A 144,179-nucleotide genomic window follows, 5' to 3' on the forward strand; every position below is an offset into this window, starting at 1 on the left:
ATTGAATTTTTTAGAAAGTATATATCAAGTGTATGTATATAATTACATTTTTAAATTTATGGGGAAATAAAAACTAATTGACTAAAATATTCTACTTCTAGGAATTAATCCCCAGAAAAATATCTGAAATGGGCACAATTTATGTAGTCAGATGTTTACACCAGTCTTATTTATGTTAGCACAATTTATATTTTACTAATTTATTTACTTGTATTAGTAAACACAATTTATCCAACAGAAAGAAGGCTGTTTCAAGTTAAGGAGTATCTATGTAATTGAATACTATATAGCCATTAAAAATCATGCTGTAGAATAATTTTTATTAAAACTGCAACTTCTCAATACATCATTAAATGAAAAGGATGTTACAACAATTTATGTGCAATTTGATCAGTGTTAATAGTTGTCACCTTTAAATGGCAGAATTATTAGTGATTTTTCTCCTTTTGTTATTTCTTCTTTACTAATTTTTTTGTTATTCAAGTTCTTCTAATTTCTTACACTGATTATGTAATTAGGAAAAAGTTCTAATAAAATAGATGCTTATAGCTAACTCTAAGCTTACTTTACAACTTGGACATTAATGTAATTATGATGCTACTTGGGTGCAAATCCAGGAAGTACATCAACAAATGTTTGGAAAGAATTATAATGAGGAAGGAGTTATAATGAGGTAAAAGTCCATTTCACAGGAATCTTAATAAAATGTTAGACACTACTTTGTTTATCAAAAGAATTTATTAGAAAATATTACATACTACATATCTGTTTAAGAGCATTGTTTCAGTAGATAGCACTCCATCCTCAAACAATGTCTCATGGACCATGGGCAAGCCCTGTGCTTCTGAAGCTACACCTTTTGGATGGAACATTCAAGCAGTACACACTGTGACCATTTAAAGAAAGATGAAAAAGAAAGTGTGGTAATTACCAGGAAAAAAAAAATGCACAAAACTTTTGGAATGTTCAAATAATAAGTAACTACTTTCAGTCTCAAAATTCTAGGCATCACTACAGCCTAAAATATTGGTCAATGTGACTAGTAAGTTAAAGGGACCAAGTTTTCAAAGGTCAAGTTAATACTGAATCTTCATAAATACTGTAACCCCACAAAATGTTTTTGATTAAATTTACGTACATGCAAAATTAATATAAGTCTCTGAAAAAAGCAAGAATGGGGAATGTTAAAGCAATGTGTTTTTTAACATAAAGCATGCACTTTCTAATACATTCTTAAGTATTTCAAAGTTTTAAAAGTTTGGATTCTAATTCAGTAACATTCATTAGCTATTTTATAAATGTGGCCTAACCAGTACCCCAACCAGATATGGAATACACATTTGTTACTTTCAAGAAATATGAAAATATTTCATGGCAGTGCTACCAAAGATGTGAGGCTTGACCACACCACACCACCTAGTTTTTCTTCAAAACTTATTTTAAATGTTTGCAAAAAAGATAAATGGTTCAAAGCAAATTTTAAGACATCACCCAAATGCCAAAACGTCACTGAAAGAAAATGAAACAAAAAGTAGGCATTCTGTGATTAATCAGCTTAGGCAATTTGCTACAAAATTTTCAAAATGTGAATCAGCTTTAACTCAAAATAGATTTAAAGTTCACACAACTGTTTCTAGAACTCGAAACTAAAATAAATGAGGATGTGTGCATTGATATTTAAAAGTCTTAATATTTTATTGGAAGAAATATACTTCTAAACTTCTCTCCCCATAGTAATCTAAACACAAACTTTAATTAAAAATATATACAAATCAGTAGAATACCAGTATTACTAATGCCCAGGAAATGCAGAATAAAGATCAAAACTCCTTGGAAATATTTCTAACACTTTTGGGGATTACACTCATAATCTAATAAAGATTATGAACTAGCACAATCATTATTGGGACCATCACTTCAAAATATTTTGCCTATCAAAGCTAGCACCAGGAAAGTATTGTGCACATAAAATTGAGAAACACATAATCTTTACTTCAGAAAAGCACAGTCCTACGGAGTATTGCTCTTGCTAGTTTAGCTAGTAAAAGGGTCAGTCTGTCTCACTGAGGCATATACCTATCTGTGAGCCATTAACATCTTATCTAAATAGCTTTCCAGTTATTTGGTATCTATTGAAAATGGTTACTAGAATAAAAGATTATCATGGAGACACCCATTTTTTTCTTCTAAAATGCCAATTAAAATAATGGCACTGTAACACTTTTAACTTACCTTTTATAAAAATTAACATATTCTAGTATTTTTAAAAACCAACCAAATCCCTAGTCCCCACTGGCCTAACCAAAACTTGATTACTTAATTCCTCTCCCTTTCCAAGATACAGATTTTAATGTGTCTAGATTTTTGCAACATGCTCAATGGCCTTCATATGGGCACCAAACGAACACTTTCTTCATTGTAACGCATTTGGAGATTTCGCAAATGTGAAAAGAATTTCATTAGTGATTAGGCAGATGAATAACCACCCAAAAGCCACTGCAGTGGGTCATAATTCTTAGTCCCAAGGGAGGGTCCCCACCACTTAACAGCAATTCTCCAGTTGGCACAGATAACTCATTCTCTCCGACAGGTAGGAAATATGAAAGAACATAATTTTTACAAAGGCAACACTTTTCCCAAACTGGTCTTCTAAATTCAACAAAGAATTTAGACTGCCAAAGCTGTAAATGTAGCAAATCAAACTGCTTCATCTCAATAGGGGGGGGAAAAAAGGCACAAAGAAAACAAGCAGCATACCCTTTATTTGGTGATACAACGGGTCGACAGTGTTCCAAAGTTTTGGACACTGGATTTTACTCACGTGGTAATTTTTTATCTAAGCAATTTATTCTGATGTGTGCTTTAAAAATACAGATTAGGAACCCTGCAATTGATATGTTCTGTTATTAGAAATATTTTTCATGGTAATACATTACTTAACTTTCTACAATTAGAGGGAAAAATCATATAGATCATACTTTATTTTTAGCCTAACAGAATAAATGTATTATATATACATCTCTTCCAAAACCAGTGCACTGAGAAATTTCTAGTTTATGCACTCCACTGTTCAAATAAAAAAGCTGTCCATCATCCAGTATCCGCACTGTGACTCAGTTCTAGTAAAAATGCACATTCCTTTAACCCCATTACTTTCCCTTGAAATTGCTTTTATTGGGAGGGGGGAGGAAAGGATATAGAAGTTGCAGTGCAGAACTAGTATTTACTTTGAACAAAACATTATATCCTATGTTAAAAAATAATAATTATATCAAAACCAAATTTCAATCACAGTTACGCATGATTTCAGTTAAAGGTCCTAGTTGAAATTGCACTTTGCAGGTAACTTGATAGTGTCCCTATAGTGCTCTCCACTTCAGCCTATGTGTTTTTCAGTAGACACAGGTTCTTCCAGGGTTTTCTTTTGGCTTCCTTTCCGTGAATATTTGTATTTGTCTACATAGGCTTTAACCAGATTTGCCACTTTAGTAGAGTTGACTTCTCCACTCTTACTATGACAAACCTATGAAAAGATGAAGGGAATTTTTTTCATAGTTAAAGGGAGCAAAATGGGAACCTCTGTGAAAAACAACTAACCCCAAACCAGACATTTTTCCATGTTTCATGTCTCATATAAACTTATTCAAAAGGTCAAAAACAGCAAGAATTAGAAGAAGCTAGCCCTTATTATTTTAATGAGACTTAACCATTCCCTTATTAAATTAGAGATGGGTCAAACAACATATACAGAACTCCACTAAAGCTGTAACTTACTTTATCTACTGCTTTTCGGACAATCTCTTTATATTCTTCCTTGGTGATATCTTTATTTTGGTAAAATGGCTTAATGGCCAGTTTTACCTCCTGTGCTGCTTTCTCTTGAATTTGCAATTTCTGATGAGAGGAAAATGGATAATTATTATTTGTCCAATCACATACTTCCAAAATTTTTTTTAAAGATTTAAAATTAAAAACACTGTGCATCTGCATTATTAGAAGCTTGTCAAATATTAGTGTTGTGAACACAAAATGTATTTACTAACATACATATCAAACATTTCTAAAAATAATTATGTAATATTACTAGTAATTCATTGGGCATCAACAAATCTAAATAGACCCCTTCAAATAATATTAGAATTTAAGACTATCAATAAATTCTTTACCACTTAAACAATAGAAAGCTGTTATTTTTTTCAACTTTATCAGATACAAAATTATGTAGGTTGCTCTCAACCTTGAACTTGCCTTGTCTGTCTTCGAGCTATCTGCGCTGGCTTCCACTGTAACACTTACTTTGCTTTCTGCCAATTTTACAGCAGCATCAGAGGCTTTGCTGTGACTTGATGACGAAGTATTACCAGAACTTGGTCCCTGAACTGTTTCCGTATTTCCTGGGGCTGCTGTTGGAGCAGGCAAGACTGGTGTACTCATGTTATTACTTACATGAGAAGTACCAGGAATACCCTGTTTTCAAGAGTTATAATCAGTTAATGAATTACTTATACTCAATAGAAATCTTTTAGTCAAGTATTAGAAATAATATTTTTAAAAAACTCAAAAACAATTCAACCTTAGTATTTAAGAGAAATGGGTATTTCAGGTCATTTATATCTCAAGGACTCTGAAGAAAAATGGATAACATTCTTAAACAGAGCCTCATTTAAATATATCAACATAAATTATTTGTTATGTATGTGTATTGTAATGTCCTGACACCAACACTAAAAACAGGAACAGCATTTAAAGAATAGTATCTTTCTTGAAAGGCTCTTTATGAAAATTAACTACAGCAAGTGCCCCCCTTTAAAGATGGGAGAAAATGAGGCAAGGAAGTCAAACAGCTTGCAGTGAGTTGACAGCAGAAAAAGATTTAAGATCCCATATTCTGGAATCCCATTCCCCTGTTCTTCCAACTATATCTTGCTGTCAGGATTCTAGAATTTCTGAAATGTAGACATAAAACTGTAAGCAACACAATGTTTATAAATTATTATTCAAATTATCTATATGCCTCAGAGGCACTTCTTTCTTCTTAGCACAGTAAATTCATGAAAACAAAATACAGGTAGTAATTGATAATGTACAGCTTTAACTGGCGTCTGTCCAAACAAGACAATGCAAGCCCCATCACAGTACTTCATCACGGGTTCCCACCCCCTAAAGAGTCCAATAAACTAGGTAAGAATTTTAAAACACCCACGACTTGATTCTAGTTTGGCTCATGATCTGGTCTTCTTAATCTAAAAAAAATAATGTTTGGATATCAATGACAGCACAATGTAGCCTAGACTAGATAATATGCGTTCAATTCATTTTCTTACTTGGGGGTAGGGAGGTTTGGGGAAGAACAGTGAAAGAGGAGTTATGAAGATTTACCACAAACCTAATCAAATAATTGTATTGAATATCTGACCCTAACAGCTAAATGTTTACAACAGCTATGCTGATTAAACTTGAGTTGCTAAAAACATACCTGCAATTGCTTTCCATCTGGCTGTGAAGCAATGTAGTTGACTTGCTGAGATGGTGGGGGAGGGGGTGGTGGTGGTGGTAGTCCCTGAGATACACTGGTAGGAGCAGCTACCTGCATGAGAGGTACTCCTGTGTGCAGATGCAAGGGTAGCTGAGGATGAATATTAAATGGACCACGTTGGATGTTCATCAAAGGAGTATGAACACCCACTGGGTATGGGAAGATATTCATAGGCTGGTGTTGTGCATTCATTTGTTGCTGCATTACATTCATTTGTGGTTGCATCATATTTATAGGTAGTTGAGAACCATCACCTTGTTGGTTTGTTTGGTCTTTTAGGTTAGAATCTATCAAAAGAAAAAAGGCTTGTGAAAAAAAAATCAGGTTACATATTTCTTTAGACAGAGAAGCAAATAACCACTGGTAATAGTAAAGTTAAATAGCAATTAACAGACTCAGAACACCTAAACCAATCTCCAATTATTTGACTTAATCCTGTCATTTTAAAATAATGTGGGCTGATTTTCCAAATGAAAACATTCAACTAAAATAATTTTTAGTAAGGTTAGACGATAACATCCATCAATATTAGCAAAGAATCAGTAGCTCAAGAAACTTACTGACTAGTTAAATATAAAATTTATTTAGACTACTAAATTAGAAGTAAAGTTAATCAATTTTTAATCCTCAACAGCTTTTTTCTTATAATGTTAACAAAAAAAAGCCAAGACAAATCTTTATTAGAAGAGACTTATTTACATAAGAACAATTATCAAAATAATTCAAGTGCACACATCTACAATAAAAGAAATAGAAGTTAAATCCTGCATAGAAATGTCCCAAATCCTTCTACTGTAGCAAATTGTACTTAAAATATTAAAGTTTTTGGCAAAGTTTGGAGTACGAGTGGGATGAAGGAAGAAAATAAATATGAATGTGTATATCAATTTATATAATGTAAAGTGACTTTTAAACAACAGGAATCCCATTTAACATTATAAAATTATAAAGAGGGATCGTTTCAATTCATACAAATAAGGCATTAACTTATAATCTCTTTTCTCAAATAAAAGTGTTAGTAAACAGAACATGTTACCCTGTTCGACTGTTTCCTCTTCTTGTCTCATCCATCCAGACTGTGAACCTGAGGAATTCCTCCCTCGTCGTGAATAATAGTTTTGTACATCTGCTGGTAAAGTCTTTCTCACAGCCCAACTAGATGCAGATGTCCACCCTGATCTATCTGCTGGTGTATCAAAGGAGAACTCTTGCTCATTTTTCCGTTTATAGGGTTGCTGTTCCACAAACTTGAAAGACTCATTCCCTGAACCATTTGAATTCCCTGAGAGTGGTTTTCGGTTTTGCCACCGATTTTCATTTTGATCTGTATAGGCAAAACTACCTCTGTAAGTGCCTCTGCCACGGTTACCTCTACCACGGTTAGACATCCAACCTGAACCAAAGTTTTTATTCCAAGAATTCCCTGAATTTTCATTTCTATTTTCTTCCCAATGGGAATTTTTTAACTTTTCTGGATTCCTGGTCCTTGGATCAGGCCCAGAATTTATTTTTTCTGTTACCCAACTGGGACAGTCATTTCTATGTTTATCAGCAGAATTTGAATAGTCAGCATCTGGACTGAGGTCATTTTTTTCTTTTCTTGTATTTTCATTCTGTTTCTCAGAGTCATTTTTTCTGTACCGATCATTTCCTCGTGGACATCTCCAACCATCATTTGTCCATCTTTCCTTCCACCGAGGAGAGTAACTGTCTCTGTCATTTCTACCAAATGATGAACTCTTACTTTTTGTTCTAGATCTTGATGGTGACCTAGAACGAGATCTGGACCTAGACCACCTTCTAGCTCTCTTTTCTCTCTCTCTTTCTCTCCTCAGCCCATCTCTATCACTTTCTCTTTCTCTGCTCCGGGACCTGGATTTTTCTCTTGGGGAGGAATCTTTCACTCTTGACTGAGACCTCCTGTTCTCTCTAGAAATGTCTCTTTTGGGGGAGAGTGATTCTGATCTTTTGCCTTCTCTACTGCTCTCTCTCTTTGGAGATCGAGACTGTGATCGCCTTTTTTCTCTTGCAATCTCCTTTTTGGGAGACTGAGAACGAGATTTTCTCCGTCCCCTTGTAGATTCTTTCTTGGGAGATGGTGATCGAGACTTCCTGCTTTCTTTTCCAGTTTCCCTTTTGGGAGATGGAGATTGAGACCGCTTCCTTTCCCGTGCAGTGTCTTTGTTAGGAGACCACGTTGTAGATGGGGAATGAAATCTAGATCTTCGAGTACGAGGTTTTTTGGCTTTATCTATCGTATCTGTTGGGCTTTCAGAGGGTTGAGATACAGTTTCAACCTTTCCACTTACAGGATCAGAAGATGGCATATTATTTTGAGAACAGCCCTCTGCCAAATTTTTATTCAGTTGCTTAGCATCAGCATTTACAGACAGTTCAGTTCCAGATTCATTTTGATCACCACCAAATGAATCATATTCCATAGGTGTCATCTCATTATTGTCTTCACTAAAATGCTTCTGAATCTGTTCAATGTGTGTGTTAGGCAATTCTGTAGATCTGGGATGTTCAACCAGAGACTCAGTCTTTTCTTCTAAAGATCTGTCTAAATTGGTGTTATTTTTTAATAAAGTATTTTCAGAGTCTTGACTACTACTGAAATTTTCATTCCCTGAAGTATCACACATTGCAATTATTTCTGCATCTTCAATTTCAACATGCCCAGGCACATGAATCTCTGAGCTCTCAATAGACGTTTTTTCTACTGTTTGTGTAATTCCACCCTCAGAAGATTCTAATTTTGGGCTGTCTACAAGCTGTTCTGCTGTTACTGTAGAATCTTTATGATCAATAATTTCCACTACAGGACTCTCTATAACCTTTTCATCACTAACATCTATTATTTTTTCTTCATTAACCTCTACAACATCTTCTTTATTAACCACTAGCTCTGCACTCTCAGATAACTCACCCGGCTTTGGTATAGGTTGGTATACTTCAATTTCAGATGCTGAACGTGTAAGAAAATCATTTGGAGGATGATCTGTACATATTTCTGCTTCTACCTCTGATTCTGAAGGTCCAGATATTTTGTCTTGATTTTCTAATGGATCACCCTCTTTTTCAGAAATCTCACTTTCTAAACACAAAACATTAGCCTTGATACCTGTATTCTCAACTTTTTGAACTTCCTCCTCCTCTACAACTAGCACAGGAGAAGCTTGAATACAAGACTCAGAATATGAAGACTCTACTATTTTCTCTGTATCATGGTTCTCAGTATGTTCCTCACTTTCTTCTGTTTGCTCACTGCAACTTTTCAAGCCATTAGCAGACTTATTTTCTACATCTGTCTGAACAGTACAAGTGTTACTATTTTCTTCATCTGATTGGTGCTCTTTCTCCAACACAGGTGGTGTATCAGATTCTGCTGTTTCTTCATCTACTGAATCACTGGAAGATGATTTTTCGGGGGGAGGTACAGAGCTCCGAAGTTTCTTTTTCAGTAAAGGTGGTTTTCTTCCTCTTCGTACAGACTTCCGTTTTGGAGCCTGTCTTGTTTGCCTTTCGGACTCAGCTGAAGGAGAAACACTTACAGATGGATTATTGTTATCTGGGGCATCACACCCAGAATTATTTGATACTGGGGATGTCTGAGACTGAGTGACTGTTTCAGCTCTCGTGTTACGTGTAGATCTCCTTGTAGGAGTTGTTGCTGCAGGTTTTCGCCTTGAACCTCTGGTGTTTGATGTACCGGAAGTTTGCTTCTTCTCTTCTCCTTCTTGAGTATGTGCTACTGCATATTCTTTGCAAGAAGTACCTAATAATATATATAGTTTTAAATAAGTAAAAGTATGTTTCAATAAATGATAACAGCTTGGCTTTAGCTTATTTTACATAAAAATAGACATCTGTAACAAACTATATACCTATGAATAAAATTATGAATAAATGTATAGCTACTAATATCTTAGTAATATCAGGCATTTATCAGCTTCCTTTAATGCTACTGAAATAAGTTACCACAAGATTTGAATCCACGTGGGCAATTTTATAGGAAAAAAACAAAATAAAATATGTTTTGTCTAATAACTGCCATTTGCTTTATGAATTGGTATTATCTAGGCAAAATACTAGAGAAAACAAGTTAGTCACGAATAAGACTCAAATTATTTGTTAATAATTAACAGGAAATAGGATATGTTACTTCTAAAGATCTATGATTTGGATACTGAAGCCCTAAACAGAAGGGAGACTTCTAATCAGTCCTCGAAAATATAAACTTGTAATTTCTTAAGAGGGATTTTCTAATTTGAACAATTTAAAAGTCAAGTCACGATCCATATATTTTGGACTTACTATATTAAGCCTTATTTAATAGTTTTTCTAAGATATCAACATTCACTTTTATGACACTGAAAAGCAGTTATTTTTTAAAAAGTAGAAAAAAACTTCACAAACTTTACCAAAGTTCTCTAACAATATGGTACTTGTTGGAAATATAGTTCTTGGCATCACAGAAGAGATGAGAGGAATAGCTTCTGTTTCAATATTCCACGGTATAAAATCAATTCTAAAAATTCAAAACAAAATAAAGACATTTTTGTTTAAATGGTTTAAAAAATCAAACAATCGGTTTTCAAAATTAGGTTAGCAATATTAAAATACAATGTGCCTAAATTATTTTTGGCCCAAATAATTAAAAGTAAATTCAAGGTTACTCATTGTTTAATGATGGATACCAACTCGCTGTAAAGAAAAAAAAAACAAACAAAAAACCTTTCAATGCATGTTCTTCGGATAAATTAATGGAAAACAGAGACAAAGGTCAACAAATATGTAATAGTGGTTTCTATTTTTAAATAACTTGATATTGTCAAGATTTTTTAGTTGTTAATTTTTCTTTGCTATTCTAAGTCACTTGAATACTAAAATGCACAGATTTTAAGAGTACAGTTGATGACTTTCGACTATTGTATATATCCGCGTAACCACCAATCCAATACAAAAATAGATCATTTCTACCACTCCAGAAAGCGCCATCATGCTCCTTGCATCCCACTCCTTTTCCAGACAACCAAAGATATAATTTAGTCAAATTAATCAAATCAAGGTATTAAAGAAATTAGCAAGGTCAAAGGGAAACCATTCCATAAATAAATAAAACTTAAAATAGTTGAAACAGGGGGGGCAGGAGCTGGGCAGGGGAGAGCAACAGGGAAAGATGGGACAACTGCAATAGAACAACAATAAAAAACTGGAAAAAAAAAGTTTGAATAGAACTATATTACTTGAATTTTGAAGCACTTCATAGATAACATCAGCTTTTGTTACATGTCTTTGTTTTACAACGTATATCAAGGCCCCAAACATCAAAATATGTATAAATTTTTTAAAGACCTGATTTCTATTGCTATATTATATTATCAAATTCCTCCATTTAACAATGATGGGTCTTCAAAGTTCCTTGTGTCCCTAAGGGCCTGCTAAGACCTCAAAGTTTCTGCATCCAAACTCAATCTACTCTCAGCTTCTTTTCTGATTCATATTAGTTCATCAGTTCAGGTCTCCTAATACAACTATCTTATTCAATGTAAACTGAGATTCTAGAGTAGGGGCAGAGAAGGTTTAAAAAATGTGTAGCATAGTAGGATGGAATGGAGTAGACAGGAAGATGTTGTGAAGAACTATATGCACAACGAATGGACATGGACTAAAAGGGGGTGACAACTGAAGGGAGGGGGGCCACAGGGTGGAGGGGAGCAGAGGGAAGGGAAATTGGGACAACTGTAACAGTATAATCAATAAAACATATTTAAGAAAAAAATATGTAGCGTGTACATGTAAAAGAAATATAACTCCAAGAAAAGGTTTCATATTATACATATCTGTACTTCCTAATTTTACTTCTATTTGTTCCACTGTCACTCCAAGTGTATAGGGCCCTATGCAGAACTACATTACAGTGACAAAGTTACAAGTTATAGGCAACGACCTTGATCTTTATGTACAAGCTTGATTTAAGTATATATCATGTACCTAGCAATGTGCTTGTAGCCTCAGGACTTAAATTAAGAAAAGGCTATCTTATAGAAAGTCATTAATGCCAAGGCACAGTAGGGGTTTGATCAAATAGTTACTTAAAAGAACACTGTGGAAGGGAAATTCCACAATGAAAGCAGCGATTCAGCTAATGGCATGGAGGTAAAATTGGAATGGGGAAAAAGTGGAGGGAGGACAGATCTGAACACTATACTATAATGAATCTTATCATTTAGGTACTCTCCCCTTTAAATGAATATCTACATTTATTAAACAGGTAAAAAAAATCTTTAAGGGGCCCTTTAAATAGCAACCTTTGTTAGACATTTGGAACACCAAAGTATGATTTGCACAAAACTTTCTTAGTAACATAATCACTAAATAAGACACATTTGTACTTAAGAATTAATGATATCTTTTGCTCATGTTAGCATTTAAACACTTCAGTAAACAATTTATTTTTTACCTTCCAATTCCAGGTAATGTATCAGGAAACCATGACAATTCCAGTTCCTGTCTCTTCTGCCTAATTAATGTACTGATTTCATTGACGTCTATAAATTCTGTACTAAAAGATAAATTTTACACCTTCATCAGAATTCCAAAAATTTAAGTTTGGAGTAACAACTGGGTTCATGATATATGCAGTTATTTTCATACCTAGCATTATAAATAATTTAAAAGAATTAGAACCTTTTTCTATTTAAACACTTTAAAAATGAACTCATTCCTAAAGTTAATAAAAATAATGCTTGAATTTCTATTTAAGTGATAGAATTTTTTAAAAGTCAGTTCAGACTAATATGCTTATTATTGAGAGAAAGAAACCAACACTGTTTCTAGCCCGTGAACCAAAGCTACATACAGCAAGCAGTTCCAGCAGAAACTGTAGGTGCAATAGTTTCCAGATGAAACTAAGCAAAGGACAAAAGAAAATCAAAGAAGGTATAGTACTGTAACAAAAAAAATGGGTATAGTTCAGCTTCACAAAGTCCACTCAGATGTAATTGCTTTCTTTGGTGCCTTGCCAAGCTCATATAGATTAAATCACAATCTGTCTTGTTAGTTCAACCAACTCTATGTGATTTTCAAATTTGAATTTAGTTATCAAATTCCACATATATCTACTTAGTACTTACTTGCCAGCCACTAAGGATTCAAGATGAATGGACCTACTCTGAAAGGGCTCTCCTTTTTAGGTACTACTACCGTAATTTACCAAGTAGCCTACTTTTCTATCATCACATAAAAAGCCTGTGTAGAACAACTTAATTTATTATTAATGAAAACAAAGCCCCACTAGCAGAGGCAGTCAGCAGTCAGTGTATAGTAGAGAACATCACAAAATGATAGGTGTTTTCTTTGTTAAAATGAGTTTATTTTCCAAAAGAAATAAAAACAGAAAAAACAAGGTGGGCTTTCATAATGTTTGCTGAACCTGAGTTTCAATTTCTACCAGAGTTAATTAGAACTGAAACATCAAGTACAAAAAGCATAAATTAATAGTAGAAAATACTAACCAGTAAGCTCTACAGGTAAAAGAAGATTCTCCAGTGTGACTACTAGGAGAAAATGTATTGGAGAGAGAATTTCTGAAGTACTGACTTGTACATTGATTTGATCTTCGAGGCTAGAAAAGTAAAAATAGGTTACTGAAACAGTAAACAAGAACCTCCATAATAGTAGATAATAGTATTTATATATCTTGATATACCTGAGGCACTAATGTTATGTACTAAATAACCATAAAGTGTTACCTAAGAAAAAGATTTTTCAACAAACCTTTATCTTTATTGTTGCATTTTCCTTTCCTCCCATTTCATTGTATTTAGTTTTTCCTGTACAAAAACACAAAGACTTGGTTACCTTGTCTTAATTTTTATTTTAAAAAGCTGTAAAATCAGTATTGATACCTTCATATTGACAAAATAGTTAAAACATGTAGAAAAGTTGCACTAAAAATAACAGTACTTATATTTACATAATTTTTCCAAATGTTAATTTTATCTTATCTTGTTAAGCCACAGAACAATAAACACATAGGAGAGCACAGCACACAGAACTGGTAAAGCACGTGATACCGCTATGCTTAGAGCAGGAGTATTAACATTCTAGTCAACATTTCCTGGCACCCTATGGAAATGTAAACCACTACCTTGTTACAAAAAGTATATAGAAGAAGTCAAATTAGTTCACATCAATAATGCACTTCATATGTCCTTTCCCAGCTGTGACCTAAGAAACAAGCCAGTTAACTCACCTCAAGAGCGAGCTGACCAGGGGAACTGGGGCCATTTAACCACTGGCACCATCTTCAGATAAGTCCCTCTTTCCTTCCCAAACTTTATAATTAGAATTAGGAAAAGCAGAAGTGTTGCTCAAAACAGCTTTCTATTACAGAAATGTTTCTGGCTGCCCTGCTTATGACTTATTTTTTGGTGTTACCTCTCCCATCTGGGAATTTATTTCTGAGGATACGTACTTCCAGATTAATAAAGAACAGTTTCTGCTAACCACAAAAATTGTGTTAGCATTTTTATAGATTACTGCTCTTAGTTTTTCTTTATTTATCTATCAATATACTTGCTGTCTGTAATAAACTGCAGCTGGTACTGTCTTTGCTTTCTCCTCAGAACTCCAGAAAAAGCCTACAATGTAAATGACAACTGGTCTTTCACTCTTCTGCCTTGCCAGGGGGGCTTACTATTTAAAACACATCACCCTAACTGGGCAGCCTGTTTCCTGCTCTCAGAAGACCGTATGTATTTGGGGTTTCTTCTGTCAGTCCAGTTGGTTATGGCCTACTTTCTACTAAATAGCATACTAATTTCCTTTTAAGTTACTAAATAACAGCTGTTTGGTTTCATGCTATTATCCATCAGTGGATTGAGCGTCGGCCTGCGAGCTAAGTGTCGCTGGTTCGATCTTCCAGTCAGGGCACATCAGAGAAGGAAAACTCTGACTCCAAAAAACCTCCGCTGCCTTGCGGCATACCTCTTCAGGGGAAAGGCTAAGGGAGTAAACCCCGACAGAAAATCCGGAGCCGGAGTCCCTAAGGCGGTTTGACGTTGTAGTCAACACCGGCAACTCCTGCGGCGCACCTGAAGCCAAGCTGTATTGACTCCGTCTTTCCCTTGGACCCTTCAGCTGCGAAGAGAGGGGGGGTCTGCTGCATGGGCAACAGCAGACCCTCCATATCACCCTGCCCAGGCTCTGTAGCTTCAGCTTCACTGGAGAGGACACTCCAGCGTCATCGCAAGATGTCGATTCAACACAGGAGGAGACAGATACCGTGTCACTCCCGAGTCGGACTGCACAACCATTCTCGGCGTTGCAGATAGACTCTTAAGAAGCTACACCATCGTCTCTCGAGACGGACGGCTGCCGACACATATCCCACCCAGAAATGTTGTAACAAATATAATTTCAACACTGGGGAAAGGGGTACTGGCTGAGTTCCAGGAAGTTGTTTTCTTACCCTTTGATGTGTATTTAAAAGATACAGGTTTTAAAAATTGCTTGAAGAAGCCAGAAATAAAAATGTTTGATAGGTACCCAGCCACTTTCTTAGAAATAGTTATTTCCTTAGCTAGACAGAGAATTGCTGTGTTGTAGTTACACAGTGTCTTTTATGCCCTAAGGGTACTGAATTGTTTTCATTCACTCAAGACTTAGTAAGTATGTGCGTTTACACAGCATTCCGTCACTTGGAAGTCTATCTTGGGAAGCCATCAGTAGACAAAATGTTCTCTATGGGAAGAACTGTCAGTTTTCTGACCAATGATACCAAGTGTGAAAATCTAGTCCAAAAGCTATTTCACAAATTTCTGTATAATTCTGTGGTAATAACTGAGCAGCTCTGAGAGCAATCTCAAAAGTGTTCAATACTGGTGGATTTGTCTAAATTGTGGTTTCCTGGAGACCATTTCACAAATCTACCCTACTAATCTATCTGCCTTTGGACAGCAGTGATGTATATTTTCATTTAATATTTATTAAATAATGCAAGTACATAATTTAAATTAGTCAAACAGCACTTCTAGGCTTATAGAGAAAAAATACAGAAATCCCACTCCTGATTTTGTTCCCAAAGCACTCATCAAATCCTTTAGCTGTTTCTTCTAATATTTGCTTTTTAGTCCTAAATAACATGCTTATACTACTCTACCTTGATTTTTTTTGGAGGTTCAAATATTCTCTAATTTTCTTTTTTTACTATAGAACAGATTTTCAACCTTTTTCATCTAATTGGTACACATAAACTACTAAAATTTTGTGGCACACCAATAAATTGTTTTTGCCGATCCAACAAAAAATGGGTATAATTTTGAATCATTCACACTGGACAGCTATGCTGTGTTGACCATTGCTTTTTTTTTTTTTTTTTTTTGACAATCTAAAGGGAAAAGGTCAGTTCCCTGACTAAACAGTCTGGTATTACATGTCTTAAAAATTCTTGTGGCACGACAGATAAAAATCACAGCTATAGAAGATAGACTTTTCTCTTATACCACTGATCTACCTATCTCCTTTTCTGCCTCCATCCTAACGATTTTTTATATTAACATTTGATACAAGCAATATTACATTATAATTATATAAACATTATTCAGTTGAACCATGTACTGAATTATGATTATTGTTCTTGTACAACTTGTTGCTTTTCCTAAAGCTAACAACTGCTGTGTTTTTATGTTCCTTGTTTTCTTATATTATCTATCATTAATTTAGCTAACTCTGCAATAAGAAGTATAAACCTCTTAATACACTCAAACACATAAACTCACCCATCAAGTCTGTTCCCCACTCTTAGAAATACTCCTCCCTTTTCTTGCTCTAATCTGAACAGGTAACTCTCTAACCTCTGTCATTATCTTGATAATCCCCATTATCTTTTTCCTGCGTTACACTGTTCCTTCATTACTTTCTCATTTAGTGAAGCATACACAACTTTTGGTAGAATTCTGAGAAAAGGTGTGTAGGAATGAATCGTTGAGCTCTTAGGTGTTTGAGAATGTCTTTAGTCTGCCCTAACACTTGGTTGATAGTTTGGCAGGTTATATAACTATCTAGGTCAGTAATTCTTTCCCCCAGAATTTTCAAGGCACTGCTCCACTGCTCCATCTGTTGCTGATAAAATTCTTTTATATGTGGTCTGTTTTTCTTTCTAAGTTCTTAGAGTATTATGATCTGCAGGGTTCTAGAATTTTATGAAGCACTTAGTGTAGTTCTTTCCTCATTTACTAGGTGTTATTTCCTTGTATTTTAATATAAAATTTTTAAGTATTTTATTTATTTACTTTCAGAAAGAGGGGAAGGAAGGGGAAAAGAGAGGCAGTGAAACATTGATGTGTGAGAGAAACATCAGTTGCCTTTTGCAAGCCCCAACTGGGGACCAGGCAAGTGCCCTGATGGGAAATTGAACAGGCAACCTTTTGGTTTGCAAGCCGGCGCTTAATCCACTGAGCCACACCGACCAGGGCTATTTCTTTATCTGAATACTCATACCCCACTATTCTGAGAAATTATCCTTTGTAGTACTTTTCTTGGTAACTTTCTGCATTTTGTTTTATTTTTCCTTACTAAAATTGTATTATTCAGTACTGAATCTCACGAACTACTACCCTACTGTCTCTGACTTTTCATCCAGTTGAATTTTTTAATTTCTGCTATATTTTAATTATTTAAATATTTTTTATCTTTTGTTGTTTCATTGATGAAATATCTTTTCTTTCTGAAGATATTTACTTTTAAGTTCTTTCCTGTTTCTTAGCACTGGTTGTTCTATAAGGTTCCTTTTGTTTCTGTTTTGATGTCTGTTAAACTGAAAAAAGATTTCCCTCAAATATTTGGTGATCCTTGATTGTTTATGGGACACGAAAATACTGATTGATAATGGTGTGGATGGGTGGTCATGGCCTTCCATCTAATGGGTCTCACTGTACAGTAATCAAGCAGAGATCTGACTGTTTCATTCAGACTCCAACTGTGACTACAACCAAGTCTTTTCTCTCAGGCAACACAATATCCCAGAGGATGCCTTCTATCTACCACACGGGGAACAAGCAAGACTGCCAGTGCTTTGAAAAATGACCAAGGTATAGAATTAGAGGCCTCAACATTTGACTTAATTTCCCTCTCTTTATTCTGTTGTCTCCTCTATTCTCATTTGTGCTAGTTTTATCTGGCACAACCACTCATTCTAGAGATAAGCCTCCAGTCTCTGCCTGGGTTGTCTCCTTCTTCTACCCTGTTTGTTCAGGAATCTGCAGGATAAACTGCTTTAAAATTTTTAAATCAATTCTGCTTTTTGACACGACCCCAAATCCTTGCCTTCAGAGATAATGGAGGCCTCCAGATCCAAGACAGTCTAAGGTTCTATTGTATGTGAAATCATTTAACCCTTAACTCCATTTTCCCCATGAAAGGTTTAGGTTTTAGCTTTCTGCTAAGACTTTACCATTCACCTTATACAGTCGCTTTCAAGCTTCTATATTGTGGATTCTCTTATCTACTGTCTCTTCTCTCTAGTTCCCTTAAAATTTTTCTTTTCACTTCTTTGTCATTTTAGTAGGGTTCTGGGAGGGATCAGAGAAGTCAACAGATGTTCAATTTGCTATGCTTAACTTAAAGCCTGTCTTATTTGTTTGAATTCAGCATATCTCAGGCCCTGTTTCATGAACCACTAATCCCAAAAGATATTTCATGAAAACATCTCTTTCTATATAATATACTCCATATAGTAAAGGCTCTGAGCCCAGAATGCTTAGCAGGCATCTAACTGAATTTTAATTAATTTATTCCAAAATTAATAAAGCTATAATTAAATGGATATAGCATATACTTAAAGAAGTACTCCATTAAGAAATTCATGAAAAGGGGATACTTTTACATACAACACCATTATAAACTCTTATCCCAAAGAGCAAAGTACATAAAGTTAAAAATCTTAAAAAGTAACATTATAATTCAGTTATCTAGTTTAACTGAAGAATGAAAGTGACATTTCCTTAACAAATTTGCCAAAAAGTATGCTAACTTTTTACAATACTACTAGTTAGGCAATACTATCTTCATTAAATGAAAAAACTAAGTTAAAGAGTTTATATAGTTTTCCTAGAGTCATAAATGATTTAGTGAAAAAACCAGTACAAAACCCAAGGGTCGGCTTCCAATAAGATTGTCTAGTGGGCCTGCTAAATATTAATGTCATATGCTCTTTTCATCAGTTTGTACATAACATAAATAATTTCAGGTAGGAAGTCACACATAAATGTTCAAAGAATAGCCCCTTTCTGCTTCATAAAAACTTGAAGAAATTCAAGAAGCTAAAACTGAGCTCTTCTAAAATCTAGCCAAGCAACCCTAAATAAAGAGACAGATATTTTCTCAAGATGTTCTTTTATAAAAAGAAACTTAAATTACCCTTAGGACACCATGATTCTTGTTTAGTGTAACTGAGTAAATAAAGATGCACTTAATATGCACAACTTCCCACTAACTCTAGCTTCACCTTAACTTTGTCTCTTACTTCTTGCTCAGTCATGGTAGGCTCATTACTGCCCCTAAACTTTGAGATAATTTACAGGTTCTCTTAGTCTTCAAATAAGGCCAGTTGTTAATATGTCAGAAATCTCATAAGAAATGTGAAAATTAAAGGTTAAGATTCTTAAAGATTCTAATAGTTTATGAACTTTAGCTTGAAAAAAAAAAAAGACTAGTATCTGTCACATTTCTGAAAGGCAAGGCAAAATAAGCAAGGTTAGTTTGTCTGCTAAGTAGGGAGTAGATGCTATACTATCAAAATGATAATTTTATATTAAGAATTTTTTATCTCAAAAGTGCATCCTAACAATGCCACCACAATAAGGCAATAATCTGAGTTATAAAGGTTGCAGAGAAGGAAAACTCTGACTCCAAAGAAAAAAAAACCTCCGCTGCCTTGCGGCATACCTCTTCAGGGGAAAGGCTAAGGGAGTAAACCCCGACAGAAAATCCGGAGCCGGAGTCCCTAAGGCGGTTTGACGTTGTAGTCAACACCGGCAACTCCTGCGGCGCACCTGAAGCCAAGCTGTATTGACTCAGTCTTTCCCTTGGACCCTTCAGCTGCGAAGAGAGGGGGGGTCTGCTGCATGGGCAACAGCAGACCCTCCATATCACCCTGCCCAGGCTCTGTAACTTCAGCTTCACTGGAGAGGACACTCCAGCGTCATCGCAAGATGTCGATTCAACACGGGAGGAGACAGATACCGTGTCACTGCCGAGTTGGACTGCACAGCCATTCTCGGCGGTGCAGATAGACTCTTAAGAAGCTACACCATCGTCTCTCGAGACGGACGGCTGCCGACGACGAAAGGTTGCAGAAAACCATAAAGTGAGAGGCTTTAAGGTGGGTAACATTATAACTCTACCAGACTTTAGTATTCTCTATAGTGAGAAGAGACACTGGATATGTTAGCTATTTGGTCTTGGCCAAAGTATTTAATCTTTTAAAATTGTTTTAAAGTTTATAATTATGAACCATTTTGAACATTCCATAAAGTACATAAAATGACAACTACAGAGTAGGTTTAATGTTACTATTTAACCATTTTTACATTAATCTATTTGTCTCCTTCCTTCACTAGAGGAAGTTACTTTCCTGAAATTATTGGTTTCGTTTTCGCAGATATTTTTATTACTTCAGCTTTCCAAGTTTCAGTTTCCTGTTTTGATACTACTTCCATTGATCAGTTACCTTTCACTATCAGAGTTGTAGCCAAGGGCAATCAATTAAGTACTTAATAACATTACCACTGGAAAATGCTACATAGAAAACACAATTGCTACCCACAAGAAACTTAAAACCTTACTAGGAGAAAAACAAACAAGCACAAAACAACATACTGTATTTCACAGAAGTTAACTGTAAGACCTTGAATTATGTTATATGCCACTATGAAGGGAAAATGGTCAACTAAATTCTTACAGTAATTTTTTTATATTATAGAAAATTTAAAATATAAAAGAGAGAATAACATAAAACCCCGTATACCCATACCCCAACCTTCACATTTATTAATTCATGGCCAATGTTAATTTATTACCTGCTTGAGATCATTTTGAAACAAATTTTTGACATCAGATAATTTACTGTATAAATATTTCAGTGTATAACTAAGTCTAAAAGAGAAGTGCTCTTTGGGGGGGAAATCCTTAATACCATTATCACAATTTAAAAAAAAACAACGAATTAAAAAACCCCATTAAAGCCCTGACTGCATGGATCAGTTGATTGGAGTGCCACCCCATACACCAAAAGGTTGAGGGTTCAATCCTCAACCTTCCTCATGGAGCATATGGGAGGCAACCAATCGATGTGTCTGTCTCTTTCTCTCTCTCTCACCTCCTCTCTCTAAAACCAATAAACACGTCCGCAGGTGAAGATAAACAAAAAACCCTAATAATTCCTTACTATCAAATACCCAACGTTCAATTTTCTCCAACTGTCCAACAAGTTATATTATTTTACAACATGTCAGATTATGGATCCAAATAAGGCCCATACATTGTGACTCTCTCTCTCAATCCTCAACCAAGGATTTGTTGTATTAAAATTAATTTTAGAGAGAAAGGAAGGGGGCGAAAACATCGATATAAGAAACATCGTTTGGTTGCCTCCTGTATGTGCACCCCAACCTGGGATGTAACCTGCAACCTAAATATGTGCCCTGACGGAATTGAACCTGTGACCTTTTGGTGTACAGGATGATCCTCCAAACAATGAGCCACACGGCCAGAGGGCTAGAGCTCTCTGTCTCTTATCAACAGGTTATTCTCCATCCCTTTAAAACTCCTTGGTATTTTTTTGACTGAAGAAATCAGGCCATTTGTCTGTGGTCTAAATTTTGCTGACCGCATTCTCTTGTCACTTAACATGCACCTCTGTCTTGTAAATTAGTAGTTTGATTTAATAAAACGAAGGTATTTATTTATTTATTTATTTATTTATTTATTTATTTGGTCACACTACTGCATATTATTTATTTCCATGAGAGGGTATTTAATGTATGATTGTCTCTCCTTTTGTGATGCTAAGAACCATTGCTGATCACTTCCTAGAACCATTAATTCATTAGTGCACAAAATGCTAATATTCAAATTCTGTATTTTTATCTTCAATTAAACTATTTGCTGAAATACTTATAAAAATATGTAACTTTCCTTTACCACCTGTTCAATTATCCTGATGTATAGTTTACTTAGGAAAGCAAGAGAGATGTTTGGATCTTTAGTTTTATACATGTACCAGTTTTCACAATGAGTTAACTTCTTGGCATGCTCCAAAATTAACCAATTAGTTTAAAAAAATTTTTTTTTAATCCTCACCCAGGAATATATTTACTGATGTGAGACAGACAGGAGAGAGAAAGAAGAAGGGAGAGAGAAACACCAACAGTTGCTTCCTGTATGTGCTGCAACCTGCGATCAAATGCATGACCCTTTTGGTGTACATATAGGATAGGACGACACTCAGACCAACAGAGCCACTCAGCCAAGGCTGATCGATTAGTTTTTATTTATTTAAACAAGTATTTTCATTAAACATAATACCTAAATACAAGCAATTTCGTAAGGTATATAATGTATTCCTAAACAGATATTCATAAGTACCCAGTGACAGCCTCAGTTCCCAAGCCGTCCCCCTCCCCCTGCCTGCTTGCAGCTTCTTGGGAGTTTCCCATGATTGTGGGGTGCATCACTCTGAGCTCCATTTAGCCTTGATCAGCCCTCAGACTCACAGCTGTGAGATGAAATGGCTGAATTCAATAGTTTCTCTTTTCTTCCCCCTATAAAATAGCTCCTTCCCTAGCAACCCAGAGTCAGGCCATTTGCAGCACAGCTTCCTGCCCGCTTGCTAACTTCCCTCAACGAACTTCTTTTCTTCTGCTCACTGAGTCCTCATGGTTCTCTGAGCCACACTGTTCTTACACCCAGTACCCCACAAGTGAATCCAAACTCATTCAGTTAAGACATTTCCACATAATTATTACCTTGATCACCCATTCATAAAAGTAAAATGAGTATTTTACAAACGACTTCAGACATCTTCACTTCAGCAGACACAATTAGGTTACAGGCCTTGGACAATGTTAATCTTCTGGCATGAATAAATTTCTTTAAGAACTATAATTAAAAACTACCCATTCAACCCCCTGGCTACTGTGGCTCAGTGGATTGAGCGTCAGCCTGCGAACCAAGTGTCGCTGGTTCGATTCCCAGCCAGGGTACATGACAAGGTTGCACATCAGGTCCCCAGTTGGGGGCACGAGTGAGAGGCAACCACACAGTGATGTTTCTCTCCCTCTCTTTCTCCTTTCCCCTCTCCGTAAAAATAAACAAACAAACAAATAAATAAATTATAAAAAAAACCAAACTACCCAATGTCAAATTAGCCTAGGGTATCCACTAAAAACGTGTTTAGTATCTCATATTCTGAATTGTACAATAAATTCTCAAATCCAAATGAATCACAGATTCTTATGAATGGTTTTCACTACAGTGAAGTGCTTTATGTAAGATTTGCCTAAGTTTCTCTACAAAGAAGTCCAGGCAACATATATATACTTAAAGAAAATTTTAGTAGTCTTAAAACTAAGATCAACATAGTGAGAATAGGCCAAATTATCTAGAGAAAATCTAAAACATCATTTAATCTTTCTCGCAGGAAATTTTTATATCAGATCTTAGAGTTACCAAGCAAAGCCTATCCATAAAAAATGGATGGTAATCTATAGCAATGACACAGAAAAACAAAGAAATTTGATATTTAAGGTTCCTTAATAAAAGAAAAATGCTCCTCTAATCATTAAGTCCTTTTAACACAATTTCACTTTAATAGTATATTATCAAAGGCAGAACATTTATTAATCTGTAAATCTGGAATCTATAAACCTCAGATGTCTTAATTAAATTCAGAAATAATAATGTAAAAAGATGAAGTTGATTATCATTTACTTTAAAAAACAATGAATTCATTAATTCTTTATTTCTATAAAGAGAAATTCATTGTAACCTAACCTGGAAATTAAATGCTCGCCTCCTTGCTCACAAATAGTTCACAGTAAGTTGTTCTATAGAACAGAATAAACAAGGGGAGCTCCGAGGAGGAGTCATAAGATACTACAGTGCCATTTTTCTCAGGACCTGCACCAAACTATTCCTGTATTGGAGAACTATGTACTAGATAAAAACAAAACACAGTAATATTGAGTATTTAACTGCTCATGTAAATAAACATGTAAAAGGTGCTTTATTTCCAAAGTTTCAAATTAGAAATGTGGCCAGAGGCCAAACGGCCGCTTCCTCTGAGAACTATGAATTAACTTCTCACTGTCACAAAATTCCCTTGCTACTGCTTCTAGCTTCTGGTCCACAAGGTGAGTTTACCTCCATCTTCCCTAACTTCTTCCACATTTGAGTGGAGTAAGACCACAATGTAGGTTGCTAGCCACCAACTAATTGAAAAATACCCCTTTCTTCCCCCTCCCCCACAAGGTACTCACTCTCCTCTTCCCTTCCTCCAAGCTGAGCATAAATTCAAAATGGGCAGGGAAAAGCATATGATTCCATGAAAGCAGTTTACATAGGATCTAACAGAATGTACAGAGCTCAGCAGAGTTCTGTGCACGACTATATTCCAAACCAAAATGTTACTAATAAGAACTGTTACACAGCATTAAAGTAAAAAACAAAAAAAGCCACTTACTATGAATCTTCAAGTCATAAAGCTTTGCACTTAATAGATCTCCTCCTATGATTTTTTTCCTGTAAACATCAAAAAAGAGGTGAAATAATTAAGAGAAAACTGCCATTTTGCTCATTTATTTTCAATTTCCTGCCCACCAAAATGAGATTTATTAGGCACTGAGTTTTAAATTCTAGCAAAGAAAGTGTAGCTAGTTGCCCCTCCCCATTCCAGTGACTGACGATGGAGGTTTACTACCAAGAAACAAAATACCATGGCAACCCTTTTCCCTAGAACTGGCAGAAATTATCAGAAAGAAAAGGTGTCTGCAAGGGTTTTACTGTTGTAGAAGGGAGAAGCAACACTGAAAGGACACTGTTGAAGTGCTGAAGAGATTATGCATATGCAGAAAACATAAGACTGAGTAGGAGGAATGCTAAAATATTTCCAAAAGACTCTAAAAAGAATGTACTGTAAAAATCAAATTGCTGAAAGAATTGTCCACCTTGGGGAAAATCATTTAAGATTCTGACTTGATAGACAAAGCAAATTACTCTTTTGTATGTTATTTCTGTATACCACCCCCCTACCATAAATCCCTAAGAAAAAGCAGTTAAGCATGTGGACTACTTCCCCTGGCTGGTTTGGCTCAGTGGATTGAGCGTCGGCCTGCGAGCTAAGTGTCGCTGGTTCGATCTTCCAGTCAGGGCACATCAGAGAAGGAAAACTCTGACTCCAAAAAACCTCCGCTGCCTTGCGGCATACCTCTTCAGGGGAAAGGCTAAGGGAGTAAACCCCGACAGAAAATCCGGAGCCGGAGTCCCTAAGGCGGTTTGACGTTGTAGTCAACACCGGCAACTCCTGCGGCGCACCTGAAGCCAAGCTGTATTGACTCCGTCTTTCCCTTGGACCCTTCAGCTGCGAAGAGAGGGGGGGTCTGCTGCATGGGCAACAGCAGACCCTCCATATCACCCTGCCCAGGCTCTGTAGCTTCAGCTTCACTGGATAGGACACTCCAGCGTCATCACAAGATGTCGATTCAACACGGGAGGAGACAGATACCGTGTCACTCCCGAGTTGGACTGCACAGCCATTCTCGGCGGTGCAGATAGACTCTTAAGAAGCTACACCATCGTCTCTCAAGACGGACGGCTGCCAACGACGATGTGGACTACCTCAGCTGTGTTAGACCCACTGTATGACCCTATTATATAGGTCACATAGGTCACTGCACTCTCAGCAAGAGTCAAAAGAACTGGGGTAATTGTGAGAAAGTACAAAAGTACATATCCATGACATTGTCACAGCCAGTGATAGGAGCTATATTAAGAATGAAGTTTGCAAAGGTAATTTCTTAATTATGCCTGGGAACAGTGTGCTACTATTTACTATGTAAACATAGATGCCTGAATCAAAACTAAGATATAGTTAAAAGAAAATGTAAGTAAAATCTGCTCTAATGCAGTTAATGTGGGTTTATAGATGGGCTCTTATGTTGGGTATTTCATGAATCCCTTCAAATCATATACAAAGTTTTGTCTGTAAGTATGTTTTATAATATGAGTTTCTGGAAGAAAGTGTCTACAGCTTTCTTCAGATTCTCAAAGAAGTCCATAATTTCCCAAAAGTTGAGACCTAGAGAGCTATAGTGTTATAAATTAGAGACGTGATTCAATAAGTCTCAGACAACTGTCAACTATTTTGGTAACTAAATAGATTTATTCTCTTAAGAAATTAGTATTCTGATGAAATGTACTAATGAATTATAGGTTTAATTATGAATCTGACAGTATATTGACTTAATTGTACAACTTTTGGACAGCTCTAAATATATTTCAGATCAAAATGGGCTTATATTTTAAAAGTACTAGAACAAGTGTTTTTCTGTCTTAATAAAAAATTAATTTCTAGTGTATTACTAAGTCAATTTAGGTAAAAAAAGATATGTTAGATACCTATTAAACTCAAGTACCAAGCACTGTATTTCTAGGCAATCATGTTTTAATAACAGCAATTAAACAAACAAATCCAGACATGTTAAATCTTTTAAAAGCAAACATTTGTACCATATGATCTCACCTAATACAGAAACTCAATGAACAAAAATAAACAAATGAGAAAAATAGAACCAGAGGAATGGAAACAATGAACGGACTGACAGTGACCAGAGGGGCGGGGGAGGAGTGGAAGAAGGGGACAGAAGGGGAAGGGTCTAGTCAAAGAACATGTATAAATGACCCATGGACATGGACAACAGGGTAGATGGGGACTGACTGTGGGAGGGGGGATGGGCAGGGCAGGTGAGAGCAATAGAGGGAGAATAGGACAATTATAATAAAACAATAAAAATATTTTTAAAAAGAAAGAAAATTTGGGAAGATATAGAAAAATATAAATGATAAAACTGAAACCACCAAATCTCATCTCCAAAGTAGCCACTGTTACTATTTTGTTATATTGCCTTTCAATCTCAGGAATATATACCTTTTTAATACAGAACAAAAAAAGCAAACATTTGTTATAGTAGATAGCAAGTGCCTGCTACAATAAAAAGCAAAATGAGAAAGATAATAAGTGCTTTGAATTGCAACTGTCTCATAAAGAAAAGTAAATTATATTAGTTACTTTCTACTTTTTGTCCATAAAGACTAAAGCAGTGCTACTCAAAAATGTGGTCTGTACACCAATCGGTTGATATGTACAGAAATGAGTAAGCATTCATAAAATTTAACAAAAATTTTACAAAAATATCAATCTAAAACCAGATTACGATAAAAACTAAGAAAATCGATTAATCAAAGATGGAGCTCAAATTAAATTCTCAGATTTCATCTGGTCTTTCCTTAAGTTATCAAGAATATGTTTTAAAAGAAGCGACTTAATACATTTACGCCCCACATCATTTTTTTTTTAAGTGCTCCTTTTTTTTTACTAGTTACCTTTTGGTTCTATACATTTGGACTCTTACTTCTAAAGTTCATTACTAACCTCATACAGCTTTTAGAATCTTCATTACAGGAGAGCTGTGTCTTAAAAGAGTTTTCATTTGTCTTGTCTGTTTCTCTCAACTGCCTTTTTACTTGAACCTATAAGAAAAGCAAAATCACCTATTGAGAGTGATAATCCAGCAATCACAAATGATAAGCTATCAATGTTCCCTTGAAAAGATAAAAAATTAAAGAAACACAATAGTCTGAATGCAACTCTAGCCCAAGTACATATTCTTATTCATTCCAGCTCTGGGGGAAACAAAATAGTGGGAGATAGGCATGTAAACAGATTAAGTGCTTGTAATAAGAGATATAAGCACAGATCAGCATATACACTGACTGAAACTTACCTCTAGAAAAGACTTTAATGAGTAGGTAATTTATGAGTTGGTCTTAGAGAATGAGTAAAATTTGTCTAAAAAAATTACTCTGAATTAAGAACACAGAAGACAAAGCAGATGGGGAAGATTAGTAGGCTATGAAGTTGATGTAAAGTATTAGGACCAGATTATAAAGGGTTATGAATAATTAAATAACTCTACAGGATTTAGTGAAGTTTTTAAAGCAAGTGAATGAGATGATCAAATTTGTTTTTCAGGATTAGCTTTGGGAGTGAAGTGAAGAATTAAGCAGCTAAGGAGAAACTATAAAAGTCAGGAAATCAAAAGAAAGCTCTTAAAATACATGGTCTAGATTTACACTGTCTGAGAAAATAGTAACTGGCCACATGTGGCTCTTGAGCACTTGAAATGTGGCTTGTCTGAACTGAGATGTACTGTAAGTGAAAAATATACACAGGATTTCCAAGACTTAGGACAACACAAAGGAAAAAAAAATCTCTCAATAATACTTTAAAAAGATTACATGTTGAAATAACATATCAGATATGTTGAATTAAATACATTACAAATATTTCTTAAAAACTTTTAATATGACTGTTAAAATTATTTTTAATATTTATTTATTTTTATAGAGAGAGGAAAAGGGAGAGAGAAAGAGAGGGTAACAGACTTCGACGTGAGAGAGAAATATTGATTGGTTGTGTCTCATATGTACCTCAACCAAGGACCAAACTCATAAACCAGACCTGTGCCCTGACCAGGAATTCAACTTGCAACCTTTCAGTTTGTGGGACGATACCCAACCAACTGAGCCACACCAGTCAGGGAATGGCTATTTAAAATTTTAAATTACACAGTGGCTTGTATGTTTCTATTGACAGAACCGGTCAAGATGGCAGCATGAGTTAAGAGTTAATAGCAAAGGCATGGAGAACGAACAAATTTAAGACACTGAGCAGAAGGAACAGACAAAAACGGGGCAGAGAGAATAAAGATGAAAAACCCAGATGATTTTTGGATTTGTCAATGTTTAGATTCCTTTTGTATTATAAACAGAGTTAATCTAACAAGTGATTAAAAATACTAGTGTAGTTCTAAGGAAAAAGATCTAGGCTAATGACAGAATTTTAAAGACAATTTAGGGAGAAATACTAGGTAAAGAATTGAAAGAAAGATCCTATAAGGAATGGGGTCCCCAACCTCTGGGCTGTGGGCCAGTACTGGTCCGGGTCTGTTAGGAGCCGGGCTGCACGGCAGAAGGTGAACTTGAATGTTAATGCACTCGTATCATCCCATCACGCTGTCACCCAACCTGTGGAAAAATTGTCTTCCACGAAACTGGTCCCTGGTACCAGAAAGGTTGGAGACCACTGCAAGGAGTCCCAACAATTTAAGAAGAGGTAAGGAGGGCCCTGACCAGGTAGCTCAGTTGGTTAGAGCGTCCTCCTGAAATGCCACAGTTGCAAGTTTGATCCCTAGTCAGGACACATACAAGAAGCAACCAAAGAATGCATAAATAAGTGAAACAACAATGGAATAACAAATTGATGCTTCTCTCTCTCAAATCAATAATTAAAAAAAAAAAAAACGGTAAGGAGGGCAGGGAGGTGGCAAAGAAGACAGTAAAGATCAGATAAGTAAAACAAACACATACATAACACATACTTACATATGTACCCATAAGAGAAGTACGTATAACCTGGAAGCCAAAGGAAATAAAAGCACTCAACAGCACTATATGCAAAAATGATGGGATTGGGCAGTCAGAAGATTATTCTGGCCCTTAGTGAGGACAGTTTTAGTAGGACAAAATGACAGAGGTGAATGTTCAACAGAACTGGAAATTGAGAAAATGAAGTAAGCAAGTGTAGATGTCTCATTCAAGTTCAGTTGTAAAGGGAAAAGGATAATAAAGTGAAGAGTCAAAAGAAGCAAAGGTCAAAGGAAGATACTGAGAATACGTACATGGATAATATATATAAGAAATACCTTTTAAGTTTAATAAAACTAGATTAACAGTACACCAGTTTTTAAGTATAAACCCTATGAAATAAAACAATTTTTATTACAAACAACAGAACAAAAATTTACAGGAAAATATCTTTGGAAACTAGTTCATATTATTGAATTGTTAGCAACATAACATATTACAGTCTAGAAAAATAGAGAACATGTCTTTCATAAGTCATGCTTAATTTTGATTATAATATAACACATTTATATCTTTCTTCCAAGATATATACTAATTTGCATAGATGTCCAGACTTACACAATTACAACAAAATCACTTTTCATGTGTCTTTTTATTTGAATTGCAGTCTTATTTGCACATCGAGATGCATGTATTAAAAATATATCAAAACAGCTCTGGCTGGTGTGGCTCAGTGGACTAAGTGCCAGCCTGTGAACCAAAGGGCCACCGGCTTGATTCCCAGTCAGGGCACATGCCTGGATTGCGGGCCAGGTCCCCAGTTGGGGGTGCATGAGAAGCAGCCACGCACTGGTGTTTCCTTCAAAACAAATTATAAATACCTAAAATGAGACCATCTAATTCTTAAATAGTTGTATTCCATATCCCTTCCTACTCACACAGACAGCACTCAAGTTTACAGTGGACTTACAGTACTACCTGGGAATGGTTTGTTTATCCTATCAATGGCATCATGCATATATATATATATATATATATATATACACACACATATATAAATATACACACACACACATACATATATATATATATTTTGTAGTACTCTCATTTTTAGCTCTATACCATTTGTGACTTATTAAAGATATTGCAAGAAATCTCCTTCTTAAAGACAAATACCATATGATTTTATTTATATGTGGAACCTGATGAACGAAATAAACAAAATAGAAACAGGCTCACAGATACAGAGCACAGACTGACAGCTGTCTGAGAGGAGGGAGGGTGGGGGGCTGAATGAAATAGGTGAAGGAATTAAGAAAAAAAGTTCCATAGACACAGACAACAGCATGGTGATTACTGGAAGAAAATGGAGGTGGGGGCAGGTAAGAGGTAAAGGGGGATAAATGCTGACAAAAGGAGACTTGACTTTGGGTGGTAAACACACAATACAACAGATGATTTATTATAGAACTGCTCACTTGAAACCTGTAATTTTATTAACCCCAATAAAGTCAATAAAATATCAATCAATCAATCAATCAATAATCAACTCTTAAAATCAGTCAAGGTCATAGGAAAAAAAGGCTGAGAAAATGTTCCAGATTAAGAAATGAGACATGACAACTGACTGCAACACGTGATCAAAGACTTTCTTTTGCTATAAGGGATATGGTTGGAATAAAAAACATTAAAATATATAAATTATTTTGGGGGGACATAGTTGGAACAAAAAACATTAAAATATATAAATTATTTTTCAAAAATCTCTTTCTTATACAATTTGCTTAACTACTATTTACTGTCCTTTTCTCTTTTCACCTTTTACTCATTATCTCATGAATATGTTCCAATTTCTTTTTATTTGTAAGCCAAAAATGTACATACAAACAAATCATAATCATGGTTCATAATTAACATCGAGGTATGTATAGTATGTGTATCTCACAGACGTGATTTCAATTAAGCATTATAATAAAACTACACTTAAAGAATAAAATCATTTGCCTATGCCAACCCTGAAACTGAGAAGTCCCTCTCAAGATTTCCACAAACCTCCTTATTCTTCTCCAATTAAACTTGTTTTCCTTCAAGCAAGCACCAGAATTTAAGAACAAAGACACCATTTTATATTTCATTTTTCCATCTTCATCTTCTCAACATTGTTTTCCTTTATGAAAACATACTTCTCAGGTATTTTGAACTTATGTTTTTTGGGGGGTTGGTCTTAGAATCTAATAGTCCATTTCAATTTTTTTTCAATTAAAAAATGTATTCAAAGCACTACCCAATTAATCAATAAATGTTTTTGAAATACAGAAATCCTCACATTAAAAATATTATAAAAATTGAAATATTCTGTAACTTAAGACAATGTGAATCTGCTTTTAGAGATCTGATACATTTTGTGGAAAAACATAATGCAACTTTCACAAATATGTCCTCTTTAGGAGACAAAGTGAAAAAGAAGTCAGAATTTCAGAATCCTTAGAGAAAACTCTGGGTTTTCCATGCTGTGGAGTTATAATAATCACATATTAAACCTAAACAAGTCACAAATTTATTCAAACTGGAAATCTTTTAAAACAAACTGAATTAAGTTGTATACTGTTCATGTTGCAAAATAAAATATAAGCCTTACCTTAACATAGCCTTCCAATGCACTGACTTTAAACACTGCCTGGAAAGGTTTTCGGTCAATAGGACATGAAGCCAGTGTCTGAAAAATGAATAACAAAATAAAACTGGAGAAATGTTTCTTAAGAATAAATTAATATTACTCTATAACAAACACATTTATGATAAGTTTTCCACTGGAAGAGGAAACAGAAAAATATTTTTTCTTCTTTCAAAGGTGAAGATGAAAAACTTTCCACCTGTATCATCCCACAGAGTAATAAAATACCTTAAATTTAATTCATTCAAATATTTAAGAGCATCTACTGTATTCTAGGTAAGTGGAATACAATGCTGAAGAGAGATAAGATCTCTGTTATCAATATCTATTAAGATCTGCTTGTCCAGTTGAGAACTACTGGGATAATGAAAAGAGCTGGGCTGAAATCAACAATTCTGTGATCTAAAGCTCTTGGGCAATTTGCTATCAGCTGTAAAAGGAATGGCTTGTACAGGTCCCTTATAGATTTTAATATTCTATGACAGTATCACCTAAAATTAATTATTTTAAATAGGCAATTTAACCAGCAATAAAATTTTTTTTAAAGATATGAAGGATTCCTCCACTCTTCCCCTCAGCCACCTAGACTCCCTCTCCAGAAGTAATTTCTTATATATCCTTTTGGAAATAACCAATGAATATATATATTTTTTTAATACAAAATACAGTATAATTCATATGTTGAACCGAATTTTGTTTTTTCTTAGTTATATATCTTAGATTAGTTTGTATTACCACTTCAGAGCTGCCTCAATTCTTAACAGCATAGTATGCCATAATAGTTTTAATTTTAAATTTTCTTTTATGAGTTAGGTTGAGAATATTATCATATTTTTACAAGCTATTCAAATTAAAAAAAATAAAACAAAACTGTCTATTCATGCCCTTTGCCTAGCTTTTTTATTAGTTTTGCTGGTCCTTTTCAATGGAACTTCAAGTATTCTTTATAGATCAAGAAAAACTGTCCTTTAATCATTCTGTGAATCTAAATCAACTTTATTTTCATGTAAATATATTTCCTATACCTTAAAAATTGACATGCACCAACTATAATTTAAGTTTTTCTGAGCCCTGCTATATAGCTCAGTTGGTTAGAGCGTCGTCCCAATACACCAAGGCTGTGGGTTTGATCCTCCATCAGGGCATATATAAGAATCAACCAATGAATGCATAAATAAGGGGAACAACAAATTGATGTTTCTCTCTCTCTCTCCCGCCTTCTCTCTAAAATCAATTAAAAAAAAAAAGTTTATCTGATAATGCTACTAAGTATTTGTATAAGAATAGGTTTATTATTATCTGAACAATTTTAAGATGGAGTTGTCTACCAGAGTATAAAGGGTAGATCCTGTGGCCTATGATATTATTATCTATGGTTTAATAATAACAAAAATAATTCAAAATGTCAAACAGGATTTTAACAATTTAACAGTCTAAAAGACCACAGATAGTAAAGGAATTTTGATAAATTATCTTATATTCCCTAGTGAAAAAATGTTGTGATCTTTACCATTCTGGACTTTGGCACATATCAAGATATGCTTGTACAAGTACAGGTAGGTCAGACTATGTGAGGCCCCTTGATTATGTAATACATTTTCACAAAGCCTGCAACTCACTTTGGAGTAGCCAAAATATAAATCAAGTTACTTAACTCTGTTAAAGTTAATTAAGTAGGTCTTGATAAAATGCTTTACCACATCTGAATGAGGAAATGTGACCTTACTATATATTAAATCAGTTCAGACTGGTAGAATCCAGCTCAGCTTACTTTTAAATACTAAGGATTTAAGATGCTATTACTTTCCCTACAGAAAACTTGACCTTAAGAAGCATTACTACAACTAGCGACAAAGCTGTCCACATCTTTTTAATAATGCACTGCAAATAGCAATTTTAGTTCAAAGAACTCAACATCATGATTATGTGATTGTGTTTACCACATTAGCATTTACTGTATATAATTCTTAATCTATAAGTTATGTTAATACATTTATAATTCAAAAGAATAAGTAAAAACTCAAGTACTTATTTTTACCAGTTTCAAAATATTTTAATTTCTAAGATAAATTTTTATAAACATTCCTAAAAAGATAAATAATAAATAAAAATGTGCTTCTTTCAATGTTTTTAAAAAAACTATTAAGATGATGTATAGAGGCCCTGAATTTACATTCTACTTTCGTATCTTGTCCTTGGGTGTAACTTTGAGCAAGTTACATAAGCCTCTCTGTGTCTCAGTTAACTTATTAGTGAAAATGGGGTTAATAAAATAACATTTCTATGGTATTTATGGGAAAGAAAGGAATTAATCATCTTAGAAGAATGTGTGGTATATACTAAGTATATTGTATAAAATCCATCAACTAGCTTCACTGGACTAACAATAAAAAAGCCTGGTCCATTAACAGAAAAATGAGTTACATACACATGTGAGAGACATGAGTTCTTAATGACTTTTGGTAGGAATTTCAAAAATTCATGACATGTAAAAATTAAAGTTATTATTTTATTATATCTATTCCAATATGTAACACTTACTATAAGATCCAAAGAAAGCCACTCTCTGTTCAAAAAATTTATTCTATATCAGATACATTAAATCCTTCAAAAACTCTGAAACTACACAATCTCATTTTCTTCTTTATTAAATCTCCTCTGTTGACATTAGCTAAATGGCACTTTTTCCTTTACAATGTTCAAACTGACAGTTTTAACCTGAGCCATTCCATTCTGATCTGTTTTAAATAATGGGGTTTTGGGTAAGATTTTTTTATTCTTTATTACTTAAGCATAATTACCATGGACTGTCTAAGGCTTCATTTGAAGGTTTCCACTGATATTATAAGAAATGAAAAAAAAAAAAAACAGAAACAAATAACAGTAGTTGGAAAATCACTGCTATCTATTAACACAATCTGCAGGCATATACTTATATTTCCTAAAAATAACCTAGTTAACACTAGAAAATAAGTTAATAGATTTTTTTTGGTTCAGACTCAGCCATAAGAAAAATTTCTTAAAACCAATTTATCTTCTCCAAGTTAACAAAAGCACAGCTTGGAATACAAGCTACCTGGCATAGACAAAATATCTTTGCTATTACTACTGAGAAATGACAATATCCATTTCTGACCTTAGAACAGTTTAGCAAAGGATTTAAAAGGGGAAGCCAAAAAGTAATTCAGTTATTCTAAATTAAGTGTTCATAGCACACTTCAATAAATTGGAACATATTTTCAAAAATTAAGTAGATCTTTAATTTTCTTTGTTAATGTATACTGTAAGTATAGACTACTTCAATACCTGTCAAAGTCCAAAGAGAACATATTAATAGATACTAAAGCATAAAACTACACACAATGTGATGAAAAAGCTTTACAAATAGATTTTTGAAAAACTGTTTGCACTACCCTAATTTTATGGCATTTCCAAAGGTATCTCACCCGTATATCCAGTAGATACCCATCTGAAAAATCCAAAGATAACTTAATCTTAGTTTTCAGAGTTTGTGTCACTAAACTAATTCAGTTTTTAAGTTGTATGGTTTTAAAAATTCACATTTAAAACTAATGTAGAAAATTTTAAACTAATATACACTACCTCTTCTACTAAAAATAATTTTAGTTTTGGAGAAAATTATCCTAAATTTTCTGTTTTGCTTATATACAAAAAAAATACCCCTTGATCATTTATCATTTGATTCCTTATATACAACAAAAATATCCTTAATTATTCACCTATTTAAATCAACATGGCTTTCATTTCAATAACTTTTAAAGTTTCTAAGTTAGTTTCATAACCAAAACAGTCCAATATCACCATTCAACTTTGTGATACAGCTGCAAAATATAATAGAATTTGATCACTGCTTTACAATGTAACGTGTATTTTAAAAGAGCTTCCAATTTACTGTGAATGTTCTGTACTAAGATTATATCAGCTAAGGAGGCAATCTTGATAGAACAAAAATCTTCCTAATGATTTCAATAAAACATACCCTAGTATTCTGAAGCGTTGTAAATTCCCAGCTCAGACAAACCCATATTTAAATGTAAGGACAGGAAACCTTCCTTATTTGGGAATTCAGGATTCTTGATTTCTAATATTTCTTGCTTCCTGCTGCTGCTCTATCCTCAATCACAAAGGCTGCCTACAGATAGCCCCTCCTAGAGAGAGAGAAGCAATTGTTAAAGGTAAGCGCTTAAAGACTAAGTCTTATTAGTACCTATGCTTACAAGCAAGGTTTGTATGTTCATGGGACTCTAGAACATCTATCTCCTCTACTAACAAATACAGCACATTATATGAAACTGCAGTTCGAAATCAAACAAAGATGATTTAGAGATGCACACTATTAGAGGTTGGTGTTATTCAACAGGACACACTCTTTCAAATTGATGGTTCCAAGATATCGAGCCTGGACCTTCAAAGAAAGTGCTCAACCTGTAGTCAGCCTACACATTTCCCTACCACACTTAACCAGTCTTTCAAGACAGTTCTTGTCAATCCATATTAGTGAAAATGTGATTCTTTATAACAGATTTCAGGAAGGTATTCCTAAAAGACAAATGGCTATCAGTGACAAAATTAACACTAAGAAAGCATTTTTTCTAACTACGTAAAGGAAATCTTTCAGGTTCTCAAAGATACGTTTCAAAAGTTGGGTAGAATTACTTTCAATCTTAATTTCTTTTGATAAGACTTGCTTTTTCTAATACAAAAACAAAATTCTATAAACTACCTGTATAAATCATTTTACAAATTATCATATTTTAAATTAGGCTATACAGAAATATACATTAATTTATCCAACTAGTAAAAACAGATTATTAAATGAAAGTCTATTACATATATGCTGTAGGTAATGAATGTTCATATGTAAAATTTCCTTTGTTCTATCAAAGGTTTTACCAGAGGATTAATCTACAAGGTGAAAACAATGGGGGATTTGGAAAAATTGAGTCACAAATTCAAATTCTGGAGAAATTGGAACTAGCAACCTCTTTAAATCACTTTAGGGATGAAGAGAACTCTGAATCACCTATTGTACAGGTTGTAATAATTAAATGAAATAATGTATTTGACAATACTTTATAAATTATAAAGATAAGGAACAGTAGCATGCCATAGATATGTTTAAATTATTATTATTCACAAAGAACTATATAACAGACAGGTATGGTTTAGTTCAGAAATAAAAAGAATTTTAATTTTAGGAAAAACTGATTGAAAAAATCCAGACCATAAAACTTTGTTGAATTATGTAATTGAAAAATAATCTAATCACCAGAATGATGATGTGTAGATTTATTTTCAGAGTATAAAGGAACATCTATACATAAAATGTATCAGTAGTGAAGATATAAGTCAGTCATATTTTGATTTTTGGTATGTATTAATTCAAAATTGTACTCCTCACCTGTCTGCATTGAACAATGCTGTTTGACTTCTTCAAGAACTGTACGTCACCAGAGTTAAGACTCTCTTCATTTATAGTCTCATGAGAGAAAACATACCTTTGCCAACTGTCCAATTTTGATTTCATTAACCTCAATTTCTCAAACTGAAGCTCTTAGAATTTGACATGAAACAGAAGACTGAGATAAATAAATTGAGGGAGGATAATTTACTTATAGTAAGAAAGGTAATGACATTTCCAAAATTACTTAAAAGATAAGAAAAATATTTTATATTACTTAAAAGATGAAAGAATTCTGGTGTTATCAAGAACTTCATAATCATATATATTATTGCATGCCCCTTTAAATAAAATAAAAACTCAAACACTTTAAGCATGAAACGTTTCCAAGTTCTTAAACTTTTAACAACTTCTTGGCAACGCGATGTATCTTCTTATCTATGGGGAATCGTAATTATGATGAGCTGTCACTACTACAGCCTTGTGTCAGACTTCTCTAGCCTTCACCTTTCTAATTATTGAGTCACACACTGCTTAACAATGGGGCCATGTTCTGGAAAATGTATCATTATGTGATTGTGCCATTAGGAGACTTCATCGTTGTGCAAACACCATACAATGCACTTTACACAAATCTAGATGGTCTAGCCTCTTACACACCTACACTATATGATATATAGCCTATTGCTCGTAGGCTTATACGCTTATATAGAGCACATCACAGTACAAAACAGAGTAAATTAAGCACAAGACAAAATGACGCACTCAAGAGACATGGTATTCACAAGATGTGTGAGGCTGCTGCCAGTTTAACACAGCATACTGTTAGTACCACAATGGTTTATCTTATCATCAACATTATGTATTATACATAATTATATTGCTATACTTTTATGTGACTGGCAGTGCAGTAGGTTTGTTTACACCAGCATCACCATAAGTACATGAGTAATGCGCTGTTCTACAACATCTGATGGTTATGACTTCAAGGCGATAGAATTTTTCTGCTCCATTAATAATCTCATGGGACCACTGCTGTACATGTGGTCTGTAGTTGACCGAAATATCATCATGCAGTACATGACTGTACTTTAAAATGTGCAAATTCAGACAAACTTAAACTTGTGTGCAAGTTAAAAACTCACAGTATGGGTAACATAAATAACTTTCTGAGTGGCTGATAAACTTTAGTGTATTGGCTCTCTCTATATATTTCATCTATAAACAAAAGGCTTTCTTTTGTTTAGTTTCAGATTCTTGGCTCTAATATTGATACTTTAACAAAATTTTCAACTTTCCTTCAATGCCAATTACTGTGTCTTTGTTTAGTTCAATATTCTATTTGTACAGTTTTATAAACCAAAAGGCTTACTTATTATGAGTTTCTTGAAATTAAACATAGTTGTAGTGGAAATGCTTAATCTGAATTTGTTCTAGTATCCTCAAAGGTAGGCAATTAGGCTATGGGCCATTTAGGCCCCCACTGGTTCCATTATCCTGAATCTTTTTGCTCTAGGTAAAGTGGATTCTATGAAATATTTAAAAACTAAGTTCAATTATTTAATCACTTTAAATTCCTTACCTGGCTTTTGTTGTAAATAATCAGAAACCAAAATTTTAGAGCTTGAAGAGACCAAAACTAACTTTGGACTTTAAGTGCACAAAAAATTTCAGGAATGTGTCCAAAACAAATATACTAGATTATTATATACCTGAACTTAACTGGTCCCTTACAAAGCAGAATTTCTTCAATGCCTAAAATGTTAAAAGTGAAGATAAATAAATGAGTCCTTTCTGGTTCCTGATATTCACTCTGTATCATATTTCAGTGAATCTTAAGTATAAATTTTCAGACAGTTCAGCTTAATTTCTGACTAGGAAGATGATCCTGAATACATTTTGTACGGTTTTCTTACTATGTATATTTCCAACTGCTATAAATTTCACTTCGATTTCTATCTTCCTACTAGAAGTGAACATTAGTAAAAATTTAAACTATAGATCACTTTTTTAAAATTATTCTAATTTTAGGCTATCCCTAGAGGTATTTAGAAACAAATAAGCATTCAGAATCCTTGCCTTGAATATCAAATAAACAGACACTGATTTAAATGAAAGAATATTAGTACAGGGCCTGGACAATTAGGAGACTTTGAATATAGACATTTACTTCCTAATCCTGAAATCCAAAGTAAACTACATGCCTTCTCTTTAAAAACAGGAGAGGTTTGAACCCTGGCCAGTGTGGCTCAGTTGGTTGGAGCATTGTCCCATAAACCAAGAGGTCACAGGTGATTTTCAGTCAGGGCACATTACCTGGGTTGTGGATTCAATCCCAGGTCAGGGCGTAAAGGAGAGGCAGCAGACTGATGCTTCCCTCCCTCCCACCCTCTTTTCCCCTCTCTCTAAAATCAATGAGCATGTCCTAGGGTGAGGATAAAACAAACAGACAAAAGCAAGGGGGGGAGGGTGTTGAGGAAAATGGGAAGAAAGAGATTAATAAATAATAGCCATGAAAAAAACTAATGAATCTAAAATCTGATTCTATTTGTCAAAGGATATATATATATATATACTTCAAAACACATCTAATTTTAGATTCAAACTAAAAATTTAGTGACAAAACTAAGTGATTTTGTTCATCAGTATTCTTTTATTACTTGTAATAAACCATTTATTAGTAGATTATGCTCTTCTTACTGCTCTATTTAATGGTTTATTTAACTGATTTGATGGCTGCTATCCCCATTAGGGACAATAAATAATTCAGAATATTCTTTATTCTCCACTTTCAAGAGGTTAATTATTTCTGTTTACCACAACACCCAACCCCCATCACAATTTATAGTAGTATAGAAGTTAAGTACTCTTTTAAAAGCAATGTAGCGTCATAAAATGTTTATATGCAAGAGAAACACACAAGAAATACTACATGCAAGGTGTCAACTGCCACATTACATATGTTATCAAGTATTTTCAAATTAAAAATATTCAATAAGTTAAAACATAGGTTAGTTTAGCTCTGTCTAGTAGGGTTAAATATGTACATAATGTACAACCTAGTAGTTCCACTTATAGATACATACCCTAGAGAAATCTGGAACATGATACCATAATAAAGCTAATGGTTGTATGAAGGATGCATGTAGAGCATAAGGAAGGATGAAGAACCATGTCTATTTTATAAATTCTAATTTTCATAGAGAAAAACGCATACTCAGATTATGTTGGTGAACCTCACAATTATGTAGTCACTGAACACAATCTTATGAAAAGCACTAAACTGGAGCTTTCTACCCATCTGGTAATACTGCTTCTCTACTGGAGGCAAAAATCTCTATTTTAAAAATATTTAATTACAAAGCAAACCCAGATGCACTAAATTCATCACAGATGAAATCTTTAGTTGGGTATCAGTGAACAAGCACTCTTATTTCATTAGTCAATGCTCCTGCAAACACAGAGATTTATAATTATATCAAATAATGAAATTAAACTCAAAATACTTTTTCCCAAAATTCATTTTCACCTATCCTTAGCTCCTTTCTGCCAAAGACCAGTTTAGGTACAAATCTTTTTTTTCCTTCTCCCAAACCTCAGCAATAGTCAGTATACAGTTATGTTCTCCTTTCCACACTATTTATGAAAATATAAGTAAAACATAGAACTCTAAAACTCCAATTACATAATAAGTGATTAATTCTAGTATGTTTAGGGGTATCAAACAATTTGAATAATTAATATTGAAAATATTTTTGAGATTTGCCTCCTTTACTAATATTTATACACTGACAAATTACTAAGTATGACAATGAATTTTATTTCATAATCCTAACAGGTCTTATAATAAATATTCAGTGTACCAGTACCATGATCCACTTAAGTAGGCCCAAACTGAGTCAACACAATAAATACATTAAGGATGAAGTGTCCTGTTTTCTAATCATTTACAATCTATGAAGAAATTTGGTAATATCTCTAACTCAGACTCTGAAGTTATTAGTTCATACTAAATTAGAAAATGCAGCTCTAAATTAATTTCTGCTTCTTAAGCTATGAAACCTTGGCCAAGTTATAGAATGCAAAAAGCCAAATTTCTTCATCTGTAAAATGGAAGGACACTATTACATCTGCTCTGGCTATCCCACAAGGCTGCTATAACGAAGAAATAAAATAATCTATGTAAAAATTCTCTGAAAAGTATAAAACACAAAGCAAACATAAGGCATTATTATTAGTAGTAAATAGGCATTATCCCAAGAGGGTCAAGAGCACTGAAGATGAATAACTGTATTTCTACCAGAAAAAGTACTTAATCTATTATCCTATAAAGTGATTAAAAAAAAAATTTTTAAGGCATGTATTTAAATTTTTTAATAAAAGAACAAAAGCTGAATATACTGGCAGAATTTGAATAATACAGATAAACTTTTCCAAAGTAAGTGGAACACATATAACTGTGAAATAATTTATAAAAGGGAGTGTCAAATCTTTAGGCTACGTGGAATGAAATCATGGTAAGAAACTAAAACACAATAATATTTAATATTTATTTAATATTTAATATTAAGACTCACCTCTGCCCATTTAAGAATACAGGTCATACAAAAGACATGATTACAGCTTTCTGGAAAACCAACTTCCTTCTCTAACAGGCAATTAAGACATATAGGACATCTGTCAGCTTCACTGTGTAACAGACCAGTGGTAGCGGTATTGTCTTCATTTCCTTCACCTAGAAAGAAAAGCAGCCATATGTTCTTTCAAGTTCTCCAGACCAAATGATTTATGTTTGTGGCAGTATCATGGACTAGATAACTATAAAGGGCCTTTCTACTATGAAGTAATTAGATCTATACACATTATAGCAAACATACTCCTTGAGCACATTTTTTAATGGGGGTGTGAAAAGAATTTTTTGTATTTTTAAAAGTCACATGCTCAAAAATACAAAAGTAAAAAAAGGTTATAGTGACAAATCTCCCATTCATATCTACCCCTATCCATCTAGTTCCACCCAGCATCTCACAACTGTTAAGTTTCTCCCCTGTTCTTCCATAAATTTTTTTTTAATGCATAGAGAAGCAAATCCTAAAACATGTTCTTTCAAATCTCCTTCATACAAATGCTAGAACGGTATACACACCGGTTTGCTTTTTTTCTGGTTTTGTTTAACCTATTGATGAACATTCACTTGTTTTCAACCTTTGGATATTATAACAATGCTGCAATGAAAAACTGTGTTATTTCACATTTTTAATAGTTTTTATAGGATTAAATTCCTAAAAAATGAATTATATCAGATCAATACATATATACAGTCTAATTTGGACATACCAAATTATACCCCTTAGGATTTGCACTAATTTAAAAACCCATCAGCAATGTAACCAACATACAAAATTATTCATTGCTGACTCAAAAAGTACATAAAGGCAACTCCAAGATTCAACATAAAATAAAACAAAAATAAAGAAATGGTCAGCTGAAACGTGAACAGCATGCACCAAGCAAATGGAAAATCTGGGATCTTCCTGGGAGCAAACATCCATACTCATGTTCAGATCTGGAGACTAACCCTTAGGAACAACCTTGGTGCGGAAACTTTCTGAGAGACTCCCACATTAAGCCAAGACCCTCAAATGGTGCTAACGTGGTTCCAGCATAGGTTCAGGGAAAAACAAACACAAATCCTCTGCAGGAAAACACCCTTAATTAGTCTCCCAGGATTTCACAGGTTAAATTTATCTAATATGAGCTCATAATCAAACATTACCAAACCTAAGAAAATAAACTGCCTTGAGTAAGAATCAGCAGAAACAAGAATATTTAGACTTACTTATTTTTATATTTACATATTGTATTTATTTATTATAAACTTACTTAGATACACACTGGCTTCAAATATTGAAATTTTCAAATACTACATAGAATGACTGGACAGCAGACTAGACTCAGAAGAAAAAAAACAATTGAAGAGAGAGAAAACTACTTAGACTGTAAAAGAGAGAGACAAGGAGATGTCACCCATGAAAGAGGTTGGGAAATGAAGTCAGACCCAAGTCTCATACACTAACTGGAGTTTAGAAGAAAAGAATAAAGGAGAGGCAACGGTTGAAGCAGTAAAGACTGGGAAATGATAAAACAAACAAATTTACAAAAACAAACAAAAAAACAATCCAACACATAAAGGACACACAAGGTATGATAAACAGGAGAAATGAAAATAATCTGTCTAGAAACAATGTAGCAAAGCTGAACAACATTAAAGATGAAAACAATATTAAAAGCAAAAGAAGGAAAAGATAGGTTATCTAAAACAGAATGACAATTAAAGCTGAGAAGAGATTTCTTGATAGTAAGAAAACACAAAAATGGCTAAACTAAGTGCTAGGAGGGGGAAAAAAACCAAAAAACTATCAATCTAGAATTATGTATCTATCTTTGAACAGTTTTGAGAAGAAAATAAATACAAAAACTTTTGAGTTTATCAACAATAGACTTTCCAGTAAAGGAACTTAAGATTATTTTCAGAAGAAAAGGAATGGAGAAAAACAAGCCCCTCAAGTATTCTATCTGTATCAAATATCATTTAATGTGTGGTGTTCAGAAAAACAACAAATGAAATGATGGATGACTATAACCTATAAAACTATAGTAGGAATATTGGAGTTAAGTGTTTTAATGCTCTTCTGCTGTTCACAGTGAAAATTAAAACATTAACTTTTAAATGGAGAGGAAAATATCAATGCTATTTTACGAACAAAAGACAATCAAAACAGAGAAAGCGTGTAATTCCTAAGCAGGGAGCAAAAATTTAAGAAGAAAAAGAAAAGAGCTGAAGAAACCAAAAACTTATTTTTGATCAATCAAAAATAAGACATGGAGTCCGGCTGCTGTGGCTCAGTGGATTGAGCGTCGGCCTGCGAACCAAGTGTCACTGGTTCGATTCCCAGTCAGGGCACTTGACTAGGTTGCACGTCAGGTCCCCAGCTGGGGGCGCGAGTAAGAGGCAACCACACAGTGATAGTTCTCTTTCTCCTTTCCCCTCTCTCTAAAAATAAAAATAAATAAATAAACAAACTAGTTAATTATTTTTAAAAAAAGACATGGGAGGAGGGAAAAAAATGTGTGCACTTCTTATTCGGGCATCTTATTTCAGAATTTAAGAACAAAAATAGTAAAAATAAAAATCCTTGTATATTTTGAAATGTATACAAGTGAACAGGTTGAAAACATTAAGTTTGCTTTCAACATACAAGCTTTTATAAAAATGAAAAGTTACCTTCCATATCTTCATACTCCTGATCTCCCACATTTAAGGTATATACAGTTTTCTTCTTCATTTCTCCTTGAAAAGGTGTTTTCCTGTAGGATGAATAATAATAATAGAGAATTTTAATGTATGCCTTCACCCAATATAAAAAAAACCCCAAAACTGTACAAAATTATTTTACACATTAAAGAAAACAATAAAAGCCAGTAAATTTTGTGGATAATCCAGTACCGTTTTACACTCCTTGCCAACAAGCACACAGTCTTACTGAAATGAAAAGTCTTAAAAAATATTAAGCAACAAAGACTACATGATAAATTGTGTGGTCAGACATAAATATAATTGGAGCTTAAATAAAAGGAGATCAATTTGGACTAGATTTTTCATTGAAAGTGATAGGTTATATATGTTGAGTTCAAGGAAATAAAGGAGCAACATAGTATAAAGGAAAAAAATAGCATTTAGCTAGGCCAATCTGACAAGAGCAAGAGTGAATGAAAGTATAAGAGTGAGTGAGTGAGTGAGTGTGAGTGTGTGTGTCCGTATCCTGAGGAAGGATGAGCATGTATGCCAAGAAGTTCATCTGAAAGACTACAGTGAAGGGTAAGGAAAGCAATAAGCAGGGCAATATAAATCAAATAGGGTTAGATTATAGAGGTATCTCTAATGGTTGACTGAGAAGTTTAAATTCGATTTTATAGACTCCCCTGAAGAAGAATAACATGATAAAAGTGATGTAAATGATTCTTTTAAAAGAATGGCCTGCTACAGATGGATTACAGTGGGAAGATACTATGAGAGATTTGCATAGCTAGGATAACAGGCAGTAAAGTGGACACAAAAGCAAGATATTAAAAGAGTTCAGGATTTCCTGAGATTTGATAACTAAATATATAAATAAAGAGAAGGATTCAGAGATTATTCTGGCCTACAGAATTAGAAAAATGGTGATTACAAGAGGCCAATTAGAAATGTGGAAAAGGGAATTAATTTGTTAATAAAGAAAAACAATTGTATGAAGTTTTTTAAATCAACTGAGAATTTTCTTGAATTGATTTAAGACATGATTCCAATGAACTATTCAAATACTTTTTGGAATATCTAGAAAAAAGAAATCACCAATTTCATCTGTTATTGTTCTCCCATATGTATATTAAGTACTTTTAAAAATTAGTTTCCTGAATAATTTACACAAGCTAATTTCTACATTAAAGGAATCTACTGCCCAAGAAAATTCTTTATTAAGTCAAACAAGAAGAAATGCAAAGGCCTGACTTTGGTTCAAAAACCAACTATAATGCAGAAAATAAGAAATTTCATACTGTATAACACTAATTTAAAGGTTTTAGTGGATTAAAAGTTTGAAATGAATCAGGATTAGTTACTTAAGAGTCATTTCAATCACAGCCTATCTTAATAAAAGCAGAATGTCAAAATGAAGAGGAAAACTTCTCACTCTGCCTGGATGTGCAACACCTGTTTTAGTGCTAGTGCTATTGTTTAGGGACAAACTCATGAATGTCCAGGGAAGACGACTAGAATGGTGACAGCCCTGGAAACCATAATATATGCAGAAAGGTAAGATAGTAAGACTGTTTAGCCTTGAAGAACCTAAAGACTAAGAAGGTTAGCAGTTATCTTTAAATGAAATGGGATGTTCTGAAGGGAGGTAGAATATCTATCAGTGTAGGTATTCAAAGAGAGGTTCAATGATATATTGTGGAATTTTTTTTTTTAATTCAAAGGTTTAGTGAGTGCTACAGACACACTATTAGTCAATGCCCTAAGTACAGAACTGATTAAGACACAAATTCCTGCCTTTATATTCTAGTGGGGAAGATAAAATAAAATAATATCTGGTGTGTCAGATGTTGAGAACTGCTGTGGAGAAAAATAAAACAATACAATTGTTTTTAAAAGCCATACAATTAAGTATCGCTAGTAAGTGAGAAAGGGAAGAAACTGTTATTTCATACAGAGTGTTTATAAAAAACCTTCCTGATAAAGTGATATGTGGATTAGCAATCTGAAAGAAGCAAGAGTTATGTAAGTATCTAGATGAACTGTATTCTAGGCAAAAAGAACAGCATATACGAAAGTCCAAAGGCAGAGTAGAAGAACATGTCTGGTGTGTTCAAGGAACAAAGAGAGATTAACTTGGCTAGAATAGAGTAAAAGAAAGGAAAACTAGATGAGGACAGAGGTAACATCTTAAAAGACTAAGGCATTTGCTTATCTGAATAAGACAGGCTTATAGGGAATTTTAAACAGAGGTGGCGGCAAAGCAAAGAAAGCAGAGGCCAGCATTGCAATAACCTAGAGGCACAAGACACTGGCTTGTACCACAATAGTAGCAAGGACGATGAAAAGTGCTCATATCCCAGCTGTGTTTTCAAACTACAGCCATAAAGATTTACAGACACGATTGAACATGGGGTATGTGTTAGAGAGCAAGAGTCCGGGATATTCCAAAGTATTCTGAAATGATCTACAAATAATGGACTTGCTGAGACAGAAGATTACTTTAAAAATATTCATATAGTCATAGGTTACTCTACTTGATATTCACTCAGCAAGACAGTATCGCCCTGGCTAAATGCTCTAGCATCGTCCTGATAAACCAAGATGGCGGGTTTGATCCCTCGTCAGGGCACATACAAGAAGCAACCAATGAATGCATCAATAAGTGGAACAAGTTGATGTTTCTCTCTCTCTAATTAATTAACATAACAAATAAAGACAGTATCAATATCATCTGGGGACTTGTTACAAATGCAGGATACCTCAGGCACAGCACCAGATCTCCTGAAGGAGAATCTGCATTTTTATGAAGATTAGTATATAATTCATATGTAGACATTTAAGCCTAGGAAACACTGCTCTAGTCAAGTTCCCAACTTAGTTGATTTTAGAGTCATATTGTACTTCCACATGATCTATAATTGAGTATAATTCTTTATTTGGGTAAAGTCATACCGTAACTTCTTCCCCATTATCTTAAATATCTAAAACAGTATCTTTAAGTTGGAGTTAATTCAATGTGGTAAAATGTCAATTGGAAAACGAACAATATTTTTAAAACCTAGAAGTTTTTCACAAGATGTAAAATACCATCCTTTCATGTAGCTAAATAATTTATGTCCTATTGAATAGTTTATTTTCAAATTCCCCCCTTAAGAAGATTAAGCTTATAGTATTTATACATTTATATAATTATAATTTATATCTTACAATATAGTGTTTTCTCTATTTTAACTCATGTGATGAAAGACAGAAGCAATAATTTATCACTAAGAAGCAATAATTTATCACTAAGAAGCTAAGAAGTTGTGTTACAGACTGCCTTTCCTTATGTTAAAATCTGTCTTAAAAACTGAGTGTTCCAAATTTTCAGAGGTTGTGTGCTTCTGGAACGTTTCATTCATAAACTGTTTCCATACCTAGAAACAATTATGCCACATTACCAGTTTATTCTTTCAAAATGATAGGGTCTTAGCATTTCACTAGATGAAAGTCACCAAGTTTCAGTTCAACAACTGGCAACCTGTTCATGTTTATCTGTTCTACCTGCCTAGACTCCACTTTTTAGTCTAAGAATCCAGGGTTTTAAATACCAGTTTTGCTTTGAACTTCCAGTAACAGGAGCACAGGAATACAGTAGAGACTCACGGTCTTAAACAGTAATTTGTGGTCAATAAAAGACATAAGAAATAAGCTGTAGGTGGCCAGGACTTTCCTTCCTGTGGCTTCCAGAAGAGTTCGATATAACCTGATTTTGTGATTAACTATTTATGACTCTATAATCATCATCATATATATAGATATATATATATATTTTTTTATTATGGGGAGTAGGGATCTGGGGAGAAGGAATTCTTTTTTTTTTTTTTTTTACTTCTTTAAACTTTTATTTTAGAGAGAGGGAAACGAAGAAAGAGAGGGAGAGAAATATCAATGTGAGAGAGAAACCTCGATTGGCTGCCTTCTGCAAGCACCCCAATGGAAAAAGAGCACAGATCCCGCAACCCAGGCATACGCCCCAATCGGGAATAGAACCAGAGACCTGTCAGTTTGCAGGTTAACGCCCAACCAACTGAGCCACGCCAGCCAGGACAGTTGTATTCTATCTAGACTACTTATTAGTTCTGTAAGTTAATTGTCTGTAAGTCAAACTTAATTTTCTTTTAATTTTAGTTTACCTCAAATAAATTTCTTAGAATGGATGTTCCCTCTAGAATTTAGGTAAACTTTTTAGTTTTCAGATTATTTTAATTTGCAAATTTCAATCTTTAATGTCTCTTCACAGGTTGTACCTTTGTACCTTTCCAAGCTAAAATACCTTTTAAGTCTATTATCCCCCAAATAATGATCTTAAAGTACTTCTACCTTCCAGGTTGTCCTTTGCTTTATTGCCTCTATTATGTATTGAAAATACTAATCCACATATGTTCGTAAAAAGTTTAGGAAGAATAAATGACCTAACCTTAAAATTTTATTTATCATAAAAGCCATCAACTTTTAGAATGTGGAATGAAAAAAAAGCATTGGCATGAAAACAGTTTTCAGGAACTTAAATACACATTTTACCACACAAAACCTGGAACACATGGAAGTGCGAGTCCCAGGCCAGCCCTTCCAGTGAATAAGCAGCACTCTTGAATATAAGTGTTCAGTTCCCCAGAACGTTGCTGCCCAATAGGGAATTGTCCTATCAAGTGCTTGAAATGTGGCAAGTGAAGAACTAAATCTTAAATTTTATTTAAGTTTTAATTAATGTAAGTAGTCCAATGCGGTTACCGGCTACTGTGTGTGACAGCACAGCTCTAGGATAGAACTACCATCCTCTATGCAAGAAAACTGCTTCAAGTTATACAGCGATGTCAACAATGTATTTTCTACTACAGCAGTTGCTAGAGAGCTGTAAAGAATCGGTCAAAGGACCAGAGGTTCCTGGTGATAGAAACTAAACTTTTTTAGCTTTGGCTGGCTACATTTAAAATTCCTATCCTTCTTCCCTTTTCCCCATCTTATCCTCTTCCAAAGTCTGCTTCCTTCCATCTACTACAAAACAGAACTCCTTCCCTTTCCAGTTCATTTCAAAACTCCCTGTTCTTGCTTCCTCCTACTGTTCTTCAAGCAAACTCACAGTATCTAAAGAAATCAACATCCTAGTTATAGCTATGTTAACAGTCCCACAGATCTAGATTCAAATCCCAACTCCACTACCATGTAATTAATGGCTGTTATTATCACTGCTAGTAAAAACAGTCGCTGACCATTCAGCGACTGCTTGAGCTTTTGTGTCACCACGGCCTGTGCGTGACAAACACATTCTTCAAGTGCAAAGAGATCCACCAGGTGTCGTGGAGGCACCCCCGCTCCCGCCACTGGCACCAGCTTGACCTCGTCATCACCAGAAGAACGGATATTGGCAGCACCCTCCTCACCCGCAGCTACCACAGTGCAGACTGCGACACGGACCATGCCCTCGTGGTAAGCAAGGTGCGCATAATGCCGAAGAGGTTGCACCACTCCAAGATGAAGGGTCGCCCACGCATCAACACCAGTTGTGCCAGCAACCCAGTTAAGACCCAGCAATTCATCAACAGGATGGAAGATGCACTCGGGCGAGGGAATGGCGGCAGATGACATTATCGAATCCAATTGGCCACGTCTCCGCGACGCCATATACAACTCCGCCATTATTGCTTACGGGAAGAAAGAGCGGAAGAACGCTGACTGGTACGAGGCTCACTGGGAAGAAATGGAACCCGTGATCGAGACTAAGAGGAAGGCCCTACTGGCTTACAAGGCCACGCCCACTCCCAGTACACTTCAAGCTCTACGGGCTGCCAGGAACAAAGTCCAGAAGACCGTCCGCCACTGTGCCAACACCTATTGGCTAAACCTGTGCAGAAGCATCCAGGAAGCCGCCGATATAGGCAACGCACGGAGAATGTATGAGGGTATGAAGAAAGCAACAGGCCCAATCCCCTCCAAGATCGCCTCCCTTAAGTCCAAGACAGGTGAGGTCATCACTGACCAGGAACAGCAAATGCGGCGGTGGACCGAGCACTACCTCGAGCTGTACGCAACGAGGAACACCATAACAGACACTGCTCTTAACGCCATCCCAGACCTACCAGTCATGGAGGAGCTAGACACCCCACCTACTGCGGCAGAGCTCGGCAAAGCCATCGACCGCCTCGCTTGCGGGAAAGCACCAGGAAGCGACGGAATCCCTCCAGAAATCCTAAAGAGCAGGAAACCAGTCCTGCTACAGCCGCTCCACCATCTACTCTGTCTCTGCTGGAAGGAGGGTTACATCCCCCAGGATATGAGAGACGCCAACATTATCACCATGTACAAGAGCAAAGGAGACCGCAGCGACTGCAACAACTACCGGGGCATCTCTCTCCTCAGCGTCGTCGGCAAAGTATTCGCCCGGGTCGCTCTTGCCCGCCTGCAGACCCTTGCTTCCCGCGTCTACCCAGAGTCCCAGTGTGGCTTCAGAGCTGGCCGATCAACAGTGGACATGATCTTCTCCCTACACCAGCTGCAGGAGAAGTGTCACGAGCAGCATAAACCACTCTACCTCGCCTTTATCGACCTCACGAAGGCGTTTGATCTGGTCAGTCGAAGCGGACTCTTCAGCTTGCTACGGAAGATTGGCTGTCCACCACATCTGCTTGCTGTGGTCATGTCCTTTCACGACAACATGCACAGCACGGTGTCCTACAACGGCGCAACCTCTGAGGCCTTCCCAGTCAGCAGCGGAGTAAAGCAGGGCTGCGTCCTCGCGCCAACGCTGTTCGGAATCTTCTTCTCCATGCTCCTCCAACACGCCTTTAAGGACTGCAGCGAGGGTGTCTTCATTCACACCAGATCTGATGGCAAGCTCTACAACCTGGCCCGTCTACGAGCCAAGACCAAAGTCAAAGAGGTGCTCATCCGTGAGATGCTCTTCGCCGACGACGCAGCCTTGACATCACACTCCGAAGAGGGACTCCAGCAGCTAGTCACTTGCCTTTCCCGCGCATGCAAGGAGTTCGGACTAGCCATCAGCCTGACGAAGACGAACGTTATGGCTCAAGGCACGGGGACTCCCCCATGCATCACCATCGAGGTTGTCAACGACTTCACTTACCAGGGCAGCCACAGTTATGGCCAAACTGAACCGGCAAGTGTGGAACAATTCCAGCCTCACTGAGAAAACCAGACTGCGCATCTACCAAGCCTGCGTACTCAGCACTCTCCTCTATGGCAGCGAGACGTGGACCACCTATGCAAGGCACGAAAGGAAACTCAACAGCTTCCACATGAGGTGCCTGCGACGCATCCTGCATGTCACCTGGCAGGATAAGGTTCCCAACACCGAGGTGCTGAAGCGAGCCAACATGAGCAGTTTGCATGCAGTTCTTAGTGAGAGACGCCTCAGGTGGCTCGGCCATGTCAAAAGAATGGATGCAGGCCGTATTCCCAAAGACCTCCTCTACGGCAAGCTAGCAGAAGGCCAGAGGATGACAGGGCGCCCAAAACTGCGGTTCAAAGACATCTGCAAAAAGGATATGACACAATGCTCCATCAATCTCAACACATGGGAAGTTCAAGCAGACGACCGCCTAGCCTGGAGGCTCACGGTCAGACAAGGTACGTCACGCACAGAGGCTGCGCGCAACGAGAAGGCGGTCCAGAAAAGATCGAGGCGGAAGCAGCGTCAACAGCAGCAACAACAGCCGTCTGCCTTCACCTGTAACAAGTGCGGCAGGGATTGTCACTCCCGAGTCGGACTGCACAGCCATTCTCGGCGGTGCAGATAGACTCTCAAGAAGCTACGCCATCGTCTCTCGAGACGGACGGCTGCCGATGATGATGATGACAATGATGAGTAAAAACAGAAAAATTGGGAAGGGTAATAAAATTGCTCAGTTTCTTTGTTTTCCCTAGACAAAAGTGAAAGACAAAGGCAAGCACAAGACTGAAAAAGAAAATACAAACCAACATTTCTGACCAACAAACTAATCATCAAATCTAGTAATACTTTGTCAGAAAGGTACAATCAGATCCTCTGGGTACAAAGAAAGAAAAATAAGATATATGAATGGCCACGAAGAATTTTAATTCTATTTCCCACCCCATTCCTAAACACAATCCTGCCATTACAGACTCTACCATAGAAAGGCACTAATATGATAAATGGAAGCCAGGGTTCAATGATAAAGATACTGGGAAAAAGTAAGGGCTCACTCTGTTGGGCACACTTAAGCCCAACACACTTTATGAATTGTGACAAAGTACACTTCATGAAGATGCTAAATACTATATTGATTTGTATGGCTAAGGTATTCAGAGGATCCACAGTGACACTCTAAACCTATTATAGACAGTCTATTCTTATTTATTCTTTATTTCCAATCAGAGAAGGAAAACTCTGACTCCAAAAAACCTCCGCTGCCTTGCGGCATACCTCTTCAGGGGAAAGGCTAAGGGAGTAAACCCCAACAGAAAATCCGGAGCCGGAGTCCCTAAGGCGGTTTGACGTTGTAGTCAACACCGGCAACTCCTGCGGCGCACCTGAAGCCAAGCTGTATTGACTCCGTCTTTCCCTTGGACCCTTCAGCTGCGAAGAGAGGGGGGGTCTGCTGCATGGGCAACAGCAGACCCTCCATATCACCCTGCCCAGGCTCTGTAGCTTCAGCTTCACTGGAGAGGACACTCCAGCGTCATCGCAAGATGTCGATTCAACACGGGAGGAGACAGATACCGTGTCACTCCCGAGTCGGACTGCACAACCATTCTCGGCGGTGCAGATAGACTCTTAATAAGCTACACCATCGTCTCTCGAGACGGACGGCTGCCGACGACGACGACGACATCGTCTTTATTTCCAATCTTCTGTACAAGAAAAACCAGTCCCCAAATTCAACCCTCTGTCCAAAAACCTTCAAGTAAAAAAGAGGAGGCATTCAATAAGGTACTCTGAGTGATGTATTTCAGTGATTAACGACTTGGGCACTGGTGTTATGCAAACCTGTACTTATGAAATTGTCTAGCAACAATAAGCATTCAAATGTTAACCATTACTATTAATGCAGCATCTTCCATCCCAACCTCATTATTAAAATAAAACTATTAAGTGCCTCCCAATTATCTACTCAAAAATTTGATTCTACCTGTAATTACGTTATTTTTCCTTTGCAGAAACCATGAGCAAGACTCATGATGTCTAGGGAGGGATTCTAACCATTAGTATAGGCCAATTGTCAAAAGACTGGCTGTGTTTTTATTTTTTATTATTTTTTAATCCTCATCGGAGGACATTTTTTCATTGCTTTTAGAGAGAAAGGAGAGAGAGGGAGGGTATTGGGAGCTGTATAAAGAAATATTGATTGGTTGCCTCAATCAGGACCAATCCTGCACCTAGGCATGTGCCCTGACCAGAAATGAACCCGCAACCTACCTTTCATTTTACAGGATGACACTCCAGTCAACTGAGCTGCACTAGCAAAGGCTGGCTAAGTGTTTTTGTAAATAAAATTTTGTTGAAGCACAACCATGCTTATTCCTTTACATATTCCCTATGGCTGCTTTTGCACTACAATGACTAAGCTGAATACCTGCAACAGAAACCATATGCTCTGCAAAGCCTAAAATAATTACAATTTGTCCCATTTTATAAAAAGTTTGCCCATCCTATTAAAGACTATAGAAGACGGTCTAGTTTGGAGGTGTGGTTCAGTCTCTCATTACAGAAGGCAACTCAAGCTTTCCTAAGGTTAGGACTCTTATCTACATTTGTATTTAACCTGTACTCTGGCACAACAGCTACTTGTTACACATTTGAGTCAGTGGTTCTGCAACGTCCTCTTTGATTTCCTTTAAAATTCCCCTGAAGGCTATGTAATTTTGTTGATTTATCTACCTTTATATTGTCAATCTTGCTTAAACTATCACAAATATTTGCTCTACAGACTTCAACTTGTTCACTTCAGAATAAGGTTAAGGTAATTAACTCCTTCAGGTTGATAGGCATTTCCTTTTCAGCTTCTTTGCTACATAAATCAATTGACTCCTGCTTCTGATATGTCACTGTTAATTTTTTAATCCCTTGCAGAATACTCCAAAAGTATTGTTTCCTTACCTGATTTCTACCTTGTAACACTTTTGTAAGTAGACTAGGTTATTCTGACACATTTTTGTTTAGCATATCCTTCATGTGCATGTTTGGTGCTGGAGCTTTAAACTAGTACTCTTCATATACAGGCAAGAATGTTCCTTTAGTACAGGTTTTAGAAAAACTCACTGGGTTCAAACCTTACCTAGACTGTCACTAGTTGTATGACCTTCATCTCTTTAAAGCCTGCTTTCTAATCTATAAAATATAGTAGTAACCACTTCAGTCATTATAAAGGTTAAACTACATAATCACATAACCCATTTAAAATGATTAACACAAAAGAGGTACTCAACCAGCATACATGCACAAACACATGAAAATCTTCCCATCCCAAATGGATTTTAAGTATAGCATGATAAATCTGTATGACTCTAAGAACAGATTTTCATTATTAAAAAAAGAAAACTCCTTTATTCTGAATAGCCACATAAAGAAAAAAAAGGTATGAGTAAGAAGTTCACAAAATTTAAATTGTCAAATATTTTTTCAAACATCTTTTAGCACAAACATAAATAAGTTCTTTATTCTACACTGATCATAGTTATCAAGATTCTGGTTTACCTGGAAATAAAAATTTTGAATCAAGACACAAAATCTAGAATAAAAAGCAAATACACTATTCCCTCACTTATTGTGGGTATTATGTTCTAGACCCCCAAGCAAAGTAGGAACCTTACATTTAGTCCACACTCTTAAACCTACGTAACTTTAACAACATACGTATACAGAATCCCACGATATAGCAAAACATCCGCGATAAATAATTAAATACAATATTTTTAAAAATCCCGTGATACAGTGAGGCCACGATAAGTGAACTGCAATAGAGAGGGACTACTGTAATCCAAAATTTTTGTATTTTATTTTCTACTTTATATAAAAATATGGTAAATAATTGTAACATATGGCAACTCCAGCAGGAAAAAAAAAAGAGGTTATGCTTAAGCTATAACCACAATATCCTAGGTGGTATCATTTATTTATTTATTTATTTATTTATTTATTTATTTATTTATTATTTATTTATTTATTTTCTAAGAGTGTCATTTAAAGTGTTTAATAAGTATACAAATATTCACAAGCCTTCTTACTCTTATTATTCTTCACATCAAGCAGTCAAGTAATCAGTTTTCCATCAAACTATTCTGGGGAGGGAATTATGAAAATTAGTCCCATTTTACTTCACTTTCACTCAGCTGCTCCTGTATTTAACTTTTTAGTTCAGAAGAAAAGGTATTGGAAAGTTATTCCAGAGGGCCCCTGGGCGTGAGAACAATTTATTTAGAATGTAAGACATTTTGACAGAGTAACTGTATGTCTTCAAATATGAAGACACACATAGGTGCTGAAGGCCAACAGTAATAAAAACACTTTATTCAGTGAGGTTTGAAGCACAAGTCCCTTTCAGCATATAGGAAAAATCCAATTGAAAACAAAGCAATAGAGAGTTAGAAAAAAAAATCTATCCCAACAAATAGGTTATACCACCTTAGAAGGCAATTTAGAAAAAAGATACTTAACATCCTAGCAATTCAACAACTACTATAATTTAAATTATTTCCTGAACTATAGATCTTAAAGGTATCCTCGAACAGTCATCACTTTTCTTTTTCCAAATAGGCCCTACACCAGACCCCTACATTTCCACAGCCTGTTTCTAACATGGTTATTTATTCAATAGATATTTAATCAATTTCTCTATTTTCTGGGCACCATTAGGCCTTAAATACCAACAACCTAGCAAAAACAAAACACAACAATTACATTACAGTATAGCAGGTACAGTAATGGAGGTAAGCACATTATACAAGCACACAGTGAGCATCAAATCCTTTCAAGATTTATGTGTTCACAAAAGAGGCTTCCCAACTGAGACCAGATGGATTAAAAATGTATTTTCCTACTTACCCCTCATTACAGCATTTACATCGTTAAAGGACTCAGAACTGAAATTATCATTTTTAACATGATAGTGAGGATTTAAATTTTTAAAAAAGAAAGGATACATACAAGGAAGAGCACACAGGTCAGTTGATGTTGGGGCCATTTTAACCTTCTCTATGGAAATGACCAGTGGGCAAATATAAAACATACATTGTGCCTGACCCCACATCATAAAGGATTATGCCAGAAAAGGCTTTTTCAGACTGATTAAAATAAAAAAACATAGGCCCTTAATAAACAAAATGTTTGTCCTTTCACATCAATTTCTCTCTATTCATAATCACAGTAGTTATATATTTTTTCAACATCGTATTATTTCAGTTAAAAATAAAATTCTTAATCAAGATGTAACATGAAGAACCAGTAAACTAGGATATTCATAAAAACAACAACAAAATTTTTACTTCTACCACCAATAGCTTCATTACACTCAACTTTATAACTACCAACCAATAATAAAGGAGAAACAAATATGAAACTCAGAATATCAATTTTTGTTTTAATGGAATCATTTATAAGCTGCTACTGTCGGAATATCTGTGTCCCACCCAATTCATACACTGAAGTCCTTACCCCTAATGACAAATGGCATTGTTCAGTGAGTGGGGCCTTTAGGAAGTGCTTAAAAGTCCTGTGGGTGGAGCCTCATGAATGAGGTTCATGCCTTATAAAAGAAACTTCGGAGAGATCCCTAGCCCCTCCCACAATGTGAAGATGCAAGGGGTAGCCTGCAATCCAGAAGAGGGTCCTCCCTCAACCATGCTGGCACCCTAATCTTGGACTTGCCTCCAGGACTGTGAGAGATCAATTTCTGTTGCTTATAAGCCACCCAGTTTGCAGTACTTGGTTATAACAGCCAAAACAAACTAAGACAAATGCTCTGTTTTCAGTTACTATTGCACATTAGTCCCTGGAAATACCTTCCAGTTCAGTTTTTTTAAAAGATTATCAGTGATTGGCTGCCTGTCAGCAATTGATCAACAGCAGCAATTTCTAGGACTCTTTCATATTCAATTCCTTCATTCTGGACCTATCCAAAAAAGACTTGTGTCCAAGCACCATTCACTGATGAAGAGATAATCCTAATATCTTGTTGTTTACCAGGTAAACTGAAAACAAAGAAGATGAAGTCACTCACACCCACAGTCATATAGAAGCATCGGCTTCATGCTTCAGAAGGTCTCTAAAATTCTTGCACACAGCATCTGCATCAGTGAATGAGTGCCAAGAGTTCACAAAGCATGTCACCTCATATTATTGCTCTATGATGACCAGTAACCTAATTACTGAAATAAATAATCTTTAAAGGTTTAAATGAATAAAGAATAAAAAAAAATCCCAAAATGAAAGGCAAGCCAGAAATTTTCAGGCAGAAGACAAATCAAACTGAAAATAGAAAGTTTTTCAAATGTAATATAATTTTGAAAAGTTAAAGAGTTCATGAAAATGATGCTCTAAAAGAGAAATTAATTTTCCTATTTCCATCTACATATAATGTAGCATCATCTCCTCAACAAGGCTTGCACTGTTGTTACACATGGCAGGTTCACAGATAAAGTATGGGGCAAAAACAGGTTTACAGTTGTTTGTATGGAATACATTAATTAATAAACAATAAAGAATAAACTGTTTTGCATACTCATAACTGTAAACCTACTTTTGCCCCACCCTGTATGTTGAAAAAATGATAAAATATAATTGACAAACCATACTTACCTATGACATAAGGAGATTCAAGTTCTCATTACATTCTAAAATAAGATAATAAGTGAGACTGGGGAGTTCCAGTTCTGGGTAAAATGGAGTAAGCACATTCCACCTTATTAATCTTACTGAAATTATAAAACCTGGACAGAATAGAGCAGCTAATTGAAAATTCAGAAGTTAATAATAGCAGGTGGATTGGAGAAGAGCCTAGAACTCAAACTGGCAGTGAGTTTCTAGTTGTTTCCCCCATCCAGTTTTGCCCAAGCCTGGGCTTAATGGAGCCTCAACCCTAAAAGTGGCCACTGATAACAAAGGGAGCTCTAGGAAAAGCCCTCTAGCTCTGTCCAAGGAGCGGGAAAGGGGACTCTTAATACAGTACTCAGAAAAAGTAAGAGAAATCTCTCCGTCTCTTTCCCTCTATTCTTCATCCCTGATGTCCCAGTTCTCAGGTAATCCCAGGGTGGTGCTGGCAACAAAAGTGGCATCAGCAGAAGCCAAAATTCTGAGGAAGACTGACTGAAGCAACTCTGGCTTAATCTCATTGATTTTTTCCTCCTGTCTTCCTGTCACTTGGCTCCAGATGCAATTGTGGAAAGTACACACTACAGTGGAGTAAATGAATACCAAGCTTTCTAGACAGGGGACAGAAAAGAGGGCCCTAGGACTCTAGAAAATACCATGGATATAACAGAGAGGAAAGAGCTTAAGAAAGTAACCTATAAATTGTTTATAAACTCCTAGCTTACCCCTGAATGGTACATGTATGCAGATTAACTAACCATAAGGAGCATATCATAGATTCTGAAAACTAAAAAATGGGAATAAACCCCCAATGGCTCCTGGGTAGTGCACATATGGAAAAAATCCAAATAGCACTCACTGTAAAAGTTTTGAAAATAGAACTGAGATTAAAACTACAACCAACAAAGGTGGTTGGAATTTATGGCCTCAACCGAGCTGCCTGCCAAAACAAAAATATCATCATTCCCATAGCATTTAAACAAGACACTAAGTTTCAAAACATAATGTTCAAAATGTCCAAAACACAATCCAATATTGTTTGGCATAGAGAGAACAAGGAAAATCTCAAATCATATGGGAAAATACAACCAACAGAAATCAACACCAAGATGACACAGATATTAAAGCACTGGGTGGATTATCTGACAAAGATTTTAAAGCAGGTATAAAAATGCTCTAATAAGTAAGAGTATACACTCTTAAACAAGCGGAGAGCTAGAAAATCACAATAAAGAAACAGAAGATATAAATAATTACCAAATAAAAATTTTAGAACTGAAAAATGTAAAACCTGAAATAGAAAACATACTAAGACTCAATATAGCAGGATGGAAAGTCAGTGAACTTAAATACAAATTAATAAATTACCCAATATAAAGAGTAGAGAGAAGAAATATTGAAAAAACATTATTACGGCCCCAGGGATACCAAAACCCTCATTCATGTCAAGAGCTCAAGGAGGAAAGAAAAGTGAGTGCTGTGGGAGGAGGAAGCAGAGGAGAAAAATAAGAAGGAAACAGCTACAACAATAATAAGGGCTAGAAATGTCCCAAATTTGGTGAAGGACATAAACTTCTAAATTCAAGAAGCTCACAAACCCCAAACAGGGTCTTTCCAATGAAGTCTATGCCTGGACACAACACAATCAAATTGCTAAAAATTAACAAAGGAAAAATCTTCCAAACAGACTGAAAAAACAATGTATCATACTTATGAGGGAAAGATGGGTTAATTATTTGAATAACTACTGATTTTTCATCATAAACTATGTAGGCCAGAAGGAAGTGCAACTATAATTCACAATCCTTAATCTAGTGAATTATCCTTAAGGAATAAATGTGAAATAAGACATTCTCCGTTGAAAGAAAGCCGTAAGATTAGCCACCAGCTCTAAAGAACTCCTAAATGAAGTTCTTCAGTAAGAGGAAATGGAACACGAGGAATAATTAAAGGGCAATAGAAGAGGTAAATATCTAGGTAAATAAAATTAACTATTCTGCTCTTGAATTCTTTAAAATTGCAATTAAAAACAAGTATTGTAAGACTTTCTAATAACGCTTCTGATACATGGTGGTGTAACATAAGACAATCAACATAAAGGGGAAGGGTTAGGACCTTTATGGTGGAAAGATTCCTATATTTCACTTGAAGAAGTAAAATAATGATTCTAAGAAGATGAAATATATGTATATTATAATCCCTAGAGTAACCACTAAAGTTTTTATAGGCAAAAATACAACAAATTAAAATGGAATACTAAAAAATGTTCAAACAACCCAAAGAAAGAGGTTACACACAAAACCAGAGGGAACGGAAAATAAAATGGTAAACCTAAACCCTAATGTATCAATGGTTAAAATATGGGAGAAGCAGTGAAAGTATTATAGCATTACAGAGCTTATGTCAGAAAAGGTCTCAAATCAATAATCTGAACTTCTACCTTCAGAAACTAAAAAGCAAAATATATAGAAAGCAGGCAGAAGGAAGGAAACAGAGCAGAAATCAATAAAATTGAAAACAGAAAAAGGAAAAAATCAATGAAACCAAAAGCTCTTTCAACAAATCAATAAAATGTAAACCTCTAGCAAGACTGATTAAGTATTACAGCACTGAATAGCGTATGTAAAGAAATTGAATTTATAGTAAAAGTCTTCCAAAAAGGAAATTTCCAGGCCCAGATAATTTTCCTAGTGACTTTTACTAAACATTTAAAGAAGAAATAATACCCGTTCAATACAATCTCTCCCAGGAAACGAAAGATAAATACTTCCCAACTCATTTCATGAGTCCAGCATTATCCTGATACCAAAACCAGACAAAGACAGTACAAGAAAAGAACAAACTGATATACTGGATTTCATAAAAATAAACAAATTATGGTATACAAAGTGCCAGTTACAAAATTAAGTCACAGGGCTGTAAAGTACAGCACAGGAGATTAGTCAATAATACCATAATGCCTTCGTATGGTGACAAATAGTTACTAGACTTAGGGTGGTTATCACAAAATAAGGTATATAAATGTCTAATCACTATGTTGTACACTTGAAACAAATGTAATATTGTATGTCAACTATAATAATAATAAAAAAATTTAACCTATGGTACATTCACACATAGAGTAGAATACCACTCAGCCATAAAAAGGAATGGACTAATGTTTTACTTAACAACTTGGATAAATTTTAAAGGCAATACGTATACTGAGAACTTCGGAGCTGGTGAACACATGGAGGTGTGGGAGAGTGGTGTGCACTTGGAGAGAGTATGGAAACTCCGAGACCCTTCCCACAGGTGTTGTCCTATGCTTCTCTTTCATCTGGCTGTTCCAGAGTTATATTCTTTTACAATATATCAGTGACCTAGACTTACCAAATTACACCAATAAGACTTTGGACCTTTATAGAATTAAATCAAGGTGGCCATATTTGTGCATGTATATTACAAGAAAAAGTCCCCTACTCTCTCTGCAGAGAGCCAAATGGATAGATCCCCCAATCAGGAACTCCAAACCAATGAAATGCAATTCAATTAAAAAACACATACTGAGAACTAAAATAAAATAAAGGCAATATGCTGATTTCAGACTACACAGTTCATTTATATGACATTCTCAGAAGGTTAAAACTGCAGTGATGAAGAACTATTATCAGTGGTTGCCTGGGATAGGAGAAAGTTTGACTACAAAGACAGCATGAGGAAGTTTTTATTGGGGGATGATGGAACCATTCTAAATCCTAACTCTGGTGGTGATAATACAAATTTATATCTGTTAAAATTCACAGAACTACATATCCCAGAAAGGTCAATTTTACTGTATGTTAATAAAAATTTTAAATGTTTTTAAAAGGGAAGACTAATATGAGAGCAAGTATGGGCTAGAATATAATGCTTTCAACACAGGTACTTTTTAAAAAGAATCCTCACCCAAGGACATTTTTTCATTGCTTTTACAGGAGGGGTGGGGAGAGAAACATAAATGTGAGACAGAAACATCACCTGGCTGCCTGGGAATTGACTGTATGGGAATTGAATTCGCAACTCTTCAGTGTAAGGGATGATGCTCCAACCAACGAACCACATAGGCCAGGACAAACAAAGATACTGGCAATTTCACAGTCTCAGTCTTTCCAGTGGTTGTGTACCAACACAATGGTGATAGCCAACACACAAAGGCCACCCAAATTACATGACCACAGATGAGATGGAGAGGAGATATTTGAAATTCCTATCTCTGGTTCCCGCATTTTCTATAGCACTAAAAGGTCTGACAGACAACACATATCAATAGCCTATGGAGACAGAGAATTGAAAAGCAACAGACACAATTTCACAACTCCACTAAATTTTAAGCCAGAGTTGTAGAAATAGATCAGTTTCAAGATTATAGTAATGGTATCGAGCTGGCCAGTTTTTCATGATTTGGGGGAAGCCTGGCACTAAAGTTGGCTCCCATTTGGGTTATACTCTTATGTAACAGTTGTTCATTCTATGAAAAGAGCATACCTACAATGAAATACTTTATCTTAAAAAAGAAAAATGAGTGCCTTTTATGTTCCTGAACATTACCATAAAGAGTTTGATAAAGAAATCATAATATATGACAGGCTTCCACTACTTCTCCAAATGAGAAATAATTATAGCTCAACATGTTATATGTCCTCTAATAATTTCAATATTTATGCAATTCATCTCTAATAACCCCACTCCTGCTTAAAATATGGAGGAGGGAATAGGAGGATTTCATTACATCATCTTCATTTGTCCTTGAGATTCTCATCTCCATTTACTAAAGCACTATGCCATAGCTAATTTAAATGGTAAAGAGGCAAACCTAAAGCTCCTACTTTTTTCTTTTTTTTGGTTTCTTTCCATCAGCAATTCCTCAATGCCTAATCCCGGTCACCCGAAGAGAAGAGGTACAAGTGTGGTAAGTAGTTTATATTTAGAAGATGATACCTATGCCTATAAGAAACAAAAGGCAAAAGAACAATGAGGTGTTAAAGAGACTCATCTTAAAACCAAACACCCTCAAAAGGCTACAGGAGTCTTTGGGATTAATAGCACTGTACTCTCATATCTGGGAAAATAGCCAGAAGAAAGGCATCCTAGATGGAAGTATGGAAGCTTAGAAATAACTGGTGTCTTTTTATACTTTTCTCCTAACCCAAAATAGAAAAACTGTCAACTATATATTTTAATTTCACCCTGGTGTACCTTGGCAAAACTCATGAACTGAAATGGCAACACCTGTCTACCAACCTCCCTAAAAAGGAGATGGGGAAATTAGGCAAGGCACAGGAAACACTTGCAAATAAACAAACAAATCTTAAGAATTAAAGGAAAGGGATTACTGACAATAAATGACCACATGCAAATACTTGTTACAGAGAAATGTAAACAGATTTCATCAATGACAACAGAGAAAAAAGAACAATATTCAAAATATTCCTTCTGAAATATTGCTCTGTTCTGTTTAAACAAGATTTAAAAAACCTTACATTACAGAATTTCAACTCCAGAAATTAAGTCTTTTTTGCGCAGATGCTAAATGTCACTGTCTGGTACCTCAAGAAACGTCACTTCATTGGTACTAAACCCTTCTAAATTGGTACAAGTTGCTACAGCAAAACTAATATTGAAAATAAAAAGCAATTGTGTTGTATAGTAAACATGGCTTCTATTCTGTTTACTCCAGCTCATGCCTATTTACTGAGTTTCTTAAAATCAATTTTAGCTTAATCTAGTTCTGTAGCAGTTTTGAAACAACTAAAATTATTTTGTTTCATGCATCTCCCTCATATTATTCATATATTGGTATCTAAGTAACTGGACATGTACAACAGTTCCTAAAACTATATGGCTTAATGCATTAAAGCTGTCCTATCCAAAGGCTTTTCTATGACAAAGTTTTGAAATGAATGATCGTTTACGAATTTTTTAAGTTATTAATATTTTATTCCCCATTAGAATAGTAGTTAAACAATGTTCTTGACAGGCCATCTTGGCATACAAAATAGTGTTACAACTGCATTTGCGTTAACAGATCATGTATCATTTATAAGCTGTTTCACTGAAAACAGCTTTCAAAGCAGTGTTGCTGTGGCTGCTCTCTTTATTGTTTATATTTTGGATTTTGTTTACTTTAAGCTGCTGAACTACTTACTACTGTGGTCCGGATATTGAGCCTGGCATTGGAATACAAAGACATATTAAGATACTATAGCCCTTCCTGGTGCAAAAAGTAGAGCTGGAGAAATAGGATACACAAGATGAACAGTAAGACAGCATATGCTCAGTGCCAGATATGAGGTACAAGCATTTTTCAGGATTAATTTAGTCAGAATGAATTCATTTAGGACAGCAATAGGAGATAAGGCCAAAGACACAATTATAAGCCCAAATGTAAAGAAACATTAAGTCCAAGGTAAGACTTAAATTGTTTTGCAAAAAGCAGAAAAGCACTAGGAAAAAGTCTCCCTCTCCCCCATTTATCTATTTTGAGAATGGTTTTCAAGATGTTTAAATTGGGGGTTTTGAAGATAGTGCAGTAGCACAATGTGGGGGAGGAGATGAAAGTAGAGAAAACAAGTTGAAGAACAATAAAGAAGGCCTGATTAGGACTATGCTTCCCAAGAGCAAAGGCCATGTTTCATCTCCAGACCTAATAGACACAGATAATCAACAAACCTGGAGCACTGGATTATGGGTAAGGAGAGTGACAACTTTATATGAGGTAATGACTAAATACTCTGGCATGGCTTTGCACATTTAATCCTCAAAATACCATATATTTCAAAAACTATAACACCACCAACACTGAACACTAGAACACTGAATTAAAAAGGCTCAAAAACCAACTTCCGGCCAAGACGGAGACCTAGACAGACACACTGCATCTCCCTCCACAATTAAGAAGGAATACAACTACCTCAAAACTATGAGACAACCATAAGTTCCAGAAAATCAAGCTGTATGGAAGCCCAACAAACACAGATATAAAGAAGAAGTACTCATCCAGACAAGTAGGAGGGGCGGAGCAGGGGCAGAGAGGATGCGGTGTGGTGGTGGCAGCATCCGTGGCAGTGGCAGGCCAGCAGAAAGCAGTCACACATTTTAAGAAGTTGGGAGGGACACCTGGGGAGCACTCCCAGCACCAGACCAGACCACGCAGCTCAGGGTCCCAGCACCGGAGAAAATAGAGCCTCATTGCTTTTGACTATGCAAATCAGTGGGGGTTGGCGCAGAGGAAGAAACTGCCATTCTTTCAGCAGAGTCCGCTTGTTTAAAGGGCCCCCACAGTCCTAGAACGTCCGCAGACCCACCCACTCTGGGAACGACAGCCAGGGCAATAGCTAGAGGCACCAGTCCCATACAGAACTGGGAGAAGTGCCTGGAAAAGGGGCGAGTGCTGAGCAAGCAGCATTGTTCCCTATCAGACCCCTCCCCCACATACAGCGCCACAACCTGGTGAAACGGGTCACCTTGTACTGAGGAATACCTAAGGCTCCACCACTTACAACGTAACAGGAGCAACAGCTCTACCTAAGACACAAAAGCAAACAAACACAGGAGCCTGTCAAGATGAGGAGATATAGAAGTATGGCCCAAAAGAAGGAACGATCAAGGTTCCTGAGGGAGAACTAAGCGACGAGGAGATAGCCAACCTAACAGACGCAGAGTTCAAAACACTGGTGATAAAGATGCTCACAGGCTTGACAGATATGCTTAAGTATGGCAAACACATAAGGGAAGAAGTGAAGGCTGTGCTAAATGAAATGAAGAAAAATCCACATAAAACCAATGGTGAAGGGAAGAAAACCGGGGTTCAAATCAATGATTTGTAACATAAGGAAGAAAAAAAAACAGTCAACCAGTACAGCATGGGGAAACAAGAATTTAAAAAAATGAGGAGAGGCTTAGGATCCTCTGGGACAACTTTAATCATGCCAACATCCGTACCATAGGGATGCTAGAAGAAGAGGAAAAGCAAAAAATTGAAAACGTATGAGAGAAAACAATGAAGGAAAACTCTCTAAATTTGGCAAAGGAAATAGACATACAAGTCCAGGAAGCACAGAGAGTCCCAAACAAGCTAGACCCAAAAGGACCACACCAAGACACATAATTAAAATACCACAGGTTAAAGATAAAGAGAATCTTAAAAGCAGCAAGAGAAAAGCAGAGAATTCCCTACAAAGGGGTGACTATAAGATTGTCAGCTGATTTCTCAAAAGGAACTTTGCAGGCAAGAAGGGACTGGCAAGAAATATTCAAGGTGATGAAAAGCAAGGACTTACAACCAAGATTACTCTATCCAGCAAAGCTATCATTTAGGATGGAAGGGCAGATAGAGTGCTTTCCAGACAAGGTAAAGCTAAAGGAGTTCATCATCACCAAGCCATTATTATATGAAATGTCAAAGGGACTTACTTAAGAAAAATTATGAACATTAAAATGACAACAAACACAACTATCAACAACTGAATCTAAAAACATAAAAACAAAATCCAACTAAGCAAACCAGAATAGCAACAGAATCATGGGAGGGGGAAGAGGGAGAAATGGGGAAATGGTGAAGGGATTAAGAAGCATAATCGTTTGGTACAAAATAGACAGGGGGAAGTTAAGAATATAGGAAAGGGTGAAGCCAAAGAACTTATATGCACAACCCATGGACATGAACTAAGGGGATGTGGGATTGCTGGAGGGAAAGGGGTTACTGGGCAGAGGGGAGCAAAGGCGGAAAAATTGGGACTACTGTAACAACATAATAAAATACACTAAAAAAAAAAAGGCTCGAAAATCACTCACTGATAGAGGTAACTTAAGGATATGAAACATAGGAATAGTTAGCTGAAATTATTACTAGACTTAGGTTAATGCTACTTAGTTAAAATAGGTAAGAAAATTAGAACACTGATTAAAGTAACCTATACAAGGTGACAATCAGTATATGGGACAACCAAAATTCAAAGCCAGGTCGGACTGACTCCAAAGCCTACATAAAAGTCAATTTTTACTTTATTGTCAAAATTGTATCAAAAAGATTCCCTTGGAAGTACATTAAGAACTCTAAGGATAAAAGGGAGAATAAGGAGAAAGATCAGTCTTATTAATAGAGATGTGAGTCTCAAGAAGGTTTAAATGTTAAAAGCTGAGAACATTTTATCACCAATTATCACTAAAAGTTTTGGTGTAATACCTTTTATAATCTTAGTCTAATCTTAAATTAAATTCTCTATATGCTGCTGCTATTCTGCCTGGAAGTGATGGAGCCCAAGTTGATGAGAAAAATGTCATAATAAGGATGGTGAGGGAGCCTGAAGTGAGGTACTGGAACTGAAGCAGAAAGGTGAGATCCTCAGCATGAGGTATGAGAAGCGTGAGATACGTATCCTGGCACAAAGTGTCAGAGCCTAAGTAGAGTGAAAATGGAATGCACATTGGGATGAGGGGAGCAGAAGTGGCAATGGAAAGTAGCTACATACAGAGGATTGATCATATAAGTAAATATTGATAAATGAAGGATAATGGGAGTCAGGTTTCTCTGTGTAAGAGAAGGGAGTTATAAATTTGGAAAGAGAAAACTATAAACACTGTGGACTGAAATTGGTACCAACTCATGATTTTCTATATACAGATATATAAATGAATATAGCATCCAAATCTTGGTTCCTAAATACCTTTCTCCACTTTAAAAAAAAAGAAAAGAAAAGAAACACCATCTCCTTGGGGAAATGGTTGGTTCTAGGGCAGTGGTAGGAAAGTACAGGTAAACCTGGAACATTTTCTTGTGTCAAAGCAAGTCAAAAGAACATAGAAACTACCTTGAAAGGGCTTTCACTGGTGAAAGCTGAGACAATTTGAGAATGAATAAATAGCAAGTTTGATAAGGAATGGATCATTTAAAGTCTCACAATACTTCCCCACACTTACTACTAAGAGGTTAAAAGAAAACAAACAACTTTATAGTAAAGAAGCCTGGGACACTTCACCTTTATCAAGTGATCAAAGTATATATCCGCAATGAGACAAAAAGAAAGTGTATGCCATCTGACAGGATGCAATGAGAACACAGCATCATTACTGTGATACTCCTTCCAAAAATGCACAATCTGAATCCAACCATAAGGAAGTATCAGGCAAATCAATATTGAGACACATTTTACAACAAAACTAACCTGTAATATTCTCAAATTTCAAGGTAAGGAAAAACAAGAAAACACTGAGGGATGGTCCTACGTTGAAGGAGTATAAAAAGACGTTACAATTAAAAGCAACATAAAATTCTGAACTTATAAATGAAATTACTGTGGAAACTGGCAAAACTTGAATGTGAGGGTTAAGTGGTAATAAATAATACAGTAATGTTAATTTCCTGATTTTGGTATAATTTATGTAACAGAAAGTCCTCCTCCAAATGCATCTGCAATTTACTCTCAAATGGTTGGAAGGTGTTCTTTGTACTTATTTACACTTGGGACTCAAGGAGGATGGTGTCTGTAATTTATTCTCAAATGATTCACGGGAAAAAGTTCTTTGTATTACACTTGGAACTTTTCTGAAAGTTTGAGATTATTTTATAAAAAGAAATATATTATCTATAATATTCACTTAAAAGAAATATTACCAACGACATTCACTTACAGCACCTGAAACTAGCATGTAAGAAAAACAGTACTCTTTTCAAATGAAGAAAAGGTGTTTCCACCTCTTCTTGTCTTACAGTTGTTTCCTCTTATCCACAGAGGATATGTTCCAAGATCCCCAGTGGATGCCTGAGACATGAATAGTACAGAACCCTTTATACAAGATCTGTCCAGAAGGTATCCAGCCATGTAATATGAAAGATAAAGACATTTATTAAAGAAGACACAAGAAACAAGAAACATTGTACATGGACAATGACGCTTCACACCCCTTCAAAGTAGGCACCTGGGGACCTCACACAGTTCTCCCAATCGCCACCAGCTGCCCCATTGTATTTTCCTGAATTTCTTCAACACCCTAAAATCTCTTCCCTTGCAAAGGTAATTTTAGTTTTGGGAGGAGCCAGAAGTCACGAGGTGGCAAATATGGGTTGTAGCGGGGCTGAGTCACCTAGGTTATTTGACGTTTCGCAAAAAAACTCTGCATGAGACGTGATGATAACCAGGTGCATTGTTGTAATGAAGCCACCAATCACCAGGTGCCTATTGCTGCAGCCTGCTGAATCATCTGGATAGTTTCCATGGAGGAATGTTCAAGCTTAACATAAAATTTGGTGCAGATTTGTTTCTCTGCTCACTCAGGTCATTTTGAATGTGAAGACCACACAGTACAGGTGCTCACTCAATGGTGTCTACCACTCCACTAACTAGTACAGTGAAGTTGTGATTGTTCACACATGCGTATTCCAGTCCATTCTCCTTGCTGCCAGGTTACATCTATGCCATGCAAACCATTCTCATTATATTAACAATGGCTGGACTTTTTCTGAACAGACCCCATATACTATTTATTTCCTGCACACACATACCTATGATAAAGTTCAATTTATACATTAGGAACAGTCAAAGATTAACAGTAACTGATAATAAAACAAAACAATATACTGTAATAAGTTATGTGTATGTGATCTCTCAGCAAAATAGCACGAATTTTTTTTCCTTCTTCACAATTTCAAAGATAGATTTGTTCTTACTGTACACAACAGCAACCTTTGCATACAATTTTTTCTTACTATTTTTTTCTCACCCTACTTAGTTAAGAGCTTTCACATTTTCACTTAAAGAAAGCACTTCATGACTTCTCTTTGTCATGTCTGAATTGCCAGCATCACTACTCTTGCATTTTTGGGCCATTACCAAGTAAAATAAGGGTTACTTGAACACAAGCACTGTGATACTGTGATCGATCTTATAATTAAGAGAGCTACTAAGCGACAAACCGCTGGTAGCACATATGCCGTATGAATATGCTAGGATGATTCATGTCTTAGGTGGGACAGAGAGGGATGACATGAAATTTAAAACTTATAAATTGTTTACTTCTGGAATTTTCCACTTAATATTTTTGGACCACAGGTGACTGCAGGTAACTTAAACTGCAGAAAGCAAAACCATGGATAAGGGGAGACTACTGTATAAGAAAAGACCACTTCATTATATACTGGATTCTTAATGACTTTTGATCTGTATCAGTACTGTCCAAAACGGTAACCACTATTCTGGTTGCATTGGACATATTTCAAGTGTTCAACAGCCACCCGTTGCTGTCAGCTACTGTATGAGGCAGTACAGATACAGAACACTTCCAACATCACAGAAAGGTCTACTACCTGATAACACTGATACGGAGTTTGGGAGGCCAAATGATATGATAAATAACTAAAGGCCAAAGAGTCATATGAACTTAGGTATTGATTCTTAGGAAGTCAATGCTACTGAAAAGATCAAATAACAATGTATGTAAAATGTCTAGAAGAGAGCATTTGGCACACAGTAAATATCTGATAAACATTAAATCTCTTCTATTACATGGTGTATAATTTGTTAATCTTACCATCCTGCTTATTCAAAAGGCCAATGAGTTCCATGTTGTTAAATTCAATGAAAAATGTTTTAGTTCTTATCTTAATCAACTTTCATCAACACTGACCCTTATCGACTACTCTCCCCTTGAAATACAGGCATACCTCAGAGATACTGTGGATTTCATTCCAGACCATAGCAATAAAGCAAGTCATAATCTTTTGGCTAGTGGAGGGTCTTCCCTTCAATTTGTAAGGAACAACTGTGAAGCTCAATAAAGCAAAACACAATAAAATGAGATATATCTATGTTCTATCCCTTGGTTTCTGTAAAGCCACACACATCTCCGTATTCTTTGAGAGTTCATATTCCTCCAGCGAACATTTTTTTTTAATAACATTCCATTCTAGCATCTCTTTTTTTCCAAGTTACAGTCCCTTCCCTAGGCAATTCCATCTATAGTTTCAACTACTTATGTAAGTGACTCCAAATTTCCATTTCCGTAACATACCTCTCTTCTGAATTTTAGAACCATATATCTAATTGCTTATAGACATTTCAACCTGGAAGTTTCAAAGGTATGATCAAACCCAATGTCAGAATCAAAAGCACCATGGTTCTTATTTGGTCAACCCAGTTGTTTAACTCAGAAATCATCTTTGAAAGTCTTCTCTCCTTCACCTTCAATCTGTGAACTGAGGCCTACTGATCACAAATCCCATTGACTGCTGCCCATCTCCACATTTCTCATCCTAATTCAAGCTATTCTCATCTCTCCTGGACTACTACAGATAGCCTTTGGTAACATTCCCACATCCACTCTTACTGCCTCTACTCCCTTTCAATACACATCACCAAATACTAGTTATACCTTCTGTGACTACCAAAATTCAGACTACTTTGGCTTCTAAATGACACATTTTAAACAGTTAGACAATTACACCCCATAAGCTAAACGTCCTTAGTTCCATCTATATTCTGACAGATCTGCTTCAAGGTCACATTCTGTCATACTCTCCTCTAAAAATGTGGACCTTTCCACTGAACATAACACATGCACAGAAGTAACTTAGCAGTTTATGTAAAAACTGAGACTTGCTAGTCTAAAGTTTCAAACCATAATTATGATTTTTAGTATTTTTAAAATGTTTCCAGATGAAAGCATGTTAACTCAGTTAAATACATATATATCTGCTATGTGCCAGATATTGCTCAGGACAAAATAGTAACCAAAATTGACAAACCCTAATCTCACATTCTCATAGAACTTGCATCAGAGTGAAGAAGAAACACAATAAACTTGAGTTAGTAAATTATACAGTATGCTGGAAAGTGGTAAATGCTGTGCAGAAGTATCTGGCTTTAAAAGGGCTAGGAAATGTGGGAGGAGTGCTTGGTATTCTATACATAGTAGTCAGAGAAAACCTCAGTAGCAGAGAGGTGTGTTTGAGAAAGTAAGGTAAGGAAGTCAGAGAGGAAGAAGAGGCTTAAAACATCCAGAGCCTGGTAGACCATAATAAGGACTATGAATTTTACCAGGGAAGCCATTTGAGAAGTGATATGATCTGACAAATTTTAACAGGATCATTCTCGCTGTTGAGACTATAAGTGAACAAAGAGCAGTGAGACTTTTTTGGAAGTTATTTCACAAGTGAGGGATGCTGATGGTGTTTTCACATTTGATATTGAACCTTTATGTGCCTAAGTTCTAGGAATTAACAAAGCCACAACTTAAAAAAAGAAAGAAAAAAAAACTATGAGGACAATGCAAAGATGAGTTCTTGGGAATAGCAACAGATGATAATGGATATTTTAACTCTGGGCTGTACTCTGTGCTACAACAGTTATCACCATTCAAATGCAAGATAAGGTGCAAGGCTAGTAATGTATTTGGGACACAGGACATAATTAAGAATTCAGGTTTTAAGCTTTTTTATTTCACAAGTCAAAATCCAATTTACATCACTAAAAGACAAAGGTGAGGATGGCAGAGCTTGCTTAAAAAACAAACGAACAAAAGAAAAAAACAGGCTGCAGTGACCAATCTAGGGATGGATAACCTTTTATTACTTTAATGTCTGCCACTCTCTTTAGTTAGGTTTAACAACTCTCACCGATGTATCTAAAAAGTTCAGTATTAAGTTGATGAGTAATATAACATTACACACTCTTATTACCAAAAGATGCTACTGATGATGGATCAACAATATCATATAACAGCACTGATTCATCCTATCTCTGCTAATTACCAGCACAGTTTTTAAAGAAAATTGCATAAGCACTGCTTAGTGCCCAAAGAATGATGGGGAAGTCAGTGACTCCTGAAGAGTTTCATTCAATTTTAACCCACAGACCTCATTACCATGACTGAAGAAAACAAAAAAATTCCCCTTAAAATTTTTCCCCCATACATTTCAGGCAGCATATTTAGGAATATTTTTCATTCCAGTTTTCTTTCCCCTTGACATATTGAAGAATGTCTTCACAGCATGAGTACACTAACAGTAAGCAGATACTAAATCACAAAATGTACTCAAATCTCCCCCGGCAAAAAGGTCACTATTTGAATGTAAAATGGAGTGATTAGTATACTTGCAAGCACCAAAAGCATACAGTGAAAGAAGTGTAGCAACAGTAAAAACTGCTATTTTAAAAAAAAATTCAGTGTATAAAAATTATAAATAAATTCAGATTATATTTGATGTGATAGTATAAAACAAAAAAAATCTAAAGACAATTTCAAAATTTCACTTCTTCCACCCAATAAGTTAAAACAGCAAAAACAAAAGTACCATCGACTTTTTACTGCAGCTCTAACCAATGTCAAAAAAAGTGAGATAATGAAGCCATATGCCAAAGAAAGAAGAGAAAGCAATGGTCTGGAAACTCGATTACAGATCGAAATTTTAATACAATTACCCAATTACCGGTAAAATACAAAAACCACCTGTTATCTAAGAATGTTTTGCCCTCAATATTCAGCTACTTAAGTAGTCTTTTGCATCAATTAACTTTTCTTTGAAAAGGAGAAAAACACATTTTAAAATGACTACCAAAATTCAGCGAAAATTCTCCAAATGAGAAAATTTAAGATAAGCATCTACTAGCCAAAGAATTATATTAAAATCTTTCTGATCATCCTTGCGTAAATATCTCAGTTCACTGATAGTATGATAAAGATGTTACGATGTAATCCAAAATGAATGAAAAACGCTCAACTCGTAGACATTGTATGTAATGCGGTACGGAAATACATTGAGGGCATTTTAAAACGCAACATTTCAATCTGTGAATAGTTAAAGCAACTACTCTAAATCAGGCGTTTACTTTCAAAACAAGTTTTCAAAATGTATGTAGGTGGGAAGCCCGCCAGCAATCTGAATGTTTCTAAATGGTTCAAAACCCTGTGTCTGAGGAGGGGCGACTGATTAAGCTAAGTTTAGATCCACTGGCCCTTTTGTTGCCAGCCCAGGAAACGGGTTTGAACTTTGGGAGTGGGAGAATAGTTTGAAATCCAGGGCATGGGTCAACGCTGATGTTTAGAAGCAAGCGCCGGTTCTTCCCCGTTCCTGCACTCTGAGAGGTCACACGACGTAGTAAAGTTTGGTTTCACAGGCGGGCTCGGACGCAATTGACCAAAACAAAGTCTCCCAAATAAAGCGGACACAGGGGTCGGGGAGCTCCCGGAAACCCAGCAAGTCACGTTTGCACTGCGGGGAGGGGCTGTATGTGTGGGGACTCTGCCGTGGAGTCTTCTTCCCGAACACCCCCACCCCCACCCCGCACCCGGGCGGCGACAGGCTTTGCCGGCAAAGGCGGCAGGAGACGGGTAGGCCATAAGGAGGAAATGGGACAGGGTGCAGACAGTGAGGTGGCGGCGGCGGCGGCTAGAGCAGGGCCTCCCTCGGTGCGTAGCGAGAGCGAAGGGGAGACCCTCCCGCCGCTGCTTCCCCCGCCTCGAGAGGCAGCTCCAACTTTCCTCCAAGCGCAGCACACCTCCTGGGCCGCGCGAGATTCCGAAACTTTGTCCGCCTTCCAGTCGCCAATCTGAAACCCCCATCTCACCCCGACAGCTGCGCAAGCCCATCCACCCCCGAGGTCGGCCCGTGTTTACCTCAGGCCGAGGTCCAGGCGCTTGCTCCGGCGTCGGCGGCCCCACTGCAAGTCCCTAGGTCCCCGTCACGCCACCGCCAAGTTCCCCAACATGGACTCCTTCGTCCGCTTTGAGGTGTTCAGGGGGCCGCCGGGACGCCAGCTCTACCGATCAGGGTCGGGAGGCGGCGGCAGTAAAGGGAGCAGACCCGGGCTACGCTGCTCCCCGCGTCTTGCGCCACCGCTGTCCCCCTCCCCCCCGCCTTGTCTGGCCTCCTCCCTCTCTCCACTCCCACAGCCGCGCCACCACTAGTCGACACGCTACGACAACGGCGGCGGCTCCTGCACCCTCCGCACTCTCCCTACTCGCTTGCTCCGGTCCAGAGTGCACCACTGCAGAGCTAGACCAGACCGCTGGGGGGCACCGGCAAACCATCGTTTGCGACAGAGGAACGTGGCGGGCGGAGTCACATCACGCCCGTGAGCGGGAGGGAGAAAAGGAGCCAGTGGCGAAGACTTCTGGGAAACATTCGCTGGGTCCCGCCCTCCGCCCAACGCTGGCTGTGCGCATGCGTTTTGCGTGGAGTGCTGGCGGAGTCGCTGCTTGGGCGGTTCTGCTAACTACCTGAAAACAATCCATCAAGCTCTTGGGGACCTAGATGTGAGGGGGTTTGCGCGGCGTTTACTATCCTATTTTTGTGGTAATCTGTTATTAAAAGTGTTAATATGTTGTTTCCCGGTGGATTGAGTTTTTACCCAGCAGCGTTGCTCATCCGAAATACATCAGGCGGGGAGTTTGAAGTGTCCCTAACCTGAGAGCCCACATTGTTCTTCTTTTCTGGTAGGCATTTAAAAAATTCCCGAGTGGAGGTTAGATAATGACATGATTATTCCTTCAGTAATTTGTCAGAGCCTGCGACATGGTACGTGCGTACCCTAGTCTGTTGCTTACCCCCACCCCCAACCCACATCCGGTTGTCAAATCTTTTGTCTTACCTCGAAAATACCTTTACAGATTTTTTCAGTCCCTAGCTCTTTAACCTCATGTTTTCTCTTCGGGGCAATTTCTTCAAGCTTCTGACGGCTATTCTGCCCTCCGCGTCCACCCTTCTGTTGGCGAGAACAGCACCAGGTGTTAAAACTGGTGGAGTCAGACTGGAACTTGGTTCAGCAATCTCCGTACTTCAGTTCTGCCTAAGAAAGAATTCAGAGTCAAAACTCAAACTATAAGAGAGTTTACTTGGAAAGTCAGAGGCAGAAGTGTAGAAGAAATGGGCTCAGGAAACAAGGTGCAGAAGCATAAGAGGGCTCTTGGAGCTCGGGAGAGAGAAGGGTAAAGATAACACACCTGGGGGCCAGCAGGAGGGGGACCGGAAAGGCGAGGGCAGATGTGCTCTGGAAGGAGCGAGCTTCTCGGGTCTTCACTCCTAAGGGCTTTTAAGGGTGGAGCTTTTAGGGGAGGTTCCAGGGGAGGATCTCAATAGAATATTCATCAGCTTTCCAGGTGTGTCCTTTCAGGGTCGTGGTCTCCACTGATTGGTCGGCTCCAGGGCCCTGGGGCCATTAGTCACTGCAGCTGGTCCTGAGGTCAGTCATGTCCCCTTGTTTGTTTTTGCTGCTTTTCTGGGCCTGGAGCTGAAGCACAACTGAGGCCTAGGTGTATTTAATGAGGGCCAGAACCTCATTGTTTTGGGGGGCTTAGTACTCAAGGGCTGTTCTCTGGCCCTCTTGCTTGTTCCCCCCCTAAGGGTATAACCTGCATGACTAACCATAGTCATGGGAGAAAAGGTCAGGGGAGGATACAAACTGCATGACCAGCGATATGCTAGGGGAAGAAAGGTTACCCTGGGGGCGCTGTCCTTGTTTTCCCAGTAGACACCTGGGGCTTTCTTCCCTGGTGGCCTTCTGTACCTGGACCATTGTCCTTGCTCTGCTCATGTCTAACTGCCTACCACACTTCTATCAGGTGGTCCTTTAGCAACCCCAGCCCACACGATTGTCCAGCTAACAGCTCCAGCAGGACAAGTTTAGCTGCCGGGGCTGCCCCACCGCCTTGGCTTACCCAGGTCTCAGGCACAGCCTGCCTTGCTGCTAGCACCTTTGTCCCCTTCCTCCCTTTCTGGGTGCACTGCTCTCTTCTAGCCTCGCTGAGTCCTGCCCAGGATGACTTTCCTCCCACTTTCCCAAGAGCCTGCCAAGTGTCCTCCTCTTTGCCACATTTTTTATACGAAGTTTGGGCATTTAGATGGGCTTTAGTATGTTAGGATATTTGAAGGAACAATGATCTGGAGGAGTTAAAATGCTTTCTTCTGATAGAAGAAGGAAATTCTTATGAAAGGCCTTTCCTTGTCACTATCAGGGCAAGCAGTACATTATAAGAAATGTTTCCAAGGATGATTAATACAATCACTGAAAACGTTGTTCAAAGAATTATGATAGCCCTGGCCAGTGTGGCTCAGTTGGCTGGAGCATCCTCAGCAAACTGAAAGGTTGCAGGTTCGATTCCTGGTCAGGGCACTGGCTTAGGTTGCAGGTTTGATCCCCAGTCAGGGCACATACAAGAATCAACCAATGAATGCATAAGTAAGTGGAACAACAAATCAGTCTCTCTGTCTCCCTGTCTCTCTGTCTCTGTCTCTGTCTCTCTGTCCCTCTTTCCTTTTTCTCTCTCTAAAATCAATCAATAAATAAAAAGAATTATATGATAGAACTAGGTAAAAGAAAACACTGTTATAAGCTATCCAACACAATGAGGGTGTAGCTGTATTATGGATACATGTATACCTTCACCCTTGGGAAACAGACCTTTAGGAGTGTAACTTTAGATAGATACTTCTGTTGCAGCACTCTTCTCTGTGTATTTTATATAAAAATCTATTTGGGTTTTTTGGGGGGGCTACAGGAGAACGTTCTCTTAAAATTTAATTAAAGGTCAAATCATAGCATTTGCCAAATAGAAAACTATAATCTTTAAGTTGATAATAACAGTATACCATTTCAACAAGACTGAACAATACAAAATCTTTTGTATATTTCTTCACTGGCAGATCATAAATTTTTTACTTTTTACAGTTGGTCTCCTAGATACTGTATGAGCATGTTTTAAGAGAAAAATGCTCTTAATGCTAATGTGCTAATGGTTTCTACTTTCATGTGTAAATAGAAGAAGGAGGTGGTTTATAACAGGCCATATCTTGCCTCCCCAGGGAAAAGAGCATGTATATTTCTGTACGTGCAGCATCCTCCTAATTAAGTTTGCATAATGAAGATTTATTATTCTCACTGCTGTTTCAATATTTTTATTTATAATATATAGTTTTAAATAAATAAAATGTAAACTATAAAATGCAAGAGTAAAGACTGATATACCAATTATTACCATCAACATTTTAGATTTGATTATAACCATTAAGAAACACAAGTGACATGCATCATAAAACATTCAACTGAATGTCCCATTGGTGTGACACTTAAAATATCAAACCTGTCATAGAGCGACAGAAACCTTTAGTGGCACCTTTAAAAATGAAGAGTAATCAGTGTATTGATTTTGACAGAGCTTTATCAGAGATAACTTTATTATTGCTTTACCATTATGAATTGAGTACAAAATAAAATTCATATTAAGAGGGGAATCATGGTATAAAGACAATGGATTAAGTGGGAAGCTTGGTTCTAATATGGACACTGTCATTTAAGACCTTTGCAGTTTTAAAACAATCACCTTATTTTTCTGGTCCTCAGTTTCCATATCTATTACAGCGGAAGTTTTTATTTTAATGATCTCTATGGCACTTTTATAGCAGAAGTATATGAATTCAAAGGGTGGTTTAAGACTCTTACAGGCAAAGCATAACCAAATATATAATATCTTTGTAAGGAATGAAACTTCATGCTATTAGGAAAAGTTAATTTACAGGAATTTGAAAAAGCCAATGGTTTCTGTTTTCACAACTGTGAAGAATTTTAGTCAAGATGATACTGATTATTATCCAGTTGTTTTCTATGTAGAATTAAATTTATTTCAGCAACAATCAATTGGGTATCTACTATCTGGGAGGTTATGTGAGGTGCTTATAGATAAATGAACATTGTCTCAAAGAGTTTAGTGGGCGCGGATAAGACAAGTACAAAAACAAACTAAGGATGGTATGAATGTTATAAAAAGAATAAAAACAAAACGCAGGGTCGGGAAGGAGATGTCAAATGAGGGGGAGACTATAAAAAGGACCGAGAACAATTTCATAAAAGAGCAAATCTGAACAAAATACAGTTGACCCTGGAACAACACAGATTTGAATTGCACTGGCCTATTTATATGCAGATTTCCCCAACAAATACATACAGTAATATAAATGTATATTCCTTATGCTTTTCTTAGTATTTTCTTTTCTCTAGCTTTATTATAAGAAGATAGCATATAATACATATAACACACAAAATATGTGTTAATTGGCTGTTATTCATTTGAAAGGCTTCCAGTCAACAGTAGGCTATTAGTAGTTAAGTTGTGGGGAAGTCAAAGCTTACACACAGGTTTTCAACTTCTGGGGATAAAGTGGGGGTGGCGCCTCTAACACCCCGCCCCACCTCTTTGTTCAAGAGTCAATTGCATAGTCAGGTATTATTCCACATTTGAAGATTCCAGTTTCCCTCAGACTGTTCTCCTATTCCCCACAGCACCTCTTCCATGTTTTTACCACTCCCCTCAAGTCTCAACCTCACCATACCCCCTTGCTGAGCCCTTCAACCCTGAACCCAGATCTTACCACACAGTCTTGATAGGAAATAACTTTCTCAGCGTCTTTCTCTATACCTGCAGTCTGCTTATAACTAACTGTCTATATCCACACACTTTCCTCCATCACACAGGAAGAACCATTTCTTTTCTTGCTAAGGCTTAGCTTTCTACATGTGCTGTAAATCTGTTTTTTCCAGACTTTGTGATTTTACAGACTGTTAACATTTCTAATAGTTTGGGAATTGACATAGGGCTGCTAGCTTTTTAATCTAGACAAATACGAGTATACATTTTTATGGTTCTCCCATCTCTTATCACCATGATTTCTTAAAAGAAATGCATTTGCAGCATCAGAAACTAAATGTTATGAACTACTCTGTTTCTGTATTTGCATTCCCCTGTGGAACAATGATGCTATCACAACCCTGGTACATTTGGAACTCTACTCTGAAACAAGCCCCTCCATCCCCTCAGAACCTGACCCATGGGTTATGCTGTTTTCAATATTTTCACTTTCTTCTTTACTGGAGATTATTGTCTCTCTTCTCTCCAAATCTAAAAATAGTTTACATTTTAAAACTGCTTCCTCATTTCACTTTCTATTCACTTTTTTAAAAAATGATAAGCATTCATTTTACCTATTTAACACAGAAGTATATACAGCATATTCAAAAATATATTGAGAAAAGTAGTTTTCTGCTCTCCACCCCAATCCTAGATAAAAACCATGTTAAAAGATTGATGTTTCTCTTCATACTTTTTCCAATGGTTATAGAAAAACATATAAATAGAGGTTCCAATTTTTATTTTTACAAATAACAAATCACACCATATATGTTTTCCTGCAACTTTCTTTTTCTTACTCAACAGTTTATTATGGATACTCTTGTCTAGCTCATTATTTTAACGAGCTGCACAATATTATATAGTATTAATGTACCATAATTTTTAAGCCAGTCCTTTATTGATTGATAAATCACATTTGTCCAGATTTTGTGCCATTATAAACAATGCTGGAATAACTTTTCTTATATATTTTTTTAATTGTGAAGTTATTTTTTTATAGAATTGAATTCTTAAAATGAGATTGTTAAGCCAAAAGATCTGTACATTTTTTTTTTATTTTAATAGATACTTCCTGTAGAGGGTATGTATTAGTTTGTTTTCTTTTGCCACTCAGCATTCAGCTTCTCTTTTTCTGGGTAACAGCATCTCAGTTTTATTCAAGTAAATTAGTCCCCCTTCTTTCTTAATCCAGGGAGTTACAGGTGGTATTGACTCCTTTACTGGTTTCTATATTTGGTCAGTAAGGCCATAATATCCCACTAGTTATAATGTTCTGTAGTTCAGAGATGGGCACATGACTCAACACAGGACAATAAAAATTAGATCAAGGGTTTTTTCTCTCTGCTGGACTTGTTGCTGTAAGGATGTTAGCTCTCTTCATAAAGAGAAACCTTTACTGAAAATGACTTCCACTCAGAGGAAGGCAGAACTAAGACAAAGGAAGATGTTAGGTTCTAATGATAATATGTAGTTAGATTTGATTCAGCTATGTCTATATTTTTAGTTGCTTGACTATAAATGACTTTTGGAGGAGAGAGTTCAGTTGGGTTTTCTGTTGCTTGCAACCGAAGATATCCTAAGTGACATACTGCCAGATTACCTCTAGAATTATTGCAGTTTACACTCCAATTAAAGATAGAAGAATGTCTTTCTCCATTTCTTGCCAATGCTGAAGCATGAATTCTAAAATTTTGTTAGTGTAATATTCATTAAAGGCTATCTCACTGTTATTTTAATTAGTTTTTCCTTAACTACTGGTGGGGTTGAACTTCTTGTATATTTTGGGGCTGTTAATAGCCTTTGTATGTTTTTATATTAAGTTGTTAGTAAAATTTTTTTCTTTTTTATGGCCAAGTAATATTCCATTGTATAAATGCCCCATAGCTGTTTTATCCACTTATCTGCTGATGGACCTTTGGGCTGCTTCCATTCTTGACTATTGTAAATAACACTGCAATAAACATAGAGGTGCATGTATTCTTTCAAATTGGTGTTTTGGGTTTGTTCGGATAAATTCCCAGAAGTGGAATCATTGGGTCATAAGGCAGTTCTATTTTTAATTTTTTGAGGTAACTCCATACTGCTTTCCTACCAACAGTGCATCAGGGCTCCTCTTTGTCCATATCCTCACCCAACATTTGTTGTTTGTAGCAATTTTGATATTTTAAAATTTTAAAATACAAAATGTCCTAACAGTTATAAGAAACACAGGGAAGGGAACCTACTGCGATTGAGTTCCCTGGAAAATGCACTTTGAGTTGAAGACTGGTGTGCAGACATTTCATCAGGGAGTGATCTTGGGATCCACCTGTGGAAGAAGTAAAAGAAGCAGGATTGGGCGGAGGAAGAAGTTGAACTGTGATACAGTCCAACCAAGGCCTCAGCCATTCCCAGAAGGAGGTCTGAAGGCTTTATGCTACCTCAATGACCAGTCAATTTGGCTGAACTCAGGTAAGGTGGCCCTCTTGAGCTAACAGTAAGTTCTAGAGAAGGACTCAGTTGAAATACTTCCAGCAGCTGGTGGACTGACTGCTTCAGTCTCGCATGGGAAGGTCTCTTCAGCTGTCTTACAATTCTTTTGGGACTTTTTACCTGGAGAAACTTACCAGAAAATGAACTATAGCCCTTGAAGCTGCTCTTGGCACTATAATTGAAGCTGATTATATCCTTCGTCTGCCACCCATTCTAGATTCCCCTTGTACTCTGCCAGTCTAGGTAGCTTAGTGCAGTGACTTGGACCCTCTTCACTGAGGGGCCTGAGCCCTTCATCTCCAGGTCCTTCTCAAGCTGTGACTGCTGTACTTGTCCACCTACAATTTAATTTGGGCAAGTGAGAAGCAGGATACCCAAATGGATTACCTGAGTATCAAACAAATCCTTTCCTGTCCCTTCTGTGTAACAGCTATCCAGCTGAAGATCAGGGTCAATTATCCTTGCCCTCTGGTTTTTTTGGAATGAGGAGCCTGAAGTGACCACGAACCAGCTGAGGTTTAATGGGACTCTTCCTGTGTCCCCTAGTGGAAGAAATTTCTCTCTAGTAGCCAAAACCTCTAACCTCTGTGGAAAGAAGTTTGAAAATTCCCCAGGTGGATCATTTGAAATCAGTATATAGATACTCGTACTTCCATCCTTCAGCTACTGGACCCACGTATTCTCTATTAGGGTCCCTTTACCATACAATGAAAACGAATATCAATTTAGAGTATTCCTGAGTCCTAAAGGATGATGCCCCTTCTCACAACGTATCCTTTGCAACTTAGCACCTCAGCTGAATCTTCTACAGGTCATTCTCATGCTCTATCAGACCACCAGTTTGTCTAGGTTGTGTAATATATGAAAGAATCTGTGGAGCTCATGGTCATGTGCCAACTGCTGCACCAACTCCGTGCTGCACCTTTACCCCCTCAGTGGTACTGAGTTAGACCTTTTAGGCAGGAGGTCTAACTTGGAATATGTTTAAATTCCAGTCAAGATAGATTGCTACCACTTCCAGATGGAATAAGTCCATTGAAAACAATTTGCAAACAAGTAGATGGTAGGTCTTCTAAAGGGCTGGTGCCATATCAGGAGCCAAGCATTGGTCTCTGTTGCTGGCAGGTTGAATATTTGACTGTGGCAGTAAATAAAATAGCCTCAGTAAACTAGACTTCATGCCATTGGTCTCATATATAACCTCCATTCCTGCCCCCATTTTCATCATGTGCCTATTGGACTAACACTGATATAGCCAATGACAGAGACTGGTGTATATTCTATGGACAAGTCTTATAGTTATTTAGTGCCTCTTCTGTGATGAATGCTCTCTAGTGGGCATTAACACATGAAAGAAAGATCTTAACATTTCATATCCAAGCCTCTTCATCACCCATCTTTCTCCCTCCAGACTCTGACCAAGCAGACAAGCCTTTTGCCCATAACTTTCCATACAAAGTAAATGACCAGATGCACAGGCCAAAACTCTGCCCAGTTATAAGTATTCCCCTCACTGCTGTTTTTCAGAGCCACCCCTAAGTAGCCACCTGTGGCATTTGGACTTTGGGACTGCCTTCTTTTGGTCTGGAAGAAGGGAAGGCCAGGCCAAGCATGAGAAATAAAGACTTTATTGGACTCAGACCAGGAGTTGGTGTGTTTCTGGAAGAAGATCATGTACTGCAACTTGTTTCTATAGAAACTGCCCAAGATGCAGATGCCCTTGCAGCTCATGTCCAATGCCCTCTGGCCTAGCAGTATTACTTGACCACAATCATCACCCAGTGACTCAAGAGATGGCCCCAGCTATCTGAGTAACTCCACCATCTTTGGCAGCTGCCTGGGAAAGGCCAATAATAATCTATAAAAAGTATATACATCTCTGCTACAGATGACATAACCTCACTCCAGAACCCTAGGAATCTGTGTTGTGATTCTTTCATTGGGGCTTGCTATCAACTTTTAACTTTTCACAGGGACAAGAAGATTCAAATATACAAATACATTAAAAAAGTCAAAATCTTTACAAATCTCATAATTAGGGACAATTTCTGTCAAATCATGAACATTCTAGTGCATATCTTTTTGGATCTTTTTCTATATATTTACATAAAAAAAAACTACCAATGCAATACTGTTTTACAACCTGTTTTTTGATTCAATGATATGTTTTTTTTGTATCCAAAATGTGTTTATTGGGATGATTTCCTACCCATCTTGATTAAGGGTGCTTTTAGTGCTGCTTCCTTCTGAAGGAGCATCCTTCTGTAAGCCTTGCTTTTCCTCCTGTAGGCTGACAGAGGACAGTGGAGCAGCCAACACACAAAACTACTCTTTGTGCATGGCTAAAGACGGTGGTGATTTTATAGCATCCTGGGCACTTCACATCCATGAAGTAGGAATTGGGGCTCTGCACCAGGCACTTCTTGTGTTTCCCTTTCTCCTCTTCTGGAGAGGGATGAAGGAGATCCTTAGCGAGAGGCATGTTGTCGTGGGGAGGTCGTCACCGCTGGAAAGCTGATTCAATGATATGTTAATGAACCTAGATTTATATCATTTCTTTGTTTAGATGTATCATAAATTATTTAATCAGTTTTCTTTAGATAATGTGTTCTTAACTATGTGGAACTGCCTTCTAGAGTATGCTTTGTAATATTTTGTGTCTAGAGTATTTATATATTGAATAGATATTATTTTGTTACAAACTACTTTCTTCTTATTTCTCTTTTATGTTACAGTTAGGTATATTTTGTTGCAGGTATATGTGGCTTTCATTTCAGGGCTGTACAGGGAGTGTTACAAAGTATAAAAAGGGGACTGAGTTGGTGAGTGTTAAGAAGCTTTGTTTATAGATGGAGATAGAGTATTTCCAATTCTCAATATTACAAAACATGCTCTGATAAACAACTTTATGCATCCATCCTTTGGAATCAGCTTTTGACATTAAAAGGTATGCATCTTTAACATTTTGACACATTGCACCAATATACCCATACACCTCAGGGCATTAGAGTGCCAGTTCCTTCATACTCACTGACAAGAACCCAATCCTGATGTTTATAGACATTGTTCTTCCCATAAGAGCTAGATAAAATATTCTTAAAACTCATTTTATGTCCTGGGGGTAAATCTAGCATCCTCCCCATGATTCTGGAAGTTCCAGGAACTTCATTTTTAGTTACTTCTGGGTTTAATTCCTAATTTCAGCTGGCAAATATGTTTTCCCATATGGTTGGTTCCCTTTTCATTTTGCTGATGTTTTCTTTTGCTGAGCAGAAACTCTTTCGTTTGATGTACGTAATTCCATTTGTTTATTCTTTCCTTTATTTCCCTTGCCCTAGGAGATATATCTGTGAAAATATTGCTACATGGGATATCTGAAATTTTACTGCCTATGTTTTCCTCTATGATTTTTATGGTGTCACAGCTTACATTTAAGTCTTTTATCCATCTTGAGTTTATTCTGGTGTAAGTTGGTGCTCTAGTTTCATTATTTTGTGATTTCTCTTTATCTTCTTTTTGTTTTTAACAGCTGTGTTGAGATAGACATCTTACACCATATAACTCACCCATTTAAAGTTTATAATATGGTGGGATTTAGTATATTCACCAAATTATGCAACCATCACCATTATCAATTTTAGAACATTTTTTTCATCATTCTCTCCCAAATGCCATACCCTTTACTAGTTACTTCTCACCCCCAGCCCCCCAATCTTCCAGCTCTACACAGCCAAAGATCTCCTTTCTGTCTGTATTCTGGACATTTCATATAAATGGAATTGTAAAATATGTTGGCTTTTGTGACTGGCTTCTTTTACTTAACATGTTTTTAAGGTTCATGAATGTGGTAATATGTAGCAGTACTTCATTTCTTTTATTATTACTTTGAATTTCTTTTTATTGTTAAATATTCTGTTGTATGAATTACCACATTTAATTTATCTTTTCATCAACTGATGGGCATTCTGGTTGTATCTACTAATTGGGTATTATGAATGATACTGTCATGAATATTCATATACAAGTTTTTGTATCAACATATGTTTTTATGCTCTTGGGTATATATCTAGGAGTGAAATTGCTGGATCACATGGTAACTCTGTGTTTAACCTTTTGAGGAACTATCAAACTCTTTTTCAAAGCAGCTGTACTACTTTACATTCCCACCATCAGTGTATGAGGCTTCCAAATTTGACACATTCTACAATATTTGTAATTTAAAAAAAATTATAGCCATTCTATTGAGTATGAATTTGTATCTCATTGTGATTTTAATTTGCCTTTCCTTGATAGCTTGTAATTTTTAACATGATTTCATGTGCTTATTAGTCATTTGTATATCTTCTTTGGAGAAGTATTTATCCAGATAATTTCCCATTTTCAATTGGGCTGTTTTCCTTTTTATTACTGAGTTTTAGTAATTCTTTGTATATTCTAGATATAGATCCTTTATTAGATATATGCTTTGCAAATATTTTGTCCCATTCTATGAATTATCTTAACTTTCTTAATGGTGTCCTATGAAGCACAAATGTTTTTTAGTCCGGATGACGTCCAACTTATCTCGTTTTCTTTCATTGCTTATGCTTTGGTGTCATATCTAAGAACCCACTGCCTAATCCAAGGCTGCAAAGACTTATGCCTATGTTTTCCTCCAGGAGTTTAATAGTTTTAGTTTAGACATTCAGATCTTTGATCGTTCATTTTTATATGTGTATATGTTGATAACTTTGCATACAAGACGCCACCCTTTTATTCCTCCCCCTTTTGTTTCTGATGTCACAATATACCTCTTTTTGTATTGTGTATTTAACAATCAAGTATTACAGCTATATATACTTAATACTTTTGTCATTTAACCTTTATACTAGAGTTAAGTGGTTACTACACTAACATGTTACAGTTTTAAAGTATTCTGACTTTTACTATATCTTTACCTTTACCAATATGTTGTGTATTTTCATGTTTTCATGCTACTAATTAGTGTCCTTTCATTCATCTTGTAAAGCTCCTTTCAGCACTTCTTGTAAGGTAGGTCCAGTGGTAATGAACTCCCTCACCTTTTTTGTGTGTGGGAAAGTTTTAGCTCCCTCTTACTATACTAAAAGACAACTTTACCACAGAATATTTTTGGTTGGCAGTTTTTTTCTTTGAGTACTTTAAAAAGATCATCCTACTCTCTCCTGGCCTGTAAAGTTTTAACAAGAAATCTGACAATAGCCTTATGGGATTCTTTTATAAGTTATTAGCTTCTTTTTTTCTTGCTGCTTTTAATATTCTCTTTGTTTTTGATTTTGACAGTTTTATTATATTGTATCTTTAAAAAAGATCTATTTGAGTTAAGTTTGTTACGGGACCTCTGAAATTCAGGAACTTGGATGTCCAAATCTCTCCCTTGATTTGGAAAGTTTGCAGCAATTATTTCTTTAATTAATTTTTGTATCACTTTCTTCTTTTTTTCTAGGATTCCAATAATTTACAGATTGTTTCTTTGGTGGTATCCCATAGATCACATAGTGTTTCTTCCCTCTTCTTCATTCTTTTTTCTTTATTCTCCTCTGACTGGGCAATATCAAAAGTCTTGTCTTTTATTTCACAGATTCTTTCTTCTGCTTCATTCATTCTGCTATTGATGTTCTCTATTACATTTTAATTTAATTTATTGTATTCTTCAGCTTCAGAATTTATGTTTGATTCTTTTTAATTATTTCTCTCTTTGTTAAACGTCTCATTTTATTTATGCATTCTTTTCCCAGTTTCACTGAGTTGTCTTTGTTTTCTTCCTTTTTTTTAAATAGCTTATTGAGCTTTCTTAAAACAGCTATTCTTTATCAGGTAAATAAATCATAGATTTCCATGTCTCTGGGGCTGGTTACTTAAAGATTATTGTTATCCTTTGGTGGTGTCATGTTCCCTTGATTTTTCATGTTCCTTGAAGTCTTGTATTATCTTCACACAACTCCTCCAGTCTCAACTGAGTGACTTTGAGAGACACTTCTGTGAATATGCTCCACACTTCCTGTCCCTTCTTGTGGTAGGATTCTTAAGCTTGTATGCCTTTTCTCAATCCTACAGCACACCAAGCCAGGTGCTAAAGCCTTCCTTTTGCTTTCCCAAAGGTTGTGTGAAAGCTCAAGTTTGTAGTTTTTCCTTGGCCTGAAGATTCAGTTGTCTTTCTGTTTATACTCACTAGACATCTGCTGAAGCTCATTCTCACCACCATGGAGGGTGTGCACAGGGAGCCAGCGCACAGGATGTGTGCGTGTGAGTGAGGCAGGCAGAATTCTGGGCATAACTGTGGGCAGTTGGAGTGGCCCATGGGCCAGGTATCCCTAGTGAGCGAGCTTCTTGATGGAGTCTCTTTAATGCTCTCTAAGAAACCTATCTGCTGCTCCCCCAGCCTCTTCCCACTGGCCAGATGTGTAGCTCCTGACTTGTGCTGGAGGAAGGGTGGCATGTGTAAAGTCACACTATTCTCTTATCCTCTCAAATGTGTTCAAACCTACATTTCTTTTCCTTTTTCTTTTCTTCTTTTTTTTTTTTTTTTTTTTTTTTGCTACAACAGTGTGCTGGGACTTCTCTGCTGGACTCCTGGACTTCTACAAAGGCTCTTTCATCTGTGGCTGATTGCCTAAGACAGTGGTCTCCAGGGACTTGCAGACCACAGCCAAGAAAGATTGGGGCTGATTTACGAACATATAGGCCACAGCAGGATCCAGGCCAGGATCCAGGTCCATATGCCTATTACCCAGCACACAGGTGGTCTAGACTGCTCCTGGACCCCTTGATGTATGCTGCTGGATCCCACAGCTCCCACAAAGGCAGTTTTGTTTTGTTTTTCTGTGTGGATAGATACTAAGTTGTTTTTGGGTGCATACAAGTGAAGGGCATCTTATTCAGCTATTTGGCTGATGTCACACCCTCCCTTTTTGCTGCATGGTTTCAAAGAAGTCGAGTGTGATTCTTATCTTTGCTCCTTTGATGTTTTTTTCTCTGGCTTCTTTCAAGACTTTTTTTTCTTTATCTTTGATTTTCCAGTTTTAATACAATATCCCTTGCATAAATTTTTCTTTGTTTGTTTGTTTGTTTTTGTATGTATCCTATTGACTGTTCTCTGAGCTTGCTGGATCTGTGGTTTTGTGTTTGGTATAAATTTGGGGACATTCTTTCTCCATTATTTCTTTTCCTTTTTTTTTCCTTTCTCATTCTCCCCTTCTCACTCTGTCCGTGCCTTTATTCCTCCCTCCCTCCTTTCTACATTCCTTTCTTCTCCCTTCCTTTCTTCCTTCCTTCCTTCCTTTTCTTTCCAGTATTCTCATTACATGTATGTTACACCTTAGATAGTTGTATAGAACAAAATACTCCTTGGCTTTTCTTTACTCTCATACTAGTACCACACCTTGCTTTACTTCTGACACCAGATATGTGGGTTCCATGCCCCACCCCACCCCGTACTAAGTAGTTCTCTGCAGCACCACTTGGGTGTCCTACAATTCAATTTAATTCTGACCCTAACTGGAGTTAGTGTAAACCTCATAGGTTAAGGACTCAGTCCCAGAAGACTACTCTCCCCATCTCAAACATTAGTTGCAAGTCTCAGGTTGTCACCATTTCTTCTGACCAACTAATTTTAAATTGGAGGCTCCATGACCCCCTCTGCAGGTTCTATCATTTGCTAGAACAGCTCACCCAAGTCAGGGAAACACTTAATTATGTGTTTGTTATGTAATAAAGAATATGAGAAAGGATATAGATGAACAGCCAGATAAAGATACTTTGAGTGAGATCTTGAAGGGTTCTGAATGAAGCAACTTCTACCTTCATGGAGTTGGAGGTATTACCACCTTCCTGGCACATGGATATGTTCACCTGAAAGCTCTATGAGCCCTGTAATTTTGAAATTTTTATGACAGCTTCATCACGTAGGCACCATCAGTCATTAACTCAGTCTCCAGTCTCTCTCCTCTTTCTGGAAAGTTCCAAGCTTCTGATCATGGTTGGAGGCTTCCTCTGACCAGCTCCCATCCTGAAACTCCCCAGAAGCCAACCAAGAGACACCTCATTAGAACAAAAGACACTCCTACCACCCAGGAATTCCAAGGGATCTAGGGGCTCCGTGTCAGTGACTGGGGTAAAAGGCCAAATATTAGACAAAAAAAAAAAAAAAAAAAAAAGATTATCTTGATATTCTTGTCACTTCAGAAATAGCAAGGGCTTTTGGAGCTCTGTGCCACAAACTAGAGGCAGAGACCAGTTATTACTTCACAGTAGTTGTCTCACAGGTCTTAGATATTCTGCTTTGTTCTTTTCAGTGTTTTTCTCTTTGCTTTTCAGAGTTGAAAGTTTCTATTGAGATATCCTCAAGCTCTGCTATTCTTTTATCGGCTGTGTCTTCATTTCTAGTACAGTGTTTTTTTTTTTTTTTTTTTTCAGATTTAATGTGTTTTATTGATTAAAATATTACATTTGTGCCACTTTCCCTTCCCTCTGCTCCCCTCCACCCGGTGGCCCCCTCCCTCCAGTTGTCCCCCCCCTTTTAGATTATGTCCATTAGTTGTGCTTACAGTTCCTCCCAACCTCTCTCCGTCTATTCCATTCCCTCCTACCATGATCCCCAATTCCTATATCATCTCCCTCCCTCTCCCCACTCCCCCTCCCTGTTGACCTCCCCCCACTATGTTTCCCTTACCCACAGTTCCTTTTCCACTCTCGTTGCCTGTTTCGTTTGCCTTTGTTTCATCTCCCTAGCTTCTGTTTTTTAAACCAGTCCCTTTAACTTCTCATATAACAGTGGTTTGGATCTAATGAACTCTTTCAGTTTTATTTTGTCCTGGAAACACTTTCTCTGTCCTTCTATTCTGAATGACAATTTCGCTGGATAGAGTATTCGTGGTTGTAGGTTTTGGATTTTCATTACTTTGAATATTTCTTGCCAGTTCCTTCTTGCCTGTAGGGTTTCCCTTGACAAGTCAGCTGATAGTCTAATTGGGACCCCTTTGTATATAATTCTTTTCTTCTCTCTTGCTGCTTTTAAGATTCTCTCTTTATCTTTAATTTTTGACATTTTGATTATAATGTGTCTTGGAGTGGTTCTCCCTGGGTCCAGTCTCTTGGGAACTCTCCTTGCTTCTTGGACCTGCAAGTCTATTCCCTTCCCCAAGTCTGGGAAGTTCTCCTTTATTATATTTGCACTCAATTTTTCAAGTTCTAGTTCATCTTCCTCATTCTCTGGCAAACCAATGATTCTTATGTTGGGCCTTTTATAGCTGTCCCAGAGGTTTCTGATCCTCTCATTGTTGCTTGCCATTTCCTCTCGCTGCATTGGTTGACTGCTTGTTCCTTCTCCATATTCCAGTTTGTTGAAATGGACTCTGGATTCCTCACCATCTGTCTCGTATGTGGTTTTGTTCCTTTCGTTATGAAAGTTTTTCGCTTCTTTCATATCTTTTTCCTGCTCTTTTGTGAATTCTGTAAGCCACCTGATAACAATGGCCCAGAACTGAGCCTCTGACAGGTTTCTTATCTGTTCATCTGTCAGGTTCTCTATCTGCTGTCTGGTGAGTTGTGCCACCGGGATCTCTATATTTGTCTGCCACATTTTGACAGATGCGTTTTGTTTTCCAGGGCCGGCTGTCGGGGGCAGGGGGCAGTGCCTGCGTACGCGTCACAAATCAGCGACCGGCAGGCGCCTGCCTGTCCGCGACCTATTTCGCAGCCCTGTGGTGCTTTCTGTGGGGGCGGGGGTCCAAGATGGATTCACACAGTTATTCAGCTAGGAGACCGGGATCCGTCCTCCTGCCCCCCTGGGCCTCACTGTTCAAGGCGATGCTGCGGCTGCTCCCCAGCGCCGGAGTCGGGCACGCCAGGGGCTTGATCGGAGTCGCCTGCCTGTCCGCGACCTATTTCGCAACCCTGTGGTGCTTTCTGTGGGGGCGGGGGTCCAAGATGGATTCACACAGTTATTGAGCTAGGAGACCGGGATCCATCCTCCCGCCCCCCTGGGCCTCACTGTTCAAGGCGATGCTGCGGCTGCTCCCCAGCGCCGGAGTCGGGCACGCCAGGGGCTTGATTGGAGTCGCGCACGCCAGGGGCTTGACTGCCGCCCCGGGATTTTTCGCCGCCCCGCCCCGCCGCTCCGCAAACAGCTTTGCCTTCTTTAACTCTTACCTGCCCTAATGGCACCGCTGGTTTATAACTTCATATGTTGGGCTTCCGTGTAGCTTTATTTTCTGGAATTTCTAGTTATCCTTTGTTTTGAAGTAGTTGTGTTCCTCTATAGTTGTAGAGGGAGACCTAGCGTGTCCGTCTAAGCCTCCATCTTGGCCGGAAGTCCTCTAGTACAGTGTTTTTGACTGCTAGCATTTCTTTTCGATTCTTTCTTAGAATTTCTGTATCTCTGCTTACATTATCCATTTGTTCTTGCATGCAGCCTGTTTTATGCATTAGAGTCCTTAGCATATTAATCATAGTTATTTAAAATTCTCAATCAGATGATTTCAATATCCCTGCCACATCTGAGTTTGGTTGTTATGCTTGCTCTGTGTTTTGAACGTGTGTTTTTTGTTTTTAGTATGCCTTGTAATTTTTTTCTTTATAACTATTTGTGATGTATTGTGCTATACACCAAATGTTTGCATCCTCCAAAGTTCAAAATCCTCCCCCCAAAATGTTGAAAACTAATCTCCAATGTGATGGTACCAGAGGCAGGTTCTTTGGGAAGTGATTAGATCATCAGGACTAGTGCCCTCATAAAAGCAACCCCAGGGAGCTCCCTTGCTTTGTCTGCCTTGTGAGAACACAACCAGAAAATAGCTGTCTATGAACCTGGAAGTGAGCTCTCAAGAGATGTCAAACCTGATGCCACCTTGATCTCTGAGAAGTAAATTTCTATTGTGTATAAGTCATCCAGCCTAAGGTATTTTTGTTATAGTAGCCTGACTGTAATAAGATACATTGCATGAAAATAACTATTTTAAATAGCCCTTTAGTAATTGGGTGGTATAATCTAGAAAGAGTGAACCTGTGCCTCTGGTTGTGGACTTCACAGGTCCTTCTCAGAACCCCCACCTCCTCCTTAGGTGGGACAATATGGCTAGTGTGGGCTGAGCTGGGTATTTCCTTTTCCCCAGCTGTGTTAGGCTATGATAAAACCCCAATAGTTTATGCTCTGCTAAAATAGTTTCTCTTGGGATATGCCTTGTTAAAATAGAATGCTCCGGAATATTTCAAAATGGCTCCTTTTCCTCCCCCCCTACTGGAAACATGAGACTGTTTTTCTTCAATGAGGGCCTGGTAGAGTTCTTGGAGTCAAACTTCACTGAATGAAGTATGGGGCCCCTCTATTACTGGGTTTCCCTGGTGTTTTTAACTCTTGGAATTGTCCACACTGAGCTTCCAGAAATTTATCACTGACAGGGTTAGGTTTTCCTACACTGGCCCTGGTTCCCCTTGTGGGTTTCTACTCCAGTAAGTTGTAATTCTTTGTATGGTATTTGTCTCTGCGTCTCTCCAATTTGGGGAACAGCGGTTTACCCCGTGACCTCACTTCTCTGACAAATCTAAGAAGAGTTTTTGATATTTCAGTTTGTTTAGCTTCTTACTTATCAGAAAGAACTGAAAACGTCTAAACTCCTATACTTAACTGGAAACTAGAAGTACTGTATCATTTTAATAATGAAAAAACTGAAGGAGTAAGAAAGAATTATTGCATCAAAAAATTTAAATTCAAATATTATCCCTCTGTACACTTCAATTCAAATATTATCAATATTCAATTCAGCTGTTATCCCTCTGTATATTTAGTAAGAAACATCATTTGTTCATGCTTCTCTTATTGAACATAGACGATCCTCAGCTTGAGATTTGGCAGTATTTTCTGCTGGTGGAATAAGGATTCTGAACACAGCTCAGTTATTATTACTCAATGTGTCTTGGATCTGTTCCCCTGGACACACTTCTGGGTCTTGGAGTGAAAACTAAGTGGCTTAAACTAAAAACCAGAAGAGCTGTTTGACTATAATCTTTAACCCACTGGGTCTCAAATGTCTTTGGTGCTTCACTCAAAGTAAGTTAGAATTCTGAGGGAGCCATTTGTCCCCCACTGCTATGGACAGCAGTGCTGCTTGGGCACCTTGAGAGCTAAGCGTGGCTGCTTCTGGAAAACTGCTGCACCTGGCAGAGCTGCAGGAGCGACACAGAATGCGGAGGAACAGCATGTGATGGCGTTAAGTTCCCACCAGTGCTCAATAAGGCAGTAGTAGTCATCAACAAAGAATTGCTTTGCTAGATGGAACAGTAGGAGAGATTTTCTTTTTTTGTAGTCCGATGGAACAAATATAGTAGGAGTTTAGAACAAGTGAGACATCCTAGAAATACTTAGCAGGTACTTTGCAAGGGATCATCATCACTTGGAAGTAACAAGGAAGCAAAATTTGGGCCTTAATAAAAATGTGACATAATTTGTGATGCCAAGTGAAATTTAGCTACATTTTATTAAGATCCATTGAAACATAAGCCCCTTATATCTTTGTTACTTTTAGTAATAAGAAGCAGATTTTTTTTTTCTTAGCCTAAAGTTGTTATCAATGAGTGAAGGAGGCTTGTAAGTAAAAGAACCTTTGCTAAATTGACATCTACTCAGCTGCTAAGAGGGTAAAGTAGAACTCATGTTGGCTTACAGATAGTGTCAAAATGGGTAAAGCAAGCCAATATTTATTAACCATAAGTCACAACATGCCACTTTCAAAGTGAGTTTTGTATTATTCTGTATTAAATTTGATTTCTTTTGGGGAAATTGAAAAATGACTCACTCTACTCCCAAACACATTTTAAAATAAATGCAATCCTAATTTAGAGAGCACCAACATTAACACTGTTTCTTCCAAATTAAAACACACAAAAGAAATTTTAATAGCATCTGACAGAAAATGTTCTCTCATTATAGAACCTTTAAGAAAGAGTTCCTGTGTTTTGGAGGAACAGGAAATGAAATGTTAAATAATTGTATAATGCTATTTTGCCATATTGGAAGAGATTGGCTAGATGGTTACCCTTAAGTAGAGACCAAGTTATTTCAAGTGGAATCCCTACTGATTATTTTATTTAATATCATATTGTTTTAGTTCTAACATTTAACATTTCCTGAAGACTGAAACAACACTAACGAAAAGGTGCTAAGATTTATATTACTCAAGGGAAGAAATGATCATTAAGTTTCTTTTAAATTATGATACAAAATAAAATTTCTTGAGCTTTCTTGCTTGTTTGAAAATTTATCATTCTGAGTACCTCAGCTAATTTGGAAGCAGTAACATTAATTCTGTGGCAGCATTGAATGGCCCCTTAAGCTGAATAAATGTTTACAGTTCTTTAGAAGAATTAATGTCACAATGGCTCTCAGATTTACTCAAGTTTACTAGAGACATCAGGAATAACTATAGGGCACTTGTTCATCTTAGCAACAAATTCATTTTTAAAATTTCTTCATTGGAAAAAACTAGTATGGAATGTGACAGAGTATCTCTTACATAATTCTTGTCACAGACATTACTTGTATGATAGATCAAAAGTCGAACACTTAGTTATTTGAAGAATAGGCTTACTTGGACAATTTTATATTCTAGTAAAATTAGATCTTTGTCATGATTAAGGTGTAATAAGTGGTTTCAGTGATAGTGAGTAAAGTCACAAATTCAAATTGACCTAACTAAATCTTTTGACTGATAATAATATGTGGAACCTAAGGATCTAGGATGACAGTTACATGTTTTCTACAGTGGTTTAGAGTAGGAATCCTAAATTTTTTGCCCTTCCTTTTGTCTTTTCAACAAATCTTCCCATTGTTTTTCATGATTACCTAGCAAGGGATCCATGAAACAACTTTATTCCTCTTCCTCAAACACATTTATCTAATATTACACACTTTAAAGATCATACAGGTCTAAATATAGAATAGCCAACACAAAACTGAAAGAGAAGAATAAAACTGGAGAACCCACACTATCCTATTTCAAGACTTCCTGTGAAGCTACAATAATCAAGTATCATGGTATTGACAGATAATAGGCACATAGATCAATGAAAGAGAATAGAGAACCCAGAAATAGACTGACACAAATATAATCAAATGTTTTTTGACAAAGATACAAAGGCAATTCAACAGAGAAAAAAATAGTCTTTCCAAGAAATATTGCTGGAATCATTGAACATCTATATGCAAAAAATGAATATTGATGCAGACTTTACAGTCTTCACAAAACTTAACTCAAAGTGGACCATAGACCTAAATAGAAAATGCAAAACTGTATCATTTATAGAAATCAACGTAGGAGAAAATCTACATGGATTTTAATTTTCTTATTTACTATAATTTATTGATTATGCTATTATAGTTGTCCCATGACAGCTCTCCAATTAAAAGAGATGGTAGAATGAACTTTAAAAATGATCTAACTCTATGCTGTCTATGAGAGACTCACTTTACATCTAAAAGCACAAATACATTGAAAGTTATAACTACATTTTTTTTAGTTCTTCATCAATATCATACCCTCTCTCAACTCTGGGTCTTTTCCTTCTGCTTGCAATTCTCTCCAAGCCCCAAACTCCACCCCAGTTAATTTTACCTCACCCTTCAGTCGAAATATTGTTTCTGTTTTGTTTTGTTTCCCCAGGAAGGCCTTTCCTGGTGTCCTAGACAGCATGCTATGCTTCTCCATTTGCGGTGTGCATTCTACTTGTAATGACTTTTGTAATGACTTCCCCACCAAATGATAAGCTGCCTACCACAGGGCTTGCAACATCAAAGGTGTTTGGTATTGTTGAATTGAAAACAGTGAAGGAAGGTTTAGAACTAAACATGGTGTTCAGCAGAGCTAGAGCTCTGGAACATGTGGCTCCAGATAAGATTGAAAAGGCATGTGGAAAAGAGACTGTACAAGAATTTGTAAAGGCTGACCATAGAGTTTAGACTTTAACCCACAGTCTTGAATGGTCTAACACGGAAATGATGCGGGCTAACTGGTATTGAATTTCCTGGAATCTTACATACTGAACATATTTCTCATATCTTTATACTTACAGGACGATGCTTGTTTAAGTTTTTCATATTCTACTTCCTGTGTTCCACAGTAAGACCAATCCAGTGTTTTGTCTGTGAACTGCTTTTTCCACTTGGATGCTCCCATAATTCTTTATCTTTTAATTTTAGTCCGTAGACCATGAGATGAACTAGTGTTTCTTATTCTGAATCAGATATTTCTGGGATAAGATATGCTTTGTAGATCTGCAGTTTCAAGGCTTATCTGATTTTAGAAATGCTTCAAGTGTTTAAGAGTAAAAATTGTTATATCAGGCTGCCTAGTCTTAAAACCTGGCTCTACCACTAACTGTGACTTTAAGGAAGTTACTTAAATTCTCTCTGCTTCAATTTTCTCATTTGTTAAATGGAGAGGGTAGCAGTAGCTAGTATGACTGTTATGAGGATTAAATGTGATAATCCTCAGAACTTTTTGAACAGTGCCTGGCACATATTAAGTGCTCAAATAAATAGTAGCTCTTGTTACAATTATCATTGTTACCATTAATGTTATTAGATTTAAAAATTTTTAAATTTGTCTTGCTTTCTTCTTCAGAAACACAAATAATAACTATTTTGTATCTATTGTTTCTACCAGTCATAACATATCCACAAGAACTGTCTCTGTAATTTATTTGTTCTATTTTATATTATTTCCTTATACATACTATCCACCAGAACTGGGTTTAAATTTTGTTCATTCTGTTTTCATTGCTTCTAATGCGGCTTTTTATCTCTGTGACATTTTAATTTTTCTCTCATTTCTTTTCTAAGCTTTGCCGGCTTACTTTTTATCTCCTTCTATCGCTTTATAAGCTTTTCTTTGAATTATTTTATTTTCTTCAGCTTTTTCTAATGTAAAGATGTCCGTAATGTCTTTGAAATTATTTCTTTAACTTCAAAAAATGTGTTTTCCTTGATATCTTTTTAGATACAGGCCTTCTGTGTTTATTTCTATTTCTCCTTCTGTCCTCTCTTTCTTTGGCTTTCCTTCTTTCCTCTCTCCTCCTCCTTTACTTCTTCCTGTCCGCCTTTCTGACTATCACTCACATTAGCTGAATAATATAGGGGAGATGGTGAGAGTGGAGTAGGCTAGGATGCAGAGGGATGAGTCAGAGCAAATGTGCTGCCTCTCCTAGTCAGGACTGATAGATGTGGCAAATAAAAATACAGGATGCCCAGTTGAATTTGAATTTCAGATAAACAAGGAATAATTTCTTAGTATAAGATTATCACGAATATTGCATACTATATTTTATCTGGCAACCCCATTCCTGGGGTTGTTTTTTCCAGGAGCTTCCCTCTAAATCTAGTTTTCCCTTTTCCCCGGGAGCCCATTTCAACCTCGGTTTCTGGCTTTCTAGAGAGAGATGGGCCACACAGCAAAGACTCCAAGGATCTTTATCCTTCATTCTACTGCATTTCAGTGGGGGAACAGAAGGCGGCTCAGACTTAGTATCAAAAATGACATAGTCCCTCTTTCAGCTTCACTGCAACCCTTTGTTGCAACTTGTATAGGATAGCCCCCTTTGTTCTCATGGGTGGCTGAACAGGAACAACCAGCTATTCCTTTCAGCAGACCCCTCTCTGTGGAAGTGCACAAATGGATGCGCTGTGGCTCTGCTCTAACATACGTGTATGGAACCCCTGGCTCCCTTGTCTGGGCTCCTTTCCTCCTCCGTGCCCTGCAGCCACCCAGGGGCCACCCTTTAGGCGTAAGAGTGCACACCCGAGGAAGAGGGGGTGGGTGGGAGAAGCCAGCTCTGCTCTTAGCAACACAGACAAGGGGAAGAGGCACATATAGACTCCAGAAGATGACTTGTTCAGCTGGAGAGAATTCTGGAGTCTCAGGTCCCTGGAAGGTGGTCTGGGGTAGAAGGTTCCAATGGGTGTGGACTTCAGATGCCCATATGTCCTTGACCCCAGGAACATAGGAGCCTAAGAGTGCAAGCAGATCTCTAGCTCTAGGGTGGAGTTGCCTTTCAGAACAGTGATACTGCTTTTGGGAAACTTGCAGTCATTGAAGTTCTAAGAGGCATCTATAAGCTTTTAGCTCTTTGTTTTTGTGCATCCAGACCCCTTCACAATTGGCACCACCTCATCCAGTCTCTTACCTGCATTGTGCCTGGTACATTCCTTTCTCTCTGGGTACTGTGGCTGAACTGTCTGTTCCTTCTGGCAAAGCCAACCTCTCCCATCCAATGTTGCCTGCTCAGTGACATCCCCTAAACATTCCCCTTTCTCTCTCCTGCACTGATAATTCTTTATATCTTTCTCATGAGGGCACAAACATGCTATTATTTCTCTAATCTTATAAACAAAAACCTAACTAAACCAAACCAAACAACCAACAAACAAATTGTCTCTGGATCCTACCTTCCCCTCCAGCTATAGTCCCATTTCTTTCCTTCACTTTCAAGGATCTCGAAAAAACAGTGCCTGATGGTCACCAGTATCTCTCCTCCCCTTTTCTCTCTCCAATCAGACCCTTGTCTTCACCATGCCAATGAAGCTGCTCTTATCATCATCATCATCAGTGGTTTCCATGTTGCTTAATCCAGTGGTCTGTTCTCAGTCCTCATCTTTCCTAATCTATCAGCAGGATTTGACACAGCTGACACTCCTTTATTGAAACAATTTCTTGACCATATATATATATATATATCCCCGGAACTCCAGACCCCATAAATCCAGACGTTTCACTTGGATGTATAATAAGTTTCACAAACTTAACATATATAATTGGAGCTCTTATTCCCCCACCCCCACCCCCACCTTCTCCCCAAACCTGCGCCTTCTGTGGTCTTCTCCATCTCAGGTGAAGGCACAACAGACTTCCATTTACTCCCAACTAAAGCCCTGGCGTCGTCCTTGTCTTTCCTTTTTCTCATGTTTCCCACATCCAGTTCATCAGCAACTCCTACCAGGTCTACCTTCAACATTAATCTGGAACTCAACCATTTCTCACTACCTTCCCTGCTACCATCTTGGTTTAAGCCACTATCATCTTATAGCCCATGTTCTAGGGCAGAGATGGCAAATAGGTTTTACGCCGTACTTCAAATTTCAGTATTATTATAGTAACTTTCTCATTGGTCTCCCTGATTTTATTCTTGTTTCTCCTTCAGTGTAGTCTCAGCACAGCAGTCAGAATGATTCTATTAAATCAAAAGTAAGATTGTGTCAATTCTTTGTTCAAACTCCTGCAATAGCTCCCTGTTTCTCTCACAGTAAAAGCCAAAGCCTTTACAATGGCCTAGAAAGCTCTACACACTAACTCCCACCCGATTTCCCTTCTGATGTCATCTAACACTCCCCTTTTCTTACTAAGGTTCATTCACAGGGCCTCTCTGCTGTCTCCTGCACATGGCAGGCATGTGCCTTTTCCATTGCTTTGCACTTGCTTGGAATGCTTTCCTCCAGGTATTTGCATCTCTAACCCAATAGCTTATACTGGAAAAGCAAGACAAATGCTTGATTCTTTCCCTTGATTCCCCAGTTTTCAGAATAATGAGCTGGTGCCCTAGAAACCTAAAAATATGTCAAATGAACTTTTTTTTTTTAAACAAAAGAATGAAAATGAACTCATAATTTTAAACACATTTTATGTATTTCAACTTATGGTAGTCATTGTTTCTGATGTTCAAGTTGTCTCATCTTTGGCCAGTAAGACCCTCTCAGATGGGATCCCGAGTCCTTTTGACATGGTCTGATAGTTCTTTGATACATTGTTTTTTTTTAAGTTGAAATAAGAATTAGAACCTATTTGCCATGTCTGCCCTGAAACATGGGCTGTGTAATGAGACACATCTGGATTTAATTTCACATTTAATAGTTATAATTTGGGTAACTCTGGGAGAGTAACTGAACTTCTCTAGTTCAGAATCCTAACTTATAAAATTAGAATGATAATACATATTCAGTGGAATCCTTTGATGATAAAATGAGATGCAGTATAAAAGATACCTGGCATATAGTAGACACTTAATAAATCATAGTGCCTATTATTAAAATTAGAGACAAAGCCCTGTTATCATGCAAAAGTAAAAAGTTTCTCCACTATTACCCTTGAAAGTTGAGGTTGTAAGAAAAGCAAAGTTAATCATAATTAAATTTATTGTGTGCAAAACATGATGGTAAACATTATTGCTTTACTTCGGTTATTCCTTTAAAGAATTATACAAGATGGCTATTAATATATATAATATATTTTCATGTAACATTGTAATATCACCCTATATCACAGCTTATGAGTCTGAGGCTTAGTAAGGTTAACTCATTTATTCAAGTAAACCAGGAAGTGGCAGAATTCAGACTAAAACCCTCTGAATGCAAAGTATGAGCACTTAACTCTTGTGCTGTGTGAATTTGTTCTATTTAGGTGTGTTGTATTGTTCTGAAAAAACAGCCTGGGTAAAATTTCTTCTAAATACTCCCAGATTCCCATAGATTATCTTGGCACTTAGTATATATTTTCCTTATCTGGCTGCTTTTCTACCTACCACACCCTGCCCCCCAACACTGTGTTTTAAGCAATAGCTGAATTAGAGCAATGGCCAAACTAGAGCAATAGCCAACTGGACCAGAAACTAGGAGCTTCATTGATGGCCTTTTGTGAGAAAGGGAATTGATGTGAATCATTCAGCACTGGGAGAGGCCAGGACAGAAAGAACATCAAGAGTGGGCCAGTGTTAGCTCTGTTTTTGTCTTTTACTCATACATCTTTCCTATTTTCAATTTTTTCCCCTCTTTACCTCTTTCAGTATATTTCTGTATATACATCTGAAGTGTTCATGTTTTCATGGTAAGAATGCTTCTGAAATAATGACTTTAACTCATTTGGGGGTCTTCTATATCTTTGTAGTTTGGGTGTTCTGAAAGTCTTAACCTAATCCCAGTTATTGCTTCTAGTATAGCATTGGATATGCTATGGGAATCATTGGCTTTTTGTGGGTAAAAATCTCAGAAAGTCTTTTCATCTTATAGACTCTTAGATTTAAAATTATTTTAAAAAATATTTTGAGAGAGTAAGTTCTGTAATAGGAAGTTGATGAACCAAAAGTAGTGTAAGAAGTCTGAGGGTGATAAGAGAAAATTAAACATATATAAAAATTTTAGGAACTTACCCACAAATTTGTGCTATACAACTATTTTACAACAATGAATTGTCATTTAAAAAATCCATCCTATGTCTATTGCAAAGATATATGCTGCTATTAAACTATTCTTGTGGAAAAATTTATCTACCCTAAAATGGAAATGTAAAAGATAAAATCAACTGTTCTTTCCATTACAGTTCACTGAAGTCTTAAACTCAGAGTTTAATTTAGACCTTATAATTGCTAGTACATTCACAAACTGAAGATGAGTTCTGAGTAGTGTAAATAGAACTGTACATCAAATTCAAGTAATAAAATTAAGTTATTTTCATTTTGCAATGTGCTTCCTTTGAAAAAGTATTAACTTGATGGGTTTCCTCTTTCTTGCAGTAAACAGATGGGCTTATAGAACTTTTCAGGGCAGAAATAATAGGTTACCTTCTGATAAAATTTTAGAGGAACAATTATGTAACCTTCTTTTCTTTAGAAATTATGATGATTTCCTTTCCTTAATAACTCTGATCATACCAGTTAAATTCAACCTAATGAATATGAATGGCAAGGAGCCCAGAGGTGTCTGGGCAGAAGTGTTATTGCTTTGAGGGGATTAGGAGCAGACTCATTAGCTTGGAGAGTTCCCCAACCATGTCTACTCATGAATTTATACAATGATGCACATTAATCTCAAACTGCTTACCTCCTGTCTCTAGCCCTTTGCTCTGTGTCCATAATCTGTCAGGTACTAAGTTGTATTTTAAAGGTGCTAGTGGAAAGCAAAGGTAAATTTGGTTAAGAAGGTTACCAGTTGGCAAGACCAGGTTACCCTCAGTAATGTTCCGATCCCCTGCAGACACAGGCTCTCAGTGCTACTGTGGCCTCTTTGATCGCAGCCTGTCTGCGGCCCTCTGCCTCGTCCCCAGCATGTCACCAGTAAACATGTCTTCCTCTTCTTAGGTGATCCTTACTTCAAGCCCTCAATTGTTGTTCCTCACCACTGGTCTTCCTGTCTCAGAATTCTCTCATTCAGTCCTTCCTTCCCACGGATGCCCTGCTAAGTCTCCAGAATGGACGGCTTGGATCCTGGCACCAACTTGAAAGGCTCCCTATGACCTAATGAATTAAATCCAAAATTTTCAGTGAGGGCTTTCACAATGTGAATTCACCTTCATTCTCTGCAAGGCTCTATTACACATTCTTCACCCCATCCGATTGGGATACTGAAGTCTGAGATGAACTGCAAGGCCTGGATATTCTAGGAGAGAACTTAGCAAGCTTTTTCCATAAAGGGCCATGCAGTAAACCTGTGGGCCATGTGGTCTCTGTCGCAACTATTCAAGCTGCCATTGTGACATGAAAGCAGCCATAAGCAGCCTACAGACAAATGAGTATGGCCATGTTGCAATAAAACCTTATTAATGGACATGGAAGTTTTAATCTCACGTATAACTTTTGTGTGTCATGAAATATTATTGTTCTCTTGATTGTTTTCTAAACCATTTAAAAATGTAAATGGCATTCTTTGCTTGTAGGCTGTACAAAAACAGATGGCAGGCCAGATTTAATCCACTCTGCCAACTCCTGTCCTAGGAAATCACTGATCATGGGCTTTTAGTCAAGCAAGGTCGAGGACCACCAGGTGACAAGAACAGCTCCTCCTCTCCCTATGACATCCTTTGTCACCCACTGTTAGCATTCATCTATAGGGGTTTAGCCTCGTGTCACATCAGGTGCAGACCTGCCCACCGTTTCTCAGTCTCTACTTACCTACTGAGAAGAAGGCCCCCATTAACCTTCTGATGTGAGAAGGTGGAATATCACTGCATGTGGCTGGAGCAGTGGGCAAGGGTCAGAGTGGGTCCTTTGGAGGGAAGGCAAGTCCAAACTACCAGCAGTGTGCATTACCTCCTCTCACTCAGTTCCACTGGAGTTCATCTAGGGACTAAAACCTCATGACTGAGTTGTTCCCTTTTGATTTTTAGGCGAGGTGCCTTTCCTGTGGGTAGAGATCACTGACAGATGCCTTGCAACGTGTGCTGATATTGTCAGTGGTCATATCACTAGGTAGGGATATTGAACCTGTGGCTTAAAGCTGCTGGAAAGCCAGAGGAGTTTTCTGGATGTCTCCTGCCAAAGAGAGCCACTGCTGGCCTCCATATGCCCCTCAGCTTTGAGAACCAGAAGACAAACCTCTATGCCTCACCTGAAAACCACAGATAAGCACTTCTAAAGGAGGAATACAGGAGCGACTTCAAGCTGCCTGTAATGTCTTCAGGAGGATTGGTAGCAGGAGAGGGGACAATGTTAGAGGTGATAGTAGGAGAGTGTGCTAAGTCTCCTTTGTCATTCCTATCCTTGGTCTGGTAGTTGGACTGCTACCCCTGGAAGGTGATGCCTTTGGGAGATCGGCTGGGAAGCAAGTCTAGAACTCAGCACTGACATTGCAAGTCTGTCAGTGGCCACTAGAGGATGCCAGAGCCTGCAGTTGGGGATTCGAAGTGTCATCTCCTAAACGATTTGAAGGATTATTAGCCAGCCAAGAAGCAAAGGCAAAAAGCCATAAGGTTACTGCTCTGCCTGCCCATGTGGGGAAATACCAGCAGGGTCTCAAAAATTCCAAAGCCTTAACGTACAACAGACCAAGTGATTTCCAACTTTGGTGGCACTGACTGAGGCTGGTATCTCATGAAATGGGGCTGGGGTGAAAACTGCTTCATGGCTGCTGTGAAACAGGAAAACTCCCTTCAGGGATCCTATGCTGAAATCATTAAGCATTTTTTTTTTTTTTTTAATGCTAGGAATTAAAACAAAGACAAAGAACTGGTTAGCGGTCCAGGAGCTTGGATAGGGAATGGTCTGGACTGAGGTCAGTAGGGAATGGTCTGGACTGAGGTCAGAGGAGAGCAGATCAGGAAACAGGGAAGGTGAAGCTTGCCCCTTCCCAGGACCCTGTGCAGAGCAAGGGCGGGAGCTCCTGAGCCACAGAGGTCTCCACGCCCTGCCTCTGCCTCTCCCAATGCTAACGATCACAGTTTGCGCTTAGAAATTCTCAAGCAAAGTGTGTGCGGTCAAAAGTCTGTTTAGAAAATGGCATGGTAAAATTGGCCTGATAACCTAGAAACTGGCATAGGTCATAAAAACTTAATAACAATCTGTAATTAAAATCCAATAAGATTTAAATCAACACGGGTGGTGAGAAGGACAGTTGGTTGAGGGCAGAGGGCAGTACAATCTTGTTATGGTTCTTACATTGTTTAGGGCATATAGATTCTGATAAATGCTAGGCATTGTCAGAAAAAAATTTAATATATATGTTAATAAGGGAAACCATTAAAAGAAAAATAAACTATACAATTTTCAAGCCATTCGAGGAAACAAAAACAAGCAAAGAAAACTCAATTCATCTAAAGCCAAAAAAGAAAAAGACAATAGAAGAGAAGAAATAACCAGAAAGCATGGAAAGAAGGAAAAGATAAGGTGGCAGAAATAAACCTGATACCACAATAAATGAGTTAAATGTACTTAATTAAAGTACAAAAATTTATGTGTTAAGCTAAAAAAAAAAATCAATTGTAAGAGACACATCTAAAATGAAATGACACAGGAACTTGAAAACAAAGGATGGGAAAAGATATACTAACAAAAAGAAGGCAGGAGTAGCAGTACAAATATAAGAGGGTGCTGAAGAGGCTTCTGTGTCTCGGTTTTGGTTGAAGGCCCAATGCTAAAAACAACACAAGTGGGTCCCAGATTCTCCATACCAGCAATGCTAAAAAATGGTAAGACTGTTATCCTAGCTCCCAAAAGAGTAGAGAAGTGAAAGGCATTCTTTGGAGAGAGTTCTTGGATGCTGTGTGCTTCTTCCACTGCCAGGGAAAGGGTGGGGATGTGAGTCCCTTGCATGTGGGCTGTATAAGAATCTGGCTAGATTGGCTTGAAGAAGCAGAGGAGAGAGAGAGGCAAGTTTGCTTAGGGAACAAGTCATAGTTGGTGGTGGTGGCATGACTGCTGGGGCAATGTGAGTGTTTCCTGTGGGCCAAAAATGAATGATATGGTGTGGGAGTGGGGTGGGCAAGCCAGCCTGAAGTCTCAAAGGACTGCGGAGAGGGCTGAGAGCAGCCAGTTCAATGGTAATCTATTGGAGCCTGGGGCTGTGGGAGGAGTAGAAAGCAGCTGGCTGGTAACTGGGGTTGACAGTAGAAGTTCCCACTGGAGGACTCTGATAAACCCACAAAATTGCTCTGTAAGTGAAAAGTCAGCTCAGAACATGCAGATCACCATAGTACCAGTAGATAATTCTTTGTCACTTTCCTCACTGGCCCAGCCCTGGAGGAAGGAGCTGAGCAAAGGAGAGAAAAGTTGAGCACATCCCTTGGGCCCATTGTAGGCTTCCACAACTGGAGTAGACACAAGCCTACCTAAGGGATGAACTGGGGAACATGGAATTGGGAGTTCTCATTATCACACTGACTGACCCTCTACATATCAAAACAAAAGACAATATTTATATTATCTAAGAGTGATCCAAACAACTGTGGGACCTGTCCAAGATTTGTCCAAGGACAGAAAATACATTGTTGGATGAAACAAATTTAATAAGGATTGGTGGGAAAAAATAAATGTGTTTTATAACACATTAATTAATTTATAACACTGTTAATCTCAGCTCATTCACTATAATTGTTGCATTAAAATTAGTGAGAGTTCAAGGTGAAAGTATTAAGTAACACTAAGGAGGAAATTTTACATTAATGACATGAAGATTCTAACAATGTTGCTTTTTCCTGTATCCCTCCTTGCTATCAGTCCACTTAGGAGACTTTCCTTTCTCTCTCCTCCCTGAGCCTCCAGTCTGACTCATACTCTACTTTCTAGAAACATGACAGGGGCTCCAGCTCCCTTCTTCCTTCCTCTTGTGGGCAGAAGTCCCTCTCTTCCCGCATATCATTCACCCGTAAGAATTTAAGGGTGGCTCCATCAATGCCTCTCTGTGTGACCTTGAACAATTTACCAACCCTCATTGAATTTCAATTTATTATTTGTTAAATGTAGGTAAAAGTTCCTACCTTGAGGATTAATTAGAATAATTCTTATAAATTGCTTAACTTGGCATCTGGAAGATCATCATAAATGGTAGTTATCAGTAAAACAAGGTTACTGATAAGAGAAAGCTATGGAGTCATTTCACCTTTCAAGAGCAGAAGACGAACCTTCTCTGTGATATGTGCCAGTCTAGTGCATATAAAAATTCAGGATATGTTGCCTGGTGATGGTAATTATAATGACAATGAAATGGCAACAACAGCAGTAGTGACTGGCAACAAGATACATACCCCAGAAATGTAATAACTGAAAGCAAGGGACCCAGGAAAAAGACCAGTGTGGGTCGTGGAGCCTTGATTATTACCAGGAATTGGCAGTAGCAGGCAGACGAAGTTGAGATACTGCGATTGGAACTTTAGTGGCTCAAGTCCAGCATAAATTCCACGCAGCCCCCTGAGAGAAAATATCCTACAGGACAAATATCCTCTGTGTCACATTTCCATAGCCCCTGCTGATCATCTCCAGTCTTTTCAGCTGCTTTTAAACGTACAATAGTGTACCGTCGTATTTAAATATGAAGGACAGCAATAAATCTGTTTAATGTAACTTTAGCACCATCACATATGTCAGGAACATTAAAAGAAAATGCAGCTATCTAAAGGCTAAGGAAATTATAATTTGGAGTAAGCAACGGGTTCTATAAAACAAATTGCTTCTGACAAAACCATTTGCAGTTTTGATAGAATTATGAAATCATTTCCTTATGGGATGGCAGTTATGTTTGAACATTATCAAATCATTTGCCAATTCCTCATGCAATTTTAAATAATTCAGATTAGCCTTAAACATGTGCAATTGCAAAATGGAACAATTCAACAAAAACTGGCTGGAGTCTGCAAATAGAGAGGTCATGGTAATGACAATATGTGAAGCTCCAAATGGGGTTTGAGAAGGATTGTTCTCTCTGTGTTTAATATCTTGATTAATAGAGTGGGAGACGGAGTAGCAATATGAAATGTTGCATTAGGTCCTTTCCAGGAGAGTGTTTGAATATAAAGAAAACAGAACAATAGGAATAGAGACCTGGAGAATTAAAAATTGCAGCAGAAAATAAAAAGCTAAGTTTTAGGTTGTCAAGTTCAATTTTGTGTAAATTTTGTGATGTAGAGTATTCTGATACCCAGGGTTTATTAGGACTATCTGGTGATGCCTAAGAGGCAATTGGATAATGGTAGGCAAAAATTTGAAATAAATTCACGGTGAGAATATCTCTTTGCATCCTAACCCTCCTGTGCCAAAAGAGTTCAAGCTGATGCCTATATGCTGTATAAAATATGAAAAACTAGGAACTAGAAGTTAAAATATTAGCTGAATAACAATATCATTATAACTTGTAAACATGGCTATATATAAGTCCAGTGCTTTGTTTTTATTTATTTGTTTGAATAGCAGTTTAAAAAATCAGTATCAGAGACTGGATTGAAGTTAAGTACAGAAAAAAATGAGTACAGCAACATTTTAGGACAAAACAGTAGGAAAATAAAGTCCAATAAATGCAGGGTCTAGATTACAGAAGAGCCTCTGAGATATTTGGTTCTGTAAACTTTAGACATATTTCATTACAGACAAAGTTGGAAAAAGACACTTGAGTCTTAGAAATTGATTAAATGTATAATAATCAATATCACTCATCAAAATTATTACTGATTAGGTTTGATTTTTTTTTCACCCAGAAAATACCTTAGGGATCTGCATTTTATAGATGAGAAGTTGAAACTCAAAGTGATTTAGTGACTTGCTCCGAATGGCACAGCCATTTGAGGTAGAGCCCATCCTCTGCTCCTAGTCTTTTTCCACTCGGCCACGATGGCCACAGGGTGGATGCTGATACAAATGCTATGACTAATCTCTCTCCTTGTTGAGTTCTGGATCCAGAGCTCAGCTCTGTCAGCCAAGTTACTTGGTTTCAGAACTTTTACTAGCAATGTAACCTTAACCTCTCTGTCTGTTTCCCAGTCAGTAAAACAGGGATGACAACAATAGACTTGCCTCATAGTATTGTTAAAAGGGTAAAATTAGCTGTGTAAAATGCCTATAACAGTTTTCTGGCACATGGTAAATGTTAACTAAATGTCAATATTATTTTAATTGTAATTAAAAGTCTAGGTTTTATGTTGCTAAATTTAATTTAAAACTTCATGGAGGTTTTTTTGAGAAATGCTTTTGGAATTTATGAAAAAAGGAACACTTTACTTCCTGATAAAGCTGTATGTCTTTAACTATGTCCCAAATAAAATAGGAGCTTCTACTTTTATAAGTTTTTCTGCGTTATTTTATTTGGGGGACTATCATAAAGAGATATCCCCAAAGTTATTTTTGTCTGGGAAAATGTGTATATATTTTCTTCAGAGTTTGTAGTGAAATGCCTGTGAAAGTAGTCTGTAATCACCATTGCCTAAATCAGATACATTCTAAAGTCAGGTCTTCAAAGCCACATTGAAGATTGGAGATTTGTGTGTGTGTGTGTGTGTGTGTGTGTGTGTGTACACACAATGACAGACATATACATATATATTTAAAATATTATTTCACTCTCATCCCTGTCATTTAGGAAAAAGCAAGAGCCAAGATACACAGATGATTGAGAACAGTCTTGAGAACAAAACAACACTTAACAATTGAAAAAAAACAACTTTTTTTTGCCTTAAGCTTGTAATGTGGTCTATTTTCTGAAGGAAGAAATACTAATAATTTCATTTAAAGTATCTTATTATGAAGAACAAAATAAATTTCAAACATTCAGGATAAGGTAATGAAGTTGCTTATATCCACCACTGAGGTGAAAATCTTATCAGCTCTTGGCCAACCTTGTTTAACCTGTACACCTTCTCCAGTGGTGTGCCAATCAGTTCATACCTCTTTGCGATGCACTGTGAGCATCTCTTCACAGGTCCAAGTTCCGTGAACAACTTGATACTTGCCATCAGCTGTGCTGTGAGTGTTGATGCCATGGCAAGGCTGCAGCTGATACAGATGCCACTGATGAGGCCTTCCCCACCCCACCCGCACCCCCACCGCCAAGAAGGTTGTTAAGCATTTACCAAGCACACCATTACCCTCCTCACTGTTCCCTCCAACATTATTTTGAGACAAATTCCACACATAATATTATTTTATATATAAATACTCCATCCTGGAAAAGAATTCTTTTTATTTAAACATAATCATACTCTATAAAAATAATAATTCTTTAATATCAAATTGCCAGTCAGTAATGTAATTTTCCATTATTGTTTTATTATTAAAGTTTGTTGGTTTGAATTAGGATTCAGATAAGGTCCTCTTATTATACAATAATTGGTAGATATGTCTCTTAAATCTCTTTTAATATATAGATTCTATCTCCATCTTTTTATTTTTTGCCTTGAAATCTGTTGAGGAAATTGGTTTGTTTCTCTGGTAGTTCCCTCCAGTGTGGGTTTTGCTGATTGTATTTCTGTGGTGTTGTTATGTGACATGTTCCTTTGTCCTTTCATTTCCTGTAAATTGGTCGTTGGATTCAGAGTTTTAATCAGACTCAGGTTTAATTTTTTTGGCCAGACTACTTCATAAGGTGGAATCTTACTTCATTAGGAGGCACACAATATTGGTTACCTCTAGTTTAGTGATGGTTGCCCGCTTTTGATGATGACTGCCAAACTCATTATTTCATCGGGAGTTGCAAAATTATGGTTTTCTAATTCTAATTTACTACAGAATACTTCTATAAACAGAGATTGTCCTTCATCTTCTACTTCGTAACCCACTAGCACAGCTTGTATTAAAAAAGGCAGACTAAGTGTTTGAATCCTTTAACGGTTTTTACAATAATTAGTTGGTTCACTGGCATGTCTCAATGGTGACTAGTTCTGCCCTTCCTTCTTTCTCTCTCTCTCTCTCTCTGTCTCTTTCATCCCTCCTTGCCTTCTTTTATTTATTTTATTTATTTTTTTGTTTTTGTTTTTTTGGATTAGGCAATGGGTTTATTGAAAGAAAACGGGGGAAGGGGAGAGGAGGGAGGGGAGAGGCAGCTCCCCGACCAACTCAAGGGCCCGTAGTGTTACAGAATGGGACTATCCAAAAAAACCCCAGAGCTTGCGCCTGGGGGATGGGGAAAAGGAGGCAGCTTTTAGGATGCCTTTGCATGCCTGGGGCTAGTGGCTGGTAACTTTGTTGCACAAATGGCTTTGAAACTTCCAAGGCCCAGGAAGATGGGAGGGGTCTTGGACTGTGAGATGGTACTGAAAGAGCAGACAGAGCCTGTGTAGGGTTCTGTGAATGGTCAGAACTGGTTGCCACACCCACTGGGTCAGAGGACGCAGTCAGGGATTTAAAAAGCAGCTGCAGACATTTTAGCAGGGGCTCTTGCCATGCAATTTTGAGAAAGAGAGGAGATCCATGCGGTTTGCAGGAAGAAGGCACTCTCTCTCCCCATTGGGATTAAAGAAGTGGAGTTCTCCATGCGGCTTGGTGAAGAGATTCTCCATGCCGTTTTGAGAGGGAAACACCATGCGGCTTTGAGAAAGCAGTTTACAAGGAGGTTCTGCTTTAAAAGCTGGCGGGCACCACAGCACAGAAAGACCTACCCAATCAGAATTGAATGATTGGCAGCTACCGGTAAAGCTGAACTGTGTCTAGGAAGTAGGGAAATGGTATTTCTAACTTTTCTAAAACTAGCCTGGTTTGGTAGGGGGAGGCAGAACTACGTGTTTGTGGATGTTTTAAAGAACGTAAGACTTAACAGCAGAAATCTGCAAATAATCTAAATCTATATAACTGTTAAATAAACAATTCTTTTTCTTTTCACTAAACTCTGGTATTGAGAGTTATAATTATGGTGGTAGGCAATCAGGCCCCCAACTAAACAGTCCGTGGGTTCTGTTTCAAATCGGAGCAGCCCTGGGGTTCTGTTACAGTAAGAGCAAGGGGAATGGGGAATGGGGACTGCCGGTCCTTCTCGTGGGCCCATAGGAGTCCCCTCCTTGCCTTCTTTTAATTTTTTCTTTCTTGCTTGCCCTTTGAGTCTTCTTTTTTATGGACTCAGTAGTTTCTAAGGGTTTCCTTGAGATCTAGTACCTTTTCTGGTTCTGACCTGGAATCAGCCATTTTTTCAAGGAGCACTGTTTCCTTTTAGTGGGAAATGGAATTTAGAAACCACAATCTGGGTGGCCTTTTTAAAAAACAGAACTAAGAAATATTTGTTTTTTGTTTTCAAAGATAAACTATGAGTTGATACGGATATTTCAAAATTGATTACAGGTTTATATATAAGTTCTTCTTATATTTGTGTCTATTTTCTCCCATGAATGAGATAATTTAAAATATTTAAAATCCCATAATTGTTAATTTTATATAACAGTCTCTGAATAACAAAATCTACACTATTGCCAACAAAATGAGTACTGAAATTGGTTTGAAATTTTATTTTATTTTTTACACATATTTTTTCAGACATTCCACCAGAGCTATAGTCAAATAACTTTTTAAAAATCATTTTGAATTATCCTCTTTGTGTAGTTCTGCCACCAACTGGATACACATGTAGGTTCATTTGTTTCATATTATTATTTTATTTGTAGGATTTTATTAAAAGTTTATTTTGCTTTATCATTGACTATTCACATTTTTCCAAAGTCAAATCTATAGAATAAGATTCATACCAAGAATTCTAACTCCACCTTATTATCTGTCCCATAGATATAACCACTCTAAAAAATTTTATGGTTTATCTTTTTAATGTAAGCAAATACATATATATTTGTATGTCCCCTTTCTAAGGTGAGGAATAGTATACAATGCACACTTTTCTATCTGGCTTATTTTCATTAAAACTATAACCCAAAGATGACTCTATATTAATACATAGAAATAATCTTTTCCTTGTTACAGCTGCAAAGTATCCCATTGTGTGGACATGCTGAGAAGTAGTTCTCAAAGTATGGCACGTGGCCCAGCAGCATCACTAGTCATCACCTGGAAACTTGGTAAAAATATGCATTCTTATGCTCCACCTCACACCTGAATCAGAAACTCTGTGTGTTAATAAGATCTCCAGATGATTCTGATATATCTAGAGTTTGAGAATCACTGGACCATAATTTATTCAATCAATTCCTTTTGATGGATAGTGGGGTTGCATTCAGTAGTTTTCTATTTCAAATAACCTCACAATAACTTCCTTGTACATATATCTGTTCATCATGTTGCTAGTGTTATCTTTAGGATAGATTCTTAGATGTGGGATTATTGGATAAAGTATAAAGTTTGCTAGATATTGCTATGTATGAGTGCTATTTCCTTAGGCTTTTCCAAAAGTCAACCTTTTAAAGTTCTGGATATTTAAGAAATGATATCTCACTGAGGTTTTCATTTTTTTATTTGCATTTTTTTTATGGTTGAGAACCATCTGCATTTTTTTCTAGCTTCTTGCCCATTTTCCCCTAGAATTAATGGGGCTTTTGTTCTGTAATTTTAGAAGTTTCTTTACATAATAGGACCAGTACATTTTTTCTGTGATACGTGTTGTGACAATTTTCTCCCAATTTGTTATTTCCTTTTTAATTTGCTTAAGTGTCTCTTTCCAAACAGAAGTTTTTTATTATTATGTAAGTAAAGTTTTCTGCACTCATAGCCCAATTTATTGAGACTGGTTACTTTTCAGTTTTAGCCCATTTTAAAAACCTCTGAACATCTTCTAGAGAGAAAGATGGTTTTTCATGGTTAACCCTTCAGTGAGCTAGTTTAGCTCTGACAATCTCAGGAAAAAAAAAATCAACACTGCTGGAGTGTGAAATTTAGTGCAATGTGCTTAGATGCTCAATATTCTGTGTAACTTCTTCACGATTGTTAACAGGTGTTCAATGGTGTTGGCTGGGAGAAAGTTCAAGCTGGGCATATTAAGTTCTCTCTAGGCTATGCTCTTACTCTGTTCTTGGCTTCTAAGCAAGTTGGTACATTAATGTGGTTTTTTTAAAGCATTGGTGTGTCACGCTGTGCTTATTTTCAAAGCAAATAAAAATGAAATAAAAATAAAAGAACCCCTGATACTTTGGAAGTCTCTGAAAATGGGGAGAGTGGATTATACAGATTCACTACCCTGGTGTGAGCTAATTAAGAGAATTCAATGAAAATTACCCTGTTACCAATTTAAATATTCTGTTTCTGTCTCCTGATGTATATCTACAGGTGCATAGTAATCATGGCATCACTTATATGGACCCACTTACTCTTTTGTGAAAATTCCCTAATCCAGTTTCCACGAGGAGGTTTACAATGTAGATGTTTCAGGTTCCTTTTGTAGAAAATTTGTGCATGAACTGAAAAGAGGAAGATACTTTATTCTGGAAGTCAATTTCTATCTAATTTCCTGTTTAGGGGGTAGTTATAGAAATGTGGATGCCTACAAACTCTTAACATTAACATTAATAATATAATATTATATTTGTTTTATGCTTTGAATATTTGTAGATTATTTTCACATAAATGGTCTTATTTGAGCCTCATAATAATTGCATGAGATAGGTGGGACCTGACAATTTTTCACCCAATTCCATTGTGGTGGGACCTCCCCCCCACTCACCATCACTAAGCAATTCTTGGACACCAGATGAGTGTCCTATCAATTAAGTCAATTCTGACACCATGTACCCAGAGATAGCACCAGATTCCACAGACTGAGGGCTCAGTCCCACAAGACTGCCCTTCACTTCAGATATCAATTGCAAGTTCAGATTGCTACCTGTGCTTCTGGCTGAGAGGCTATAAAGAAGAGGTTCTAGTAGCTCACTTGGTTAGAGCATCCTCCTGCTATGCCAAGACTGCGGGTTTGATCTCTGGTCAAGGCACATACAAGAAACAACCAATGAATGCATAAATAAGTTGAACAACAAAAATCAATGGTTTTTTTCTCTCTCTCTTCCTTCCTCTCTCTCTAAAATCAATCAATAAAAAAGAAAATTTAAATTAAAAAGAGGTTCCATGACACTCTCCTTGGGTTCAATTAATTTTCAAGAGTTGGGAGAGGAGAGGAGAGAATTGGGGCCTGAAATTGGACTAAGGCTGGGGATATGGAGGTAAGAGAGCATAGTAAGAAGGCAGAGCCTGGAGAAGCAAGGACATTTAGGGGAAAAATTCACAAAATGAATTTCTATAAAGATCTGCAATCCTGGACCTCAATTTTTAACATGGAATGTGGCCAGGGAAATAATTAAAATACTATCTGAATACAAAGCATTATGTATCCATATTTCATATAAGCACAAACATAACACATTTGAGGAAAACACTGACTAAAATCTACATGAAGAAATCTATTGTACATGAAGAAAGTAGCCTTGTAGTTAACAATCAGTTTAAAGGTTAAACACTGGCTATTTTGCTCAAAGGTTCCCCTAAGCTGAACATACTTCATATCATGAGAAATGCTATGCTATCTATGCGACCCAGGCATTTGCTTAATTATATCTTAAATTCTTCATCATAATTTGTACTGAAAGAGTTTTACATGCTCACCTCTGCAGAGTTAAGAGTGAGTACAAGTTTATTAGCTAATTTTTAGGATGAAATAAAGTATTTGTGATCCTGGTATTAACAGTAGAGATAAAAGAATGCAGTATTAGTGGCAACATTATTTGTTGATGATATGAGTATTTGCTTGATCTGACTGCTTTGTTCAATCATTTATTTCACAATTCAAAGCTGTGGCCTCACATTATCAGGCACTTGTTGGATATAACCTGGGCCCTCTGCCAGCACCTCTTATCATCTTCAACATGCCTGATGGTAAACTTGTCGTCTCTCCCACAAGTGAAATCCTCTTCTGATGTCTTTGTTTCTGCTACTGCATCTTCATGCTCCCACACAGACAGCCTTGAGATCTCAGTGTTTTATTTTTTTTCTCTTGTCCTCATTCAATCAGTTTCTAAAGGTACTTAATTTCTTCATTCTTTTTATTTCACACCATAGCTTATACTCACTAAATTTATGCTTTTAAAAAGTCCAAACTTTCAGTTTGAGGTGAAATATAGATTTGGAAAATAGTAGACAACTTATTATTGATAAAAGTCACAACTAGAGCAATAGCTTTAAAGCAATGTAATCTAGCAAATTTGAGATGCAGAATAAAACCCAGAACCTACATCTAATTTTGAAAGCACCAAGAACATCAAAATCCAACCTAGTGCTGAATATCAAAGAAGAAATTAAGTGCCGTTTTTTTTGATTCATCTGTTATAAAGGAAAATTTATCTAAATTCAGAAATATGGTTTGATAAATAGGCTATTTAGATAGTATCTAAATCTATTCACTGTGAGTGTTCTATTAACAAAGATATGGTGAACCTTTTGTCTTTTTACACTACAATTTAAATTTTATTCTTTAATTTTCTGCAATGCATCAAATACCAATAGCCTCTGGCTGCTTATAAAATATTTATTTTAAGAATTATTCAATAAAAATCCAAACAGCAGCTGAGCTTATAAATAATTTAGCAAATGGCAAACTGACTTTTATTCATATGCATAGGCCAGACCACAGAGATGATGCTGCCCGAACCCTGGAGGCAAACCTGGTGTGAGAGAATTCTGGCAGAGCAAGAGGGGAGAAGAGCCAGAATAAAATGCAAAGAGCTCTACTCTCCTTTCTATCAAATTTGCATTGGGGGCCAGAATCCGTGTCTTCTTTACCATTATTTCCATAAAAGGGGGCATGTCTCAGCTACTTAAGTCTTTTAAGCCTCTTGCAAGTAAACAAGGAGTGTTTTTAGAGTGGCAATGGAGGGGCCATTTTTTGGAGTGGCAGTGGATTGGCCAATAAGTAGTCAGTCTGGTGTATGTGGTTCTACCCTAAAGTTTTGGGTGGAGTTGCTTGGTAGATGTTTATGAAAACCTGGAGTGATTCTTTTAACAACTGTCTCTAGGCTTGAAATTTGATTTTAAATATTTCTTTATTTCTTTAAATATTTATTTATTTTTAATTTATTTTAATCTTTCCTCAGAGAGAGACAGAGCAAGAGAAACATCCATTTGTTGTTCCAGTTTTTCTGCATTCATTGGTTGATGCTTGTATGTGCCCTGACCGGGAATCAAACTGCAGCCTTGGTGTATCAGGACAATGCTCTAACCAACTGAGCTTCCTGGCCAGAGTCTGAAATTTGATTTTATTGACTAATGTGAATGTACAATTTCTGTGAAGCTATAATCCAATGTTTGTGACTCTGCCCCTCTATTCACAGTAGAAATAATGGGTTTTAATGGACTACTCTTGCCAGATGCACTGAGGGCTAAGTACATTCTGTCCAAAAATTCAATGTCCCTCCACTAGTGTTTTCCTTCCCTTGTATACCAGAAGTGAAGGCCTTGAGTGGGTTACTCTTTTGAGATGCATAAAGGCCCATGGAAACAAGGAAGTGTGTTATCAGTGCTTAGATAATAGGTATGCAAACATACTATGGCCTAGCTGTTCTGTATTTTAACAGAGATTTTGTTTTTAACTTTTTGTGACTAATTTAAAATTTTTTGATGGTGATGTTAGCTGTAAAAATAAATAAAATTATATTTATTTATTACAAAGATGAATGATTTTAAAATATGGGACAGTTTGACAGCCAGGTTTATAATTACTTAGTTGTATATTTAATTGATCGCAGTAACATAAGAAATGATAAGACAATGCATACACTGCCTATAGGGACCTCTAGAATGATACCTCTATTTTTTTTTAAAAGAAATATATGTCTAATAAAACTGAAACATTACAGAAGGTTAGCTTATAACTGCTTCCTGATTTTTCCTTGTATACTTTCTTTTTGACTTCTACTTTCCTGGGAAATAATGTTATAAAAATACCGTAGTTATAGTCTCTCGTTCAGAACTCAAGTGTCATAGGTTAAAAACATATATTTGTCTTTTATAAATAGTTAATATCCTCCAGGAATAATATTTTGTGTATTATGCAGTCCTTAATAGAGAAAAAGGAGATTATTTGCACCTTCCTTCCATATCAATCAAATCATATTGCTCCCTTTCTGCACCCCAGAAGGGATGCCCCATCTCAAATATTGAGAAATTCTACCTGATGATAAATACTATTTTTATTTAATATTACTGTTGAAATGTTTGGTTTCTCAGTAGAACTAGGCATATACTTTTTCCCCATCTTTTGAGAGAATATTTTCTTTCTTTCTCTCTCTCTTTTTTTTTAAAGTATATTTTATTGATTATGTTGTTACAGTAGTTCCAATTCTTTTCCCCTTTGCTCTCCTCTGCCCAATACCCTCCTTCCCTACACCAATCCCACCCTGCTTAGTTCATGGATCGTGCGTATAAGTTCTTTGGCTTCACCCTTTCCTATATTATTCTTAGCTTCCCCCTGACTATTTAGTACCAATCGATTATGCTTCTTAGTCCCTGCACCATTTCCCCATTCCTCCCCCTCCCTGCTCCCAGCTGATAACCCTCCAAATGATCCCCATACCTAGGATTCTGTTCCTATTCTGGTTTGCTTAGTTGGATTTTGGTTTTATTTTTTAGATTCAGTTGTTGATAGTTGTCATTTTAGTGCTTATAGTTTTGATCTTTTTCTTAAGTAAGTCCCTTTGACATTTCATATAATAAGGGCTTGGTGATGATGAACTCCTTTAGCTTTACCTTGTCTGGAAAGCACTTCATCTGCCCTTCCATTCCAAATGATAGCCTTGCTGGAAAGAGTAATCCTGGTTGTAGGTTGCCTTTCATCACACTGAATACTGTTAGCCAGTCCTTTCCTGCCTGCAAAGTGTCCTCTAAGAAATCAGCTGATAGAGCTAGAGGCACCCCCCTGTAGGCAACTCTCCGCCTCTCTCTTGATGCCTGCAGGACTCTGTCTTTATCTTGCACCTTTGGCATCTCAATCATGATGCGTCCTGCTGTGGTCCCTTCTGGGTCCAGCTCACCTGGTATCCTCTGTGCTTCCTGGACCTGTATGTCCATCTCCTTCACCAAATTTGGGAAGTTTTCCTCATTTTTTTCAATTCTTGCTTCCTCATTCTGCACTGGTTGACAGCTTTTTTTCTTCCTTATGTTCCAAATCATTGATTTGAACCCTGGTTTCCTTCCCTTCACCATTGGTTATGTGTGGATTTTCCTTCGTTTCACACTAGTATAGCCTTCACTTCTCTTATACGTTTGCCATACTCAAGCATATCTGTCAAGACTGTGAGCATCTTGATCACCAGTGTTTTGAATTCTTCATCTGTTAGGTTGTCCATTTCCTCATCTGTTAGGTTGGCTATCTCCTTGTCTCTTAGTTCTCCCACTGGAACCTTGATCTGTTCCCCCTTTTGGGCCATACTTCTCTGTCTCCTCATTCTGACAGGCTCCTGTGTTTGTTTGCCTATGTGTCCCAGGTAGAGCTGTCACTCCTGTTACATTGTAAGGGGCGGAGCCTTAGGGATTCGTCAATATAGGGTGACCTGTTTCACCACGTTGTGGCACTGTATGTGGGGGAGGGGTCTGAGAGGGATCAATGCCGCCTGCCTAGCACTCGCCACTTTTTCAGGCACTTCTCCCACTTCCACACCGGACTGGCACCCCTCTAGCTTTTACCCTGGTATCGTTCCCAGAGTGGGTGGGCCTCTGGACGTTCTAGTACTGTGGGGGCCCTTTAAACAAGCAGACTCTGCTGAGAGACCAGGAGTTTCTGCCTCTGCCCCAGCCCCCACTGGTCTGCACAGTCAGAAGCACTGAGGCTTGATATTCCCCCGTGCTGGGACAGTGAGCTGCTAGGTCCAGTGAGGAGCTAGGAACACTCCCCAGGTGTCCCTCCTGACTTTAAATGTGTGACTGTGCTTTCTACCAGCTTTCCGCTGCTGCTGCCACCACACTGTGTCCTCTCCGCCCCGGCTCCGCCCCTCCTACCTGTCTGGATGAGTATTTCTTCTTTTTATCTTTGTTTGCTGGACTTCCATGCAGTTTGATTTTCTGGAACTAATGGTTGTTTCTAGTTTTGAGGTAGTTGTACTCCTTCTTAGTTGTGGAGGGAGACACAGTGTGTCTGTCTATGACTCCATCTTGGCCGGAAGTTTCTTTCTTTTTAAGGAGAGGCACTATGGACCTCTTGTTGTTCCCCAAACATGTCAGGTTCTCTCCGTTACCTTCTTCAGGTTTCTTTCAAAACTTTTCTTATCAGAGAGGCCTTCTGACCAAGTTATGCAAGTAGCAGCCCTCTCCAACTCTATACTTTCTATTCTGCTTATCCTTTTTTATGGTTCTTAATTACCTGACATATTATGTTTCTCCATCATTGTTTGTATATACCCGCACATATACAAGTTATATTTCCATTGTCTAACATGAATTCTGGCACATAGTAGAGGCTTAATAAATATTTTCCTGAATAAATGATCAAATCATATTTATTGAGCATTTACTGTGTGTCAGAAACAATGATAGATTCTGGAAATATAACTGTGAATACAATGGACTTGTTCCCTCTCTTTGTAGTGTGTACAGTCTAGTGGATAAGAACAGTGATGTCAGCTGCACCATCTCCTGAGTGTAGAGGTGGATTCCTGTCAGCTGTAATATTCAAATGGGAGTGGCTCCAAATCTCCAGAAACCCAATCTTTTACAATCACCCTGCCAAATACTCCTCTAAGCCTAGATAATAAATTATTGTCAATTCTTATTTACAATAGTTATGTGCCATGAAGTTACCAAGAACACTTTTCAGTGAACACTGAACCATTATTCCTAAGGGAAGTACAGTGTTAAGTTCCTGAAAGCCTTGGGTCACAACATTTTTGTTCACTGATCAATACATAGCCTTGTTCAAAGACACCTTATTTAATATATACTGTTGACTCAGTAACATTGTACTCACAGCCAGCAGCACTATCGCTCATGCCTGAACAGAGCTTATCTAACACAGGTACAGTATTTTCTCTCTGAGACATGTCACATCCTTCTTGTGCAAGGAGCACGAGATAGCACTTCAGCACTATGCTTGGGTTTGTTTTAAGTGGTGAAAACACCAACAAAAGCAGAAAAATGAGAAAACGGTGGCACTAAATAGAACACAGAAAGGACAGGTGTAGTATATGAGAAAATAGAGCCTTTTTTTTTACCTCAGTTGGGAATGTGTGTGTGGGTGACTCAAATTTTTTGCTGCCAGCACATTTACAAATGACTACAAAAGCAGCATGAGTATTAGTTTTGGGGTTACAAATAAATGTTAGTAGGCAATTTGCTAATCGTCGTCGTCGGCAGCCGTCCGTCTCGAGAGACGATGGTGTAGCTTCTTAAGAGTCTATCTGCACCGCCGAGAATGGCTGTGCAGTCCGACTTGGGAGTGACACGGTATCTGTCTCCTCCCGTGTTGAATCGACATCTTACGATGACGCTGGAGTGTCCTCTCCAGTGAAGCTGAAGCTACAGAGCCTGGGCAGGGTGATATGGAGGGTCTGCTGTTGCCCATGCAGCAGACCCCCCCTCTCTTCGCAGCTGAAGGGTCCAAGGGAAAGACGGAGTCAATACAGCTTGGCTTCAGGTGCGCCGCAGGAGTTGCCGGTGTTGACTACAACGTCAAACCGCCTTAGGGACTCCGGCTCCGGATTTTCTGTCGGGGTTTACTCCCTTAGCCTTTCCCCTGAAGAGGTATGCCGCAAGGCAGCGGGGGTTTTTTGGAGTCAGAGTTTTCCTTCTTTGATGTGCCCTGACTGGAAGATCGAACCAGCGACACTTAGCTCGCAGGCCGACGCTCAATCCACTGAGCCAAACCAGCCAGGGTGTGTAACTTTTGATATTTGTCCAGTTCTTTTTCATGGGGTCAATAATGGAAATTCTAGTCTAAGGTGGTTGATGGATTTAGCTGCTAAAGAAATTGTCTACCGTTTCTGAACCCTTAAGGGAAATCATTTTCTATATCAGTTGTGTTTAAAGCTTTCAAGAAGGTTCTTCAGCTAGTTGGTGTTTAACTAAACTTTTTAAAACAAGGCCAAGGTCTAATGCAGTTTTGAGATTCTGGAATTAAATGAAAAAACTTATTTCAGAAATGCTTTTAATGCTTTTTTCTTGTGACAGTTACGCAAATTAGCTTAAATTCCATATATCCCTGAGTTATTTTTATCATAAAGCCACAAATGTATTATAACAAGGCAAATTGTAATATATATAATCCTGAACTCACACAAAAAAAGAAAGAAAAACCCTCAAGAGAAAGGACCCGGCACAAACTCTCTCACTGCTGAGTGGCCCAGGCCTTTTCCTGTACTTTATAGGGTAAAGGAAAGGGAAGAACTTAAGAGAGTTCTTAAGTATCTGAGCTGAATAGTAAAGGAGTAGCAATAGAGTTTTGAAAGAAATTAATGTTGTTAGCGCTCTGGCTACTTCCCTACTTGAATTACTACAACTTCGGCAACAATTAATATTTCTATATCTTAACAACACAACTGAGGCTACAGAGAAGCAAAATAACAACAACAACACCCAAAGCATGTCTGCCAAGATTTTGGCAAGACAGATGATTACTGTGTTTTTTGGCTCATCAATTCTGGCCCTTTGATTTGTCTCTTATTCTTCTTCAGAAAAAATCTAATGAATTTATTTCTCTACATTTTATTGAAATCTTAAAAGAAGTTTAAGTATAAGTTATTTTAAACATGGAGTACAGGGAATAGTATAACTACTCATGTGCTCTCCTGGTTATCCATTGCTACCTAACAAATCATCTTCAAAGTTAGTGACTTAAAATAGTAACTATTCTTATGATGTGGTGGATCAGGAATACTGGGAGAGGACCACGGAGCTGGCTTGTTTGACAGGGCTTTGGCTCATTTGATGGAGGCTCCAACTGCTTTAAAAGGCTGGAATTATTTAGTTGGGGCTATATGGCTGGGACCTTAATTTTATCTTTCATCTGGGTTCTTCATTTCTTCTCATGTAGCATGTGCTGGGGCTGTTATTTCTAAGATGACTTCTTCACTAACTCCTGATACCTGAGATAGGGTGGTTGGGAACTGATAAGACATTTCTTTCTCTTTTTTAAATATGTCTGCATTATCTCCAAATGACTAGCTTAGGGCTTCCTCACAGTAGATTGATCTCAGGGTAGTCAAATTTCTGATTTTCCCCAAGAGGGAACATTCCAGGAGACAAAACTGGAAACTATCTGACCCTTCAGGCCACTCCCTAGAAAGAGAAACAATGCAGTGTCCACTGAATTCTATTGGTCAAAGCAATCACGGAGCCCACCTCTCAGGGTTAAGATAAGGAGATAGAGACCTCTATCTACCAAAGGGAGGACTGTCAAAGAATTCATGGCCATTTTAATCCACTATGCGTAATCACTGCTGAGAATGAAAAGATGTTAATGGTTTACTTTTATTCTCCTTAGATCTTTCTCCTAGAGAAATAAAAAATGACAGAGCATAAGTTCTATTTCCCCATCCCATCAATTCCAGTAATCATGTTCCTGATTATGCATCAATTCCATGTGTTGATACTATAACTTAAGCCACAAACAATATATACTAGAGTTTTATGTTTTTAATTTATATTTAAATATATGCTTTACAGCTCAAATTTCCAGAAGGAAGGGAAGAACCAAGGCGACGAAAGAGAAGGGAGCCATTAAGGCCACATTCTAAAATACAAGCATCCTTTGTTCTACGAGGTAAATGCAATATGTGGTATTTCCACTCTCAAGGGAAAACTTCTCCTACTTACGCTTTCTGCCAACCTAAAAGCATTTTTCTAGTGGTCGGCGCAAGAACACGTAAGGACGCTGTGAGGGGACGTGCAGAACTCAGGTCGTGTCTTTGCAACTTTGATTCCCTTTTCTCAGCCTACAGTTATTTCAAAGTTAAAAGTGTTTTATGTAGTATGTAAACGTGCAGCTGAATAGGGTGGTCCTGGTTGCAGGTTATATCTTTGTTTGCTGGACTTCCATGCACTTTGATTTTCTGGAACTTATGGTTGTTTCTAGTTTTGAGGTAATTGTATTCCTTCTTAGTTGTGGGGGGAGACGCCGCATGTCTGTCTATGCCTCCATCTTGGCCAGAAGTCCTCCTAGTGAATATTTTAATTGAATTATTATATTCTTCAATTCCTGAAGTTCTGTTTTTTAAGATATTTTCATTTTGTTCATGCATCATTTTCCTGATTTTCCTTAGTTGTCTGTTTTCTCTCGAAGTTCATTGAACTTATTTAAGATGGTCGTTTTTATTTTTGTCTCATAATTATTAGGTCTTCATTTCTTTAAGGTTGTTTCTGTGCTGGCTTAGGGGAGGGGCTCTCATGGGTGAAATAATTTTTTAACCATTTTAATGTAGCTGGTTTTGGCTTTGCACTTTCCTGGGATATTATGACTTTTTAACTGGTTTCTGGAGTTCTCTTAAAGCGTTTTTAGACAGTATATTGTTAAGTTCGTGTCTCTGTGGAAGAACAAAGTGTGGGGCTTCCTATTTTTCTAAAGGATTGAGCTGGCCTGGCAGAGGGTCCCTTGTTTATTCTTTGGGTGTTCTAGAGGGAACAGGCTATGAGGCAGAAGCCTGTCATTCTTCCAAAGTTGTGTAGTTTTTGTATTTTATGCTGTTTTAGTTTGTAACTAGCCCTATAGAAATAAGGTGATTAAAACAGGGGGAAGTGATAGCAGGGCCCAGGTGTTAGAGTTTAGCCTTAATTGATAGGCTTAAGTAATTGAAGCTGTGACTGGATAGACTTCCTTTATCACCAAACCTTTGCTTCTGGAATTTTGCCTAGAGGGTGGCGGCAGGCAGCAGGACCCCAAATTGCTTTTCGGTAGCATAACTACTATTGAATCAAGATTAAAGCATTTCCATCTCCCTAAAAATTATCCTGTGTCTTGTTGTATCATCCTTTCCTCTAGCCCCATAGCCCAAGGCAACCAGTGATCTACTTTCTGTCTCTATAATTTTGCATTTTCTAGAACTTCATGTAGACTTTTATGCTTTGCTTCTTTCACTTAGCGTAATGCTTTTTGAGATTCATTTGTGTTGTTTTGTGTATCAGTATTTTGATCTTTTTTATTGCTGTGGATGTCTGTGACGCGATATTCTAGCGTCCGCATCATTTAGAGCTGCGACTCAGAACATGGCGCGTTCCTAGAAGCCGCTTTCGGCATCAGTGGGCGGCGGCGCGTGGACTTGCAAGCGTGGGGCACGGGACCAACCGACGCCACTTCGTGTTGGACAGTGGAAGCTGGAGAGCCGGGCTATTCGGACTGAGCCAATTGGTTTCCATGGATCTCAATAGTGCCAGCACTGTTGTTCTTCAAGTCTTAACTCAGGCCACCAGTCAGGATACTGCTGTGTTAAAGCCAGCTGAGGAGCAGTTGAAACAGTGGGAAACACAGCCAGGTTTTTATTCAGTGTTGCTGGTAAGTTGCTTAAAAATAGTTATTATTTTTAATAAAATGAGACACTATTCTATTGTTTTAAAAACCTACTTGTGTTGGTGGTTTACTTAGTGAAACTGATCCAAATGTTTGGCTGCCATTGCACTGCCATTTACTAATTCGAGGCATGGCACTTGGAGGACATTTAAGAGATGTTTATTGTTGGGTGAGTATACCCAAGCAGGGTATTGGTAGTATCTGCTTAGAAGGTTACACTGCCAGTTTTCTATTTTAGCCTGTAAATGCTGCCCTCAAGACTGTAAAGGAGGAAAGAGGAAGGACATCTCTAAAATCAGAGAAGGAAAACTCTGACCCCAAAAAACCTCCGCTGCCTTGCGGCATACCTCTTCAGGGGAAAGGCTAAGGGAGTAAACCCCGACAGAAAATCCGGAGCCGGAGTCCCTAAGGCGGTTTGACACTGTAGTCAACACCGGCAACTCCTGCGGCGCACCTGAAGCCAAGCTGTATTGACTTTGTCTTTCCCTTGGACCCTTCAGCTGCGAAGAGAGGGGGGGGTCTGCTGCATGGGCAACAGCAGACCCTCCATATCACCCTGCCCAGGCTCTGTAGCTTCAGTTTCACTTGAGAGGACACTCCAGCGTCATCGCAAGATGCCGACTCAACACGGGAGGAGACAGATACCGGTTATAAGCTCATCCGATTGGCGAAGGAAACGAGCGCCAGGGATCTCCTCTGATGGTGGGAGAGGTCATCGCACCTCACTGGACAGCTACCGTCTCGCCATGGCTCGCCTGCCCCACTGGGTGCGTGGAGATCAGAGAGGCGCCTCTCGAAAAGTGGGCCACAAAACACCCGCACCAGTTAATTCCAAGCAAACAACAAGAAAGAAGCCTCCGGCTCTTCGCCTCGCTAGCTGGAACATCAGGACCATGTGCCCCGGACTTACTGCAGACCTTCCGTGGATCAAGGGTGCCAGGAAAACCGCTGTCATCGATAGGGAACTGGCACGACTACACATCGACATTGCGGCTCTACAGGAGACCCGGTTGGCCGACAACGGAACTATCAGAGAAACCAACTACACCTTCTACTGGCAAGGGAAGTCTCCGGACCAACCAAGACAGCACGGTGTTGGGTTCGCTGTGAAGAACACGCTTGTTAACTCCATAGAGCCACCCACAGGAGGCACAGAGAGATTACTTACCCTCCGATTGTCAACAACTTTCGGCCCAGTCAGCATTCTTAGCGCGTATGCCCCAACCCTCTGCGCCACCACCGAAGAGAAAGAACAGTTCTACCATGCACTGGACGAAGCGTTATCCAAGATTCCCAGAAGTAACGCTCTCTATCTCCTTGGAGACTTCAATGCAAGAGTAGGAGCCGACCACATGGCCTGGCCCACCTGCCTTGGAAACTTTGGGAGAGGAAAGATCAATGAGAATGGTCAGCGACTGCTTGAGCTTTTGTGTCACCACGGCCTGTGCGTGACAAACACATTCTTCAAGTGCAAAGAGATCCACCAGGTGTCATGGAGGCACCCCCGCTCCCGTCATTGGCACCAGCTTGACCTCGTCATCACCAGAAGAACGGATATTGGCAGCACCCTCCTCACCCGCAGCTACCACAGTGCAGACTGCGACACGGACCATGCCCTCGTGGTAAGCAAGGTGCGCATAATGCCGAAGAGGTTGCACCACTCCAAGATGAAGGGTCGCCCACGCATCAACACCAGTTGTGCCAGCAACCCAGTTAAGACCCAGCAATTCATCAACAAGATGGAAGATGCACTCGGCGAGGGAGTGGCGGCAGATGACATTATCGAATCCAATTGGCCACGTCTCCGCGACGCCATATACAACTCCGCCATTATTGCTTACGGGAAGAAAGAGCAGAAGAACGCTGACTGGTACGAGGCTCACTGGGAAGAAATGGAACCCGTGATCGAGGCTAAGAGGAAGGCCCTACTGGCTTACAAGGTCACGCCCACTCCCAGTACACTTCAAGCTCTACGGGCTGCCAGGAACAAAGTCCAGAAGACCTCCCGCCACTGTGCCAACACCTATTGGCTAAACCTGTGCAGAAGCATTCAGGAAGCCGCCGATATAGGCAACGCACGAGGAATGTATGAGGGTATCAAGAAGGCAACAGGCCCAATCCCCTCCAAGATCGCCCCCCTTAAGTCCAAGACAGGTGAGGTCATCACTGACCAGGAACAGCAAATGCGGCGGTGGACCGAGCACTACCTCGAGCTGTACGCAATGAAGAACACCGTAACAGACACTGCTCTTAACGCCATCCCAGACCTACCAGTCATGGAGGAGCTAGACACCCCACCTACTGCGGCAGAGCTCGGCAAAGCCATCGACCGCCTCGCTTGCGGGAAAGCACCAGGAAGCGACGGAATCCCTCCAGAAATCCTAAAGAGCGGGAAACCAGTCCTGCTACAGCCGCTCCACCATCTACTCTGTCTCTGCTGGAAGGAGGGTTACATCCCCCAGGATATGAGAGACACCAACATTATCACCATGTACAAGAACAAAGGAGACCGCAGCGACTGCAACAACTACCGGGGCATCTCTCTCCTCAGTGTCGTTGGCAAAGTATTCGCCCGGGTCGCTCTTGCCCGCCTGCAGACCCTTGCTTCCCGCGTCTACCCAGAGTCCCAGTGTGGCTTCAGAGCTGGCCGCTCAACAGTGGACATGATCTTCTCCCTACGCCAGCTGCAGGAGAAGTGTCACGAGCAGCATAAACCACTCTACCTCGCCTTTATTGACCTCACGAAGGCGTTTGATCTGGTCAGTCGAAGCGGACTCTTCAGCTTGCTACGGAAGATTGGCTGTCCACCACATCTGCTTGCTGTGGTCATGTCCTTTCACGACAACATGCACAGCACGGTGTCCTACAACGGCACAACCTCTGAGGCCTTCCCAGTCAGCAGCGGAGTAAAGCAGGGCTGCGTCCTCGCGCCTACGCTGTTCGGAATCTTCTTCTCCATGCTCCTCCAATACGCCTTTAAGGACTGCAGCGAGGGTGTCTTCATTCACACCAGATCCGATGGCAAGCTCTACAACCTGGCCCGTCTACGAGCCAAGACCAAAGTCAAAGAGGTGCTCATCCGTGAGATGCTCTTCGCCGACGACGCAGCTTTGACATCACACTCCGAAGAGGGACTCCAACAGCTAGTCACTTGCCTTTCCCACGCATGCAAGGAGTTCGGACTAGCCATCAGCCTGACGAAGACGAATGTTATGGCTCAAGGCACGGGGACTCCCCCATGCATCACCATCGACGGATACACCCTGGAGGTTGTCAACGACTTCACTTACCTCGGGTCCACCATCTCGAGCTCTCTGTCAGTCGACTTGGAGGTCAACCGGAGAATCGCCAGGGCAGCCACAGTTATGGCCAGACTGAACCGGCGAGCGTGGAACAATTCCAGCCTCACTGAGAAAACCAGACTGCGCATCTACCAAGCCTGCGTACTCAGCACTCTCCTCTATGGCAGCGAGACGTGGACCACCTACGCAAGGCACGAAAGGAAACTCAACAGCTTCCACATGAGGTGCCTGCGACGCGTCCTGCATGTCACCTGGCAGGATAAGGTCCCCAACACCGAGGTGCTGAAGCGAGCCAATATGAGCAGTTTGCATGCAGTTCTTAGCGAGAGACGCCTCAGGTGGCTCGGCCATGTCAAAAGAATGGATGCAGGCCGTATCCCCAAAGACCTCCTCTACGGCGAGCTAGCAGAAGGCCAGAGGATGACAGGGCGCCCAAAACTGCGGTTCAAAGACATCTGCAAAAAGGACATGACACAATGCTCCATCAATCTCAACACATGGGAAGTTCAAGCAGACGACCGCCTAGCCTGGAGGCTCGCGGTCAGGCAAGGTACGTCACGCGCGGAGGCTGCGCGCAACGAGGAGGCGGTCCAGAAAAGATCGAGGCGGAAGCAGCGTCAACAGCAGCAACAACGGCCATCTGCCTTCACCTGTACCAAGTGCGGCAGGGATTGTCACTCCCGAATCGGACTGCACAGCCATTCTCGGCGGTGCAGATAGACTCTCAAGAAGCTACGCCATCGTCTCTCGAGACGGACGGCTGCCGCCGCCGACGACAGCTCAAATCTATTTGCAACTTTCTCTTTTACTTGTCATGATGTTTTTAGATGTATCTATATTTGTATATGTGTTTTAACTATCAAATAGCATTACTTTGTATGAATAAACTATCATTATATATTTCTCATACATACACAGAGTCTCTCTTTATTAAAAAAAAAAAAATGTTGCTGCAACACTGGCTGGTGGCTCAGTTGGCTGGAGCATCATCTGTACACCAAAAGGTTGTGGGTTCAATTCCCAGTCAGGGTATATACCTAAGTTGTGGGTTCGACCCCCGGTTGGGGCACATATGGCAGGCAACCAATCGATTTTTCTCTCTCACTTTCATGTTTTTCTTTCTCTCCTTTCCTCTCTCTCTAAGATCAATAAGCATATCTTTGGGTAAGGATTAAAAAACGTTTTTTTAATGCTGCTACAAACTTGTACATGTCTCTCATTAAGTAAAAGTCTAAGAATTTTGTTAGGACTCCTCTGTCCTATATGGGAGTCATTAGCTACATGTGGCTATTGATCACTTGAAATTCAAATTGAGTATGCTCTTGGCAAAATTTAAAAAAACTGAGTATGTTTTAATTATAAAGTACATATCAGAATTTGAAAGTTTAGTACCAAAAAAATATATAAATATATATATAAAATGCCTCAATACTTTAAAATATTGATTACTTATTGAAATTGTTTTTAATATGCTAATTAAAACATTATTAAAATTAATTTCAGGAACTGTGGAGACTTCCAGCAAAGACGGAGGCCTGGACTGACACACTCCATCTCCCTCCACAACTAAGAAGGACTACAACTACTGCAAAACCAGAAATAACTAGAAGTTCCAGAAAATAAAACTACATGGAAGTCCAACCTATGAAGTTATACACAAATGGTGCTCGTCCAGACAGGTAGGAGGGGTGAAGCCAGGGTGGGCAGGTCAAGCTGTGCTGGCGGTGGCAGCAGTGGCGATGGCGGTGGGATGGTGGTAAGCACAGGCACCCATATTTAAGGGGAGGCGAGAAGCACCTGGGGAGCACCCCTGACTGCAGACCAAACCCGTTAGTTCATGATTCCAATGCCAGGGAAGGCAGACCCCCATTGCCTTGGACTGCAAGGACTGGAGGGCATGGGGATGGAGGAGGAGGTTCCCAGTCTCTCAGTGGAGAGTGAATGGCAGGAATCCATCTTGGACCCCCGCCACTACACAAAGCTACACAAAGCACCACAGTGTGGTTAGAAGGGTCGCCTAGTAGTGACGAGTGCACAGGGCTCCACCCCCTATAGCATAGGAGGTGTGACAGCCCTGCCCAGGAAGCGAAGGTAAACAAAAAACTGTCAGGATGACAGGTATCATGATAAGAGATCCCAATCACATCTGAACGGACAGAAAATATATGATCTGTTGGACCAGCAGATAGATAATCTTTCTGAGGCTCAGTTCAGAGCTATAGTTATAAGACAGCTTACAGAAATAACAGCAGGACTTAATCAAGATGGGGAAGGAATGAAGGCTAGTGCTGCTGAAATGAACAAAAACACATATGAAACAAGTGGTGAGGGAAGGAAGACCAGGGATCAAATCAACAAATCGAGAACATAAGGAAGGAACAAACAGTCAACCAGTGCAGAAAGAGGAAACAAAAAGTGAGGAAAATGAAGAGAAGCTCAGAAGCCTCTGGGACAACTATAAGCAAGCGAACATCCGAATTATGTGGTTGCCAGAGGTGAAGAAGAAGAACTAGAAATTGTAAAATTATGTGAAAAAATAATAAAACAGAACTTCCCTAACTTGGGGAAGGAAATAGACTTACAGGTCCAGGAAGCACAGAGAGTTCCAAAACAACTGGACCCAGGGAGAAACACACCAAGACACATTATAATCAAAATGTCAAAAATTAAAGATAAAGAGAGAATCTTAAAAGCAGCAAGAGAGAAGAAGAGAATTTTGTACAAAGGGGCCCCAATTAGACTATCAGCTCATTTTTCAGAGGAGACTCTGCAGGCAAGAAGGGACTGGCAACAAATATTCAAAGTAATCAAAAGCAAAAACCTACAGCCACGAATACTCTATCCAGCAAAGCTGTCGTTCAGAATAGAAGGGCAGAGAAAGTGCTTCCAGGACAAAGTAAACCTGAAGGAGTTATTAGATCCAAACCAGTGTTATATGAGATGTTAAAGGGACTTGTTTAGAAGGAGGATCAAAACTATGAACATTAAAATGAAAACTGTATCACAGCAACTAACAACAGAAGCTAGGGAACCGAAACAAAGGCAAACTAAGTAGGCAACGAGAGTGGGAAAAGAATTATAGGTATGGGGAACATATAGGGAGGAGGTCACCAGGGAGGAGGGAGTGGGGAAAGGGAGGGAGATGGTAAAGGAATTAAGAAGCATAGTAGGGGGGAGTGGAGTAGACAAGAAGATGTTGAGAATAACTATATGCACAACCAATGGGCATGGACAAAGTTGGGGGGCAACTGGAGGGAGAGGGGACACTGGGTGGAGGGGAACAAAAGGAAAAGAAATTGGGACAACTGTAACAGCATAATCAATAAAACATATTTTTAAAAAATTAATTTCAGTTTTTATCTTTTTAATATGGCTGCTAGAACATTTAAAATTACATATGTGCCTCACATTATATTTCTACTGGATAGAATTTCTCAGAGGGTTTTCATCTCCAAGTTTACTATTGCCAAATTGTTCTCCCAAGTGGTTGCCCCAACGCGGTTCTCCCCAGTGTGTTTCTGGACGATACTTTCTGCTAGTCTGATAAGGTATGAAAAATGGCATCTAATCATTGTTTTCATTAACATTTCTCTGATTACTAGTGAAGTTAAAAACTTCTCATATGCTTATTGACCATTTTCCTAATAATGATTTTTTCCTTAAGGTTCATTTTTATGTGGTTTTAATATAGCAGTGCTACAATTTTTGGATTACAAATTGCCAGTTTTACTGTCTGCTTTTCCATGAATTTTTGTTTTGAGTTTGTAGCTTATTTAATTCTTAGACCAGCTAGAAGAAGCTAGAAGGGTAAAGTAAAATTTCTTTCTCCCTTCAGATGCATAAAATTTTATTAGGTAAAGTAGATATATCAAAGTGTTATCTTGAATGTTTTGAAGAAATAGTGCCAAGTTTCTGCAGTCCTCCCCTTTAAGTTTAAGAATGATATTTTCATATTATTACCTTGGAATTTTAACAATATAAAGATAGTTTACATTGACAGTCTGTGAGCTTATAGACATTTTAAAATCTTCTGAGAGAAAAATTAATATGATCAATACCAGCATTACTCACCAAAACAAACAAACAATATGTGAGGGCACAGATTTAGGTTTGAGATGATGGATTCGTTCTCTGTTGCTACTGTACCATATTACCACAGACTTAGTGGCTTAAAACAACATGAATTTACTATCTAAAGTTCTATAGGTTAGAAATCCCACATAAATCTCACTAGGCTAAAACCAAGGTGTCGGAAGGGCTGTGTTCTTTTTTGGAGGTTCTCAGAGAGAATCCATTTCTTTGCCTTTTTCATTTTCTAGGATTCGCACACATTCCTTGGCTCCTGTCCCCCACTTCCTCCATTCTCAAAGCCAATAACAACTCTCTTCTCAGCCTCCCTTTTCCACCTTTAAGGATCTTTGTAATTACAATGGGTTCTTCTAGATAATCCAGGGCACTCTCTCTAGTTTAAATTCATTTGATCAGCAATGTTAATTCCACCTGCACCCATAATTCCCTTTCACCATGTAATCTAATATATTCACAGGATCTGGGAATTAGGTGGATATTGTTGAGGGGCCATTATTCTGCCTACAATAGATGTCAAGTTCCATTTTGGACTTGTTGAATTTAAAGTCTCTGTGGTCTATCAGAGTGGAAGATGAATCTGAAGCTCAGTAAGATATATATTACAGATTTAATGAGGTATCAATAAATTTGTAATCAAAGTTGTGCATATGGTAGAGCTCATGATGGAATAGTGAATAGAATGAGAAGGGAAAGGACCTAAGGAGTGAGTCAGAGAGGCAAAAAGTCAAGGATAGAAGATGGGACTGGATGAAATTTAAAAGAAGGGCAATATGTATACTTTTGGGGACATGCCAAGACATTGAAGGAATTCACTGATGATTTTTATTTAATCAGAAAAGTGATGGTTGAAGTCATTTGCTACCAGGGATGATGGTAAGAATCTTAAGGAGACTGAGGAATGTTTGAAATGGTCATTGAGGACTGAAGGAAGGGAAGCAGACTAAAGATTGGTTAAAAGGATTGCTGAGTTGTTCCTGGGGCTTAACTGGGCTTATTCCAGTAGTATTCTGAAGGGTTGATGAAAACTAAAATTCTCTAGGGAAGAACAAACATTCCTGATAATTAATTTTGAACCTATCTAGTCACTTCATGAAGAAAGGAATGTGTATAATTGGGCTATTCGTGACTTAGATCATGGTTTGTAGTCACGTTTCATATTTAAAAAAACATGAATTCTAAACAATCTAAAACCCAAACTTTGGCACTTGATCTACTAATGACTCATCTGTCTTTTAATATTCCTTATTACCCAGTTCTACTTATTATCTAACCTCACTTTTTACTTTGAGTCTCCCCTGTTTTAGTTAACCAGTTGCTTCACTGACTCAATACTTTATTTTTTACCTTTTGGCCTTCACTTATGATCTTCCTCTTCCACCTGACACAGAGTTGCCCTCTGTCCAGTGCTTCTGCCAACAGCACTTAACTTGAACATTTGCATGTGTGCTCACTGTAATGACCTCAGTCCATATTAATCCCCCTCTTCTCTGAGTTCCTATGTCTCTATCTCTCATAGCTACATCACCTATGGGAGGCTTTTGCTGTGAATTAACTTGTGTCATTCTTTATAGCTTCTCATGTGTGTGTTTTCTCAGAGCTCCTATTCACTCATTCAATTAATATTTTTTATTGTTTCTTATGTGCCAGACCCTATACCAGGGGCTGGGTATAATAATTTCATGTTCAAGAAAGATGTGATCCTTATTTCTACTTCTGAATTTCCCACATCACCTAAAGTAGTGCAGAACCCATAATAGGCACCGAATCACACGTGCTGTTGATTATGATATGAGGCACGATACCCCATCAAGGCTATATGTGATGCTGGTGTTGCAGTCTGGAGTGGGAATCCGGGGCTCTACTATACTAGATGTACTTTAACATGTACTTAATCTTGAAAATCCATTGGTAGGACCCAGATGCTTTCCAGTGAGCAGAGATGCTGAGTACAAAACTGATTTTAGCCTTGGAATGTAAATGCTTCAGGTGATAACAGACCTTTGTCAGACTAATGAATGGGCAGGGAAACCAAAATACAGGCTGCAGAAGATTCTGAAATTGTAGGTCACCATACTGAGAGAGTATACAAAGAAGTATTCTGGCTTTCCTGGAAACCTAAAGGCACTTGAAATCTGTAGCAATTTACAGTAAATATGAAGGTGCCTTATTGAACTGTCTTGTAAGTAAAAATAATATCATTTATGGATGTCCTGGGACACACTCAAGGTGAAATTAAGCATATTCAAAATCTACTTGCACAGAATTCAATGTCTAAGTTGGGGGAGGGGATGATAGACTCACATTGGGGTCTTTGGAATCTTCTTCTTCCATAGCCGATAAGTAGATCAGAGCTGTTCTGAATTAAATAACTCTTTGTTTTATGGACAAAATAACTTTGTTATGTGTATATGTGTGAGTGTGTGTGTGGTATACATAAGGGTGTAGGGAATGCTAACTTTGAATGGGGGTTAGCATTAACAGGCAACTAAATAATTATGGGGCTAATAAGCTAAGAATAGATATGACTGGGATGAAAAATTTTATAATGAAATGAAAAAACAAAATGAAGAGAAAAAAAATGAAAAAGGAGAGAACAAATGAGGAAGTTAGAAGAATAATATTTTGCCATTGGTGAGGTGGTGAGGCAGAGGGTGTGGCCTTATTCAGGAGAGGCTGGTATAGCAGCCCACGGAATGTGCTCGAGGCATGGATGGTTTGTGAGAGATGAGTCTGACTGTTCACTGTGGGCATGGGAGTAAGTAGGAACAAGCCCAGGGCGTGAGGGACCTTCAGGAAAAGAAATTTCATCTCGTACCTATGGATGATTACGTTGAACTAGACGGAGAGAGCCCAGGACCTCGTTTCAGTATTCATAATAACTGTTAGGGAAGTATTAGCATTGTTTTTATTTTCCAGATGAGGAAGCTGATTCATAAAGTGACATATGGCTAGTAGATGGAAAATTCAGGAGTTGAAACTCTGTTGAAAAATATGCAAACCCATTTCTCTTTTCGCTGATGGATACGAACTCATGTAATATCCATAGGTAGACAGAACAAGGAATTTTGAGTCAGGTGCTTTGACCTTGGTAACCTTCGCATCCTCACTGCTTTTATCTCCATCCAAGACTTTACTCGACCTCTGAATTGAAGATAACTACTCTAAGTTTTACATCTCTTTCAAGGTCCATCTGAACAGTTGTGACTGTTTGTTGGAACTTTTAACTGGATAACTTTCCCCTGAACCACTTTCTCCTCATATATGTTTTCCTCACTAATGCTTTTCTAGTATGCAAGTTCCAAAGCTTAAAGTTGTTTTCGACTTCTCTCCCTCCCTTCCACGTCACAATCTTATCGATTATTTCTCTTAAAGTTTTTCAAAATTGTCCCTTCTTTTCTGCTCCTCCTCCTGTCTTCTGCTACATTTCATATAATTTTTATTCTCATTACTTCTCTCCTAGACAGTTGCAAAATCTCCCTATCTGGTGTCCTTTATCATGGCTTCTTTATCTTCCTTTCATTTCCTAAATCTCGTGGATAAATTAATCACTCTGAAGTTTCAGCTTCAGATATCCAGTCTTCTGCTCAGAAACCATTCATAGCTCCCTGTTGTTTAGTAAATCCAGGACAAACTTGCCAAATAATAGGTAATATTTATTGAGCATTTACTATATTCCAGGCACTGACTGTAGGACATGAATTCTTTTATTTAGTCCTGAAAACAATGCTATAAATTAAGCCCTACCATTGCCCTCATTTCATAGAAAAGGCAACTGAAGACCAGAAATGCAAAATAACCTGCTCAAGGTCATAGGGCAAACAAGTGAGCGGGCCCAGGCCTGACCCAGGCATCTGATTTCAGAGTCTGTACATTATGTTGCCACCCCAACTTAGCTGCCACTTTTTGGCCACAAAGATTAGGTTCATAGTAGCCAAGTAGAACACATCCCTTTCATAAACAAGGTCGATATCTCCTAAATATTTGTGAATTTTTCTCCCCACCCAAATCTCAAATTACAAAATTCTGCTTATTATTAAAGACCTATTCAAATTCTATCTCCTTCATGAAGTTGCTCACAATCCCTCCAACAAGATGTGCTCTTGCCCACCTTTGGATCGTATGAGGTTTCAAATATTATAATCACTTGTTCATTTTATCTGCGCCACTGGTCATATTCCCTTCCCCTCTCAAACAGGGGCTCTTCTCTTATTCATGTGTTGTGAAGTGCACTGGGTTGGATGGGTGATACCACGTTCCTGGAAAAATTGTGGTTGCAACAGGTGTTAGACTCTGTGCCCGTGTCTACACAGACCTTCTTAATCAATGCACAGTCTAGAGCTGAGGGCCCTGCACAGAGTAGACAGCCACACCATAATCTGTTGGGTTATGTAAGCAAGTGATTATCGGGGCATGAATTTAATGCAAAATTGCTTGTCCCCTCCCTGGCTCTGGCTGTATGAATCTAGTTTCCACAGACTGAGAAAAAGGAAGTGCCTTCCCAAACTAAATAATTTTCTTTTCGTCAGGAAGGCTAAGATAATTGTTTTCAAACTCCTCTCTAATCCTAATTGGGTACAGACTCTTCAACTTTCTTCCTGGATTTTGCCCCTGGATGACACATTTTAAGTTAACCTTTAGCAATGAGCCACGTTTTACACTTCAGTTTACAATTTACTAAAACCTTAATTGATGAGTAATGTTGACTGAAGTGGAAAATTGAGGAGTTATCTCAGTGATTCAGGCCCAAGCAAATTTTTCACCAGAAATTTCCAAATAACCCAGGTAAAATATAAACAGGATCGTGCAGATTCTGATGAACTCCTTGGAGCTCAAACAGAAAATTGAAGAGAGATAGAAAGACGCTCTACTAACTTATTCTAAACTCAACTAATATTGATAGAGTACCGTACCATATGGTGGGGGCTGCACACACAGCCAGAAATGTGTCGGTAAATGTGAAAATTCTGGCCCTTGCTTTCCTCTGTCTATATTATTCATAGTGTGTTGACTGGGGAAACTGCTCACTCAAAGAATGGGCCACCTGGAAACATGACTTCAGGAAGGGTTTGGATTAATTTAATAGATATGTATAGGGCCATGGAAGGGAAACTAGGGTTGTCTGAGAACACATCCCTCTCCCTGTGAGGACAGCAAATGTCTGTATTCCTCCTGCATAGACTTCCTCAGTGACACAATGTTGGGCCGACTGCACCACCAGTACATCTTAGTGTAGGAATATTTATTTAGCTTGTCTCTTTTTCTTGTTAATGTGTCAATAGAATGATGCAGCTGCTGCTTCAGTCTTCCACGGAAGTAAGCAGTTTAGCTTTCTAATCTTTAAATTCACACACATGCATTGGTTTTCTTTTTCAGTTATACCAAGTTGCATGATGAATATACCCCATAAAGTTAAGAATCTTGTAGGGTAATTACTGTGTTTAAAATAAGAAAATATAAATACCTATTCTGCAGTTTTTGTTTACCAGTTAAAAAAAAAGGTAAATGCATACCTTTAGTGTGTTCTAATCTGCATTTTATTCAGTTGTCAGTAGGTGGCAGCACGTTATTTTTTGCTCACTGTTGGAAAGAGAGGCAGAGAAATAGGTTTTTCAATGAACTCTATTTTGTAAAGACAGCCCTGACTAGAACAAAGGCAAATGGTTTCCATAGATAATTCTTATTATTTCATAAAGGTATTCCTTTAATTCTTTGCATTATTTTGTATTTGTAGTGCCTTTATTTAAAATTATATTCTCATTATCTCATTACTAATGCACCATTATATGTACAAAATTAGCTTTCTTTGAGTTTAGGAAAATGTGGCCTTTTTTGTGACTAAGAGCCCAGTTAAGAGGTGAAAATCCTGAGTAATATGGGCTCATTCTGGAAAGTGTTCTCTGAGCCGATGTTGGGGAGCAGGGAAAAATTGTTTTCCTGTATCAGTTTTCAGGACTGTTGGACCTCCTCAGAGTGAAACAGAAATAAAAATAACTAATCTAGTATTTATCTGTTTGGATCTTATAGCTGTGTAAGGGTTTTTAGAGAAAGGGGACATATTTGGTCTTTAGAAAAACTCAGAATAATTCTACTTGGTTTTTAAAGCTTAAAAGACTTGGAAGCTTCAAAAAAATGTATGAGGACAAAGTAATCAGTTCAGTTCAACAAATACTTATTGAGTGGTGCTTTGTTTAATTATCCAACAAACACTTTTTGACCTTTGTTTTTTAAAAGGTATTATGCTAAATGCTGTAGAAATACCAGATGACGACCAACCACCTGCTTCCTGCTTTCAGACCATTGATCTAAGGCACAGGATGAGACATGTCTAAAACAAATATACGAGGCACCTGGTGTATGTTTAATAAACATTTATTAAATGAACGAATTGCCATAAATAGTTGTTAAAATGTGCTAAGGGACTCCAAAGGGGGCAATCAGGTAGACTGGTTAGGAAAAAGCACATGGAAGAATTGGTTTCTGCCATGGCTTTGGAGGAAAGATGTGACTGAGGAACTCTAGGTGCCTGGACCACCAGGAACAAAGGCATACTGGGAAATAAATGACAGGTAGTGCAGTTTGGCAGGTGGGTAGCTAAGGTATCAGCCTTCCACTTAAAGAGTTAGCAAGGTACACTGTGGAACATGCTAACCCCCTGGCAGTGTGTTTACTAACTCACGAGTTCATGCATGGACTCATACTGCCAGAGCTTTATCAGGACTCTCCAGGGTGGCCTTTGGCATTCAGAGCCTAGACCCTTGTGAGGTGAGGACAAATCCCTTGTTCTCCTTTGTCAACCAAGCTCACAATCGGAAACAATTTTTCTTGATTTATTTAGAACAATGACTTTAAAAAAATAATATATAATTTAAAATTCAAGTAATTCTGAGAAGTATATATAAGAAAAAATAACCCAAATTTCATCACTGAGGAAATAATCATTGTTAACATTAGGTGTCACTTCATACCTCTTTCTTTGCATGTATACACATGGAGGGCTGGCTGGCTCTCTAGGAGTGGTTTTGCAAAACTGGGACCATATTTTGCTTGCTAATTTTATATTAAAGTATTACATTTAATTCTACTTGAATTTTAAAAGAAGAAGGAAAAACTGTGATTAAAAATGAAGGAATTATAGATACTTGGGTAAATGTTTCTTTAATTTTACTTGCTTAAAAAAAAAGATAATATACATATTCACACTATACAAATTTTAAAAACTACATGCTGGTGAAAAGCCAGTGATAATTCTCCCCTTCTCTCTGCCTCCCATCTACCTGGTGTCCTTCCCCAGAGGTATTCATGTTATCAGTTTCCTGTCCACCCGTCCAGGGAGTTTAGTGTTTAAAAACTTCTTTACCACGAAGGTATTAGTTTCTAAGAATAAGGGAAAAAAGATTATAAACAATTATATAAAGCCTTACAAATTTGGAGCTATTATGGTTTTATACTTATATATTTTAATATATTTTTAAATACTAGTATCTATTGCTGGGCACTGTTCTAAGAACTTCACATGGCTTATTTCATTTGATACCTCCAATACTCATCCACATCTTACTGATAAGGGAACCAAGGCAGGTTAAATGATTGTCTGAGGCTGAAAATGAGACGGCAGAACCAAGTTCGGAACTCAAGTAATCTGAACCCTGAACTACCCACCACAAACACTGTGTCCTTTTAATACCAACTGTGACACCAGTGCTTTCCCCCTAGTGTGCCCACTCATTTCTTGTGTAGCTTGATTTTGTCTCTGATAGATTTTCCCAAGAAGAGCTGTATCTGCTAAGGTCTTGTGTTTGAGAATGTGTACCTATTGTCTTCATTCTCAAACAACAAAACTGTTCGGATATTTTTAAGACACACTTTCCTTCCCTTGGAATTTTGTAGACAGAGCTCCATTTCCTTCTGGCATTGATTGTTGTGGAGAATTCTAAGCCAGTCTACCAGTCTAACTTTGTTCTCCCATTTAGGTAACTCGTCTTCTTCTTTTTTTTTTTTAAACTTTGATTCCTCTCACTCTTTCTTCTAATCTCCAGAGGCAATTAACCCAGCCAGGCTATGTATCAGTTTTAATTATTCTGTTATCAGTTTTTCCTGAAACACAAACTGCCTATTTTACATGCAAAATTACTTTTTTGATAATTTTAGGGAAATCTTCTTTTTAAAATACTCTTTTTTGTTTTATTTTTCCGGTTCTCCACTTCAGACAAAACAATTATTCTTGTATAGGATCATCCCTATCTCTTATTTACATGTTTTTGAATACTTCTTCTCTAATGGTCAAATCCTTTATTTTTTGTTCTGAATGTGCAGTGACGGCAGCAGTACTGCAATTCTATTTTCAGACTATTCGATCTTCTATCTTTCTCATTTATTAGTTCTCTCATGGTGTTGTTTTAGTTCCAAGTTCTAGTCTTTGCTCAGTTATTTCCTTTTTCACCTCTGTTGTTTTATTATTTTGTCTTTGAGAATCTATTAAGTTTTTCTATAATGTAAAACACTGGCAGGGAAGTTTTTCTAAGTTTTGAGTATATGTTATTTCAGACTGGGTCCTTCACCTGTCTTTTATATGCTTGTTCTTATCTGCCATCCCTTTAAATTTTTTTTGTTGTCATATATTTGCACAATCACCGTATCATTTACTTCCCTCTTGCTTATGCTTAACAGAGAAAGCATTTGCCAAGACTTTCTACTTACTTTAATGTATTATGAGTAAATTCTTCTTGATTTCCTTCCTATACTACGTAGAATATGTTGTTCCAGGTTGCAGATGAAGACCAAAATGCTACATTTATTAATTCACTGTTGCCAGAGGTGTGTGCAGTGGGGGAGGGGATGATAATAGACATCAGCTGGGCCTACATGCAGCCTTTGAGGGAAAATCAATGCATTCCTATTGAAGCACACACACACTCACACACACACACACACACACACACAGAGACACAGAGCAATGCTACATTTTAATTCCCAGAGATAGTAAAATCAACATTTATATTTAAAAAGAAAAACATTGCCCTAACTAAATGTAAACTGCACAAGTGTATCTGGAATCACAGAAGCATTTCTTTCATGATCATACAGGAGGCAGTACAATGTGGTGGTTAGAGCTAGGTTCAAATCCTAGCTCTGCCTCTGAACTGACTGTGTAACTGTGAACAAGGCACATCATTTTGAAGCCTCAGCTTCCAAATTGGGGATGATAATAGAACTTACCCGTAGAGCTATTGGGAGTAATTCATAGATTTGTAATAGGAAGTCTTTAAACACAATGCCTGGCGTACAATACAGTATGCACTCAATTAATGCCAGCTATTATCATCTGGAAGAGTAGCAGTTTTCTTTTGTTCGACCTCCTGATTTTGGAGTACGAGACCAAGAAATTTCATGAATGAGGGCCATTAGAGAGCCATCCACCTTCTGTTCGCACATCTTGGCTAAACAAGTACTAAAAAGACATCTAAAGGTAAAAATGTGGATCACATATTGATGGGGGGAAGGTAAATGATACAGTCACTCTGGAAAGCAGTTTGGCAGTTTTTAAAAAACTAAAGATGCAATTACTATTCAACCCAGCAACTGTACTCTTGGGCATTTACCCCAGAAAAATGAAAGCATGCTCACTCAAAAACCTGTGCATGAGTGTTCATGGCTGTTTTATTTGTAGTAGCTAAAAATTAGAATCAATCCAGAAGTCCCTCAACCAGAGACTAGTTAAACAAACTGCAGTACATATATCCTGAGATATTACTAAGCAATAAAAAAGATTGAGCTGTTGCCCTGGCTAGTGTGGCTCTGTTGGTTGGAGCATCATCTCATGGACCGAAAGGTCACAGCTTCAGTTCTTGGTCAGGACACATGCCTAGGTTGAGAGTTGGATCACCACATACTCCAGTTGAAGCACGTACAAGAAGGCAAACCAATTGATGTTTCTCTCGCTTTCTCTCTCTCTGTCCACCCCCCTCTCTCTCTAAAAGCAATGAAAAAAAAAAATGTCCCTGGATGAAGATTTAAAAAGATAATAATAATAATAAAAGATTGAGCTGTTGCTATATGTAACAACTTGTTGAATCACAAGGGAATTATGCTGATTCAAAAAGCCAGTCCCCAAAAATTACATGCTGTATGATCCATGTACATAACACTTATGGAAGGCAAAATTTTACAAATGGAGAACAGATGGGTGATTGTTGACTCTTAGGAATTGAGGTAGGGGAGAAGGAGGGTGGACGTGGTTATAGAAGGACAATACGTGGGATCCTTGTGGGATTGAAAGTATTCACTATTTTTACTGTAATGGTGGACATACAAACCCACACAAGTGATAAAACTGTGTAGAACTTAATGCACAGATACACACACACGAAGGAGTACAAGTAAAACTGGGGAAATCTAATATGAATAAGATAGGTGGATGGTATCAATGTCAATATACTGTTTTGGGATATTATTCTATAGATTTCCAAAATGTTAACATTGGTAGAAACTGTACAAGGGGTATTTCTTACAACTGCATGTGCATCTACAATTTTTTCCAATAAAAATTTCAATTAAAAAATGAAAGAAAAAGAGGTTGCCTTAACCTCCCCTCACCCTAAAAAAATAGTAAATATTTTTCTCTACTTTTGGAGAATCAAGTGATTCTCAGGCAGAAAATTATTCTGCTATCTCTGTATAGGAAGAGAAGGGTGTGAGCACATACAATATTATTTATTCTTCAGTCCTAACAACTCTGCACCCTGGTGGTGTGAATGGGGAAGCTAGCAAAGAGTGTTCTGCCAGTTGAAGGCAGGT

At 37.8% G+C, this 144,179-nt stretch overlaps 1 protein-coding gene and 1 pseudogene across 1 annotated transcript; both read right to left on the reverse strand.

Moving 5' to 3' along the window:
* Positions 1–2,743: 2,743 nt before the first annotated feature.
* SCAF11 (SR-related CTD associated factor 11) lies at positions 2,744–75,521 on the reverse strand. The gene is made up of 15 exons (XM_090273042.1): positions 75,096–75,521; positions 44,627–44,709; positions 41,919–42,076; positions 31,884–31,961; positions 27,252–27,349; positions 24,285–24,343; positions 13,319–13,374; positions 13,057–13,166; positions 12,003–12,104; positions 9,961–10,067; positions 6,573–9,314; positions 5,477–5,823; positions 4,249–4,467; positions 3,775–3,894; positions 2,744–3,523 (listed from the first exon to the last, which is right to left on the reverse strand). Exons 2-15 carry the CDS (start codon positions 44,685–44,687, stop codon positions 3,377–3,379), a joined length of 4,404 nt encoding a protein of 1,467 aa, XP_090129168.1. The 5' UTR covers positions 44,688–44,709; positions 75,096–75,521; the 3' UTR covers positions 2,744–3,376.
* Positions 75,522–84,524: 9,003 nt separating this feature from the next.
* On the reverse strand, positions 84,525–84,859 carry LOC150011641 (small ribosomal subunit protein eS27 pseudogene; annotated as a pseudogene).
* Between the last annotated feature and the right edge of the window lie 59,320 nt (positions 84,860–144,179).

Source organism: Furipterus horrens, unplaced genomic scaffold, assembly GCF_987537825.1.
Source record: "Furipterus horrens unplaced genomic scaffold, mFurHor1.1.pri manual_scaffold_4, whole genome shotgun sequence".
Taxonomy (NCBI): domain Eukaryota; kingdom Metazoa; phylum Chordata; class Mammalia; order Chiroptera; family Furipteridae; genus Furipterus; species Furipterus horrens.

Bases quoted from the DNA above. Each gene is read 5' to 3' on its own strand.
- SCAF11 (XM_090273042.1), bottom strand. From the start codon at position 44,687: ATGAAGAAGAAAACTGTATATACCTTAAATGTGGGAGATCAGGAGTAT. The intron at 13,167-13,318 runs GTTTGTTGAAAA...TTACTTTTCTAG, and splicing joins ATGCAACAATAAAGATAAAG to CCTCGAAGATCAAATCAATG. The intron at 12,105-13,056 runs GTTAGTATTTTC...TTTATCTTTTAG, and splicing joins TTTACCTGTAGAGCTTACTG to TACAGAATTTATAGACGTCA.